At 48.4% G+C, this 125,145-nt stretch overlaps 2 protein-coding genes across 2 annotated transcripts; one reads left to right on the forward strand and one right to left on the reverse strand.

Annotated features, from left to right (window-relative positions):
- The first annotated feature begins 6,265 nt into the window (after nt 1-6,265).
- RALY (RALY heterogeneous nuclear ribonucleoprotein) lies at nt 6,266-95,205 on the forward strand. The gene is made up of 9 exons (XM_069871780.1): nt 6,266-6,355; nt 74,852-75,116; nt 78,661-78,733; nt 85,033-85,080; nt 85,922-86,082; nt 86,690-86,803; nt 87,469-87,614; nt 93,076-93,124; nt 93,383-95,205. The coding sequence occupies exons 2-8, from the start codon at nt 74,861-74,863 to the stop codon at nt 93,118-93,120; spliced, it is 843 nt and encodes a 280-aa protein (XP_069727881.1). The 5' UTR covers nt 6,266-6,355; nt 74,852-74,860; the 3' UTR covers nt 93,121-93,124; nt 93,383-95,205.
- A 14,200-nt stretch (nt 95,206-109,405) lies between these two features.
- On the reverse strand, nt 109,406-121,186 carry EIF2S2 (eukaryotic translation initiation factor 2 subunit beta). The gene is made up of 9 exons (XM_069871774.1): nt 121,046-121,186; nt 116,200-116,380; nt 115,191-115,294; nt 114,098-114,233; nt 113,678-113,778; nt 113,093-113,241; nt 112,150-112,206; nt 111,038-111,123; nt 109,406-109,879 (listed from the first exon to the last, which is right to left on the reverse strand). The coding sequence occupies exons 1-9, from the start codon at nt 121,055-121,057 to the stop codon at nt 109,704-109,706; spliced, it is 1,002 nt and encodes a 333-aa protein (XP_069727875.1). The 5' UTR covers nt 121,058-121,186; the 3' UTR covers nt 109,406-109,703.
- Between the last annotated feature and the right edge of the window lie 3,959 nt (nt 121,187-125,145).

Here is a 125,145-nt window from a genome sequence, read left to right on the forward strand (position 1 = left end):
TGAAGGCACGTGGCCACACTGCTGTACCTCCACCCACCCATCCTCTACGCTGATACCAGCCCTGCTCCACATTTTACAAGGTCTGTTGCTGCGATGCTGGAATTGCCTTGTCTTACTTTCATAGAATCATAGAATAACCAGGTTGGAAGAGACCCACTGGATCATCGAGTCCAACCATAACTTTCAAGTTACTTGGCTTCACAAAGATGCTGTTTCTTCTCTCTCATTTCAAAAGGAAGTTTTCCTGCAACTTTTGAGGGAACGAAGGAAGAAAGAAGCCAAAGAGAAAAGGAGTTTTCAAGATGCACCATCTGATTCTTTGCTGAGGCATGCTGCTAGTGTCAACCTTTTTTATGCACATCCGGAGCTGATGCCATTTCACACCTGCTCCACACTTGTTTTTAAACGACACGTAATTATGATAGGCAGTGTAAAGATGAAGCTTCATCCCCAATTAAATTGCATTTTCTGTCTTTTCATTTCCTGCCCCAGTTGAGAAGGAGGCCCCTGGAGAGCAAGATCTTTAAGTTTAATGAAGTAGGAGGTGCCTGCAAAATTAAAGGTGATCTTGTTTATTAGAAGAAAATTGGTGTTGATATATAGCGTTTCCACAATATTGTTCTTTTGTGTGATGCCCCGGGGAGTGTTTCAGGTTACTGGAAGTGCTGATGGAAGAATCTCAGGTCATAAGATGAGAGAATCCAGTCCATGAGAGCTGCTGTTCAGAAATGCATTCAGTTCTGGAGCCCTTGGCACAGGAAGGACATGGATCTGTTGGAGCGAGTCCAGAGGAGGCCACAAAGATGATCCAAGGGCTGGAGCACCTCTGGTACGAGGACAGGCTGAGAGAGTTGGGGTTGTTCAGCCTGGAGAAGAGAAGGCTGCAGGGAGACCTTAGAGCAGCTTCCAGTGCTGAAAGGGGCTCCAGGAAAGCTGGGTAGGGGCTCTGATCAGGGAGTGCTGGCACAGGACGAGGGGGAACTGTTTATCAGCTGAAAGAGGGGAGATGGAGATGATTTAGTTGCAGCACTGGGCTGGTCCCTCTTCATTTATCCAAAGTTCCTGATTGATCGCACTGCAGGTGCCAGCCCAGGCTTATGTTTGGTGTGTGGCCCTGGGGAGAAAGAAGGGCAGTGCCCGTCAACATTGGGTGAGCGCGAAGGACCCTTCACCAGTTTTCTACAAAAGGTGTTAGAAACCCTCAAACAGAAAGTCTGTTTGCAGGACTTCTGACCTCAGCTGTTAGCAACTGGTACGGAATTATGGCTTTGGGGAAATTAGAAGATGTTCCCATGGGGGTCTTCATCCCCACATGAGGTGGGGTTGCAGGCGTGGCACTGGGGTGACCTTCACTGTGCCCTGAGCCTGTGGGACTGTGAGCACCACGTATCAACCTCACTGCTTCATTGGGCAAGTTCCCTTTGCTCTTCATCAAAATTCAGCCCATTGTGACGAGTCCCCTGCCCTGGGGATGAGTCTTGAGTTTTTAAGGGTCTGTCATATATCTTGGTCAGTATCTACACTATTTCATCCTTTATTCCTTCCCCCAACTTCTTCTGAATGCCATCCAGCCCTCGTGATTTATGGCCCGTCAGTGCATTTCACTTTTTGCTGGAGAATTTATATTTAATTTTTATGCCCGTTATCATTCAGGGAGAGAAGGGAAATGCTTTGGGAGCCCAGAATGGTAATAAACCAGCACATTTTAGTGCAGTTACTTTGTTTGAAAGATCTGGTTGTATTTTGGTGGGGTACTTATCTCTTTCCTCCTTCACTTTTGCATGCTGGGTTGAAATGATTCTAGAAAAATCACAGGATGGGGCACTCGACTGATGGACTCCAGCCTTGCCAGGGCTGTTCTGCTGCTCCTGCTGCTTGAATTCATTAGGACTCACGTAGTGAAGAGGAACTCGGTGTAAGAGCATGTCAATTTGGTCTTTTATGTAGCTGTACATATGGGAAAAGAGGGATTATGCAGCAGTAAAGGTGAAGTTCCTTTTCTTAGCTCCCTTAATCTTCCCAATGGTGAGATTTTTCTATTGAACCTTCTGTACAGCTTCTGCTTGAGGCTGTTGGTCAACTTTGCAGACCTCACCTGGGTCTAGCTGAAAATCCGAAGGGACACAGAGAGATGCGGTAATTTCGTCTCAAAGAGAGACCAGTGCACAGTGCAGCCAGGACCAGAACTCAGAGCCTCTGATACTCTTCGGTGCATCATGTCCCTCTGCCCCTCATACTTCCCTTCCCTTCATACAACTTTGGAGTTATTCTTATCAACAGAACACTTTAGGAGCAAAATAAGCCCTTTTGTCTCAGTTGAGGCATCTGGGTAAGTTTGAGAGTGTGATGGGGGAGAGTGTGCAGAACCTTATCCAGATCTCAGGGTTCCTCCTCCTTCCTTGATGGGATTTGCATCTGTAATTCTCTGTTTGCCCCATTCAGTCCAAGCAACGGCAAAGTAGGGACCTTCAGGGCTCCAGCAGGTATGGTCGGGGCAGGCCATGGGCCATTTGCTTTTCCAAATCTCTGGTGGCTCCAAGAGTTTCAATGTTAAGGGCTCCTCTCAGACCTGGTTTCGCCTCAAGTTTGGCTGGTTAAGAGGAGGCTGAGGGGAGACCTCATTGCTCTCTATAACTCCCTGAAAGGAGGTTGTGGAGAGGAGGGAGCTGGGCTCTTCTCCCAAGGGACAGGGGACAGGACGAGAGGGAATGGCCTCAAGCTCCGCCAGGGGAGGTTTAGGCTGGACATTAGGAAAAAATATTTCACAGAAAGGGTCATTGGGCACTGGAATAGGCTGCCCAGGGAGGGGGTTGAGTCACCTTCCCTGGAGGGGTTTAAGGGACAGGTGGACAAGGCGCTGAGGGACATGGTTTAGTGATTGATGGGAATGGTTGGACTTGATGATCCGGTGGGTCTCTTCCAACCTGGTGATTCTATGATTCTAAGTATCTCTCACTCTCTTTCCTCTTCTGCATCTCTCCTGCATCTCTCCTGCATGAAGACCTATTCTGACAGCATTGCTCATTGATTCCAGCACTGTATTCTCTTGAACTTCTGAGAGTTGCTGCCAGGTCTCTTGAGAGGCTCAATAAACTTCAGTGATGAGTCCGGTGAAATGAGGGGAACTGGGGAAACGGCACTGGGAAGTTTGTCATCTTGAATACTTTGTTGAGTTCTTGGATGATGAGAAATGTGGCCCTGTTGCAGCATCCCCTGCTTTTAGCCTTTGTCGCTGTGGTGGCTTTGTAATGCAGAGCTTTGAACCCCTGTGCAGGAAGGATTATCTGTCAGCAGAGTGTGCAGAGGCTTCAGCTGTGAAAGCCCATGTGTCATCTCTGATCAGGTCATTAGATATGTGTGTCCTCGTCAGTGGTTGAAGCCCAGTGCTTCATTTCTCTGTCTCTTTAGTGCTTTCTCTGTTTTAATTAAAAGCTTCGTTCCAGTTTGACCTTTTGCAATGCTGTGGCATGACAGACTGAATTGAGCCTCTAATTATGGAGGGTCTCTCGTGGCAGGCTGGGTGGATGAACTGAGGGTGCGCCCTAACGTTTATGATGCCTGGCAGGAGCCCTGCCTGCTCCTCCTGCCCTCTCCGTGGGATCAGGCAGCCCACATATCCGAGTCGTTCATAAAGCAGTGTGGAAAAAATGTTGTCCTTTCAATAAAAGCCATGGTTACTCCTAGAATCATAGAATCACCAGGTTGGAAAAGACCCACTGGATCATCGAGTCCAACCATTCCTATCAATCACTAAACCATGTCCCTCAGCACCTCTTCCACCTGTCCCTTAAACCCCTCCAGGGAAGGTGATTCAACCCCCTCCCTGGGCAGCCTCTGCCAGTAAACAGTGACCCTTTCCATAAAAAAATTTTTCCTAATGTCCGGCCTAAACCTCCCCTGGTGGAGCTTGAGGCCATTCCCTCTCATCCTGTCCCCTGCCACTTGGGAGAAGAGCCCAGCTCCCTCCTCTCCACAACCTCCTTTCAGGGAGTTGTAGAGAGCAATGAGGTCTCCCCTCAGCCTCCTCTTCTCCAGGCTAAACACCCCCAGCTCTCTCAGCCGTTCCTCATAAGGCCTGTTCTCCAGCCCCCTCACCAGCTTCGTTGCTCTTCTCTGGACTCGCTCCAGAGCCTCAACATCCTTCTTGTGGTGAGGGGCCCAGAACTGAACACAGGATTCGAGGAGCGGTCTCCCCAGTGCCAAGCCCAGAGGGAGAAGAACCTCCCTGGACCTGCTGGCCACGCCGTTTCTGATCCAAGCCAAGATGCCATTGGCCTTCTTGGCCACCTGGGCCCCTGCTGGCTCATGTTCAGTCACTGTCAACCAACACCCCCAGGTCCCTCTCCTCCAGGCAGTTTCCAGCCAGACTTCTCCTAGTCTGTAGCTGCTCAGGGTTGTTGTGCCCCAAGTGCAGGACCCGGCATTTAGCCTTGTTAAACCTCATCCCATTGGTCTCAGCCCAGCGGTCCAGCCTGTTCAGATCCCTTTGGAGCCTCCCGACCCTCCAGCAGATCCACACTTCCACCCAGCTTAGTGTCATCCACAAACTTGCAGAGGGTGAAGCATTGCTTGGAAGGCAAGAGGTGGGAATCACTGTTGGCTTGTAGAGGGTGGAGAACACAGAGCAGGCATCTCACCGTGATACGTTACCTCTCTTGTACATCATTGCTAGCCCAAAAAGGATGATTTGAAGGAACGTGTTTAAATCGCTGGATCTTTTTAATGGCTTAGGCACTGGAGTTGGGAGTATGGAGACTTGGATCCAGTTCACATCAGCTCTGGACAGTGCAGGCTGTGAGGCTGAAGGAGCAGTCCCAGTTCTGGAGCTTGGGGCTGGAGAGCACGGAGCACCAAGGAGGTCTCTCTGCATCCCATCCATTCATGCACAGCTCCCAGCTCTTTGCCCCGAGTGCTGGGGCAGGGGGAGGAGTTCGTGTGCGTTTAGTTGCAGAGGAGTGAGGATTTGACGTGACCTAGATCCCACGTCTAAAGCATTAGCCCAGTTCTTGTGGGAGGTGCGGCCGTGCCTTCCCTGCGAGGAGGATCGCGTGCAGTCCTGACTGGGCCAACGCTGCCCCACCAGGGGCCTCTTCAGCCAGCACTTGTGTGTTGCCAGCATCAAAATGCTGCAAAAAGTCCTGCAGCTCCCACTGATGAATTATAACACCCTGGTTTTGTTTCTACCTGGCGAGTCTCCCAAGGTTACACATCAGTGCGCAGCTTACAGTCCAGCCAGGTGTCTCAGCCCATGGCAGGGAAGGGGAAGCACCTTATAAAGTTTTGGAGCCTGGGGACATGAATTAGTAGTAGACAGGTACGGTTGGAGTTGGTGATCTCTAACGTCTTTTCCAACCTTATGATTCTATGATAATTTAAAATCCCAGGAGGTCTCCTGGCAGCTCGGGGGACTCAGAGGAATTGACTTGGAAGGAGAACATTTCTATTATCGGGGAGTGCAGGGATAGGTCAAAGGGGAACGGCTTTAAGCTGAAAAAGGGAAGATTTACCTTAAATCTTAGGAAGAAATATTTTCCTGTGAGGGTGGGGAGGCCCTGGCCCAGGTTGCCCAGAGCAGTGGTGGCTGCCCCATCCCTGGAGGGGTTCCAGGCCAGGCTGGATGGGGCTTGGAGCAACTGGATCCAGTGGGAGGTGTCCCTGCCCATGGCAGGGGTGGGACTGGATGGGCTCTGAGGTCCCTTGCAGCCCAAACCACTCTGTGATTCTGTGATTCCATGAAAGCGTTTGGAGTCACCCTGAGCCAAAGCAAAGTCTTCATTTTCAAAACAGAATTAAAAAAACAAAACAAAACAAAACCAAAACAACGAACGTGCATGAAAAAGTTTCTACTTTATTGTGAGATATTTCAGTTTCAAGAAACTGTTTTCCCTGAATAAATCCCAGGCACTCTGAACAAAAATTCCTGCCCACCTCTTTCCGCCAGCTGCCTGGTTCTCTGCAAGTATTAATGTGATGTAGCTGTTCTTATGGGTTTCTTGCACCCGAGCCAGTCTGCAGCACCTCCCCAGCACCTCTTGCAAGTACTCAGCCCCGTGAACACAACCGACTCTGTCTGCTCCGATTTGAGCTCCTTGCTAAGCAGCTCAGAGTCTTAGCTTGGAAAGTCCTGGGTCTGATCCTTGCAGACAACCAGGCAGCAGCTTTTCTTTCCAGTGCAGCATAGCCTTCTCTGCTGAGGGTTAGAAAGTACTGGATTATCTGCTTACCACGACTGGCAAAAAAACCTTCTGTGTCCTGATTCTTGCAGGGTGAAGCTGAGACCGTAGAGGGGTGCTGCACCTGCTCCCAGACCGTGACGGGAAGGACTGACAAACCCCAAGTGCCCACACCAGTCCCAGTAAGTGACCGTTTTGAGTATCTTGAGATGTAATGAGTGGTGGGAGGGATCCCTGCAGTTCCTGGCTGCTGCTGTTCTGCTGTGCGAGGCGGGACTCAACAGATTTGGGGCGGCAAGGACACCTTGCTTCAGATGCTGAGCTGTGTGAGTGGGCTTCAGGCTGGAGATTTTCTCCTTGAGCCTGCTGAAAGTGCCCTGGTCCTGGTCTGGAGTAAGCATTCAAGGAGTCAAAGGTGAATGGATGTGCTGAGAATCTGCCATTCATTCTTTTGCTACTGGCAATAGAAATGGGATTGCTTTAATTACACCCTGATGGGTGGATTGAGATAATTATGGAAGTGGTGGGTTTCATCATGTTTTCATTTCTGATTCATGGCTTGTATTTATTCTAAAAGTTATGTTTGTGGTTCGCCGTGAGTCAGCGTGAATACGCTCATGATTTCTGAGTAGTGTAGGGGTGGAATCCGCTCTTGACTTTCCTGGTGCGCACCCAAGAGCAAGAGGTTGTAAGAAGAACCTGGGGAGAAGCGCTGCGTGCAGGGGTATCATGCTTGGGGCAGACACACACCTGGTGGTGTGGTGAAGGAGGGTGCCCAGATTTTGATCAAAACTGCCTTTGCGCAGAGTAAGCAGGGCATCATCTTGAAAAATAGGCTGGGAGAAAGCATGTTCTTGGTATTCCCTTGAATATTAGCAGACAGGAGCTGTGTTTCCTAGAGCTTTGATCAGGCTGTCCTCCATCCCCAAAAGGTACAGCAGCATCCTCAGGCCACAATTTAGGAAGATAATCAACTCCAAACTGCTAACAGACCTGGCACTGTCAGGACATGAGCTTTAACATCTCCCAGACCCAGCCTGGCCAGGTAGGCTGAGCTTAAAGCACCTCTTTGAAGAAGAGGTTTTGTGGTGGGATGGAAGAAGGTTTGAGGATCAGGTCCTGTGGCAGCGTGACCTTAGATATTGGGAGATGCTTGTCCAGGAATCACTGCCTGTTGGAAACTTGCCGTGCTTACTGAGCAGTGAAGCTAATGAAGACATGAACAGGGAGATATCCCTGGTTTTGTGGGAGTTTTGTTTGGGACTCTAGGTGAATAAAACAGGCTGAAGGAAGTTTTCAGGGCGTAATCGTACTATGCACAGTTCATGATAAGAATATGGAGTGCTGTAATATTTTCCACAGTGGACTTCCCCCCCCCAGTTCCCCGACGGAAGGATAAAAGCTGGTCTTCAATTTCCAGTTTAGCAGCTTACAGTCCTGGTGTAACACATTTATTTTAATTTGTATCATGGTTAGTTTTTTACTTGAGAACTTACGCAGGAGGGAGAAAAAGTAAATGTGACCAGCTAAAACTTCTTATCAGATGGGTAGGAGCTCTGCTGCAGCTTGGTGGACTCCGGGAGATACCATGGTGAGTAAGGATCCAAGAGTTTTACACTTGTTAGATTATTTGACAATCTAATCCAGGAGACTCCAAGTAACAGAGGAGTAAAGGTTCACCTGAATTTTTTCAAATCAAAATCAGGCAATTGAAGGAGAAAGGGAATTTGGGTTTGCTTATGGTTTCTCTAAAACCATTTGCTGCTTCTGGCTTAATACACCTCCCCTCAGGAGTAGCGAGAGCATCTGGACACAGAGTAAGACTTAAAAAGTCTGGCATACAGGTATGTTAAACAAATGAGACAGCTAAAAATCCTTTTCTGGATGAGTAAGAGAACTACCGTGTCCTAATTCCACAGACCGGGATTTAACTTGACAAATGGAATTATGGGACTCAGCCACATTGAAGAAATACCTTATTCTCTTAATATTCAAGGCGTTGTAAAAAAGAACACTACCAGAAGTTTTTCCAAGTTTGTTTTTTTTTTTAACTGCTGGCATATTAAACAGCATTTTAAACGGTGGAATCTTCTTTGCATACAAGGTATTCACTGGAAGTGGAAGGAATTGATAAGTGATAGGACAAGAGGGAATGGCATCAAGCTGTGTCAGTGGAAGTTTAGATTGGACATAAGGAAAAATTTCTTCACAGGAAAGGTTCTCAAGCACTGGCAGAGGCTGCCCAGGGAGGTGGTTGAGTCCCCATCCATGGGGCTATTTAAAAAGTGGGTAGATGAGGTGCTTGGGGACGTGATATAGTAGTAGACGGGTACAGTTGGAGTTGATGGTCTCTAAGGTCTTTTCCAACCTAATGATTCTACGATTCTATGAAGTGTCTTTTATCCTGCATACACAGACTTCAGGGCTTAAACTGCAGCGCCTCCTTCCATCTGCGAGTTCTTCACTTGCTCAGGACTTCTGAACTCTTGAGTGCTGCTGGTTGATTATTTGCTTTTTCATTTTTCACTTCTCACTCCAATTATTTGGAGCGCACAGAACAAAGGTTGATTCCAGAAGGAGCTGTCAAACTACCTGTTTCTTGGGAGGTGCAGAAAGAGCTGTGAAAATATCTGTCATTCAGGGAATTGGAGAAGAGCATTGAGAGTGACTCTGGACAACTAGGAAGGTGGATGAAAATGCCCATTATATTAGCGATGCAGGGAAGATGACAGAAATACCTGTTATTGAGTCCACCCATAGAGGGCTGGAAGTGGCCTGTAGTGAGAGAACATGGAGCATCTTTAGGTAGCTGCACAAAAACTGAATGGATGAAATTTTTTGTCTGTTGTCTTAGATAAAACCCCAGTGTCGGAGCGGGCATCACAGTGTCTAATCACAAATACATCCAGACTGTAATCACTTGCTCAGGTCATTTATCAGCTCTGGCAGTTCCTGTCCTCCCAGGATTAGGGTGGTACTCGGTAGCCCTTTAAGCTATGATCTGGTAGTGACCTTCTTAGCACCCTGTGGGCCAAGGAAGGAAGCGATGTAACAGGTTTCTTAATATAGAAAAGACGATGCGGGTCAGGAGGAGGTCGCAGGGATCGGTGCCTGGCGCAGATGCTGGTAGGTGCAGGCTCTGGTCAAGGGCTGCAGGATCCAGTACGAAGGAGGTCACGGGATGCGAACGGGGCGTTCCCAGGGTTCGTGAACAAGTCTTAAACAGCCCAGTTGTGGGACCAAGTTACCCTCTGTGATGCCTTTGTCAAGGAGATGTATGGAAAGTAGGATAACTACTGAATCGCAGTATAAAGGATAAAGGAGGCCTACTGGAAAGCTGGGGAGGAGCTTTTTACAAGGGCATGGAGTGATATGATGACGGGGAATGACCTTAAATTGGAAGGGGGAAGATTTAGATTAGACACTAGGGAGACATTTTGCTTGATGAGGGTGGGGAGGCCCTGGCCCAGGTTGCCCAGAGCAGTGGTGGCTGCCCCATCCCTGGAGGGGTTCCAGGACAGGCTGGATGGGGCTTGGAGCAGCCTGATCCAGTTGGAGATGTCTCTGCCCATGGCAGGGGTGGAACTGGATGGGGTTTAAGGTTCCTTCCAACCCAAACTGTTCTATGATTCTATGATCTTAGACCTATAAATTCAGTCAAAACTCTTATACTCAAAGAAAGCTATTGGTTAACAATGAATCCTGAGTCAATGATTAAACTATAGAGCAGGGTGGGTTCCTACAATCCTTCAAAATGCTTGATTCTTTTAAGAGCTAATCCAGCCATTCATAATGAATGCTATGTCTGAGAATGAAGTTTTCTGCAAATTTTGATCTTATCGAAATAACATCAGTTTAAATTATCTGCTTTGTGGATTTATGGTTTGGTTATTTTTCATTTCTGGATTTGCTTTTTGAAATGATCTGTTTCTTCGAGCTTCTTAAGGCTTGAAGGTAGTTCAGAATACGGCAGTGCCTGAATTGAAAATGTGAATTCTTCCAAATAACTCCTTGTGGAAGCACGGCTGACAGGTGATTCCACGAGTCATATCTTCTGCTCTGGTTAATGTTAATGCCTGTGCTCAAACTTCAGGTAACAATGTTCGCAGAATAAAACCTTGCAAGTTTCTGAATTGCTCCCAAGAGAAAGGCTGAGCTGGCCTGGGTGTTAGTGATCTGTGGCAGACACATCCCCTGCCTCTCTGTGAGTGTTCATTGAACGGGAACCCAGCTGGAGTGGATTTGTGAAGAGCTCAAGGAAGCGCTTGCAGACTTGTGTTTGTTGACACCTTAATGCCTTCTTAGAGAAATGAGCTGGTGGCCATAAGGACTAACCTGTTTCTGAACCACCACGTCCTCACTGTCTTGGCTTGTTTTCCACATCACCTACGAGGTGTTTTCTACCCCTTCTGTTCACGAGCTGCCCACTCAGGGGCTCTTGGACATTACTGAGCATTATTGAGCTGCTGGAGTGTGTCCAGAGAAGAGCAACAGAGCTGGGGAAGGGGCTGGAGAACAAGGCTTATGAGGAGCAGCTGAGGAACTGTTTAGCTTAGAGAAGAGGAGGCTGAGGAGAGACCTCATTGCTCTCTGCAGCTCCCAGAAAGGAGGTTGGATCAAGGTAGGTGCTGGGCTCTTCTCCCACCTAAGATAGAAGAAATGACCTCAAGTTGCACCAAGGGAGGTTTAGATTGGATATTGGGAAACATTTCTTTACTGATGGAGTGGTGAAGCCCTGGAATCAGCTGCCCAGGGAAGCGGTGGAGTCTCCATCCCTGGAGCGGTTCAAAAAATGTCTAGACGTGGCCCTTGGGGAATTGGTTTAGTAAGCACAGTGATGTTGGGCTGATGGTTAGACTGGATGATCTTAAGAGGTTTTTTCCAACCTTTCTGATTCTATGGAGAGAACGGCTAGGGGACAGGATATAATGCTAGATGAAGACAAGTTTAAGTGTCTGCCTCAGGGTTCATGTTCTCCACTATAGTTTTCCCAGGTTCCCTTGCCAGTCAGCTGGGCTTCAGCTGTCAGAGAGGTCCAGTCAGCTGTGGGGAGCTGGGCCTGAATTTCTCAGTTCTCACCATCCAAAAGGGAGTAGTTTTTCTGCTCCAGCTTGAACCCCCCTCCATAGAGTGCTCAGACACTGGGGCCAGGAGACAACCTTGGTGCTGCTCATTCACTCTGTCCTCTCCTAACCAGCTGCAGCTTTCTGGCTGAGTACCGGAGCTGGAAAGTGAGTCAGAAAGCAGAAGTCAAGGGGATACCTTAAAATGAAAAGACCAAAATAGATCTCTCTTTGCGCATCTTCTCCCAGTTTCCCTTTGCATAGCTGTATCAGCATGTGCTTGATGGGATGTGATGGTTCTGACCTTGTCAAATGCATCAAATATGACATATGAGCATGGAATTTTTTTTTAAGGAGAGATAGAGAAGTTAGAAAGAAATGCAAAAAGTTAAACAGGCAGATGGCCACATTCCTTCATCAATAGAAATCCAGCCCTGAGATTTGCTTCCAGCTTGGCTTGAATTGTGGATTATAGGAAATAAGCCAAAAACATTGTTTATTTTCCTGTCTAATTCTGTAGCAAATCATCATCCTATGTGTTTCTATGAGGCACTGACATCTCGCAGGCCGTGGTGTGGCACAGAGATGTAGCACTAACGTAAGGGACTTTGTGCTGCCTGGAGAGTTTAGGCTGGATTCCTTTCCTCCATGTGCTGTAACATCTGGAGGGTGTCAGGTGATGCCCTGCATCCTGCATTTATGATGATGTGGAGTAGGGTGTTAAAAGAGGCTGAGGAGAGACCTCATCACTCTCTACAACTCCCTAAAAAGAGGTTGTGATGAAGTGGGTGCTGGGCTGTTCTCCCAAGTAACAAGTGATAGGATGAGAAGAAATAGCCTCAAGTTGCACCAGGGGAGATTTAGATTGAATATTAGGAAAAATGTTTTTACTGATGGAGTGGTGAAGCACTGGAACCAGAGCAGCAATGGAATCACCAGCAAGTAATACAGGTTGAGGAGAAACATCAGTAACAGAGTCCCTGCACACAGATGAAAGAGTCACAGCAGCCAAAGAAGTTACCTGGTGAGCTGCTCTGCACTCCGGTGTGTTAATTTAAACCCCCGTGAAGTTGTTTGCCAACTGGTGCCCTGGTGAATGGTGAACCATCACCCCACAGTAACCCCAGGGCTCTCCGCCACTTGCTTGTGCTTTTGTATAACAGAACAAGGCAGCTTTTGTTTTTGCTGTGCACCAAAATTCCCACTGAATCTCAGGAGACACCAGCAGGAGTGCTACAGGAGATGGGAAATGACTCCAGGATCTGGGTTTGCAGACTGAGTTCATTAATTATAAGAAACGCACACAAAATAAGGACAGGTGACATCTTGGTGGAGATGTGGAGTTGGGTTTTGGGGGTGGTGTGCTCAGTTCTGGATCTCTGTGATCAGAGCCCTGTGGCTCCTGGCTCCGCACTGCAATGGACTCAAACTGATATTTCATTGGATTGAGTCCTAATACCCCATGCGTCTCTACTCTGGAATGTTAACAAGGAGTGGAAATACACCCTTTTCCTCCTCTGTTTACAATACTGCTTCCTTGAGACCTTACCTGCTTCCTATACCGTGAACTTCTCCCTTAGCTGTCTACAGTCTGGTTCAAACAGAACCAATAAGAACTTCGTTAGGGCAGAAAGAGGTTAAAGAGCCCTTTTAGCTTTCTCTGATGTTATTTTTCTGTTAGTTCTTGTCCAGCTTTCCTTACTGAGACCCACGAAAATCCCTGTGCTGTCCTCCAGGCTGGGTGGCTCAGCCCCATGGCAATGCTCTCAATTTGTTCCTTGCCTGACTTTAGGTACCGTTCTCAGTGTATTGATCTCACATGTTGTACTCCTCCTGGTATGTCCAGAAAGCCTGCTTTCTTCTTTTATTTTTCATTTGCTTGTCATAGCTTTGAATGCCTTTATTATTTCTTCTTCCCTGCTCTGGCATAGGTATCTTCTGCTTATAATCTTCTTAGCTGTCTCAGAGCACCGAGGCAGCCTATTTGTTCCAAAGGATGCTGCTTTAAAGGCAGGTATGAGCCAGACTTGTCCAATTCTTTCTTCTCCCCTGTGAGTTGAAGGGCCTGAAAATGCTCATGCAATCATTTTCCCCACACACTCTTCAGCTCTTCTCCTAAAAATTTCATCCCTGCTCCTCATGAGTAATCCTCCAAAAGCAAAGCAGTGCCTGCACTACAGTGCAATTAACAGCTCTCTAATGAAATACTGATACAGGGAGCTTTGCAGTGATGGGCAGTAGCAGCTCACAAAGCTCATGCTGATGCAGAATCAGCATAGAATCATCATAGAGTAGTTTGGGTTAGAAAGGACCACAAAACCCATCCAGTTCCATCCCCCTTCCCTGAGCAGGGACACCTCCCACTGGATCCAGTTGCTCCAAGCCCCATCCAACCTGGCCTGGAACACCTCCAGGGATGGGGCAGCCACCACTGCTCTGGGCAACCTGGGCCAGGGCCTCCCCACCCTCACAGGGACCCTCCTTCCTAAGATCTCATCTCAATTTCCCCTCTTTCAGCTTAAAACCATTCCCCTCGTCCTGTCCCTGCCCTCCCTGATCCAGACCCCCTCCCCAGCTTTCCTGGAGCCCCTTTTCAGCACTGGAAGCTGCTCTGAGGTCGCCCCGCAGTTTTCTCTTCTCCAGGCTGAACAACCTGAACTCTCTCAGCCTGTCCTTGTATGGGAGGGGCTCAGGCCCTCTGATCACCTAACTGTGTATGGTCTTGGGCTGCCCTCTAAGTGCACCAGTGTCCCGGGCAAAACAACACAGACACTTTTAAGGACAGAGACAGGACTGCCTGTCCCTGGTGAGCAGCTGATCCCATCCAGGCTGCTGCAGAGCTGAGAGCAGGACCTGAATTACAAAGAGAAAATCTGTCAGTGCAAAAATGTTGGCATTGGGACACTCATCCTGCTCTGCACAGAGCTGATGAGCTGCTCTCTGGCACACAAGAAGTCCTTGGAAAACCTCTGTACCCCCAGCCTGTGACTAATTGCTGCCTTCCTGGTGATGGCCAGGAAGCAGGCGATGGACGGCAGAACTTTGGGCTGACCCCACAGAACCCTTGGCAGCTCCGTGCCTGGCACAGCAGCCCCTGGGCCCCAGTCGCACAGCGATTTGATGTCTTGAGACAGGGCTCAGCAAAGCCAACCTGCTGCCACCAGAGAGCTGCTTCTCTCCTGTCTCATGAAAGAGGACAGAAACTGGACTTCAGAAAGGTCCAGGTTCCCTGGTGCTCAAGTGAGATGCACAATTGCCGGCAGAGTGCTGCTCTCTCCATCCACCCACTTTCCCATCTCCATTTCTCCCAGCCCATGTGTCATTTACTTTAGGCTGAATATTAGGAAAAAATTTTTCACAGAAAGGGTCACTGGGCACTGGAACAGGCTGCCCAGGGAGGGGGTTGATTCACCTTCCATGGAGGGGTTTGAGGCACGGGTGGACAAGCTGCTAAGGGACATTGTTTAGTGTTTGATGGGAGTGATTGGACTCGATGATCCGGTGGGTCTCTTCCAACCTGGTGATTCTATGACTCTATGATTCTATGATTCTATGAAGTGTAACTGCTTCAGTGTAAAAGAGTGAAGGGGGCTCACCCCAGGGTAACCTTGTGCTCTCCTGTGCAGCCTGAGACCTGGTATTCAAGTCCCAGGTGGAAAATGGACCCAGCAGGGACTCAATCCCCTGAGGCCAGGATCCTCCGCCCACCACCCAACGTCTGCCGTCCTACGAGGTTGAAGAAGGCACCAGGGCACATCCACACCAGAGCGTGGGCTAAACTGAACTGCAGTGGCTGAGTTATTGGTGCATTTTGCTCAGGAGCTGGAAAATGCCTTCAGAGATGCCTGCAGGGAGTCTGTGGGTTTGGTTTGGAGAGCCGGAGGGGGCTCTGGAGGCACTGCAGCTGTGGGAGCAGCCAGCTCGAGTGTGACCTGTTCACTCCTTTCCATGTGTCTCAACATCCTTGTGTTAAATACATGCAGCTAAAATGCCCCATCTTGCAACATCTCGCCCTGTGGCCAGCACCTGCGCCCTCTCCTTTGGGAGCAACAGGGGTGGACACAGACCATTTGCAGGGAGTCAGTGCCCCAGGGCATTTTAATTGCAAAAGCCAAGGTGTGGAGCTTGGTGTTCCAGCACCTCAGCAGCAGCGACACTGCCCCTTTTTTCGAGTTGCTTCCTTTCTTCTTCAATAGTTTCCTGCTTCTCAGACTCTTGAAAACGTATCTGCATTGTTTATCTGACCCTCACATGCGGTCACAGCCTCTTTACAGCCTCTGCCTTCGCTTCTATTATACTTCTCAAAGCCTCTTCATTGCCTGGGTCCTCTAATCTTTCCTCCAGCACCCATGTTTTATGCCTCGGTTATGCCTCCCTTCCTTTTAATTAATTTTTCACACTACCTTGCTTGTCCCTGTCGCCTTCTTTTATTTAATTTATTGCTCACTAGCCATCATAACCCCTGGGCAAGCCTTTAATTTATCTCTTCCTATGTCCCATCACCCCCCTCTGTCCTTTCCCTTTATTGATTTCTCCAGTTTGATTTCACCCGGTGCTCACCAGCATTATCTCCTACTCTTCCCTCCCTCTCAGAATTGCTTGGTTGAATCTCTTCCCCCTTAGTGATTTTGCTGCCTTGTAATTCCTGGCCCAGCAGGGCTGAGATTGCTGGTTGTGGGGTCCCCACCTTCTTTCTGCTTAGTTTCCACCCCAAGTCTCCAAACATTTCAAAATTACCTCTCAGTAATTCCCATCCAAGTTGCCGTGATAAGGAAAAAGTTCTTTTCCCACGAGCCTCCTCGCAGTCGGAGAGGCTCAATGACCATACCCTGATGTAGCTTCTCCACTGCGATGCCTGCGAGGAGGCAGTCGCTCCCAGGGGCAGGGATGGACTCTTGGGTCGGACCCTACTGGGTTTCTGCTCTGACCCAGGGGAGGGCTTTGTGCTCTCAGCAGCTCTTTATTCCTGCTGTTATCCTGGAGATGAGAAAGTGCAGCTGGATCTGCCCTGGAGAGACTTGGCTGCTCACAGCCCAGCTCTCTTTCTGTTCTGAGGCGTTTTCGTGGTCTGTATTTTAATGATGAGGATATTATGGAAGGGGAGAGGGAATAAATGACTTCTCTTCTGCCTTTATCTGGCCCCTACCTGCACAGCCCAGCTCACAGGAGCTGGGTGTCCACAGGCTCAGATGAAGAGAGGACCTTCAGCTTTGCTCTGTGGTTATGAAGAATTGAATGCTGTTATTTATGATCCATAAATAAACAGTCCATTAGCTTACAGACTAGTTTCTACCGTTACCACAATGGGTTTGGAAAACACATTACTGCAGACACACAGGTTATTTTGTCATCTGTAACCATATGATTTGCAAGCTGAGCCCCAAAATGGGAGAGGGTCAGAGGTGTAAGCATATGTTTTAAAAAACACACAGCAAGGTAAGCTTTAGAGCTATTACCTGCTTTCCTGTAGAACAAGCATAGGACATTGGCATGGTGTGGCTCAAAACTGTGATTATCTCCGTGGTTTCCTGAGCTCTCCATGCTAAAAAAAATACTCTGGTTTGACCTGGGCTCATATACGTGTCATCCTTCTTCATGGAGCTTCATCTAACTGAGCCAGTTTTGTGTGACGAAGGACCAGAGTGAGTAAGTACTTCTACTTAGAGGGGCTCCAGGCAAGCTGGCAAGGGGCTTTTGATCAAGGAGTGCAGGAGTAAGACGAGGGGGAACGATTTTCAGCTGAAAGAGGGGAGCCTGGAGGTGTTCCAGGCCAGGCTGGATGGGGCTTTGAGCAACCGAATCCAGTGGGAGGTGTCCCTGCCCATGGCAGGAGGTTGGAACTGGATGGGCTCTGAGGTCCCTTCCAACCCAAACCGTTCTATAATTCTATTAATTTGAAGCTGTCTCTAGCAAAAGACATGTTTGGATATATCACCTGCCATCTCCTAGTCCATCAAATTTGTAAGCTCTTGAGTTTATCGGTACTGGGATGTTCTCACCATATGGGAAATGGAGGAGTACAAAGGGCATTGCATGGGCCATGTAAAGCTTAGAACATCTCAGACAGCATAGGAGGCCTCTGAGCTCCAGGACACAACACATGGGGATCAGACAGGTCTGTTCCAGCTTGGGAAGAGCGGCACCCTGGTGCAGGAAGGTGCCGCAGGTCCCCATGAAGCTCTGCTACTAGGTCTCCCTAGAGCCTTCTCTTCTCCAGGCTGAACAAGCCCATCTTTAACAATTTTTATCATTGCATGGAAAATGTAGGCTGTCGTCATGCTGCCTCTGTTCCTTTATGTCTAATGTCTACAGATGCAGAAAAATCCTTTGTTACTGCAGGAAGATTCCCCACCCTCCCTAAAGAGTAGTTAACAGCAGTTTGGGCTGGGAGATTTTTTTTTCTCAGCCTATAAAAGGAAAGTTTCAAAGATGATGAATACTTCTTGGGTGGTCAGTGGGTGACATGGCCATATCCATTAGATTTGAGATTGAAACCGGAACGTGCTTCAGTATGGATTGTTTTAGGTGGACCTGCGAGGAGCAGGGAGTTGGACTGGATGACCCTTATGGGTCCCTTCCAGCTTGAGATGTCCTGTGAGTCCGTGGGTTTAAATATTAATATCTAGAGAAATACAAACAGAGACGGCTCACTTGGTCAGTGAAACTTGGTCGAGCTTAAAAACTGGAGAATAGAGATCTGTGTGTTCCTAGAGTGCGTTAGATCTAGAGAAGAGGTCTTTTGCTTTATTTTTTGCCAAGCTTGTATTGAGACACTAATTGACAAACAAGGACATGTAAAGGTTTGGATAATTTATCCTCTGTTGTGAATTGTGGTTCTTTCGTGAAACATCTCCGGCCCCTTCCACGTGGTGATGGATTCAATCCACCTGCCTTCTTCCTGAATGACATCTCTGCTCGTCTCCGTGGGCTCTCTGCAAATAAGGAGGTGTAAATAAACAACAGTATCTGGATTTGCAGGGGGTGGAAAGCTGCACTGGAGCTTTTCTTTTGTGCATTGTAAACAAAAAAGGACAATTAAGGGATACTGCAAGGCAAAGCTGCACGGAAATTGGGAATGCACAGAGATGCTGCTTTATGGTACCTGAAACCTCCAGTGTTGTAAAAGCATGGGATAGTATTTTGTAATTTGAGGTAAAAACATGTAAGGGTGTGGGGTTTATAATAAGGAACAGCCAGATATTTCAGTGAGTTTTTTCCCTCTCATGCCATAAGCAGAACACCTCAAATCCAGGGTTCAGGTTTGGGTCCCTGAGTACAAGGACACTGAGTTGCTAGAGCACATCCAGAGGAGGTGAACGGAGCTGGGAAGGGTCTGGAGAACAGGGTTCTGAGCGTGGCTGAGGGCCCTGGGGCTGTTTAGCCTGGAGAAGAGGAGGCTGAGGGGAGACCCCATCACTCTTTGCAGCTCCTGGAAGCAGATTGGAGTGAGGTGAGGCTCAATCTCTTCTTCCAATTAACAAGGGATAGGACGAGAGGAAATGGCCTCAAGTTGTGCCAGAGAAGGTCTAGGTTGGATATTAGAGAAAACATCTTTACTGACAGAGAGGTGAAGCATTGGAAGAGCTGCTCAGGGCAGTAGTGGAGTCTCCTTCCCTGGAGGGGTTAAAAAATGGTGTGGCTGTGGTACCCGGGCCATGGTTTAGAAGGCACGGTGATGTTGAGCTGACAGTTGGTCTTGGTGATCTTAGAGGTCTTTTCCAACTGTAACGATTCTGTGATTCTATAAACAACAGCATTCATGGTCCTGGAGGTTCAAGACTCGGTGAACTGGGAAAAGCTGTGCACTGAGTGGGGAGTGAAAGCCTCCGCTGATTGGAGGACCTGGCTGACCAGAGGCTGGGGGATGCTGCGTGTGCCTTGAGCAGCTGTGGAAAGCCTGCTGACACCCACCTGCAGGGAGATTTGGGGAAAAAACTTCTTGTTGTAGGGGCTTGGTGCTATGAGCTGAAGATGAAAGCTTGGATAATGCCTCCTGTATTCTGCATGCAATGATACAGAGAGGAATTAAGGGGTAATACATAATGTAGCAGCATTAATTGGAGCCACTGGAAAGTCTGATGGGCAGTATAAGATTTGGGTTCTCATCCGATTTTTTGGCTTTAGGACTCTGTCACGTGTGAATTTCTGCAGGCTTCCTCATCCTACAGGTGTGGCATGTGGGCATCCTCAGTATGGGAACATGGTTTTGTGGCTCACCACCTGACCAGTGCACCTTACTGGGGCTATTCGTTCAGCACACAGAGCTTGCAAACATTAACGTGGCAGTTCCCCTGATCTTTAAAAGGATTTCCCAACCAATGGGATATGAAAAGTGCCTAATTTTGTGTAAAAAGAATCTGTTTTAACATTTAACCCACAGCTGTTCTGCTGGGATTTTCCAAATCAGGCTCAGACAATGTTGCTGGCTACTTTGCAAGGACCTGCTTGACTGTCCAGCAGCACCACTGGCTTTGCACTGCAGTCCCAGATGTGTATGAGATGCTCGTGGCTGTGGATAAGTCAATGGTAAATGTTTTAATCAGAGAGGGAGGCTGGTCTGTCAGTCTCGGTATCTGGCACATGGGGTTTTTCTTCAGATAAGTGTTACTTCAAAAGCTGAAGGTCAGAGGCGTGCCTGGCTGTTCAGAAAGCCTTGGATTAATTTGTGGCACAAGTCCAAATGTTGGGGCCATCTGCCTAATCGTAACGGATCTCAGAAGTAAAACCACGTGCTGTTGTTTTTATTTCTTTGGAGAAGTAATTGAAAACTAGCTCAGCCCTGCTGGGTGAGGGGGAATGGTTTTAAGCTTAAAGAGAGGGGATTGAGATGAGATCTTAGGGAGAAATATTTTGCTGTGAGGGTGGGGAGGCTCTAGCCCAGGTTGCCCAGAGCAGTGGTGGCTGCCCCATCCCTGGAGGGGCTCCAGGCCAGGTTGGATGGGGCTTGGAGCAACCAAATTGAGTGGGAGGTGTCCCTGCCCATGGCAGGGGTGGAACTGCATGGGCTTTGAGGTCCATTCCAACCCAAACCATTCTGTGTTTCTGATTGTCTCACGGCAAGTGCCGGTGAGGATGCTGAGTGCAGGGTTAGGACATGAACCTCAAAGGATGAGTTACATTGGAGTTGTCCTGCTCATAGCCAGCTGCTGAGTCCCTGGCACTCAGTTAAGAGTCTGTGACTTGATAGGGCTGTTTTCCTAAGAGAAATGACCCCAGAAAGTGGTTCTCTGAGCTTTTATTTACAGCAGTGGCATTTCTTCCTCATAAGCATTTTTCCACAGAGCTGTCTCCTCGCTAAACTGTAATCCATAGATCAGAAGCTCCATCGCAGAGCCGCATGTGGCACGAAAATCCTTCACCATCTCTTATCAGCATCAAGTTCAATTGCAAGAGAAAACAAAGGCACAGGAGGGGTTCAGCCAGCTTCTCGCTGCTGTCCTGTTTGCCCTCTGACTGTCCGTTCAGTGCTGCCTTTTAAATTCCTACTGGTGGCATCGAGGAAGGTGTCAAACCTATTGCAGGCAGGGACGCGGCCAATGTCAGCTCTGCGTGCAAACTGGGAAGTTGTCTCCTTGAGACAGCACAGCAGGCACAGCACCTCAAGTGCAAGGTGTCGTGGCTGATGTCGTGGTGTCCGTGCTGAAGGCAGGGCAGGGAGGAGAGATGTAGCTCCTGCCTCTGACATTTCCCGTGAGCGTCCCCCGCCCCACAACCTTTAGGGAAGCAGGGAGTGCCCTGATGGCTGATTCCAAAGTCCCTCCACCCTGACAGCCTCTGCAGGGACTGGGGCTGCAGCAGCTCCAAGGATGGCCATGGGGCTGAAGAAGTGCATGAGGTCCATGATCGTGACCTGACATCACCACTGTGCTCTGAAAGTAGGATGCTTCCTGCTGTGCCGCAGACTGCCTTCAGATCAGGCTGGTGAGACCTTCTCACGTGTGCCTTCCTTTCTTTGTTCCTCAACCCCTGTGATCTGCATAAGCAGAAATATTTCCGTAGTGCCTACACTAAGATGTCAGTCCCTACGGTGCACGTTGGGCTTCTTTGCCTTCGTTGTGTGAACCTCGTGGAGTTCAACTAGGCCAAATGCAAGGTCCTGCACCTGGGTTGGGGCAATCGCAAGCACAAATCCAGGCAGGTGGAGAATGGATTGAAAGTAGCCCTGAGGAGAAGGGTTCAACATGAGCTGGCAACGTGTGCTTGCAGCCCAGAAAGCCAACCATGTCCTGGGCTGCATCCACAGCAGTGGCACCAACAGGGAGGGAGGGGGGGATTCTGCCCCTCTGCTCTGCTCTGGTGAGACCCAGCTGGAGTCCTGTGTCCAGTTCTGGAGTCCTGAGCACAGGAAGGACATGGAGCTCTTGGAGCGAGTCCAGAGGAGGGCATGAACATGATGTGAGGACTGGAGAACTGCCCATATGAGGACAGGCTGAGAGAGTTTGGTTTGTTCAGCCTGGAGAAGAAAAGGCTCCAGGGAAAGCCTAGAGCAGCTTCCAGTGCTGAAAGGGGCTCCAGGAAAGCTGGGGAGGGGCTCTTGATGAGGGAGTGCAGGGATAGGATGAGGGGGAATGGTTTTAAGCTGGAAGAGGGCACATTTAGATCAAATATTAGAAAAAAATTCTTTACTGTGAGGGTGATGAGGCAGTGGCACAGGTTTCCCAGAGCAGTGGTGGCTGCCCCATGCCTGGAGGTGTTCCTGGCTAGGTTGGATGGGGCTTGGAGCCCTTGATCCAGTGGGAGGTGTCCCTGCCCATGGCAGGGGTGGAACTGGATGGGCTTTAGGGTCCCTTCCAACCTGAACCAGTCTGGGATTCTATACTTTTTGTAGTGTCCCTGTCCACTACCACAGAGCCAGTGCTGCCTTATGAGTGCAGCGAAGCTCATTGTCGGTTAGCAGCATCGCCAAACTGGAAGAACATCCACCTTTGTTCAGCTGACTTTCTTCTTAAGCCTTGGTATTAATATCAAACTTGCAAAATTGCAAGGTATTAGGTTTTTCTAGAGATGCAGCTCTGTGTGTGACGAGACAGCTGATGAAAGTCTTAATACTGCAGGTGGTGTGCTGCCAATCCATCTAAAGCTGTGCTGTTTTAGCACTCTGGTATCAGAAATATCCCTCCAACAGAGAGCTTTGGAAAGCAGAGAGCATTGCTTTTGTCTCTGGGCATGTGTACACACGCTGCTTTTCTGCCTTCGTGTCTGAATTTGCAAGGAATCCTTCACATCAAAAATGCCTCCTATGAATTTGGATGTCAGTGTGACAAAAACCTGAATAAGATCCCATCTCCACAAATATCAGGTTGCAAGACAGGCACAAGGAGGGGATGCAATGAGCTGGCCGTTCACTGTTCTCCCCATGGGTTGTGTCTGCAGGACTAAGGACACTCAGTAGCAGCCCTGTCTGATGAAGATGCTGACTTCTTTTTCCTCTACCTTCTTCCATAGAAATCATAGAATTACAGAATGGTTTGAATTGGAAGGAACCTTAAAGCTCATCCAGTTTCAACCATTCCACTGGATCCAGTTGCTCCAAGCCCCATCCAACCTGGCCTGGAACACCTCCAGGGATGGGGCAGCCACCACTGCTCTGGGCAACCTGGGCCAGGGCCTCCCCACCCTTACAGGAAAATACTTCTTCCTAACATCTCATCTCAATCTCCTGTATTTCAGCTGAAAACCATTCCCTTTCATCCTAACCCTACGCTCCCTGATCCAGAGCCCCTCCCCAGCTTTCCTGCTGCCCCTTTCAGCACTGGAAGCTGCTCTGAGATCTCCCCAGAGCATTCTCTTCTCCAGGCTGAACAACCACAACTGTCTCTCATCCTGTCCTCGTACGGGAGGTGCTGCAGCCCTCAGATCATCTTTGTGGCCTCTGGACTCTCTCCAACAGCTCCATGTCCTTCCTGTGCTCAGGACTCCAGAATTTAACACAGGGCACCAAGTGAGTTCTCACCAGAGCAGAGCAGAGGAGCAGAATCCCCTCCCTTGTCCTTCCTCTTCCATAGTTGTCATCTTCCTTTCCTGTTGTGAGACAAAACCATTGGCAAATGTAGCTGTAGTCACTCTGGGGTCCTGAGCCCTCCTCAAGTTTGGGGACCCTGCCCAGCTTGGGGGCCAGGTCTTCTTCCAGGGGAGCCTGGATGGAAGGGATGCTTGGATGTCTCAAATGACTTTTGAGCTGGTAACTAGACTACTCTTTTTTTAGTACCAAGAATCTGCTTCCTGTTGGACCGCTTCTATTTTCCAGTTTTAAAAATAACCCAGAACGGTAGGCAGGAATCAAAATGTATAATTTATGAAATGAAAGTCTTGTGGCTATTGTGGATGATGCCGTTATTGGAAAGTTCTTTTCTTCTTCCCTCACTAAAATTCTCCTTAGTGAACAGGCTGTTTTTTTCCTTCCCTTGTTCCAATTGGCAAACACAGCTTATTTCAAGGTAAATCCTGCTCATCCCTCCATGCTTCCTCATTCCCTCACCCTGTACCAGATCCATCACTTGTCCCAGTGCTTAAGGCCAGGAGCACGGCTGGGATGAAGGGCTGGGAGGGGAGAGATGAGGCTCTCTAAAAGCTGCACTGATGAAAGAGCGTTTGGGGTGGTGGAAGCACTGAGGGCAAAGCGTGCAAGTGCGTAAATATGTAATGTGTTCTATGAAGTAATTTGATGATTCTCAATTAATATCCTAATTGCCTTTTTTTAATTAATTACTCCAAAATTACCGAGCTGAGTTGTAAATGCTATGGAATATGAAGTTGAAGGACTCTTTATTGACATTTTGGAATTACAAATTGTGTTTGTTGTGAAAAAAATGAGAATCTGTCTGTTTAATTGGTTGTAGGTTGCAATTTGTGTGCACTTAGGTAAGAAAAATACAGCTATCTAGGGGACCATTAAAGATCACTTTCCTTTGAGTCAGCAGAGTTCAGAGCTGGGAAGGAAACAGATCTATATTCTATAAAACTTCAAACTAACAAGTAGCTCGGTCCAAGGGATTGCTCTTCCAGCGTCTTGGCAGAGTGAGAGTTGTGCTGACTCGGGCAGTGGGATGGACCAAGAGAGGAAGAGGGAGGCATTTCAGGTTTCAGACCTCAAGAAGAAAGAAGAGTGTCATAGATTCTTAGAATGGTTTGGGTTGGAAGGGAACTTTAGAGGTCATCCAGTCCACACACACCCCTGCAGGGTTAGGGACATCTTTAACTCAATCATGTCACTCAGAGCCCCATCCAACTTGACCCTGAATGTTTCAGAGATGGGGCATTCTCACATGAATTTCCCAAGAAAACAGGAATCTAAAGTGTCTTTGCCTAAAGCAGCTGTCTGTTTCTTGCACCTATGTGAGAGTCAGCATGTGGAACGAAGCCACAACATCCGCTGAAGGCTCTGGAGGAAGATGAGGTCTCCAGAGCAGAACTGACTTGCTCCAGAGCCCCCACACCGTGGAATAAACAGGCACGTGCCTCAACACAGAGCAGGGTCTTTGCTCTCCAAATAGCTTCTTTCTGACAAAGCTTTTGGAAAAACACCACTGAAAGCTTGCTAGTGCAGAAAGATTTGTTAACACCATTAATTAGAAATGAAGCTTATACTCCGGGCGGCAGAAGCCTCTGGAGATTAAAGATCAACATTTAGACTAAGAAGGGGCTCTGCTCTAATTTGATGAATCACAATATCTGACATGGGATTTCTTTGCAGGGTAGGATATCGGAGCTGTCTGGTGTCATCATTTTCTGTTGGTGAGGAGGGAGATGCTGAGGGGATGGATCTAAGAGCACGTGAAGGGATAGATGACATACATCCATGTAAAAGCATGGCAGTGAGATGAGGGGATGTGGGGAAGCGAGCAGGGAGAACCAAATAAAAGGCATACGTTAATAGAAACTTGGGTCTCATGGCTGCGTCCCCGTCTACAGCACATTGTCTCCTTGGATCTCCATGTTAAGAGCATCTGTGTGCCATATGGGTATGGCAGGGTCCTGCTGCATCTCCTGCCTGCTCCGCATCTCATGGCAAAGTGGCTGTTCTCCCCGTAAATGATACTTGCAGTCTGCTAAATGCAACAGGAGGTGGGGTGTGTGCCATCTCCACCTTGACACCATCTCCTGTCCTGGTGGGAATCGAGGTGGTGCTGCGGTGGAAGGTCATCAGCGTCAGCTGGTGTCAGTGGCTGCGGCTCTTGCACCACGAGCAAGATGGATTCACCTTGCCAAGACCCCCAGCAGCTCTCCTGGGCTCTGTGGAGCAGTGTCCCTTGGCCTCCGAGTCCACTGCAGTTTTAAGGGCTTGGAATTGCAAAATGGATGGTAAAGTTGGAGCAAGATGGGAAAGGTTGAGGCCCCAGACTGTGTCATGGCCCGTGCTGGGAGAGTCTACCAGGCACTCTTCAAAGAGGTGGAACCAGCAGTGGAAGGGAAGGAAGGGTTGCTCATACAGTGCACACCAGGATGCTGTTCTGCAGTGCACTTCATAGAATTGTAGAATCACTAGGTTGGAAAGGATCCACAGGATCATCGAGTCCAACCATTCCCATCAATCACTAAACCATGTCCCTCAGCACCTCATCCACCCGTTCCTTAAACCCCTCCAGGGAAGGTGACTCAACCCCCTCCCTGGGCAGCCTCTGCCAGTAAACAGTGACCCTTTCTGTGAAAATTTTTTCCTGATGTCCAGCCTGAACCTCCCCTGGTGGCGCTTGAGGCCATTCCCTCTCATCCTGTCCCCTGTCACTTGCGAGAAGAGCCCAGCTCCCTCCTCTCCACAACCTCCTTTCAGGTAGTTGTAGAGAGCAATGAGGTCTCCCCTCAGCCTCCTCTTCTCCAGGCTAAACACCCCCAGCTCTCTCAGCCGTTCCTCATAAGGCCTGTTCTCCAGCCCCTTCACCAGCTTCGTTGCTCTTCTCTGGACTCGCTCCAGAGCCTCAACATCCTTCTTGTGGTGAGGGGCCCAGAACTGACCCCAGGATTCGAGGTGTGGTCTCACCAGTGCCGCTCACTGAGAGCCTTTGCAAGCTGGCAGAATCATTTGCCTCTTTGGGCTCTGTTTTCATCATCCTTCCAGCCGTCTCTGCCTTTGCCTGGATGCTGGGGCAGAGCAGGACCGATTAACCTCTGATCCTGCAGCCCCAAAGCCACAGAGGGCTTGGCCGCAGTGACTGCAGTGGGTGGTGTATCAAGCTGCAGCTGCAGAGTGTTAAATCTTTACCACTCCACTGCAACTGCCTCTGAAACAATATAATTAATAGGAATACCTCCTGCCCCAGGCTGAGATTTAGTTCACAAGCAACTCTTAAGTTCCTCCTGTGATTTTTTTTTTCCTATTTGTTTTACCCAGGTCTAATCAATGCTACAAAGGGCAAAGAAGCGCTATTATTAATTTGTCATGGGAGCAGCACAGCAAACAGTCTATCATTTTGCAGTTTGCTGACCAACCCTATGGATAGTCAGTGTTTTTCACTCTAGTTGCAGGGAAGTCCTGCAGAGTACGATACATCAATAATGCAATGATCGTAGGATTTGATGGGGAGTCCAGCTTTCATAGATCTCATAGCTCTCCGTAGCGGTAACATTGAGTGTTTTGCTCTACAGAACGAAAATAAAGAGTGAGTCTTAATTCAAGATTTTTAAGTTAAAAATTACTTTTTCAGTACAGGTTGTCATAGAAAGTATTTATTTTGAAGTTGTCGTGTTTTTAAGAAGTGGGATTGTTTAGCCTGGAGAAGAGGAGGCTGAGGGGAGACCTTATCGCTCTGTGCAGCTCCAGGAAAGGAGGGTGAAGCAAGGTGTGTGCTGGGCTTTTCTCCCAATTAACAAGCAATGGAGCAAGAGAAAACAGCCTCAAGTTGTGCCAGGGGAGGTCTAGGCTGGATGTTAGGAAAAATTTCTTTACTAAAAGAGCGGCGAAGCATTGGAACCGGCTGCACGGGGCAGTGGTGGCGTCTCCATCCCTGGAGGGGTTCGAAATATGTGTAGTCATGGCACTTTGGGACAGGGTTGAGCAGGCACGGTGGGGTTGGGCTGACGGTTGGACTGGATGAGCTGAGAGGTCTTTTCCAACCTTCTTGACTCTATGATTCTATAATAAGGAGAAAGAAAGCTGTCATGTTTCCTGAGAACCAGTTATTGTAACTTGGGAGTTTTAATCCAAGAAAAGGCTATAGTGGATATTTATTTCTACCAGCTTTGTGATTTCGTTTCACATATTTCACAGAAAACCCTTCCCACTTCCTGACCGGCTCCTCTCCGGCACTGTCAAGCAGGGGGTAATTTTCTAATAGATTTGAGAGTTCTCCTTTGCAAGGTCACGCTCCGTGAGGCGACCGTTTGTCCTGACCCCGGGCAGCGTATCTGGCTCCCCAGAGGCTGCTGCTTCATTCCAGCAAACACTTGTGCATCTCATTTGGAAGGATCTCTTTACACAGCACACGCTGCTGCTTCTTCTTCAAGGGCAAAATTTGCTTTCAAGCTCCGCCAGAACAGTGTGGGCAGCCCAAGATAAGAGTGACAAATTGGCATGCGGGAAATAAACTTGGGTCCTTGAACGCTGTCACCATACCCAGCCCTTCCTCAGGTGGAACATAATCGGGGGCACAGCACTTTCACAGACCACAGCTTATTAAATAACTTCCTTGAGATCCTGAAAACCTTTGCTCTGTTTCCCTACCACAGTGGTTCACCCTGTCCTCCCACCCTTAATGCCAGGCTGTGCCCCCACAGCCTTTCTCTTCAACCGGTTGCTATTTATCCACCTCCTAATTAGCAATAATTGCTGAGTGACCTGAGTGGCCGGATTGGAGTCCTCTCTGGGTCCAAGCGTGGGCTTTCACGTCCCCGAGGCATAGGCAGGGGCAGCCCGGGATGCTTGAATCCAGCATCTCCGGCAGCTCCCACACCCTGGGACAGGGATCAGCAGGAGAGGGCAGGAGCACTCCTGGACACAGGGCAAGGGAGCAGATCCAGTTACTGCCAGCAGTGACCTCTGGCATTTTGCAGGGGTGGGAACAACTGACTTTGGTGGACACCTCTCCGAAACCTGCTGTCTGTGGGCTCCAACAGCCCAGGGGGTTTTATAGATCTTGCCTACGGAAAGATTGTTTTAAGCCTCTCGCTCTGAGCTCCGCTTTTCCAGAAGGGAGTTATTAGCTGCTCACTGTGTCCTCTCTGCCCAGGGCTGGATTTGGAGGAATCCCAGCAGCGTCCTTTCATTCAAGACCAGCCCTGTGGCAGCAAGGAGCAGCCCCAGGATCCCCTCAGGAGGATCCTCTCAAGTGTCCCCAGGCTTGTCCCCCCTCTCATCAGCCCTGTGGAAGAAGACGTGTTGGCCTTCACTGGGGCTCTGGCTTTTAGGAGCTGTCTCAGACTGTCACCTACTTATTGATCCATCTCTGGATGATGCTGTTCACAGTTAGTGGGGCAGTCGAGGTGTAAAGCACAAATATTTGCTCTGTCAAGAAGCACTCGACAGCCTGCAGGTAAATATTATTAGAGCAGTGAGTAGCAGTGATTCCATTAATACAGTCCTGCTCGGACCTCCAGGACCAGGCGGCTTGTTTGGTGAGTGAGAAGGGAAGCAGTGGGGAAGAGCTCGCATGCATCTCACTTTGTAATGGTCGCATCAAAGGAGGAAACTTGGATTTTAGTGGCAGGGTTTGCAGTGTCTCCATAGCACGCAGATCAGTAGTATGATGCACAGCAGCTGCTATCAGTAAAGTGTGTCGACGAGCCTCATTAATGCTGGCTTATGAATGCAGTTGTGTGTAATTGTTCACTGTACTTAAAAATCAGAACCAGGAGAAATTGCCAGAATATATCCTCTGGGTGTGAAATGCTGGAAATAATGGAGCCGAGGGGTAGACATTAATGTTTAGAGCGGTGTAAAAAAAGCAGGGATGTGATTTAAGGAAGCAAATAAAACATTTCACCTGGTGCTGCAGTTTTACACAGACAGTCAAGTGCTTACAGCTTCTTCTGCTCTCCTGTGAAGCGTGTGGTAGAGCCCGGTGGCACAGGAGATGGACTGTGTCTGGACTGGGGGTCTCCAGCTGGCACCTTGCAGCAGGCTGGGGTCTCCCACGAGTGCCATGTCAACCTGCCACCTTCTGAGCAACAAGAAGGTGTCCCTCAGGATGGGCTGGGGATTTGAATGGCTTTCGACTGGATGAGGAAAGATTTAGACTAGGCATTAGGAAGAAATTCTTCACAGTGAGGGTGGGGAGACACTGGATCATGTTGCCCAGAGCAGTGGTGGCTGCTCCATCCCTGGAGGTGTTCAATGCTGGGGATGGATGGAGCCTTGAGCAGCCTGATCCAGTGGGAGGTGTCCCTGCCCATGGCAGGGGGGGTGGAACTGGATGAGCTTTATGTCCCTTCTAACTCAATCCATTCTGTGACTCTGTGATTTCCTTAAGAAGAAGCCTAAAGAGATCTTCAGGGTGTTGGCATCAGCCCATCACCATCACTCCACCATTGCGTCTGCCTCCCATGTTTCACTCACAATCTAACCTGGCTGTGGCCAGGATTGAGCATAGGAACCTGTGCCTGCTTAAAGTGTCTCTTTCCAAGAGAAATGCAGTTAAGATGTCAATAGTCAAAGACTCCCCTGCCCCCCCTTGTCACTTGTGCCAGTGGTTAATCATCTCCCTGTTAAAATGTGTGCCCTTTATCTCATTTGAATTGGTCAGGCTTCGGCTCGCAGCCATTTATTCCTGTTCTGTCTTTACCCTTTTGATTAAAGAGCCCTTTCGTATCCGGTATTGTCTGCAGATGAAAGTTCTTACACAGAGTAATCACATCACCTTCCCATCTCCTTTTTGATAAGCTAAATAGAACAAAGTCTTTAATTTTCTCTCTGTCAAGTGTTTTCTTCGGTGCTTGAATCATCCTCATGGCTTTATTCTGCACTTTTCCCCCCCTTTTTTTTAATCCATGATATTTAGACATTGAATTGGGTATTTAAGTTTTCGAATCAGAAGTGGAGAAGTCCTTCCAAGCCTCAAGCCCATGCCATGGAGACTTGCCCATCCTGTGGTCTGGATCTCATCCTCTGCCATGCAGCCCCAAGTGACTCCACCAAGACCCCCATGATGCTTGTCGAGCAGGAAGCCCCTGAATGCCTGGGTTTTAGGATCCCCAAGGGCTGGCAGGAGGATGCAGCACAGTTCTGAGCAGGGTCCACATCTTCAAGTGAGCCTTTCTAGAAGCTATTCTCCGCCTCGAGGCTATGGCCTTTGCACTGACAGGTGCCCTTCTGCCTTGCAGGCTGCAAGAACCAAACCCATCCTCTTGATGACCACCATCTCACATAGCAAGAATGAAGGATAGTGGAAGAGATCTGGCTGTGGCTTTCCAGGTGGTTGTTCAAAGCCCTGCTACTCTCCAGTCTAGCAGCAACCAAAGAGACTCTCTCTTACTGAGCTGTTGAGCCACAGCAAGCATGGTTGAGGTTCATGTTGCCAACACTCTTGCTGAGAGCAGTATCTGCCCCTCCAGCATGCACTGACCCATCATTGTTGTTACTTATCACACGATCGCACCCATCGACCGTTTTAGATGAGGAGCATGAGACACTGTACAGAGCAGTTCTTTGCAACAAGCAACCTAAGTCTGTATTAACCGCTCAGCACTGACTCTGCTCTGCTAAAGGCGACTGTAAAACCCCAATCCGTGTTCCTCCCACTGAAGATGAAGAAAGAATTTCAGTTTTAAATAACATCAACCCATTTATTATTGCCTTTGTAATAAGCCCCAGGCGAAGACTGTGGGTCAACACCTGGTTCGGTTTTGGCAGTATCATATTAAGCTGAGATCTTCTTAAACAGAATCAGCGTGAGTTACGCACCAGTTAGTGTAAGACCTTTGCTTGCATACCAAAGCCAGCACAGATACGACATCTCCTTTCTGATCATGTGCCCCGCCAAACTCCCCAACCCTGTCTCTTTAAAGCCCTCTTGGAAAGGCTGGCTTAGGATAAGGATAAATCCAAGTGCGCATGGGTGGTTATATTGATCTGAAGTTCATTTCTGCTGACTTTGCTTCATGGTGCTTTCAAAGAATCATAGAATGGTTTAGGTTGAAAGGACCTTAAAGCCCATCCACTTCCAACCCCCTGCCATGGGCAGGGACACCTCCCACTGGATCCAGTTGCTCCAAGCCCCATCCAGCCTGGCCTGGAACCCCTCCAGGGATGGGGCAGCCACCACTGCTCTGGGCAACTTGGGTCAGGGGGTCCCAACTCTCACAGCAAAACATTTCTTCTGAAGATCTCATCTCAATCTCCCTTCTTCCAGCTGAAAACCATTCCTCCTCACCCTATCTCTGCACTCCCTGATCAAGAGCCCCTCCCCAGCTTTCTTGTAGGTCCCCTGTAGATACTGGAAGGCAGTGCTCGTGAGGAGGTGTTTACCAAAACCCACACTGAGTATCTACCTGGCTGGAACCACCAGACTCCCTGTGCAGAGTGATGCACCCAAGCCCCACCATCACTGAGGACCGAGGGCACCTCCAGCTCTATCAAAGCATTTTGATTTCTGATCTTCACATCAGAATACACAGGGGAGAAAAGAACAGACCCAGAGTGACCCAAACTTTCTGAATCTTTTTTGAAGGTGCCACAACAGCTGTTGGCCGCCTCCTGGCTCCTCCAACCTGGTTCACCTGAGAGCAGCCTCTTCCTTATGATGTAGATAGTCGGAGAAAGTGGACTGCAAGGAAGCAGCGCTCTGGTAGCAGATGGAAATGTGGGGTGTCCTTTTGAAATCAGAGAAGCTGTGGTACTCTGCAGCCCTCGAGGATCACACCCCTTAATAAATGCTGCTGTCACCATCTCAGAGCCATTCCAGTGATGGCGCATCCTCATTTCCTTGCAGCAAACCTTACAAGTGAACCCGAAGAGGGGTTATATTTGCATAATCTTCACTGTTTTATCATCACCCTCTCATGATTTTTGAAAGCTTAGATATTTGAAGCGCTTAGCTCGGCACTGGGTGTCTCATTAAATCTCAGAACCCTGCTTTCCTAGGCACCATTAATTAGTCACTTGATTGAGAGTCTAAAGCTGAAGCCTTAGGTATTGACTACAGCTTTGCTAACCTAAGGTGATGTGTTCAGTGTAGTTAAAGCTTGCCCAGCCAATTTCTTTTCTTAACACTCATCACCTTACTATTAAATAGGCATTGCAGGTTGCTGGAAAAGCCTTGTGTTTCTGCAGTGTTGGCTGGAGAGGGTGTCTAAGGTTTATTTTAGCTCTTGTGCTCTGTTGTCATTTGAGTTTTCTGCTGCAGTTGTTGGTTAATAAAGGCTGCCTGTCCGTTTAGCAGGCAGCAATTAATGAGCAGCAAGAGTTTTGTCTTGAATGCTTGAGCAGCCTGTTGGTTTTTTGGTTGTTTGTGGTTTTATTTTAAGAACTGTAGAACATTTCATGTATTTGCATAACAAGCAAGAAGCCCACTGTCAGATGCCAACATGTTTTCATATCGGCAGTTTAGTCTTAGGTATTTTCATCTGCTTGCTATGGAGATACCGAGAGTCAGTCTCAGGAGAGAGCAAGGCTGGGTGATGGAAGATCTCCAAGGCGATGAATCTCAGTGAGCTGTTTGCAGGTGGATCACTCTTTTAGGTTTGTGTGTGCCTCTACAATTCCCTTAGCCACATGCCAGCAGCACACTGAGGCATCACCCAGGTTTGGTATCAGTGCTCAACTCCTTAAGCAAGTGCCATTTGAGGGGTGGCTGTAGCCGCTAACTCTCCAGCTTTCTACTTCCGAGTGCTGCTCAAATCAAGCTGTAATCTCCCTGCAGGCTGCCAGGTCAAGTTGTACCACTCCCTTTGCTGGAGACCACTTGCTGCTAAGCCTGTCTCGTGCTCGGTTTTGAAAGGAATCATAATATCCTAGAATGGTTTGTGTTGGAAGGGACCTCAGAGCCCATGCAGTTCCACCCCTGCCATGGGCAGCGACACCTCCCACTGGATCCAGTTGCTCCAAGCCCCATCCAACCTGGCCTGGAACACCTCCAGGGATGGGGCAGCCACCACTGCTCTGGGCAACCTGGGCCAGGGGCTCCCCATCCTCACAGTATGACTTTCAGAATGACTTTCTGAGTTCTGTTTGTCTAGGCTGTCCTTGTCTATCTCATAATCCCTTTCTTGTTTCCTGCAACTGGTATGTTCCAGCTGCCCTAGGTTGCACATCTCCTATCTCCAATCCCTCACAGCCATTTTCCTTCCAACTCTTCTCCTGTCCCCAACTCATACCAGCTTCCTTCAATTAGCTGGCCTAGACAGGCATCCCTTGGCATGCCCATTTTCTCCAAACAAAGGTGGCAATCAAGGTAGGCTGTAATTTAATTTAATTTTCTGCTGAAGCTTTAAGTGGGATAATCCTAAAGCTTAGTCTTGCCTCTGAGTCACAGCTAATGGCCTTGGTCGCTTGTGAAATGGTTTTGTTTTTTTTTTTTTTTAGTTTCTGGGTCTAATCAGCACTTCTCATTCTTTACTGTCTTTGCTTTTGATTGATAAAGATTTCTGACCTGTCTGTAAGCAGAGGATTGCTAGGACTACACAACTCCCTGTCAGAGCGGCCCTGTGCACATGTGTGCGTAAGCAGAGAGACTCAAAAATGGATTTGGAGATGAGAAAAAGTTACTACTTCATGCAAATGTGACATTTTTATGCTGTGAAGGTAGAAGGCATTTTCTGTTCTTCTCTACCCAACTTCGGATTTTCAAGCGCATTATAAGGGACAGTGATGTGAATGTTTTACAAAGGACAAGGCTGCAGGGAACTGTGTCCAAACTGGAAAAAAAATAAGAAGAATTGAACAGCTCCTGGTGTGTGTTTGCTGTTCACTTGTTGACCTTTGTAAAAACCTTTTCAGGATAGGAAGTGATCTCCCTGCGAAGGGGTGGCAGTGACGTAAACGGCTAATGAATTAGCAGTGGAAATGTGAGACGTAGCTACATTAGCTCCATTTAGAGATGGGAATAGAAGCCGGGAAAGGTTAAATAGCTGCCTAGGGTTGTACGTCAGGCTGGCGGCTGAATGAAGACTTGAATGCAGATCCCTACCTTCTCCTGTCCTGCTTGGCCGCTGGTCCTGCCCTGTGGGCAGCGAGGCTGGAGCTCCCGCGCTGCCCCATCGTGGGGACTCTGGTCTGGCACTTAGGAAGGGATGGACTAGTGGAGGTGAAATGATGTAGGAGGTGGCTTGGGATGAATGAAGAACTGGGAGACAGCAAAATTTGGTGAAACGTGGTAGCACTTACGTGCAGGGCTGGGTTTCCAATTTACTGCTGACCACTCCCGGCCACACTGTGTTCAAAGCAGGCAGCAGCTTAAACCTTCTTTCAAGCGCTGCTGGTAAAAAAAAAACCCTATGAAAGCGCTGGTGGGAACCTGTAGGAGGAAGTTGCCATCTTGTGGAAGCTGAAGCGCTGGTAGTTTCCAGCACAGCTGAGAGCCTGTCCCAGCAGTGAGGGCTGGACACAGCACGTCCAGAAGAAGCTCCATCAGCGCTGTGCCATGACACACCCCCCACCTTCACCAGTCTTCGGGATGTCCTCTGCTGATCTGGAATATTTTCGAGTACTAATCTCTGTGGCTTGATCTCTGGGATATTTGCTTTTCTTTCCACACAGGGTTTGTTAAGACTCTCAGCAAAGCCTAGGATTTCAGGGCTGTGTCTGCTGCCTTCACGCCACATTTGCAGCTGTGCTGACCAGGTCACTACTATAGCTGAAATCTTCGCTGCTCTGCAGGCTGAGAGAAAGATAAATAGTCATTTTGGTCATTAAAGCGTGTATCTGGAAAGGCTGGGTCTGTCTGTGCAAGGTTTTAGGCTGTTGATTCATATGGGGAGGATTCCAAGGGAGGGAGCTGGGGGGTTGCTGATAGATTGAGATGATCCTCCTTGTCATCCATTCAGCGCCTCCAAACTATCCAGAAACCCCATCTTTACGTGTGCAGCATCTTTCCCCTGTGCTTTGCATAGCTTCAGGTGAGGTTCAGAGTGGATCTGGAGGTGGTTTTGCTCAACTGGACGCGCTCAGTGGGCTGCAGGGGTTGTTCCTGGGGGGCAGCAGCTCAAGGACCAGCTCTCTGCAGGCATGCGTCAGTCCTTTGGGGAATCCGAAATCGGTGAGAAAGCCTCAATCACACAATCTCATCCCTTCTTTGAGGAAGCACAGCCCTTCGGGGTTTTTTATCAACTGAAAAGATGAGCCAAGTTTGATTCCTCTCTAGGTTTCATGTCAGCATGGTGTGGTGGGCAGAGAGGGAGGGACACTGCGCAATGCAGATGTCCTCCTTCCTTACTTAAGAATATAAATTGTAAACTGAGGAGGGCATTAAGTAAAGACTGTATTTCTCCCTTTCTCCTTCCCCATCAGAGAACTTAATCAAAATCCCTCTGCTATCTGCACAGAGCCTCTGTCTTCATACTTTATATCGAGCAGCCGGTCCAGCAAAACAATTAAGCTGGAGGGGTGTCCTGTTGCATGTAATTAGGCTGTTGTGTGCATGGATTTAAGCAAATAATTAACTGATTTCCTGGATTGGCACCAGGGTACTGAGCACGTTGCAAACTGCCCCTTCTTTGTGTTGCAGAGGGCAGTACTTCACATGGATCGGGTTAGATTTCTGTTCTGCACACCTAGTCCTGGCAGCCAGGTATCATTTCCTCCCTGATAAACACGAGTGTTAAATCCTTAATCTATATAATGAGAAGGAATAGCTTTAAATTGGAAGGGAGAAGATTTAGATTAGACATTAGGAAGAAATTTTGCATGATGAGGGTGGTGAGACCCTGGCCCAGGTTGCCCAGAGCAGTGGTGGCTGCCCCATCCCTGGAGGTGTTGGCCAGGTTGGATGGGGCTTGGAGCAACTGGATCCAGTGGGAGGTGTCCCTGCCCATGGCAGGGGTGGAACTGCATGACTTTGAGGTCCCTTCCAACTCAAACTGTTCTGTGATTTTGTGATTCTATGATTCCATGACACACATAGCCCACTGAGGGCTTTGCTTTGCTTTGGGGGCAGACTGGGAAGCCCTCAGCTGGCGTGGGCACAGATTGCTCTGCTCAGCCCAAGGTTTCCTTGGAACTGGACGGGCTCTAAGGTCCATTCCAACCCAAACCATTCTATGAGCCTATAATTCTAAATATTTTGCTTTGCTCAACGGCCGACTTTCTCCCCTCCTGCTGTTAGACTGCAAAATATGATCCCAGCTTGGCTCCATCCACCCTCCCTAGCACTTCACGTTAATGGGAGGTGTCGTTTTCATCCAGCGAGGTCAGAAGGAGTTGGATTTCATCACTGCCCTATAGTGCATGTTCAATGACATGTGTTATGTGAATGGCATCGTAGCAATAAAATTGTGAATGCGTGTTAGCTGTATTTATAAAATAGAACTGGTTAATATACCCACTTTCAGAGTTTGATGAGATTTTAACTCTTCGGGACAAAGTGCAGTAAATGAAGGTTGGCTTGATTTTAGTGAGGGCTCAGTGGAAACATTTGCAAAAATGCCTGTGCTTTGGGTAATCAGCCAGTTGAACAGTGTATTTTCTGGGTGCAAAACCTTGGGAAAAGTCTGTTTTCTGGGAACTTATACATGAAGTGAGTGTGTAGGGGAGACAGGGGAACTTTGGAAGATGCCACTGAGTAGGCTGGGTGAGGCAGGACATCCATCAAGGTTCCCAAGGACCACATGGATTATCACATGGATAGCAAGGGTCAGCTTATAGCAAAGACTTAGAGTCATGATCCCATCCCGTGTACTGTTTCCGCTGAAGAAGCCAAGAGGTGTAGTAGGGCCTGAAGCTGGGAAGGTGCCTGATCACAGAATATTCTGAGACCAGAACTAAGACACAGCCTGATCTGACAGCAGTGCCCAGCCCGCCGTGCTAATGGCCATGGAAATGGATGACAATTTGACTGGATGCTCCAGGCTGTGAGCAGCAGCTGAGGAAGCATCAGCCACTTTTATTCTCCACTTGAGTCTGGTGCTCTTTTTTATTGTAGAAGTTGCAGAAGCTGACATGCTGGGAAGTTTTGGAAGAATGGATGTCCTAATTTTTAGTGCTTCCTACTGAGAAAGAAATGGATTTAGCAGAAACGATGCCGTATTATTTTGGATCTGATATGTTGGATGCCCGAGTGGCACCTGGACCTGTAGATGGTTAAACCAGAGACCAGGTCCATGTGTAGTCTGATGCTTAAGTCCCTCAAAATGCCTGTTGCTAGAAGTTCTCAGGCTTTCCCTGCCAAGCTGTGGATGACGCTCTAAGTTGTGTTCCTGAAGAACAGCAGAAAGGGTAGGTCAGGGCTTGTGTCAGACAGCAGTATGGGTAAAGAGAGAACAAAATGAAGAGCTGGTGTTAAATAAAGTGTCAAGGAACTCTTCCACTGTTGAGGATAGGAGGGAGGCAGGCTGGAGTCCTTCCCAAGAGGGAGCAGCCTGAAGAACTGCCTTCCCAGGATCTTCCCATGGGGTGAGAGTGTTGTTGCAGTGTGAGGGTTGTGCTGGTTAGACACTATGCCCAGATTTGGAAGGATGACGCTGTGGGTTGTGTAGGCTCACTGCCCCTGCCAGGCATATGGGGAGTAGGGTCTAATTCATTTCTATTTTGCATGACTGTCACCTCCTCTGTCATTGCTTTCTCCTCTGTAGGCCTGCAGTCACCTGTTCTCCCTTCTCTGCCGTGTTTCTTCAGTTAATCTATTAAATGAATGGATATACTGGGTGTCACCCTGCTGACACGCTGTCCCATGTAGTCTCCTCATAACCGTAGAGGCTGGTTGGGTGGCTCTTTGTTTTGACCTGAGCCAGCAGTTTGTAGATGTTCCAGGCCAGGTTGGATGGGGCTTGGAGCAACCGGATCCAGTGGGAGGTGTCCCAGTGCATGTCAAGGGGTTTGGAACTGGATGGACTTTAAGGTTCCTTTCAACCCAAACCGTTCTGTGATTCTGTGCTCTTGTGGCTGCTAGCAGGAGATGCTATGTTTCTCTCAGTGGTTTTGAAGCTGGCTGATGACTTTCTGCTGGGATTTTGAGGAACTGGAGGCTCATAACAGGCATCCAACTGCAGCTTTGAGTTCACATTGAAATCCGATGAGGTGGATATACTCATGGGTCCTGTCACTGTGGCCACCTTCTCTGATTGTTCTTACTGTGAATATTTGGCTTAAACAGGTATGTCTGAGACTAAAACATGGATGTTCTGAATGCTTTGAGCCCAGTGCTTCCTCCATGCAATGCGATACCATATTACACCACGAAAGGCACATTTGGTGACCTGTGTCAGTAAGACCTCTTCCTGTGGGTATTCTAGCAACAATCCCATACCTTCACCATCTGAGGAAGAGCTCTTTTTAATCACACTAATTGAACATCTCTGTCTATATAACATGCCTGCAAAAATCCCTGGATAGTTTGGTTGGAAGTGTTCATTGTGTAGGACGTTGATCTTTTTTCTTTTGTAAGTAACAGCACCAAAATCTGTATTATAAGCCAGAAAGAAAAAGCTGCTCCCCAGAGCTTTTGGCTGGGGCATTCAGCATCTTATCTAAGCAAGCGGAATCACAGCTAAGCAAACACCGGCAGGGTCAGGCAGCGTGTGGAGCAGCTCGGAGCTGCAGAACAAAAGCCTCTTTGCACTCCCAATAAATTGGTCCCATAGGAATTTTGCTTTGAAATTATAATTGACCCAGGGAAGAAAATTATTTCATGGACTTTGAACTCATTAAAAAACTCCATCATTCATCTACAGTTTATTCCTGACACTTAATCAAAAGAAATTTAATGATCTTTTTAACGAAAGTAATTTAATATTGCTGGGAATGTATCTACTCTGAAGTACATGGCACTGACTGTGGGAGGGGAAGGTATTTATTAGGTCTGTTTGTTGCAGCTGCTAAGCACCTCTCAGGAATTTCCAAAGTTTCCACAATAAGGAACAACCATTTTGGCATCTTCTTTTAATCACAGACTTTTGTGACTATGTGGAATTCCATCTTTTGTAGAATTTTATGTCTTTAAAACCTTCTTATGTACAAATGTAGAATAACGGTGTAGCAGTAAACCCCAGATTAAGAAACATTAAGATGACACTTTTTTTTAAATCAAACTTTCAGTGCAGCTTCATTAAATTACAGGACATGGACAGTGCAGCAGGATTTGGCCTGAGCCAGCAGGCCCTGTAAGGCAGCACTTGTGGAGAAAAGCATCTCTATTTAAGAAAGGATTTTCTTATGTAGCCAACTTAAAGGGGGAGGATTAATTTCTCTTAAAGAACTGCTGCAGTTTCATTGACTTCAGGTCATGAAACCATGGTGTCCTGCCCTGGCCAAGGGTCTCCAGGCACAGTCAAAGCCAGCAAGAGTGTCTTGGGTTCACTAGACCCATCAGTGCTGTTCCCAACATCATAGCATAGCCTTGTAGAATCGTAGATTGTCCTGAGTTGGAAGGGACCCACAAGGATCATCAAGTCCAACTCCTGTCCCTGCACAGGGCAACCCAAACATTCACACCGTGGGGCTGAGGGCTCTGGCCAAATGCTTCTGGAATATTGTCAGCTTTGGTGCCATGACTGCTTCCCTGGGAGCTGTTCCAGTGCTCCACCACCCTCTGGGTGAAGAACCTCTTCGTCATGTCCAACCTAACCCTCCCTGGCACATCTTCCTGCCTTTCCCTGAGGTCCCGTCATTGGTCACCAGAGAGAAGAGCTCAGCACCTGCTCCTTCTTCCCTTGTGAGGATGCTGTAGGTCACGATGAGTTCTCCCCTCAGACTCCTCTTCTCCAGGCTGAACAGACCAAGTGACTTCAGCCGCTCCTCATGCAACTTCCCCTCTAAACCCATCACCAGCTTTGTCCTTCCTCTGGACACTCTCCAGTAGCTTGAGATCCCTTTTATAGTGTGGAGCACCCAAAACTGCGCACAGCACTCAAGGTGGGGCCACACCAGTGCTGAGTAGAGTGGGACAGTCCCCTCCCTTGGAGGCATCTCAGCGGGACAGAGCGGGAACGCGAGCTAGGGTCTGGATTTCCGCTGTGCATACTAGTTTTCATACTAAATCTTTTTGATGTTCAGACTGTTTGTGGCAGGCAGGGAGCAGGTTTGTTTCTCCAACAAGCACTTTGTGAGCTCAGTGGGTCGGCAGCTCCGCATCCTCATTTCCCGACGTTGCCAGTGTCCCAGCTGTGCTCTGCAGCTGGTGAGTAATTGCTGCTGTGTGCGAGGCGTCCAGCTCATGTTCCTTCTGGCATCAGCACTGTGCCTGCATTTCTGGATGTATTTTCTTTTGTCATTCAGCACATTTTGTTCAATGCTTTTTCACCCTCAAGGAAAATCAAAAAGTCAGTACCGAATAACACGGGAACAGCTGGTTGAGCTAGCAGTGTTGGAAACCTGTTCCTTAATCAAGACCTACTCCCCATTTATTTTTCCTGGCATTATCTGAAGACACTTCAGTAAGAGAGGAGATGGTTTCGCTCGGGAGGGTCCTCAAGGAGATAGAATTTTGGGAAAAAATTTACACTTCCTACTCAAACTTGAAAGTCTTACAAGACCTTGTTTTCAAGTGCCTTCTGGGTGATGAGTTGTCTTCTTCAACAAATGATGTCAGAGTTAGTCTATATACAGCTGTGATGTTTGCTAAGTTGTGCAATACCCTAGAACTTTGAGAGCTGTTATTGCCTTGAGTCAAACAATCTGTATGGCACAGGATGTAACGTTTCACCCCAAATCGTGCTGCTGGGCTAACCCTCAGATTAAAAGGCTTTTTGGGGAAGGTGGCTGAAATGCACACCTGCTGCTCATCCTGAGAATTGAAGAGACTGTGAATTCTGTGGCAGTACTTCTGTAGTAATTTAGTAGGGAAGGGATTGTCCCTTGGACTCAGCGCTGGTGAGACCACACCTTGAATCCTGGGGTCAGTTTTGGGCCCCTCACTCGAGGGAAGACCTTGAGGGGCTGGAGCGCGTCTGGAGAAGGGAATGGAGTTGAGGAAGGGTCTGGAGGACAAGGGTTGTGGGAGCGGCTGAGGGCCCTGGGGGTGTTCAGCCTGGAGAAGAGGAGGCTCAGGGAAGACCTCATCGCTCTCTGCAGCTCCTGCAAGGAGGTTGTGATCAGGTGAGGGTCAGTCTTTTCTTTCAAAGTAACAAGGGATAGGACGAGAGGAAATGGCCTCAAGTTGCCCCAGGTGAGGTTTAGAGTGGATATTAGGAAAAATTATTTCCTGATAGAGTGGTGAAGCATTGGAAGAGGCTGCTCAGGGCAGCGGTGGAGTCCCCATCCCTGGAGTTGTTCAAAAAACATGTGGCCATGGCACTGGGGATCATGGTTTAGCAGACATGGTGGGGTTGAGCTGCTGGTTGGACTGGATGAGCTTAGAGGTCTTTCTCAACCTTCATGGTTCTGTGATTCTGTGGGGATAGGGGTGGTCTGGGAAAAGCCATCCAGCCCCTGGAAAGACACAGCCCCCAGCATCTGGCCACCCTCCAGTGTGGGTGTGGATTAACGCTCGCCCCTTCCCAGCCACGACAGAAGATCTCACCACACTGCCCCGTGCCCTGCAGCAACTCTGCTTGCCTTGGCTGTGCCATGACTCACCAAGCAGCACGTTGCGTGCCTGGCGAGAAACAGCCCCGAGTCACCTTGGAGGTCCTCATTCTCCTCCATCACCATGCCTGCTGAGGCGGGGGTGTGATCGGAGAGGGTCCCTGCAAGAGTGAAGGGGATCAGGTGCATGTTTGGTTGGAGCCATCTATTGGATTTCCGCTCTTGATCTCTCACTCCTGCGAGAGCTGCCCTGTCACAAAGGATGATTTCACCTCCACCGTGCACTTGCAGGAGTCACTGTGGTGTGTCTGCCTCCAAATGCTGTTGGGACCCCAACAGCTGTGTTTCACTGAGGTGCACAGGAGAGAGGTCTGGGTTTGCTCCTCATACCTTTAAAATAAAGTAAAAAGCACACTTGCTGTTAATCCTCGAACTGGGTGCTTGCAAGTGCACGTGCAGATGTGAGACTGGAAACCAGGTCAGTAAATAGAAAATGACACTTTTTAAAGGAAAAAAAAAAAAAAAAGGTATAAATCTCATAAGGTTTCCTTCCCCTAGCCCTGCCTGTAAATCCTGCCTGCGCCGCGAAGCAGCAGGGCTCCCCTTGCTTTTCTAAGCTTCTCAAAATGACAAAAATCCCTCAGTGACAAATCCTAAAATTACTGGGGCAGGGGAAGTGTGAATGGCTGATCAGATCCGTATTGTCGTGTGCAGAGTCAGGAGGTACCAGGGATCTATTCTGCCTAGCAAAGGGAACGTTAGGTAGATGGACATACCCAGTCCTAAGCATCGCTGAAAGAGGACAAATCATTCATCAGTGAGCCATAAAATGCCCATCACCCAAAACGAGCCTATGTAGGACATGTCCCCTGACCTCCACACCTGCAGAGAGGCTTTGCTGGTGACCAGAGATGGCTTGTTGGCTTCTCACACTGCCGTGCTCCCAACCACAGGAATGTGGGGGGCTGCTGAGCTGGTCTCTCACGAGCCCCAGGCACCATCTCCATGGGCAGCAATAGAGTGGGTCAGTAGGTCATAGAATCATAGAATCACCAGGTTGGAAGAGACCCACCGGATCATCGAGTCCAACCATTCCTATCAAACACTAAACCATGTCCCTCAGCCCCTCGTCCACCCGTCCCTTAAACCCCTCCAGGGAAGGTGACTCAACCCCCTCCCTGGGCAGCCTCTGCCAGTGCCCAATGATCCTTTCCATGAAAAATTTTTTCCTAATGTCCAGCCTGACCCTCCCCTGGTGGAGCTTGAGGCCATTCCCTCTTGTCCTGTCCCCTGTCACTTGGGAGAAGAGCCCAGCTCCCTCCTCTCCACAACCTCCTTTCAGGGAGTTGGAGAGAGCAATGAGGTCTCCCCTCAGCCTCCTCTTCTCCAGGCTAAACACCCCCAGCTCTCTCAGCCGTTCCTCATAAGGCCTGTTCTCCAGCCCCCTCACCAGCTTCGTTGCTCTTCTCTGGACTCACTCCAGAGCCTCAACATCCTTCTTGTGGTGAGGGGCCCAGACCTGAACACAGGATTCGAGGAGCGGTCTCACCAGTTCCAAATACAGAGGGAGAATAACCTCCCTGGACCTGCTGGTCACACCTTTTCTGATATCTACTGATACCTGCTCTGTCGGTGTTCAAACCTGGTCATTGCACCACTGAGACACACACTGAAGTGAGGAGAAGGCAGCTGGGGAAGGGCAGAGCTGCTCCCTTGCCTTCCCAATGTTAGAAATATGTTTCTTTCTGGATGTGGGAGCAGAGATAGGATTGACTTGCGGAATGTCCCTGGGGGAGTTGTTTGTTCTCCCTTGGAGCAGCGATACTTGATTTTCTTTTGATTTCTTGTCTGGATGTCTTTACCCAGACAAATTAATTCAGTTTTTGGCTTTGCGAGAGTGTGACTGATTCAGCGAAGGAGCCGCGGAAGATAGCACAGCCTAGTGAACATCAGATCAGATTCAGGCTGGTGTTGGCTGTCTACAGCAGCTGATGCTGATCTGGTCTCTGCCAGCCTGCTTTCACTGTGAGCACGATTGTCCCTAGATAACCGATTAGGTTCCTTCAAAAATCCCTTCGTCTGATCCTGTAGAAACCCCAACCCACTTATATTCTCTCTAAGTGGAGGCATTTCTCATCTATACTCATCCCACTGCAAAGCAACATAATTATCTCTGTGCTGCTTGTGCACAAAACCCTCAGACGTGTTTGGAACAGCTGACATTTTTCCAAGAATAAACAACAGGATAGTTGTGAAATGTTCTTAAACTTTTCCTTCCCACTTCCTAACCTCCAGGGAGCAAGGAGAAAATAATTAGTGCTTTCCAATGGTAATGTAACTGTGTATTTTGAAAGAAAAAAAAATACACAGAGAAAAAATAACCCCCAAATGATTATGTCCCTTTGTCCTGCCACTTGGGGTCACTTTATGCCCTGATGAGAAGGGCTTGGGGTGGTGGGGGTTGAGAAGCTCAACATGAGGTGGCACCATGTTCTCACAGCCAAGAAAACCAAACCATGTCCTGAGCTGCATCCACAGCAGTGGGACCAGCAGGGAGGGAGGGGATTCTGCTCCTCTGCTCTGCTCTGGTGAGACCCACCTGGAGCCCTGAGTCCAGCTCTGGAGTCCTGAGCACAGGGAGGACATGAAGCTGTTAGAGCAAGTTCAGAGGAGGCCATGGAGATGATCCGAGGGCTGGAGAGAGTTGGGGTTGCGCAGCCTGGAGAAGAGAAAGCCCTGAGGAGATCTTAAAGTAGCTTACAGTACTGAAAAGGGGCTCCAGAAAAGCTGGGAGGGGCTCTGGATCAGGGATTGTAGGGTTAAGATGAGGAGGAATGGTTTTAAGCTGCCCAGGGAGGTGGTTGAGTCACCTTCCCTGGAGGTGTTTAAGGCACCGGTGGACGAGGTGCTGAGGGGCATGGTTTAGTGTTTGATAGGAATGGTTGGACTTGATGATCCGGTGGGTCTCTTCCAACCTGGTGATTCTATGATTCTATGATTCTAAGCTGTAAGAGAGGAGGCTGAGATGCGATCTTCAGAAGAAATGTTTTGCTGTGAGGATGAGGAGGCCCAGGTTGCCCAGAGCAGTGGTGGCTGCCCCATCCCTGGAGGTGTTCCAGGCCAGGTTGGATGGGGCTTGGAGCAACCAAATTGAGTGGGAGATGTCCCTGCCCATGGCAGGGGTGGAACTGGATGGGTTTTAAGATCCCTTCCAACCCAAACCATTCTGGGAGTGTAGAATTGATCTCATTGAGAAGTTCATCCTTTTGTCACGTGTTTCTGTTTGTGTTGCTGGGTTGAATAGTTGAATTGCTTCAAAGAGAAAGTTATAAAATTTACTCCAGTCTTTGCAGGACAGAGTCAGTCTGTAGTGGAGAGGCACAAGGGTGGAGTGATATGGGGTAAGGAGCACAGATCTGGGTTGGACCTGGGACTGCTCATCCCTGGAAACAGGATCTGTCCTCTCCTTGTGCATCTTTTACCACGTTGCCCTCACAACCCTTGTTCTGGCTCTGGAAAGCAAAAGCACCATAAACAATAGCCAACAATAAACTGGAATGTGGTACTTCTAATTTAAAATTTAGAAAAAAGCAGCACTGCACCTATCCACCTGCCTCCCTCTCAGTGCTGAGCAGGAAGGAAATTGATTTTGTCCTGATTAGATTCACACCTTCTCCAGTTCTCTGGTCAGAGAAGGTCTCTTCTGGCCCCAGTTTGTACTGGGAAATATTTGATTCGGTGGATTCGGTGTCAGAATGATGCCCCAACAAACACACCCCAGCCCAGGCAGAGCCCCGCGGCACTGGGACCCGGGAGCTCGTGCCGTGCGGTACCTGCAGTCCATTCATCTGTGAGATGTGGGGTGAGCTGTGGGCTGGAACCTGAGCATCTTTTGGTTTGTAAAATCCAGGCAGGCTGCTGGTGCTGGGATGGGTGACAGTGGCAGGGCATCCTTGGGCGAAATAGTACGATCCGCTCCGGGCTGTTGCTATGGTTTCAGCACTAATGCATCAGGTTGCAGGAGGCAAAGCAACCCCTTAGAGAAATAAATCAGTGCTACTTTGGGAAGGGATTATTAAATATTATTTTGTTACTATTATTGTTGCTTGTTCCAATTCTGTAGCTGCTGGGTGATTGCGGGGTGATAATTAACAGCAGCCCGGCGTGCTGCACAGGCAGTCGGTGCCTTGCTGCCTCCAATCCTGCCTGTGGACCCTGGGGGAAAGCCCAGGGCTGGCTAATAACACTCCCTGGTGACATCCCAGGGACAATCCCACCCCTTCTCCAGCCCCTGAGGGCTCTGCAGGTGTTACCCCGCAGGAGGACGGTGTCTGCAGCCCCTTGTACTGATAGGGAAACCAAACCCAGAGCTGCACCGGGTCTCACTGGATGGGCTTTAAGGTCCCTTCCAACTCAAACCACTCTGTGATTCTACGATTCTGTGAACTGAGCATCTCTTTAGTCATCTGTGTCAGCCCCTGTCCTTGCATATAATTCAAAGCTTTAGGCTCTTTTGGTTTTTTGGCCTTGGAAGAGTTTTGTCCAAGCTAATCACCTCTTCTCACTTTAGCTGGGATCTTGGGATGATCTGAGCCAGTGTTTCTAACTGAGAGCCTTTAATTTAGTAGTAAACAATTCATCCCTGCTGCAGCCCATCTATAACCCATTAGAAAGCACCCTCCTGCTGCTTATTTACTTCTGTGTGTGCTTATGAAGGTAAAATAAATGCTAAGGGATTACTCTCTGAATGAATAGACCTGTGTGTGCATGCATGTAGTGCAGCACCTTACAAGTCCATCTCAGTAGTTTTTAGGTCTGAGAATGAAAGTTATAATGAGTAAAATATTGATTTCCCATAAAAGGGTTTTAATCAAATGCCCTGACACCCCAAGGGGGACAGAACTCTGCTACAACACCAAATTGCACTTCATACACCATCTATTTTTCAAACGCTGTATAAATGAGCCTGCCCATTGGATATATGAGAGTTCCCAGATGTCATACATCACAGGGAACAGGGAGAGCTGTAAGGAGAGCCAGAGCTGTCTGGCTCAGGAAGGAGATGGCCTGGCAATCCTGCTGGGGAGCTATGGGAAAACAAGGCTTGTTATTCCCTCCAGCAGGACCTGCAGCCCATATGAAGGTCTGACAGCGAGGTGCCTGCTCAGGCCTCTGAAGTCCTCATGGCTCTGTTTCTCCTGAAATGAGGATATTTGTTTTACCTTGTTGGATGCCGGCCAAGCTCACACTGTGTGAGGAGCTGGAGCTGACTTGGGAATCTCTCATCTCTGGTTGGCACCATGGGTCTCCTTTCCTGCCTTCACCTGGGAGCTGCAAAATGCATCCTGAGGTCTCTGCCCAACGCGCTATCAAATTAAAAAGCCCTGTGGAGCAGTGTGGGTGGTGACAGAACATTGCAGTGTTCCCTAAGTCTTTAGGACATCAGGTTTCCCTCCTCCTGCCTGACAAAAGGGTTAAGCCCTGCATCTTGTCCACTTAACATCTTTTTATACCAGAAACATGCTGTCTCAACTCCTGGCCACTGGCTGCAGACCTGAGGAGGACGTGCAAACGTTCTACCTGGGAGCTGTGGTGTGTGCCCCACGTTCTGTGTTCACGTGCAGCAAGTCCAATAAACGTAACCCATTGCCCATGCCCAGAGGTTTCTGTGATGTGTGGCTGCAGGACCCAAAGCTTGGATCAGCTTTGCAGTGAAATCTAAGATCTCTCTTTTTTTTTTCAAACTGGAAGTGAATTCTCCAAGATGAAGCTTCATCACTGGGACTCAACTTCTGGAAAGGATATGATGTGCTTCTTGACTGATGTTGACTTCAGCTTATACCACTGGAAATCTGCTTGCTAGTCCAGTCCTAGTATTAAACATCTCGTCAAATCTTCTGCCAGTGTATCATAGAATAGAATCGTAGAATCATTAAGGTTGGAAAAGACCTCTAAGATCATCCAGTCCAACCATCAGCCCAACCCCACCGTGCCTGCTAAACCATGTCCCAAAGTGTAAACTGATATCATGCTGCTCAAGTTACCAGTGGTCCATCCGTTTACACCAATAAAGCATCTGATCTGCAGGTCTTGAGCTGCCTGGATTGCCACCAAGTTTCTATTTCTTGTATCTTCTTTAATATTGTCATAATTTTATTAGAATTATAGTCATGAGGATGGCATGTTTGGGAGGGAGACTTTTTAATAAAGTTCTACTAGAAGCAACATTGGGTTTATGAATAAATTATGTCAGTTCTAGAGTAAATTGCCCAAAGGGAGAAGTCTCATGCTGCAGCCTCAGTCTCCTGCAGGTCTGCCAGCCCTTGTGGTTTTACCACAGGCCTGAAGTCTTGTTTTCTTAAAACTTCAGGGATATCAGTTGTGGACATCTTCACTTTCAAAAAAGTTGTAGTGTATTTCTCAACTGTCATGGTGAAACCTTGAAAATTCAGCCTGAATATATCTTACAAAAACCAAGAGGCTAATAAAACCAGCTCAAAGAGATGTTTTTAAAATTATTAGGAGTCCAAATTCATCACAGGATGTTCGCTTGTAGAGGGAACAGGGAAATGGCAGGTAAAACATCCATGTTGCACAAGTGCGATGGGAGGGGATGTTCAGCATTGTGTCAACGCTGGCAGAACTAGAGGCAGTATCCAGAGTTTAAAATTAAGCCTGTTCACAGTAGGCTCTTCTCTGGATTTCGGCCCATCCCAGCTAACCTCTATGAAGTCTGAATGCTGGCAGCATGAGAGGGCTGGGCTGGACCTCATGCCTGGACCAAGAAGGTGAGGTTCTTGGGCTGCAGGAAACCAGCACGGACCCAAGTGAGAGGCCCAGAACTAGAAAATAATACAAAATCATCGTAGGCATGGTCACCTACATAGAGCAAGTCCTCTGAAGGACCTCAAGTTTGATTTGCTCTTGAGACGGTGGTCCAATGCTCAGACTCAGCCTGCTGTTTGCATGACATGTGCTGTCCTCTCCGTGTCCACAGCCAGACCACCTGGACTTGGTCAAGTTGCTTAAGGTGAACATGGCAAAACAACATAGTGCTCAACTATAGGTTTTGTACCTTGTCATGGGCAGAGGCAAATCATCAAAGACCCTTTGCAGTAGGAAATCTTATGTCTCCACAAAGCATGGTCTGCTTCATTCTTCCCTTTCTCCATCAGAAATCAAACAGACTTAAGACCCAGCTGGTTTCTGGAATATCTGAAGTTAAACAGACTTGAAACATAAGGATAAGTTTCAGCATACAATCACTTTCCAAACAGCCTAATTTAGACTCAGGTGGTTTCTGAGTCTTTGTTGTGTGATTGGAATGGAGATCTGGATCTCTAGGTAGAGTCATCTCCTAGATTTTGAGTCTTCTCTGGACTTGTTCTCCCAGTCAAGTTTTTAACAGGGGCTGCTAACTGGTCTCCAGGTAAAGGTTCTTGGCTAACTGCAAGTGTAGCTCAGACTGGTAATGTATCCCCTCCTTCCACCACAAGAAAATAAAACTCTGCCTAGGTCTGGGGTTTGATCTCTGCCAGCACAGCAGCAGAAAGGGGTTCCTTGCTGCTCAAGGGTCAGCTAACATGAGAGGAGCTCCGAGGTGATGCTGCTGACCCTGAGGTTCACGTTTTATTTGAGCAAAATCAACAATGCATTGGTGACCCAGATGAAATTTTTGCCCTCGGGAGCCATTTCAAGTGCTTCTGGGAGCCAGGATTTCTCAGTGACTTGCATTATTATTCATTGCTTCCATATTTCCTGCTCACCCTCCTCTTCTGCCTCACCTCACTCTACAATTGGAAAGTTCTCATTTATTTATTGTGCTTTGGCTTAAATCAAATCGTCTTGGCTTTGTAGCAGGGACCCAGAAAATATTAGCACCAGGGAATCAGTATTCTGGAGGCGTGTTACTTGCTTTTTGAGTACTTATTTATCCATCCCGGAGGAGGTGAGGGTGTGCAGTGTCTGTGCCTCGTTGTCCTGCCAGGAGCATCCTCCTGGCTCAATATCACCCTCCAAATGGAGTCGGGTGCCCGTGGCAGAGTTCTAGGAGTTATCTGAACTGCTGTTGTTTTGATTAGAGCGGTTTGTCCTTCCCTGTCACACATAATTTCTGTTACGATGGCTCATTTTTCTTGGCTGTAAGTGGAATTGCAGAAAACAGATAAGTTGTCTTGCTCTTCCCCGCTGATGAATCATGCTGCCTTCCTTCCCGTGTCCCACACTCTCCAGGTTCACTGTCATCCACAATAAATACTTTCCTACTCCCTGCGCTCTGTAAATCTCACCCAAAGCCTGAAAAGTTTTAAAAGTGCTCTGTCAAGTCACACATTGCTATTAGAGTCAGCAGAGACTGCCCAAAGCAGTCTCTGAATTAGCACTTGGCATTTCTCTGCTCGGGCTGGGGCTGGCGCTCAGCGCAGGGCAGGGTCTGTGTGCAAATCGAAGGCACACTGAGAATCGGGGAGACACAAGAGCCACCCCCAGGGCTTGCACCCAAGGGAGAAGGTGACCCTGTGCTCAGCCAGCGCTGGTCGGTGCCGCTGGCCGCTTGAAATGGGAACACCCATGTTCATCTCACCTGCGGTGTGGTGGAGGGTGCTGCCCTTCTGGAGCCAGAGGCCCCCAGCACGCAGGGTGGAGGACCACTGCCTTCACACCACTGCACTTCCCAGGAGCCACCAGCAAGTTCAACACCCAGAGGTTCGTTGGCAAGCAGTAGGCGACAACCCTCAAAAAAAAATCAGGAGCAAGTCGTGGATGATCTCCTGAAAGGAGGTCGTGGTGAGGTGGGTGCTGGTCTCTTCTCCCAAGTAACAAGGGATAGGATGAGAGGAAATGGCCAGTTGCACCAGGGGAGATTTAGATTGGATGTTAGGAAAGATGTATTTACTGACACATTGGTGAAGCATTGGAACCGACTGCCCAAGAAAGTGGTGGAATCTCCATCCCAGGAGGTGTTCAAAAAATGTGTAGCTATTACACTTTGGGACGTGGTTTAGTAGGCACAGTGGTCGTGGTATGACAGTTGGACTAGATGGTCTTGGAGATCTTCTCCAACCTTAAGGACTCATTGATTCTATGAAAGCAGCAAAGTTACTCCACCTCCAATATTAAGGTAATGAGACAGAGACAGACCAGGAGAACTGCTAGGGTGTGATTATTGATTTTTCTGGTGGAGTGAACCACAGATCAGATTAGGATATAAGGCCCCTTTGTGCAAGGCATGGTGCGAGTGACCCAAAGGACAGTCTGCCTCCATGGACCTTATGACCCTGGTCAGGCTGTTTGGAACTGGAAACCCTAGTGGAGCATCCTTGCTGTCCATCTTCTAGGCTTTACAGCTGGGATTTTGTGATTCAACCGAAACACCTGAAACCGTGGCATTCCATTAACAGCCCTAATCTGTCTTAATTTCTTTTAACTTTGCATATGGTTTTGAAGTATAAGTAGGTTAACAGGTTTAATGCTGCGGTTCATACCCTCTGGCACGGACCTATTTTCATTACAGTTGATGACACTGCAGGGGGGGCTGAACTACATTAAAATGTATGTCACAGCTTATACCTCTCTGCACCCGTGATGCTATTTTAAAACAAAATCTACGTTACCTGTTTGCAGTGAGTCCCTTGTTGCTACACAGCTGTGAGCCAAGGGCACCGACGTGGCCTTCGAAGTGCTGAGGGACATTTAGCTCTGCTGCTGCTTTGAGCATCAGTGCTGTCTGTGACCCTCAAAGCTGAGGTGTGCTCCTCGGGGGGCTCGCACATAACAGAACTGTGATTTGCACCAGGAAGAGACTTAATGCTGTGTTAGCCACGTGGGTAGTGGAAGATTGGATCAACCAGGCTGAGGATATAGAGACCATCCAGGGAGACCTCAGAGCAGCTTCCAGTGCTGGAAGAGGCTCCAGGAAAGTTGGGGAGGGGCTTTCGGTCAGGGAGGGCAGGGATGGGATGAGGAGGGGCGGCTTCAAATTGGAAGGGGGAAGAATTAGATTAGACATTGGGAAGAAATTCTTCACAGTGGGAGTGGGGAGACCCTGGCCCAAGTTGCCCAGAGCAGTGGAGGCTGCCCCATCCCTGGAGGGCTTGGAGCAACGAGATCCAGTGGGAGGTGTCCCTGCCGATGGCAGAGGGTTAGAACTGGATGGGCTTTGAGGTCCCTTCCAACCCAAACCCTTATATGATTCTATGAAAATCAGGCTGTATCTCCATTAAAACAAACATCCTGAAGCCTTTAAAAAACCCTTCTGTCCATCTCAGACTGTCAGCCCTTCAGAAGTGTCGCAATGTTAATTATAGACAGCCAGATCCTTCTCACCTGCTACTTCCCTGTTGATGTTGTGTTTAGCGTTCACACCAAAGTAGCTGCCCTTTCCTTCTCTGCCAGATCTGAGCCCAGAGAGAATGAAAAGGGAAGAACATATTCCTGACTTGTAACTCACACTTGGGAAATCCTTCAAGAGCTCTTTCCACCTCCTGCTTTTTACAAGCTCGGTTAAATGTTCTTTTAACCAGGGCTGAATGTTGAACTGGCCCCAGCAGCTGGTGGGGAATAGCACAACCGTCCCGGAGAAAGGGAAGGGAGTGAAAGAAAGGAGAGAACTCAGCAGGGTGTTGCCAACACTGAAGGAAGGCACTGCCCATATGTCTGTGGAAAACAAGATATCTGCACTTTATTCCTTCTGCAGGCATCCCAGTGGGATTTTTTGCATGCTTTGGGAGTAGTGTTCAGCCAACCCCAAAATATAATTTTTAGTCAATGAACTACTCATCTGGAAAAGCATTTCCCAGCTTTCCTCTAGCAGTGCTTTATTCGTTGCATTCATAAAACCATATTCTCGACCCATCCTACTAACTCCATTCACTCTCAGCACCCAATTTGTAGAGGAGCAAATGAGAGATGCCTTTGTGTCTACACTGTATAAAATATACATTAGCACTTCCATGTGGGATGAGCCAATCATTTTACTGGTCAAATAACCTTGCTTCAGAATAAATTTTCCCACTTTCCTGTGGGAGAAAATCCTCACTCCATTCATTTTTTAAACATCCCTTGTAAATTAAGACCTTAGTATTTTCTAAAGTCCTTCACTTCCCTGCCTCAGCATTTGTAAGCTTCTAATCCCTTTAATCTTTCTAGTCTGGAGGCATCCAGGCAGCAGGGAGCTTTGTAAAGGTGTGGAAATCTCCCCAAATTCCTGTGTAATGCCCTCCTCCTCCCAGCTCAGGGTGGCTCTGCGGTGACACCTTGCCCAGCTGCCAAAGACAGATCAAAGAAGGACAATTCCCGGTGTGTGAGATAACGACTTCATGAGTTGAAAGCTGGTTAAGAAGAAAAGGATTTCATTCTAAACCAATTGTGAGTTCCTTTCCTCTTCTGCCTTCTGGGGGTTTTGCCCCGCTCCGTCACAGCACATTGGAGTTGGACCATCCATCTCCTTCACTGCACAGCACCAACAGGGGCCAGGGACAGTGCTGCCCTTAGAAGACAGCAAATTCCATGTGATGAGCTCAAGGCATAATCTACGCAGACCATCCAAGTGGCCAAATTTGAGCTTGGCTGTAATTTTTACATCTGTACCTATTTAATGGCTGTATTTGCCCATCTCTTCCTCATTTGGGTACCGCATGTTTCACTTGAACTGGTGGGTGAACTAAATAAGTACTGGAATTTCCAGAGGTGTTTTGTTGGCCAGATAGACAACTGACTCCAAAGAATAGACCTGAAATATGATGAAGGCATGTGTTGTCCAGCCTTAGTCATGTATTGTCTGGGCTTAGTCACGTAGCTTCTGCAGAAGTCCACTTAGCCTTTCTTTGGGTGATGGTAGATCTTTGTTTTAACAAAGCTCAGTCCCAGATTGCCACCTGCCTTTCACATCACCTTCAGCTGGGGGCTGTCCTTCATGCCCTAGCAGCTTGCAAGAGGGCTAGTTATAAGGTCCCATTATCTTGTAGGAGCCTCGTTGGGCAGCCAGGCAGGGACTCTTGCACCAAGAATTAGCCACGAAGAGCAGCTTCTCAAGCAGCTGAGACTTGCTCTGCAGCCCTGGAGCTGTGGGAGCTTTGGGCTTTCTCTGACAGTGAGGGTGTTGGAGGTGGGAAGGTGACCTCACTTTCACCATCTCACTGCTCTTCGTGGCAGACATGGGCTGTTTAGCCAGGTCTTGATCCAAGCTGATGTTTTCCTCTTTTGATTTCTTAGTGAAACAATTTGCCCCAAGCCAAACATCTTAAAGAAACCTAAGTTTATCGATATTGTTATTACCTCTATAAACCCAGCTTGGGATCCTTTTGTAACATAATTTCGCTTTTCTTTGACAAGATGTATATTCCAGGTACATGAGTTGATTGGCATTAATGATCTTACAGACTTTATATATAGAAGCTATCACTGCCATCATTTGCATTTACAAGCTGCTTTTCATCAAGGTGATTTGCAGCCCTGAACAAGTCTTCATGACTTTATATTGAAGCCAAAAAGCAACCCCTTCATCCTGATGAGGACTATGACACAGGGAGGCCATAAGAAGGAGGATTTCTCCCAGCTTTCAGGTGTTGGGTGCTCGAAAGGATGAGGTTTTCACCTCCTTCCATGAAGGATGATCAGCACCCCTTAACACAGAGCCCTCCCAATTCCAGCTGTCATCCCGAATTAGCAGCCAGTGCAGAGGTAAAGTGGATGGGAATCATTTTGACAAGTTAAGAACTTCAATAACTTTGGAGGAAGTGGCTGCACTGATATTTACTCCTCTCTGCTCAGGAGCAAAAGTCAGCTGGGGAGCTAGCACAGTGGAAAAACACCTCTGCAAGGCCAGAAAGGTAAACACAACTCTTTATGAATTCTTTCCTTTGAAAAAAAAGAGTTTAAAATAGCTTGATGTGATAGAAGCTGACTTGATGTCCTCTAAGCTGCAAATATCACAAAGCAAGACATCTTTTTTAACATCACATCTCTGGTACATCCCAAACACTCCCATGGGGCACTGTTCTCATGGACCTAAAGAATGTGTCCATGGGTGGGACATCCTCAGCCAGTGGTTCTCTACGGTGGAACCAGTGCTCTCAGGTGATACGGAGACAGACCCCTGAGGGGCAACACATTCAGTAGGTGACCCTTGTTGAATCATAGAATCCTAGAATGATTTAGGTTGGAAGGGACCCTAAAGCCCATCCAGTCCCAACTGCCATGCCATGGGCAGGGACACCTCCCACTGGATCCAGTGAACACCTCCAGGGATGGGGCAGCCACGGCTTCTCTGGGCAACCTGGGCCAGGGCCTCCCCCCCTCATAGGAAAACATTTCTCCCTAAGATCTCATCTCAATCTCCCCTCTTTTGGCTGAAAAATATACCCCCTTGTCCTATCCCTGCACTCCCTGATCCAGAGCTCCTCCCCAGCTTTCCTGGAGGCCCTTTCAGGACTGGAAGCTACTCTAAGGTCTCCCCAGAGCCTTCTTCAGGCTGAACAACTCTCTCAGCCTGTCCTCCTATGGGAGGTTCTCCAGTCCTTGGATCATCTCCATTGCCTCCTCTGGACTTGCTCCAACTGATCCATGTCCTTCCTGTGCCCAAGACTCCAGAACTGGACCCAGGGCTCCAGGTGGGTCTCACCAGAGCAGAGGGGCAGAATCCCTTCCCTGGCCCTGCTGGTCGCACGGCTTTGGATGCAGCCTGGTACACTGCTGGTTTCTGGGCTGCAAGTGCATTACTGGCTCATGTTGAGCTTCTCATCCACCAAAACCCCCAAGTCCTTCTCGTCAGGGCTACTCTCAGTCCATTGAAGAAAATCCTGAATCCACCCAGCCTCTTCCAGAAAGCCAGAGAAGGTTTCTCCAAGTGCCTGGAGATCACCTCCCTCACACTGACTGATGAAGAGAGTTCTTGCCAACCCCAACGACTCAGCAGCTGGTCTTCCCCTCCCTCACTCTCTTCCCGTGTTTGGTTTTAAAAAAGATGAATTTTTTTATAAAGAAAACACTCTTTTCTCTTTATTCTTGCCAAACCGTTTAGGATATATTTGCTGTTCTCCCCTGCAAAGGCGGGGTGGGAGTCATGTTTTGCAAAATCAAAACAGGTTTCACTACATCCCCTGGTGCCAGGAGGAAACGCTGGTTACCAGTGGGTTCGCAATCGAGTCATTAAATGTGAGTGCCAGGTGCTGCCCCTTTGCCATCACGTACTTCACCTGCACTGAACAAACCAGCTATCCCTTTGACCCAACAAAATTCAAGTCTTGTGGTTGAATGGGAGTTAGGAAAACACTTAAAAGGGGAATTTTCTTGATTTTTCTGTCTCTGGTGTTGGTATTTTGCGGTAGCGAGTCCCTAAGCAATAACTGTGTGTTGTGAAGAGGTGTTGACATGTTTCAGACTCCTCTCAGTAATATAAATGCGCAACATTATCAAGCCTCTACCCTGCCTTCCCCAGAAGCAGACTCTCACCAGACCAGGTGGGATATCACAAGGTGTGTCTGTGTTATGTCAGCGTGTGTGTTCATGTGCACAACCAGCACCCTTGTGACGTAGAAGATGAGGGAATGGCTGAACCCCCACCACAGCGAACCCTGAAGGTTTCATAAGCCAGCTTGAATTCCCCATTTCATTTCATCAGCTTAAGTCCATCAAAAAGCCAGCGCTCAGCTGTGGGCTGTCAGCACAGCATGAACTGCCCCCCTTATTTACTACAAGGTGCCTGGTGGGGCAGAGCAGCACAAGCTCATCGCGGTCTCCAGCTTCCTCCCAAGGGGAGGAGGAGGAGCAGGCACTGAGCACCAGAGGACAGGACCCAAGGGGATGGCAGGAAGATGTGCCAGGGGAGGGTTAGGTTGGACATGAGGAAAAGGTTCTTCACCCAAGGGGTGGTGAAGCGCTGGAACAGCTCCCAGGGAAGCAGTCACAGCCTAACAGTATTCCAGAAGTGTTTGGCCAACAACCTCAGCCCCACGGTGTGAACGCTGGGGTTGTCCTGTGCAGGGACAGGAGTTGGACTCAATGATCCTCGTGGGTCCTTTCCAACTCAGGATATTTTATGATTCTATGAATTTGAACCCAGCTCATTTAACATTTGCAGATGAGCACTAACCAGAGGAAGCAAGCATGGAGTGGTTATGCAGGGTTTCTCTGTTAGGGTCCATAGCAGCTTCCCTGGGGGGTTCCGCATCCATCTGACTGGAAGAAGCCCTGGGCGTCTGAGTGCTAAGACCAAGTCTTCAGCGTATGTGGAAGATGCACAGTACTCTCTGTAGCAGGAGCAATGCGATATCTGCATTCCTAGGGGGTGAAAGTAAAGCAGGCAAACTCATCCAAGCAGGGTAGGGGGAACTCAAGGTTATGAAAATGAAAGCATTCTTCTTTTGCTTTTCCAATGACTGCTACTGTTAAAATGAGTAATCGTGGAGCAGCCACGTCCAGAGAGATCTGTTTCTGCTCGCAGTTCTTGGTGATAGTCAAAGATGCCCTACACAGCAAGGAGAGCAAACAGAAGCCAGAAGTCCTGCAGTCTCGGGTGAGTCTCCAAAGATCTGTGGATCAGTGATGGCAGATACAGTCCCAGCCAGCCAGTTTCGCTGATAAAAGATCAGATTTGATAGGGTTGCATAGGATAAAATAAGGTTAACAGGATAAATGCCTGCCTGCTTCTGTGCATGGTTGAGGGGGAGAGGGGGGGTGTAATGAAGGCTAATCAGCCTTCACGCGTGAAGACATCAACCATGCACTTCAGGGACCCCAAAGGCAGTTCTTTGCAGCAAGCAGGCACATAGCCGTATGAGTCAGCAGGGGCCCAGGTGGCCAGAAGGCCAATGGCATCTTGGTTTGGATCAGACACGGCGTGACCAGCAGGTCCAGGGAGGTTCTTCTCCCTCTGGACTCGGCACTGGGGAGACCGCTTCTCGAATCCTGTGTTCAGTTCTGGGCCCCTCACCACAAGAAGGATGTTGAGGCTCTGGAGCGAGTCCAGAGAAGAGCAATGAAACTGGTGAGAGGGCTGGAGAACAAGAGGAACGGCTGAGATAGCTGGGGGTGTTTAGCCTGGAGAAGAGGAGGCTGAGGGGAGACCTCATTGCTCTCTACAACTACCTGAAAGGAGGTTGTGGAGAGGAGGGAGCTGGGCTCTTCTCCCAAGTGACAGGGGACAGGACGAGAGGGAATGGCCTCAAGCTCCACCAGGAGAGGTTCAGGCTGGATATTAGAAAAAAAAATTTCATGGAAAGGGTCATTGGTCACTGGCAGAGGCTGCCCAGGGAGGATGTTGAGTCACCTTTCCTGGAGGCGTTTAAGGGACAGGTGGACGAGGTGTTGAGGGACGTGGTTTATTGATTGATCGGAATGGTTGGACTCGATGATCCTAGAGGTCTTTTCCAACTTGGTGATTCTATGATCGTCCTCTCTGTGGTGTTACAGGCAGTTATTACGTGCTGGCCACCACCAGATGCAGGACACTGAGCTCCTGACACAGCAGTCTGGTCCATCCTGACAGCCCCACGCTCTGATGTGGCTCCTCCAGGGCACCTCCAATATGCTCTGATAGGGGACACCGTGCAGAGAAGCTCATCCCAAAGATTTTGGTGGTAAATATTGCTGGGAAAGCAAGGTTTGCCATTGAGAATGTTCCCTCCACCGCGCCCAACAAATTAAAGCCGAACACGCAGTAAACTTTCGTGGGCCATTACCCCTCTCACAGAGGAGGTTAAGTGTGATGAGTGCCAAATTGCCATTTAATGTGACCTAATTGATTTTAAAAGCTGCTGTGTTAACAAAAAGCTTTATGGTGTTCCCCCAGCGTCACCCAGACAGTTTGGTGACACCTGGTGTGTGGCCTTCCCCAGCGGTGGGAGAGCCCTGGGAGCTGATGGTAGGGATCAGCTTTGTGTGTAACCTCCACCCTGGAGCGAGTCCCCGAGGCAAGGGTTACAGAAAGGATGCTACAGAGACCTGGAGAGCTGCTGCCGTCCTGCCGTGTCTCAGAGAAGCTTTGTCGTGACTTCCCTGGGTAATTAGGAGCCCTGTGTGGTCCAGGGGAGCAGAGGGAGTGCCTGTCTGAGGCAGGGAAGCTGTTCAGCATCCCATGGGAAAGGCAAGGTTGAACCACCCATATTGTTGAGGAGCTGTGGGGTCCCCCTGGAGCCAGGGAGTGCTTGACACCAGCAGTGACCCCTGCCCTGGTAGAAAACTGTGGCTTTAACTGGCTGCCTCCACCAGGATGATCCATGGGCAGCAACCTCCCCACTCCAGAGGGACAACAGGCCCTGCCAGGCTCTGCTGCTTGAGACAAGAAAGGTGCCCGGTGTCCTGCACCCTAGCCGGATCTTTGTACGCTGTAGAACACTGGCTGCTCTCCCAGCAAGTGTGGGACCTCCCTGCTTCGTATTCCTCCTCCTTGTGCCATCAGGAGGAGCTTCCCCTAGGCGGGGAGTGAGGTGCAGGAGGGTGAGCTGGGCTGTCCTGCTGCTGTGCTGCAAGCAAGAAAAATGAGCAAGCTGATTTTATTATTTAGTTTTTACTGGGCTAGGGAGCTCTTCTGGCCCCAGCCTACCAGCCAGTGACGGTCACGTCCCAGTGGCCCTAATCCCTCAACTCCTGCAGCCTTTCAGCCGTGTCTCCTGCTTGGGAAGCCGGGAGTTGCTCCACCTGCCCGAAGCGGGGCCCAAGGCATAAATAACGTCGAGAAAGCCACGTGCGGTAGCCAGTGATGCTCTGCACGCATGCAAAGTGTTATTCGTTCCTGACTCCCTCTCAGCCTGATGCTGCAGTAGTGAAACCCGCCAGCTCTGACTAATGGTCCCAGCAGCTGTGTAGGATATTTGAGTTGCTTTTTGTTTACAGATTTGGTGGGTCTCTGGTAATTGGAACGTGGCAACTTCCAACACATAACAGATGATATGGCAGTGGAGGGAATTTGTCATTGCTTCACTCCCCTACAGCAAGAAGGGCTCATAAGTCACAGCTGACAAATCTTTTAATGACTTTTAAACTTCATTTACAGAAAGAATGACCATAATCAACAAACAATGATGGGTTACTAATCTTTCTGTATTATTAAAAAGGGGGTCTGTGTCTTCAGCCCCCTCATAAAACTGTGAAGGCAAGGGTGATGCTGTCCTGGAGAAGAGCTGGCAGAGTGCGAAGGGATGAAAACACCATCAGCAGGGAGCCCCCAGAGTCCACGTGTCCTGAACCATCACACATAATCGTGGTGTGCAAGACTGGCATGACAATATTGATGGAGAATGAGAGCAGTAGATGATGTACTTTCATCTCCGGCTTCGACTCAGAGCTTGCTGATGTCAGTGGGAAAATCGCCAGACTATCAGTCACCTCTGCGCTTCAGAGAACCAAGGCCAAGCGGGGCAGCACCCGGCACTGAGGGTAACCCAGCTGTCTTTTAGTCCATGCATCCACAGAGAACTGGAGAGGCAAAGACCAGTAAGTGGGAAGAAGGATTTATTCAGATCTTCAAAGGGATCTGAACAGGCTGGACTGCTGGGCTGAGACCAATGGCGTGAGGTTTAACAAGGCCAAATGCCAGGTCCTGCACTTGGGGCACAACAACCCTGAGCAGCTACAGACTAGGAGAAGTCTGGCTGGAAAGCTGCCTGGAGGAGAAGGACCTGGGGGTGTTGATTGACTGAACATGAGCCAGCAGTGGCCCAGGTGGCCAAGAAGGCCAATGGCATCTTGGCTTGGATCAGAAACGGCGTGGCCAGCAGGTCCAGGGAGGTTCTTCTCCCTCTGTACTCGGCACTGGGGAGACCGCTCCTCGAATCCTGTGTTCAGTTCTGGGCCCCTCACCACAAGAAGGATGTTGAGGCTCTGGAGCGAGTCCAGAGAAGAGCAACGAAGCTGGTGAAGGGGCTGGAGAACAGGCCTTGTGAGGAACGGCTGAGAGAGCTGGGGGTGTTTAGCCTGGAGAAGAGGAGGCTGAGGGGAGACCTCATTGCTCTCTCCAACTCCCTGAAAGGAGGTTGTGGAGAGGAGGGAGCTGGGCTCTTCTCCCAAGTGACAGGGGACAGGACGAGAGGGAATGGCCTCAAGCTCTGCCAGGGGAGGTTCAGGCTTGACATCAGGAAAAAATATTTCATGGAAAGGGTCATTGGGCACTGTCAGAGGCTGCCCAGGAATGGGGTTGAGTCACCTTCCCTGGAGGTGTTTAAGGCACGGGTGGACGAGGTGCTGAGGGACGTGGTTTAGTGTTTGGTAGGAATGGTTGGACTCCATGATCTGATGGGTCTTTTCCAACCTGATGATTTTGTGATTCTATGATTATTTTTCAGGCAGAAAGGGAGCAGCAACGTAGGTCTTGCTATAGTGATCATCACGAGCACTTAACTGCTTTTCAGGTCTCTCCTCTGCAGAAGACCACCCACCCCTTTCATCTGAGATGCTTTCCTTGGGGTGAGGTTGCTTCCCCAATGTCTGTGAAGCCTCAGAGGTGGCATTTAGGCAACCGAATCTCAGCAAATCCCAGCACGAGTGAAGCAGGAGCCCACATCCCAGGCACTTTACGGAGATCTGTATCTTAATCATTTGTGTCGTTCTGCATATTTAAAGTGTCTGAAATAGTTTTGAAAGGCAATCAGCTGATAATTAACTCAGAGAGGAAAGAAGCCTGTCAAAAACTTCAGTGGTTAAAGAACTGAGGATTAGTGTGCCAAGGACCATGAACTTTTCTTGCTCTGCTTTCCCTAAGGCTCCTCATCCCACATCCTGTCCCCACCACCAGTATGGTCTCCAAGGAGTGAGCACCTGGCTTTGGTGAGACCCATGACGTGAAGTCCCATAGTGGCTGGGGGGACAATCAGCTACTTTCCTTTGAAGGAAAACATGGACAAGCATTTTGGAGTTTGACCTGGGACTGGAGGGGACTGGAGCTGCCCGTTTGATTTGTGGGTGGTGACTGCACTCACAGCATCCTCCTCAACTTGCAGTTTTGTCAAGTCTCCTGGCATTTGGTGCTTTACTAAAATCCTCAGCAGCAGGAAGCACGTGGTGATGTGGAAATACCTGATTTCTGCTTGATCATGCAGGAAAGCCATAGCCCTCAGTGCATTAAGAGGCAGGGGTCGTCCCAGGAGCACGGCCCAGGGGATCTGCAGGACCTGTTTGGCTGGGAACGGAGCAGCATTTGGGTGTTGAAGAAGCCATGGCATCAAGATGCAGGACTTGTGCTTAGAAGACACCAGTCGAGCTAAATTACAAGAACTGCATCAGTAAAGCTCTGTTTGCAGAAGGTTCTCTTCGGAAGCTAGGTGGCCCTGGCAGGTAGCTAGATTATCTGGTGGTGGGTTGGCAGCATGAAATGGGTTCCCTCCTGGAACTCAGATTTTCCCCCTGCTTCAATGTCAACCTGTGGTAAGGGATCCTTCCCAGAGGAATCTGCATCATGACCTGTGTGGGGTGGGACATGGCTCAGCATTGGAGTTTGGGAGTGTCCCTGAGGCCACCCGTTAGACATGGCCAGAAGGGTTTAATCGTAGAATCATGGAATGGTTTGGGTTGGAAGGGACCTTAAAGCCCATCCAGTTCTAACCCGCCTGCCCTGGGCAGGGACACCTCCCACCAGATCCAGTTGCTCCAAGCTCCATCCAACCTGGCCTGGAACACCTCCAGGGATGGGGCAACCATGGCTTCTCTTGGCGACCTGTGCCAGGGCTTTACATTTGGAACGAGGAGCTGAAGACCAGGCTTATGGATCAGGACAGGAGGCTCTTCTGCAGCCAGACAGGGAGTCCTGCTTTTCCATTTCCCCTCTGCCGCATGCAGGAGATGCAAAAAGCAGCAGCAAAGATGCAAGTTCATTAACAGCTAAGAAAGTTCCCAGAAAGTTCCCTCATGAAATAAATTCCTCATAAATAAATCATTTGCTGTGAAAACAACATTTGGGCTGGGGGGGGTTGTTCATTAAGGAACATCAAGTCAATAGGTGGCTGATGAGAACCTGTCTCCACTGCGTACAAGTGGGAGAGTGGGGGATGGAAACGTTGTGTTTTCCTGTTAGGCTGTGAATGATAAAGAATTAAGGAATAATTCTCAAGAAATTAGTCATGGCCAGCCATTAATGAGCATCTCGGTAACACACTAATGAGCTGGCTTCAGATGCCTGTAAAAAAGGACTTTAATTAGATTAATACATGTAGCATTGTCCATAGCCCAGTAGGTAATCATCAGGTTTTGCACCAGTGGGATTATGGATGACATTCTATTTAATTGCTGTTTCCTTTTCATTTTCTTCCCTTTTTTTTTCTTTTGAAGATTCTTTCCTCCAAAGAATTTTGTTTCTGTTCTCGAACATCACCTAAATGTTATCCATGGAATTCTGCATCTGAAAGTGCTGCCAGATTGGGCTTATCTGATTCAATTGACCTTTAAAATTTATTTTGCTGCCGTCAAAAAGAAACCTAGTCTGTTCATGAGAGATTTCCAAGCTGATTAGAAGTAGAGACTCCTGAAAAGTCTACTTGTTGTATATTCTTCTATCAAAGGAGGGTCCTGGCCTTTTTTCCTTAAGAGAAAAAATGCTTTAATTTAAAAAATATTTTCATAGAATGCCAGAATGGTTTGAGTTGGAAGGGACCTCAAAGCCCATCCAGTCCCACCCCTGCCATGGGCAGGGACACCTCCCACTGGATCCAGTTGCTCCAAGCACCATCCAGTCTGGCCTGGAACACCTCCAGGGATGGGGCAGCCACCACTGCTCTGGGCAACCTGGGCCAGGGCCTCCCCACAGCAAGTGATTTCTTCCTAACATCTGATCTAAATCTTCCCATTTTCATGGGAAAGCAGAGGCCAGAAAAGTTCAGAGTGCATGAGGAGTCCATGTTCACGCAGACACTCAAAGAGCTGCTGAGGAGCTCCTTCTCCTCAAGTGAAACCCAGGGAGTTGATTCTCTTGGTTCTCATGCAATATTGATGGTGGGATTTCTTTTTCGGCCCCGTATGCTGTCAGGACTCTTGTCATGTTTTAAATGCACTGTCCTTAGCATGGGAGCAGAATCCCAAGTTTAACCCACCAAGGCTGATCCCTACCTGAAATTCCTGATTGGTGCACAACAGACATCCTGGTTTTCAAAGGAATTCAGCTCCCAAGGGAAGAACTGAGGGTCAGGGGCACTTTGGATGCTCCTTGCTGTCACTGCTAGGGCGACAGCTTTTTTCTGTCCTGGCACAAGGAGAGGGTTTGGCTTTATCAAGCAGATAGGAGAGAACCCTGTCTCCAAAACTGATGCACCTCAGAGCATCCTGTCCGCGTGGTGAGGAGCATGTATACCTACTTACCTCCTGAATCTGCCTTGTGGGAGCCACGTTCTGCTTTGCAGGGAGCTCTGGGAGCTCCAGCATGACCACACGCACGTGTGCGATGAGCTGTGCAGCATTCGAAGTGAGCCCCAGATTTGTAGGGATGGGCAGGGTGGGGAGTGCTGGGCAGGGTGAGGAGCTGCTCCAGGAGCTGCTTGGATGGATCTGAGTTTCCAGCCGTAGGTCATCCCTTTATCACGCTGATTAGGAAGGATTTAAAACTCTAATGAATAGATTTTTAAGCTTTCTGTAGGCATGAATAATATATAGGACAGATGGTTAAGACCACAGCAATAAACTATATGCTGACCTGATAGACTTTGTAACCGCTGTACCTTTAACAACTGATTAAATACTTACTAAAACAGCTATCGATTATTTATTGCACCTTTATGAAGGATTTACCAGTTACACTGAAATTTAAATCATAGCCAGGTTTTCAAAGGATTGGCAGGATTTCTCTCATTCAATATGAGTTGTTGTTTTAATTAAAAATTAAAAAAAGGAGGCTATTTGCATAGCAAACCAAAGAGTTGAAGGAAGATTATAAGGGAGCTAATTCTGTTCACGCTGCTGCACCCTCGACATCTACTCGTTTAGGGAACGGCACCTGCATCAAGCAGGGGGATCCCAAATTTGTGGAGATACCTATGAAAACCAGCACGTTTAAGGAAAGTCAGTCTGCCTCGCACCCCACCCTCTGGCACAGAGGGACCTGCATCCCCACGCTTGCAGGTCCTGGTGCTTCAGAAATAGGTGTGTGGTGGTGCTGCAGCTACACTGAGCCCAGAGCGGCTCTGGGAGAGGATACGCCAGTGTGAAAATGCACCGTGTGTCAGACGTGCTGGAAAGTAGCGGGGATCAAGGGGATAGAGTCACCCCTCCTGCCGGAGCCCTGCGAAATGCAGAACGCAGCATCTGCCACAAACTAATAGTGTCAGTCTGGATTATTTGCTGACGTTCTGCAGCAAATGTGCTTTAATAAACCAGACTCGGCTCTTTCCGTTTCGCTCAGTAGCTTTTTTTTTCCCCTCTGTACAGTCCAACAAATGTGCAGGATGGGTGCAGCCTCCATCTAAGCAGGGATGAAGGAGAGCAGGGATGGGCAGCAGCTACCCTTGCACTTCACCCACTCCATAAATTAAGACCTGAGTGCTCAGTGGAGAGCAGGTGATGAGGTCAGGTTATAAATAAGGTGACCCAGAGCTCCCCAGGAGTTTTCATCGTGCTTGCAAAGGCGGTGATTGCTGGGTGCTCTCCCATGAGATGCATGGCCACGTGCATCCTTACGAGCAGTCCCTATCCCAAGCTGGTACAGTAGTGTTCTCTCCCCACGTGTCAGGGGTTAACACAATTTTATTCTACCAAGGAAAATATGATGCCCAGGGTGAAAACTGGGCTGAAACTGGGCTCAGCGCCTAAGGCTGCAGAGCCTGCATGCTCAGGAGGGGGAAATAGGGTCCAGAGGCAAAAGGTGGTCGTGCCAGGAAAAACGTCAGGGAGGCTGTGAGGATGCACAGTGGGCAGCAAGGCAGCATCACAGCCTTCACCATCTCTGCTCCAGCAACACAACCCTAATGGGGTGGCCTGGGTATGGAGAGTGGATAGAGGTGGCTGATAGGCAGGGATCTCCCCCTCTGCTCTGCTCTGGTGAGACCCTCACCTGCAATTCTGCGTTAAGTTCTGGAGTCCTCAGCAGAGCAAGGATGTGGATCTGTTGGAGCGAGGCCAGAGGAGGCCACAGAGATGGTGTGAGGGCTGGAGCAGCTCCCATACGAGGGCAGGCTGAGAAAGCTGGGGTTGTTCAGCCTGGAGAAGAGAAGGGCCCAGGGAGACCTTAGGGCAGCTTCCAGTGCTGAAAGGGGCTCCAGGAAAGCTGGGGAAGGGGTCTGGATCGGAGAGTGCAGGGATAGGATGAGGGGGAATGGTTTTAAGCTGAAATAGAGGAGATTGAGATGAGATCTTAGGCAGAAATGTTTTGCTGTGGGGGTGAGGAGGCCCTGGCCCAGGTTGCCCAAAGCAGGGGTGGCTGCCCCATCCCTGGAGGTGTTCCAGGCCAGGTTGGATGGGGCTTGGAGCCCCTGATCCAGTGGGAGGTGTCCCTGCCCATGGCAAGGTTGGAACTGGATGGGCTTTAAGGTCCCTTCCAACCCAAACCATTCTAGGATTCTATGCCAGCAGGGAGTCCCGCGCTGGGTCTTTGTGCTGGGATGCACAAGATATGGCACCTCTGTGGTGACCAGGAGTCAGGTCATTGATTGCCATTGATATAAACCTAAGCTTTGATCGGTCTGTGTTGACTTATCTGCAAGGTGGAGCCCTGGGAAGTGTTTGGAAAACTTTGCAAGGAGCCCCTTGTCTACTGGAGGGGTGGAAAAATAGCACTTGAGAGACCCAAGGACACACTTTGCCCGCAGTGAGAGCATCCTTCTCTGCTGGGCTGTGCTCAGTTGTACTTTCCAGAGAGGAAGGTATTTGCAAAGGGAGCCCAGAGCTTCACAAGAAGCCAGTCTGGCTCTGACTGAGCTGATTCCCAGCTTTCTGGTCCTTCCAACTCTCTCAGCATAGCAGTGATTTCCCCCAAAGGCACTGCTGGTCCTGCAGAACCAGTGTAATAATTGTGACATCTTTGTCTGTCCCCTTTCTTTAATAACTTTCTAGTCCCTTAACAATCCCATTTGGGAGAATGGAAGCTGTTCTCTCCAGAAAACCCAAAGAACTGGTTTCCTTCCACTTTATTCTATTTATTGAACAACACGGCAGCGAACGGGGTCTTTCCGCTCTGCGGGAGGAGGGCTAAGCCCCTCTGGGTTTCTGTGCAGGACTTGTTGGGGACTCAGAAGTTATTAAAAAGATTGCAGGGTTTGTGTTGGTTATTAAACTAATGCTTCGGAGCTTGGCTCTGGTGTTTGGGGAGTCACTAGCAAATTACTCACAGCTCTTGGGGGAGAAATGATTGGCACTGGGGGTAGCAGGGACTTTGCTTTTGGATGCATGTGTGTTTCTGTGCTGTCGATGGTGCTGTGGCAGTGCAGTCGGTGGAGTCCCTCTGTCTTGTAGCTGTGTTACTTTTTAAAACTGCTCTTTTTTTGCTAAAAGAAGGACTGTTTTATTCAGAAATCACTCAGAGCCAAGCATGAGGGTTGATCACTGCCCAAAGCAAGATGCTCGCTGTGTGACAGTCATGCCAATTTGTCTGTGACAGGGTCTGCTAACTGCCCTCTTCCTCCCTAAAAATTATCTTCCTTGCCTTTTGCAAGAAATTGGCAACAAAGATGTAGAGATATTAAAGGTTTGGGATGAAAGCAGGGCGGGAAACGTCCAAAAAGTAGTGAGGTGGTGCAGAAATGGGTTTTCGTAGAATCATAGAAGCTGTGACTGCTTCCCTGGGGGCTGCTCCAGGGCTCCACCATCCTCTGGGGGAACAACTTCTTGTCCTGTGTAAGAGTCTACAAGATGGTTAAAGAAGTCGTGCACCAAGCTGTGTTGTTCCAGCTTCCTCCAGCACATGAGCAGGGGCGCACCAGCCCTGGCATCGGAGCTGGGACCACCCAGCTCTCACCAAAGCTCAGAGGGTGCACTGTGGACTGTAAGGTCCATCACATGTGTTGGGCAAGACACAGGCTTGCTGATGCTTTCTTCACACCCCAAATGCCAAGCTTTCCCCAAACCTGGCAGGCAGAGGATTTGGCCCTTCACCTCGTGCCAGAGGTCCCTGCAGGATGTCTTCATTTATCAGCTTTCTCCCAGTGCAGAGCCACCAAGCTGGGAAAACTTGTTACTAGATGGAGATGGGGACAGGATGAAAAACCGCATCTCCTCTTTTGTGAATAAGCATGATGAGAGGAGAGTAACAGCCTGGCTGCATGGTGCCATCACGCTGAAATAAAGATTTCTGCAGCAGAGAGTGGTGGGGCTCGGTGGTTTTTCTTTACCTTCTTGCATGACAGTTCATCACTAAGACTGAAGCCCCTGGGGTTTTCAGACACCTGGCTCTCAATTAAACAGCTAATCTGCGAAGCAAGGCACTTAAAGCGGGGAGGAAAAATAGCTTATCAAGTAAACCAGCTCTGGCCTTGGGCTGTTACCAGATTGAATATCAATATTTTTAAGGGATTCCTCAATGTTAGTGGCAGCAGGGACCGTGACATCGTTTCCAGCCATGTTCTCCTAGGAAGACAAGAGAAGCGCTAGCTGGGAGAGGACTTTGTCAGTTGGTGGCTGTGCACCTCCAGGTCCTGCAGAATCCAGACCCAGGAGCATGTGCAGGCAGGCACAGCCTCTCCTCGAGTGTGGGTTCTTTAGGAGACCTCAGCAGTCACCTCCACCTCTAGAAAATGGCACAAGGTATCCTTGACTTTTCAAGATACAAAGCTCAATTAATCCTATGTTGTGCTTTCTTCTCAGCCTGGTGGTGGCAAACAGGTTTCCTTGTGCCATGCGCAGAGGGGCAGTAAATCCATGGAGAGCTGTGGTCCTGGGATCTGTGGCACTGCCAGGTTGCAGGGATGATGGTCAAAGGATAGTTGGAGAGCTCTGAGTTGGCACAACCTTGGTGCATATGGATGTGTTTCTGGATCACCGTGGTGCAGCTTGACTGCTGTCCCCTGCCAAGCTTGCAGATTCCGTCCCTCTCCAGAAGGAGATGGGACACACAGGAGGGAAAGAAGGAGCTTCTGACAATCTCATCCTTAAGCCTTCATACTTTTCCTTAAGTCTTTGGGGGTGCTTGGGGGTGGGAGATGTTGTTATGTTGTTCTGTGAGCTTTGGTGAGGCTGGTGGCACATACTCCTCCATTCCAGACCCCTCCTGTCTGGGCCTATAGTTTCCCTTGCAGAAACCAGGGATAAACAAACTAATCTGCCTTTGGCGTTCTCTGGGGTCCTACAGATGAAGGAGCACTTTGGGCATTCATTTATCTACGTCCAAGTGTCGTTATTAGTTGAGTTTTGTCTTGTTCTGTTTTCCAACTCAAGTCAGTCTTGTTGCAGTTACGGGTTGGAGGATGAAAGGTGAAATAACAGCTGTGAAAATGCGTCTGCTGAGGACAGCGATCGTTATTAGATTAGTAGTAGTATCTGTCTCTGCCGTGTCTGTTTTTCTAATCAGACAAATCACCAAGATACTCAACTCTGACTCGCGCTCACTGGTTTTTACGTAGCACATCAAAGAGATGGTGGCTTGAGGAGACACTGGGCTTCGTAGCCCAGCACCGGCGAGCTGGGCGTTCAAAAACCGTGTGACCATGGCACTTGAGGACACGGTTTAGCAGGCACGGTGGGGTTGGACTGGCAGTTGGACTGGATGAGCTGAGAGGTCTTTTCCAGCCTTAATGGTTCTGTGGTTCACATGGAAGGGACCCTAAGCCAACGTGGCTGATTGCTCTGCTGGATTTAATCTGAGCACGACGCAGAGTGCTCTGCTGGAATGCAGTTAGGTGGAGTATGAAATATTAATAAGCGATGATTAAAATGTCCTTTTCCAGTTGTTACAGCAAGGGGGCCAGTAAGTGATGTGAAATCATTATCATGTGTAATAAGAAAAACTAAGGGAATGGGAGAGAGAAGGCTGGGGGGCTGCTGGGTTTGCATGGGGCAGCAGAAGAGCACTTTGCACGGGGGTTTTGAACACGCAGTGTCAAGTGTTTTATAAAATGCAAAATGAGAGCTGTGCAGGCCACGTGTTAATGGAGGATGTCATTGATGGTGCCCAAAACCTCAGAGCGATGCTGTGCTAGGAGCCCAGAGTCCCAGCTCCCCAGCCTTGGCCAATGCTCCCTGCCAAATCCCTGCTCCCTGCCTGGGCGGGGACAGCAGTCAGTGGGCAGATGGCACTGGGAGGGCGTCCCATCTGCAGAGACGTCAGGTCCTCATTGGCTTCCTCCCAAGTCTTTCCCAGCAGCATGGCCATCACCTTGCCTGACCTTGAGTTTGCCATCTGGTGGCCCCGTCCCATTGCTTGTCAGCCACAGGCACGTCTCCTGTGCAGACCTGCAGTGCCCTGAGGTGGCCCCAAAGCCACTGGGGCTCCCACCAGGAATCCAAGGGAAAGGCTCTGCTGAGGGAGGTGGATGCTGAGCTCTATATTCCATCACCGATCCCTGCAATGATGGTGAAAGTGACTTCTCCCATCTCCAGCTTCTACACCCACGCGTTTTATTGGACTGGAGGGATCTAGTGTCCCAGGTGGGGAGGAGAAGAGGCTGCACAGGGGACAAGCACATGCTGGTCCATCTGCAGGAAGCGTGAAGAAGGTCACAAGAGCCAGACAAGGAGGGTGCAAAGTGGGGATAGGGGAGCAGGGACTTGGGAAAGGCACACACCTCCAGCCTCCATGGCATCCAAGTTCATATCTTAGGAGATGCCTTAGGACATGACCATCTCCAGGTGAAGATCCATCTGGAGCCTTAGTGCCCACCTGAGAAACGCCTCAGCTTCATCCAGCTGTTTTATTTTTGATGCAAACCCACAGAGTGAAGGGTCTGTTGACCCTAGCAGAAGAGCTAGCTCATGTTGCGCCCACTGAGAGGGGGCAACCCACTAGATCTGGGGGAAAAACATAAGTTTTATGGCCCCACACAGCCCCATCCTACCTGAATCCTCCAGCCAGCCTTTTCTAGTCCCACGTACACAGGCAGCTTAACCCACATCCTTCCTACACCGGCTTAAGGAGCTCAGCGCCCTGATGTAATTGGTGATTGCAACTGCAAACAGCTGGTCAGGGATTCAGCTGGTTGTAAATAACACATTTCTGGGCTGGCTGGGCTTTGGGAAGGGCTTGGGCAGGCAGCAGCCTGGGCTTTCCCTAGGCTGGGGCTGCAGCAGCAGCAGTAAAACTCTTCAGCAATGGGATATGAAAACAGAGATGGGTGTATTTTTTTGAAGCACGGTATTTTATTTTGAGGAAGAGAACATTCCTGGTGCCTGCTTGCGGCAATGGTACGGCCAAATTTGAACAACCTACTCACTTTCCTTGGCTGAGGACGTGACATGGGTGATATCTGCCCTAACTTCAGGAAGGGTTTTGACACAGCTCCCTGCAGCATCCTAGCATCCAGGTTGGGATACAGCAAGTCGCATGGCCTCCCAGAGCAATGCAAGCTGGGTGCTGGGCTCCAAGGGCAGTGGTAAGGGCTCATACTCTGCCCAGAGTCCAGCTATAAGAGGAGTTTCTCCAAAGACTGGGTGTTCAGGCAAGGAGGGCCATGGGTTGGTAGCAAAATGGGTTGGAGATTTGCATAAAATCTGGCAGATACGCAAGGATGGAAGAGTGGGAATGCGTCATCTAGAGGGGAAGCAGCCAAGCTGTACCAAGGATGTCCATGTGATACGGCCTAGTGCGGGTGAAAGAGGTGTCGGGGCAGATTTGCTCTGAAGCAAAAAATACAAGTATCCAGGACTGGAAATTCCAGGAGTCCCAAGTGCTGAAGTCACTGTCCTGCAACATCACTGAAACCCCAGGGCTGTGAGAGCCACAGGTTCACAACAGGTTGGGCATATCCTTGGGTAGCAAGACCATCCAGGGATACCTGGCTACATATATTCCTCTGAAGATCCTCAGCTGGTTCCAGCAGGTTTAGGATGGAGATTCCCTGGGGACTTGCCATCCTGGAGCAGCCTCCAGCTGGGCTTTTGTGCAGATACTTGGGATTTTTGTTAAATGAGTCCTTGAGGCTCAAGCTGGGTGCCCAAAGTGACCAAACAGCTGAAAGCAGCCTTGGCTTTTCTTCCCTTTCTCCACCTCTGCACTAGGAACGGGAATGGTTTCCTTTGGGAACCTCATTCAGACTGCACTGAAAAAATATGTTAAAATAGCATTAAACAGACGTTATTTGAGTTGGAACTTGGTGCAACCTGAAGAGGTTGAGCACCCCTTGCCAAAGATGCGGGGATTTAATTCATTTAGATGCCTTTAGAAGTCCTGTCTTTTGGTTATTTATTCCAGTGGTTTTAGGAACACTTTGCCAGGGGTTGTTTTTAAAGCAATAAAACAAAAGTCCTTGGTTTTTTTAATCCAAAAGGATGAAAGGGAAAATATAACAAGCCAGATTCGGAGTCTAACTTTTTTTGATTGCGTTTCCAGCATCACTGGTGGGTTAACGGAGTCACAGGGGTTCAAGCTGGACAAGGCTTCCTTTGCCATCACATCCTCCTCCTGCTTCATGCAGAGGATCAGCCCTTCCAGGTATCTCCAGTGCTCTGTATGGCCTGGCTTTAAGAATGAAAGGAATCGAGTGTCCAGTCATTTGTGCTCTCAGAATAAAAAAGGTGGAGGTCTGCACATCACGGCTTGTCTGCTCCGAGCTCATTGATTGCAATCACTGTTAAAACGCTCTGTGCCTCCCTGGGTCGGGCTGCAAACACCATCTGCCTGTGGGGCTGGGAGGTTCTCGTCTGCTATTCCTTTACCTCCATGCTGGACTGAAGTTTCAAATCCTGGAGACACACAACCGGTGGCAGCAGAGGCCCAACACGATGGTACTTGTCTGTGTGGGTAGAAGTTCATGGAGGTTTAGACTGGATATTAGGAGTGGTGAAGCACTGGAACTGGCTGCCTAGAGCAATGGTGGAATCTTCATCCCTGGAGGTGTTCAAAATATGTGTAGATATGGCACTTCAGGACATGGTTTAGTAGGCACAGTGGTGTTGGGATAATGATTGGACTGGATGAGCTGGGAGGTCTTTTCCAACCGTAATGATTCTAAGTATCCTCAGGCAGAACAGGACTGTGGACAGGAGCAGCCCGTGTTGCTATTCCAAGGGGCTCGTAGCTCATAAGGACATCACCCAAGGAGCCAAAGTGGGGCTCACCTGGCGAAGGGATGAGATAGGGATAATGAAGTTATCACCTTAAGAGGAGTTAGAAGCAGCCAGAGATTTTGTGTCTTGTGGAGGAGAAAGCGAAAAAGAAGGAAACTTGGGGGGTTTTAAAGTCTGAAGTGCAACCCCAAAAAGCATGTCAGGAAATGTAGTTTTTTTCCTGGGCTCTGCTTGCCTAATGAGTAGGAAAGGCTGACGTGTCTCTGCCCATGGCAAGGGGGTTGGAACTAGATGATCTTCAAGGTCCCTTCCAATCCAAACTATTCTATAATTCTATGTGGTTTAGGGCTCAACAAAGCCAGAGCATCACACACTGCTGGTGTCAGTGCCTCAGGCCGGCTGGGCTGTGCGCAGACAGAGCCTGGCGGGGCTTGGGGACTAGGGTGACTGGGTCCACAGGAGCTGCACCCATGCAGTCGGGCAGCTGCTGCCATCCCCAACTCATAAAAACACAGAATCACAGAATTGTCTGGGTTGGAATGGACCTTAAGATAATCCAGATCCACGCTCCCTACCATGGGCAGGGACACCTCCCACTGGATCAGGCTGCTCCAAGCCCCATCCGACCTGGCCTTGAACACCTCCAGGGATGGGGCAGCCACAACTTCCCTGGGCAACCTGGGCCAGGGCCTCCCCACCCTCATGATGATAAATTCCTTCCTACTATTTAATCTGAATCTCCTGTCTTTCAGTTTAAAGCTGTTACCCCTTGTTCTATCCCTACACGCTCCTGTAAAAAGCCCCTCCCCAGCTTTCCTGTAGCCCCCTTTAACATCGCCACGGCACCTTCTCTCCTCAGAGGAAGCTGCACAGACAAACTTGGTCCTGAGAGCCAGATCACCAAAGCCAGGCGGTGCTTTAGCTCTTTGCAGTGCCAGCGCAGACACTGAGGGCTGGCAGAGAGGGCAGACCATGGTCCTGCAGTAGCCGTGTGTCCCCTGTGCCTGGCTCGGTGACCGCCTGGCGTTGGTGGCATTGCCTCAGGTGCTGGACGGGGCTGGGGAAGCGTGCATGGACCTCAGCATGCATCATAAAATACACACACACACAAAACAGCAATCCCAAAGCATCCCCTCTGTTTCTGGAAGATGAAAATCTGATGTCTCGGACAGGTGTGATTTTTGCTGCAGAGCTGGGAGCAGGCAGCCTGGCCAGCAGCCAGACTCACTATAATTTCACACCATTTCTAACCCTCTCCCTCGGTCCTCTTACGTCTTCAGAGGTGAAGCCTGGTCACAGGGGCTGCCCATGAAATACCCCAGACAGGAAACTTGGAGGAACATTCCTTGCGGCTATAGGAAGCGACCTGGCTGATGGCTGAGTGATTCCCAAGCTAACAGTGACACCTCCTGTTTGCACAAAATCCAGCTTAAAGCCCAGCATATAAATGCGCAGGCAGGCAGCAGAGTGCAGATAGCAGGAGCACGAGGGCTGCTTCACCACTTAAATGTCTTTGTTAGCATCCAGAAAACACAAGTCCTCTTCCAGCTGCGAGTGTGGATCCACAGGGACAAGGCTGTCCCTGTGTGTAATGAGAACTGAGAGATGCTCAGCAGGGGGAAGCTTGGAAATGTGAGCAGGGACAAAGGTGCTGGGTGCAAACTGCTTTAAAAAGTGCAGTCTTTTTAATTGTAATTAATTCTAGAAAGGTAAAAGCTTTCATATAATAGCACTAAAGCTTTTACTTAGATGTAACGTTTATTTAAATCTTGATTTGTCCCCTAAGAGCAACCAGCTTACACCCTGAGCGTGTCAGCCTCATAAACAGTTTTCCAGCAAGGGTTTCGGGCTGGCTGTGACGGTCACATCCTCAACACAAGGTGGAATGGCCCCCAGCTGAAGTTGCAGAGCTGATTCTCTCACTCCAGGCTTGCTGCGAGATTCACCCCCGACACGTTTTGGTAAGACTGGCAATTCCCTTGCAGACCTTCCTGACTCCTGATTTGTTCCTTCAGGTGTTCAAGATGTCATTGAAGGTGCAGACAAGCAACATCACGAACAAGAATGACCCCAAGTCCATCAACTCCAGAGTCTTCATTGGCAACCTCAATACAGCTGTGGTCAAGAAGTCAGACGTGGAGACCATTTTCTCCAAGTATGGCCGAGTGGTGGGCTGCTCCGTTCACAAGGGCTACGCCTTCGTACAGTACTCCAACGAGAGGCACGCACGTGCTGCTGTCCTGGGCGAGAACGGGCGTGTGCTTGCTGGCCAGACACTGGGTAAGTAGTTTCTTCAGCCATATCGAGGGTCCAGGTGCAACACAGCTTGGTGGGTCCCTAGGGGATGGTCAGTGGATGACCAGTCCAAAGTCAAACTGGGACATGGATCTGCAGATCAGGGCCAGGTCCAATGATGATGAATAGGTAGATGAATAGATGTACTCAGCACTGGTGAGACCACACCTCGAATCCTGGGGTCAGTTCTGAGCCCCTCACCACAAGAAGGATGTTGAGGCTCTGGAGCGAGTCCAGAGAAGAGCAACGAAGCTGGTGAAGGGGCTGGAGAACAGGCCTTATGAGGAACGGCTGAGAGAGCTGGGGGTGTTTAGCCTGGAGAAGAGGAGGCTGAGGGGAGACCTCATTGCTCTCTACAACTACCTGAAAGGAGGTTGTGGAGAGGAGGGAGCTGGGCTCTTCTCCCAAGTGACAGGGGACAGGACAAGAGGGAATGGCCTCAAGCTCCGCCAGGGGAGGTTTAGGCTGGACATTAGGAAAAAAAATTTCACAGAAGGGGTCATTGGTCACTGGCAGAGGCTGCCCAAGGAGGGGGTTGAGTCACCTTCCCTGGAGGGGTTTAAGGGATGGGTGGACGAGGTGCTGAGGGACATGGTTTAGTGATTGATGGGAATGGTTGGATTCGATTATCTGGTGGGTCTTTTCCAACCTAGTGATTCTATGATATGATTCTATGATAGGTCAGACACAAGCCAGTGATGACCCAGCAGGTCCATAGTGACAAGGCAGGTCTGGGCCCAAGCTGGGAAGTCAGCTGATGCGTCAGGATCAGGAGGGTCCATGGGCAGGCACAGAGCTGGGGCTGAAGGCTCACAGGTCCCACGCTGGCAGTGATCAGAAGATAGGCTGGTCATAGCCTACCAGAGGCTGTGATAATGTGGCCCGAAAACTCATGTTATGGGCTGTAATTGTAGAAGCTACAACACTGTTCTGAATCATCCCACGTTCTTGTCTTCGATCTGGTGGGAAAAGACATCACCTGGTTCCCTTTCTGGACCAGGCGTTATCCTTCACCTGCCAAGAGAGTGATAGTTTAACTCAGACTAGCTCAGACCAATTTCAGCCAGCTAATGTTATATGAGATACCTCCTGCCACATTAAAGTCTCTTGTCTGCACTGCTGTGTGGTAAGAAATAGGAAACAAAACCACCCCAGCTACTCCCAGCTGCATCCTTATTTTGCAGATTGCTCTGAAGTGCCACATGCAGAGAGGCTCTTGTCACCAGCTTAAAGCTGAGAATTGGAACTGGAGACAGTATTCTTAATGAAAAATTGTTATTTCCAATCCTGCTTCAGGCAGTGGTCATTGGGCACCCAGCAAAGCGATTTGCAGTCCATTCCCACCCTGTTTCTGGCACAGCAGTCTGAAATAAAAAGTTGCATGCTAGATCTGTTCTATGAGACATTGTGCTGTTTCCATCCATGGTTTATTCAAATATGAGAGATTTCTTTTCACTTTTTTTTATGGTCCAGAGAGCGGAATCACAGACTGAGGCAAAGTGCAGTGTGCTGGGGATGCTTCCAGCCAGGGAATGCAGATTCTGTGGATACGACAAAGAATGCTTGGGGAGCAAAGGAACTCATGTGATGCTCCAGCCAGATGCTGATCATCCAGGCTGATGTGCATGCTGAGCTCTTGCCTCTCCTTGTTCCCTGTCAAGGGAATCCTGAGGAATCTGGCTGCCCATCACCACTATAGGTTTGAAAGTATAAATCATAGAATCCCAGAATGGTTTGGGATGGACAGGACCTCAAAGCCCATCCAGTTCCAACCCCTCTGCCGTGGGCAGGGACACCTCCCACTGGATCAGGCTGTTAAATTTTCTGGTCTGTCTGCATGTACTAATGAAGTTTCCGAGGTGCTATTTCTAGCAGTGCGTACCAGCAAATGGAGCTAATTGTTGTCATTATCCACCATTGGGCTTTCATTGCGTCTCCCTTGATGGGTGTTAATCAGCACGGTGCTGTCATTAGCTCTTCACTTTACAAGAAGAGTGACTGGCAGCTGGCAAGATGCACCCTGACAGCAAAAAGGGTTCATGAGAAGGGACCCGGAGCTGAGCAGGGATGTGTTCTGGGATGCACCAGGGAAGAATTTATTCCCCTCATCTTTTACAGCCAACACCGCTGCCAGAAGCAGCCTCGGAAAGGCAACCGCATGCATAATGTTCACAGTGGCAGCAGATGTCCACAGACCTGTCCTGTGGCCATGCGCATCCTTGCTGGCGTTCAAGCTCAAGCTCTTCTACATTCCCTTTAGCAGCTGAGTATGGGAGGATGGAGAGTGAGAGGGAGCAAAGCAAACACACGCTCTGATCTGAATGTGCCTCCAGAGGAACATTCAGTGTCATGGCTGAGCAATACCCTAACACCGCACTCATTATGCAAGTTTATAAATAGGCTAAGCTCCAGCTGCAGATTGATTTCTCTTGCTAGACCCTAAAAGGCAGTTTGAGGAATTGCACAGCGAGATATTTGGGCAGTGGGAGCACATCTGTGCTCCTCCGGAGCTGTGTCCCACGTGTGCAGCCTGTCCTACTCCTGCTCAGGCTGTTTCAGCACTGCTGCGGCTTTCTTGTGCTCCTGAGATGCCTTTCTTGGTTAATAATGAAGTCAGCAGACTGTTCACTTTGGATCACTTTGCAAGCTCTTGATTGTGATGGTGAGTGGACCAGCCTGTCCACATTGCTCCATGAAGTCCCTTCATGCAGCATGAAAAATGCAACAATTAGTAAGCATAAACCTGTGGAGTTTCATGGCACATCCTGCAAGTCCTGAAGAGATGAGAACTTAAATGCTCCAGTTTGCAGTCATAGATCTACACACCCTGAGCCCCAGATTGGAGACCTTCAAATCCACCTGTGCCTCAGAGGCTCTAACTTGTGCCACCAGCTTAGCACAAGGACCTGGCTGTATCACTTTATTCTCACATCAAAAGTGTGTTTGGCACCGAGGCCAAGGAGAGAAATTTCCTCAGTGGATTAGAAGAGTTCATTCTCACTTGCCCTGATAGAATGTGCTCTTCCAGGATCAGCTGGGGTGGCCACAGGTGTGTGCCTGCACCCTGCACGGCTTTTAACACAGTCCAGTCCTCAGGGATGCCTGCCTGGCTCACACTTAGCATTTATTTTTATTCTAGAAGGAGCAAGGGATAAATAGCTAGCGGTTAGCTGTGTGCGGTGGTTTTATATATTGTCCATGTCTTATCACAGCTCCAAGTTCTCCTGCAAAGCTTATCCTGAATTTGTGTGTGTGGCTTAGACCATGCAGGGTGTTGACTTAAAAAGGTTAGTAGTTTTGTGAATGAAAACAAAGAGGTTTGCCAAGTGCAAGAGTATATTTGCCGCCTTGTGGAGGTCCAGCAGGGCCCCAAATGTGCTAGAAACAGGTGGAAATAAGGTGGGAGGTGTGGAGGAGATTGTTTCTGCTGGTGGCAGGGCTGCGTACAGCCTCCCTGGCTCCCTGCTCAGGGGTGGCTGCCAGCGAGCGTGGATGTGCCGTGTCACAACTGCCTGTCTATTTGTTGCAGATATCAACATGGCCGGGGAACCCAAACCCAACAGACCTAAAGGGTTGAAGAGAGCAGCCTCCACGTTGTACAGGTAGGTCTCCACCGTGCCGCCTCCAGGCTGGTATTTGCCTTCTGGCTGTGGTTGACTTTTTCACCCCTAGGCTGCTGCCCCGAGCTCACTGGCCCATACCCCAACCAGCCCTGGGCCACTGCTGCACATTGAGATCTCCGCCCATGAGTTTCTTGGCCTTTGCAGTGCCCTCCAGTGCTAGGCTGCAGGCTGGAGAGCCAGCAAGAGGTGCCGGCAGCAGAGCCAAGATTGGTCTGTGTCCATGGCATTGTGGGACACTCCCTGGCCATAGTCCGACCTGGTGAATGGTGTTGGACCTGCAGATCACGGCAGAAAGTCAAGCAGGAACTGCTTTAACCACATCAGAGGTCTGGAAAGAAGGGTAGCAAGAGGAGCATTCCCCTCTAGCCCCAGTTTCTCTAGCCAGGGAGTCTGCTGGTTGAGTAAAGGCAGAAGAGGGAAGAGGGGTCATAGAAACACAGAGTGGTTTGGGTTGGAAAGGACCTTAAAGCCCATCCAGTTCCACCCCTGCCATGGGCAGGGACACCTCCCACTGGATCAGGGGCTCCAAGCCCCATCCAGCCTGGCCTGGAACACCTCCAGGGATGGGGCAGCCACCACTGCTTTGAGCAACCTGCGCCAGGGCCTCCACATCCTCATCATGAATTTCTTCCCGAGATCTCATCTCAATCTCCCCTCTTTCACCTTCAAACAGTTGCCCCTCATCCTACCCCTGTGCTCCCTGACAGAGAGTAAAGGGGTAATTTAGAGAAAAATGCTGGAGAAAAGGGCAAGAGAAGAATGACTAGGAAAGGGAGAGAAGAAAGTGGGAAGCCCCTGGGGCGACAAATGGAGGTGGATGGAGGAGGTGGCTGAGGGTGCCTCAAGGGAGCCTGGGCAGTGGAGCAGTGACAGGTATCAGGTATCAAGGGAATAGGAGGGACAAGTGGGATGTGGAGTATGTTTTATGGGAGATCTAGGGTGTTACAGACGTTAGAGTGAACCTTCAGTGCTAATGTTGCCATCTTTAGAGACTTCATCAGTATTTTCACAAGAAGGGAAGATTTCCCTTTAAGCCCCAGAGTTTGGATTCATGGGAATATAGGAGAAACTCATTAAGTTCTTGCTTCTGTGGTTGCAGAAGAAAAAACTTTTAAAGGTATTTGGAGAATACCCTGCAGGTTCAAGAACCCAAAACCAAATAACTAAATCCCAAAATGTGTTTTATTGATCAATTCTCATTATTTTTATGCCAGTCGTGTGGTAGAGACTGGGGAACTGAGTCAGGATTTAGGTGTGGTATTAGGAAAAAAAGACTGAAGTCAGTTTCAGAGTTAGAGGCAGGTGCAATAAAAAAACGGAAATCTTGGGAGAACTGTAGATTTTTCTACAAAAAGAAAAACAAGTGAGAAGGCTGAAGAGAAATATCAAACCTATTGTGCAGACTCAGCCACGTAATCCAACACCAAAATGGCAAACCTCTGTGGTGGCAACGTCCTTCTGGCACAGGCAAACCCCCCAGAGCTTCAGCAACCCTCCCACTACCACCTGCAAGGCATCTGTTGAGACCTTCCACGAGTCTCTCAGCTGAGCTCTTCCTTGCAGCTTTCACCAGCCAGATTCTTCCTCCTACCCTGGGCCAGCTTGGACCTTCACCAGAACTTGGCCTTCTGGATTCATAGGGGCCACCAGCTGAGGGGAAACAGAGTCTGCATTACCCACACTGATGTATGGATGACACAAATCTTTTTATTTAGCTGCACGTAGGCTACTTACATGGTGCTGGTACTCACCATGCAAATCAACTCACTCCATACATCTTGCATTAAAGAGCATTTAATTTACTCTTCTTCCACGCCTTGACCGCTAATCCATTGCTGTTGAAATGACCGATAGTTCAGCTTTCCAGGCTGCCCTGTAGATGAAAAGAGAGCAAATGAGAGATGTTTGCTTCCTCCCACAAATATAGATATGCTAAAATATGGGCCAGAGAACCACAGTGCTCTGAGCTTCGTCAGTATTTCATCCCAGATTGGCTGTCAGATGTAACGCGGCCATCTGGACCAGCAGAACGTATGCTATCTCACGGAAAGCAGGGAATCCAGGTTCACAGTGAGCCACAGTTATAGCTTCCCCACCCATCATAAATACTTCTAAATGTTCAACTTCAAAAATCACCACACTATAATTTATTGAAACGCTGCATTAAACACATAAGGGGATTTTATTCAGAGGTTGGGTTTTACTTTGCCTCACTCCAAGTCTGTACAAGAGGGTCAAGGAAGAGGGAAATCTCATTTTGGACATAGAGGAAGCAACAATCTTGACATACTTACATGGTCCACCTGCCCTGGGAGGTATCTGCATGTTTAATAAAAATCCTTTGGGCTATAGCCTCCCGTCTACCTCCAACAGGTAAAACATGCACCGAGGTTCATGCCGTCAAACTTTCTCAGTTCTCTCCACAAGAGGGACCTTCAGTCAATAAAAAACCTTGCTGTCCTCACCAAATTCCCCTGCTCTCTTCAGAGCATCAGGGCCTCCCTCTCTCCACCTTTGGCATTGGCCAGAGCATCCCATCGCACATGGGTCCTTCTGCCTTGGCGCCCAGGCCTGGAGATACAGGAGACGCATCAGTGAGGATGGCTGGAAGACGAACTTGTATTTTGGCCCCAGTCCCCAGGTATTCACACATTGTGCCTCAAAACGTTTTGCCTTCTGGCAACACTTCTTTGCCTACATGGTGAACATCTGGACAGAATTCGTAGAATCATAGAAGGGTTTGGGTTGGAAGGGACCTTAAAGACCATCCAGTTCCAACTCCCCTGCCATGGGTGGGGACACCTCTTACTGGATCAGGCTGCCCAAGGCCCACCCAACCTGGCCTTGAACACCTCCAAGGGTGGGACATCCACAGTTTCTCTGGGCAACCTCTTCCAGTGCCTCCCTACCCTCATCGTGAAGAAGTTCCTCCTTATGTCTAGTTCTCTGGGATGTTTTGAGCCCCATTCAGGTCAGTGCCGGTGATCCTGCTGTGAGTCAGCTGCTCATTGCTCTGCGGTGGGGTCTGCCAGTGCTGCATGTGACCCTTGGAGGCACAAATCTCTGCCATCCCCTTGTAATGCTGCTGCTAATGTTGCTCAGTAGCCAAAAAAATCAGTGAGGACAACCTAAGAGCTGCAAGAGCAGCCGAGTGTCTGGTAGCACGGTGGCCCAAGGAACTGTCTCCAAAATGATGACAGACACAAACCACTGCTGACTTTGAAGAGTCTACAGATGCAAGTGGATTATGTTCTTCCAGCTCAGCTGGCATTTGCAGCCCTTGTTTACCCACTACGATCCCTGGAGAGAACTGGTGTCAACCCATCTCCAAACAGACTCACTCCTCCCACATCTCAGCGGCGGGGCTGGGAGCAGTGACACCCCAGCAAGCCCTGGTACCAAATCCATACAGACAGAGCTGAGAAACAACCACAGGGCAGAGGAGGAGGCGAGCAATGGTACCTGAGCCCAGCAGACCCAACACTGACAGTATGGATGTGCGCAGTGTCCCAGCCTACAGCCACCCCACTGCAGCCCTGACATCTTAGAAATGACAGGCTGCCTTCCCACATTTTTCTCCTGCCTTCATAGAATAGAATCATAAAATCATGAAGGCTGGAAAAGACCTCCAGGCTCATCCAGTCCAACCATCAGTCAAACCCCATTGTGCCTAATAAACCCTGTCCCCAAGGGCCACATCTACATGTTTTTTGAACCCCTCCAGGGACGGAGCCTCCCCCACTGCCCTGGGCAGCCTCTGCCAGGGCTTCACCACTCTGTCAGTAAAAAAACTTTTCCTAATATCCAATCTAAACCTCCCTCTCCCTGCTAGCTTGGCTGTTTGCAGGAGGAGGGAATCTCACACCACATACACAAGTTTGTAAAAGCTCACAATTTGATCAATGCCATATTTTCCAAGTGGCTTTCCAGCAGGTATTATTTCTACTGCTGCAATAATTAAGGTTATGCCACCATTAGTAGCAGGGTGTAAGCTGAGCACAAAGTGTCACTTGTGATTATCGGAGCGGGGCTGGCAGCCAGTAATTAAAAGCACAGCCGCTCAATTGTACATTTGCTATTCAGGTACATGCTCAGAAACGGCACCACATGCAAACAATCACCCTTCAATTATGAATATTTGGATTTCAAACCTTTGCAAGTCATTAATAAATGTTAATTACTAAAGAAACACAAAGCAGAAGAAATGCATCAAGAGGTGTACTTGACGCAGCCTTCTGCCGCCTCTCACTCTGCTTTGTCCCTGCTTTATTTTTACAGGGGGCATTGACACCAACTGATTAAAAAACAGCAAAAATTATTCTTGCACGCAAAGGAGGCCCTACCAGGTCACTAAAAAATGATCAGTCAGTCACAAAAAGGTTTATCCTACATGCAGTGAAATTTTCAGGCACACGATGTCCAAATAAATCACCCATGCTAAGACACTCACTTTTACTTTTTCTGCGCTCAGGCTGGAGAGGTGCCTTTTACTCAGCACCTGACTTCCAAAGATGCTGGGAAAAGCCTCTGCCTCCCCAGCATCATCTGTTAGGCCATGACCTGAGTGGCTTGTTACAGCAGGGTCATACAGCCATAGGCTTCCAAAAAGCCCTCACTTCAGCCTGTTGCCCTTTTGGAGGGCTGTCTGCCTTTGGATTTGATGTACCGTGACCTGGAACTGCCTCCTGTCCCTCTGGCTTAGGTTTACCTGTTTATATTCCCAGTATTTGAAACCAAGTGGGATGAATCCCACTGGTTTTAGAATCACAGAATCATAGACTAGTTTGGGTTGGAAGGGACCTTAAAGATCATCTAGTTCCACACCCCCTGCCACGGGCAGGGACACCTCCCACTGGATCAGGGGCTCAAAGTCCCATCTAACCTGGTCTGGAACACCTCCAGGGATGGGGCAGCCACCACTGCTCTGGGCAACCTGGGCCGGGGCCTCATCACTCTCATCGTGAAGAAATTCCTCTTTATGACCAGTCTAAATCTGCCCCTCTCCAGTTTATACCCATTGCCCCTCATCCTATCACTACAAACCTTTGTAAACAGTCCCTCTCCAGCTTTATTATAGGCCCCGTTCAGGTTTTGGGAAGTCAGGACCCAAATCCCAGGATAACTGTGCCTCTAATTCCTTTTGAAATGAATGGAAGTTTCTGTAATCCCCTGAGTATTCGTGGTCAGGGCAGGAGCACCCCCAACACCCTCTTCCTTGGCACCCACAGAAATTAGTAGGCACCCTTTTACCCAGTTCCCTGCGGATCAGGCTCACAGCCTCTTTGCTCTCACAGGCTGCAAGAACTATTCCCCTTGCTCAGAGCAGAGAGAAGGGAACATCAGCGTAACTCGTTTAACCAGCATTCGTTCAGCCAGGAGCCCGCAAGGGAACCGGGCACTGGGTTTTGCCGGGGGCAGCTGGTGTGGTCAGCAGTGACACTGAGAATGTGCCGGGGCTTCAGGCAGTGACACCGAGCAGGTTTTGTCTCTGCAGAGCTGCAATTGCCCGCTCGAACCACCTGGTTTGCATTGCCTTGTGAAAAACGCAGCTGCAGCAAGAGAGAAACCATGTTTATGACTCCAGGGAGCAAGAAAGACACTGCTCCAGCCTCAGGTTAAAATGCAGTTCAAGCCTGAGAAAACAGGACGTGGGCAATGTCTTGCTAGGAAGAGAGAGGTTTAAACACCTTCTATAGCAAAGATGTTAAATTAATAAACATCCCCTTCTTCCTGACTTCTCCCACAATGTGTGGTATGAAAAAAACATCGTAGGAGAGTGGTGGCAGGGCAGTGCCCTCCTGCCGTGGGCACAAAACGCAGGACAGAGGGACACAAGCAATGCCATGAGAACAATTCAATTGATGCTTCACAGACATAACCAATTAGCTTTACTTTCAACTCCTCTGCAGGGCTGGTCCCCGCTCCCCAAGCTCAGACATCCCACAGGGTTTGCAGGCAGCTTCTCCCCACCCCAGTTTGTGGGTTTTAATCCACCCACACATATTCTTGCTCCATCTTGAGATGACCAGGGTAACACTCTACTGCCAGCATCACCCTATCCAGCACATCCAGCCCCCCCAAATCTTTTTTCCAGGCTCAACCCACCTCCTTGCAGCCGAGAGGACGTGTGTGCACATGCTGCCAGGTGGAGGGGTAGGGGTTGCTCCATGGAGGAGGAATAAATAGAGGACCTGGGAGGCTTAGCAGGCAATGAGGGAGTAATAATAATAAATTGCCAGCACTAATTAACCTGCGCCATCCTGACTCTGTCTTTGCAGTGGCTACGACTTCGACTATGACTACTACAGAGACGACTTCTATGACAGGTGAGCAGGGGAGGCGTCAGTCAAAGGGGTTTTCTATGGGGCAGGATCTTCCCTGCAGCGCGGCTCCTGCCGTGGGGAGCGAGGTGGGGTGCAGGGTGGTCCAGCCCAGCCCAGTGCAGAGGGGTCCAGTGGCCATGCTGTGCCCAGGCTCGCTGCTATCGCTGCTTGGGTTCCACTCGTGCCACCCGATCGCTGGCACAGCAGAGCTGGGGATGCGGCTGGGCTGCTTCAGCCTCCCCGTCCTTCCTCCCCTAGAATGGCAGAAACTTTTAGGCTGGAAAAGACCTTTAAGATCATGAAGTCCAACCGTTAACCCAGCACTGCCAACTCCACCACTAAACCATGTCCCTGAACACATCCACACGGCTTTTAAATCCCTCCAGGGATGGTGACTCCACCACCTCCCTGGGCAGCCTGTTCTGATGCTCAACAACCCTTTCCGTAAAGAAATTTTTCCCTAATATCCAGTCTGAACCTCCCCTGGCACAATATGGGGCCGTTTTCTCTCGTCCTGTCACTTGTTAAAGATATTAAACTGGCGCCAACGCTGAGCCCTGGAGAACCCCACTTGTGTCCAGCAACCAACGGATTTAACTCCATTCACCCCAGCTCTCTGGGCTTGGCCACCAGGAGAGTTTCTCACCCAGCGAAGTGTAAGCCCGTCCAAGCCTTGAGCAGCCAGTTTCTGCAGAAGAATGGTGTGGGATGTGGTGCCAAAGGCTTTACTGAGGTCTAGGTAGACAACACCCACGGGGTTTCCCTCGTCCACTAAGCAGATCAGCCTTGTCATAGAAGTTCAGGTTAGTCAAGCAGGACCTGCCTTTTATAAACCCCACTCCAGGCTCTTCGAGTACCGGGGCCGAGTCTCTCCAGTGCCCAGGGTGGTTCCTGTGAAGCGGCCGCGGGTCACCATCCCCCTTGTCCGGCGCGTGAAGGCAACGCTCCCCGTCAAGCTCTTCGCCAGATCAGCCGCTATTGCCAACAGCTCGGCCAAGTTGAAGTGTGAGTATGTGCACAAGTGTGTGAGCAGGAGGGCACGGGGACCTCCCAGCCCCAGGCATTGACCCACAAGGCCAGGTGGTCCCAAAGAAAACCTTAAAAAACCCCAAACATCTGCAAACAACAGCCCAAGTGATGCCCTTTCAGAAGCCTGCTGGCTGCAAATTCAGCAGGGGAATGTGTAAGTACATCCAGAGTGTGCTGAAACCTGGTGTTGTCCTCCACAACACGGCTGGACAACAGACACACAGGCTTTTCTGGGTGCATACGACCAACCACAGTCCTCTCAACTTTCCATGCAGCAGGGCAGCAAGGTGTGGAGAGGGAGGAGGACACGTTGCTGCTCTGTGCAAAGCCAGCCTCTCCTCGCCTGCCCACCAAACCCCTGCTAGCTGTGCAGGATGCCCTGACCACCACTCACTGCAGCTCCTTCCAGCGGAGACAAAGCTCAGCGAGGTGTGAGCATCACCGCACATTGACCCCAGGGATGCAACGAGTGCGTTTCTAGCTGATGTTTTAACCTGCTCAGCGAAGCAGAGGGATGAGACAGGCTCTGCAAGTGCTCAGCAAGGCACTAAATGCCTTTCTTTACCTCCTTTCTTCCTCCAAGTGAAGTGCAGTGAGCTGCAAACAATCAAAACTGAGCTGACACAGATCAAATCCAACATTGATGCTCTCCTGGGCCGGCTGGAGCAGATCGCTGAAGAACAGAAGCTGTCCGCAGGTCAGTTGGGTGCACAGGGCTGCCTCGGGGCCAGTCCAAGAACAGGCAAAGAGTGCAATGAAACACCCTGCAGACGTGGCCCTGAGACCATCATGGCTTAGAGCATTCTCAGGCTCTCATGGTGAAGTGTCAACCCCCAGGTTCCAAGGTGGAATCACGGGCCAAAATTACATCCCAAAATTCCCTAAATTATGCAATTGGACGTTAAAATTATGAGGGTTTTGTCTCTTGTCATATAGTTGTTGGGTTTTTTTTGTTTATAGTTTATATTTGCATTTTTGGTTTATTATCCCATCCCATCCCATCCCATCCCATCCCATCCCATCCTATCCTATCCTATCCTATCCTATCCTATCCTATCCTATCCTATCCTATCCTATCCCTATTCCTATCCTATGCTATTCTGTTCTATTCCATTCCATTCCATTCTGCTCTGTTCTACCTGCCTCCCACCCTCACTCCAGAGGGATGCAGAATGATGACCTGCATTGCCCTCTCCGGGGTTGTTTTCAGGCAGCTTGCTCAAAATCAGCAAAAAATTCCCATTGCAGAAAAAAAAACCCCTCAAAAACTGAATTGGGCAGTCCAGTTGCTTAATGTCATCAGACTCCAGACACTGCCTGCCCCAGCCCCTCATCCTGCTGGCTTGGTTCTTGCTCTCACAGAGGCACGGAAGAAGGCGGAGAGCAGCAAAAGTGAAATCTCACAGGAAGACACAGCATCAGAGGCAGAGGTCAACACGGAGGAGCCGCTGAATGGGGACGAAGCTGAGGAGGAAGGTCTCGCACGGGATGAGTGTGAAGATGAACTGGTAAGAGAGCTTGCATCGTGCATCCCCCCAGCCAAAAAAAAAAGTCCAGTAATAGACCACAGTTTTACTGGAACTTAATACCCAGAAAAACTGGTTTTCCTTCCTCAAGAGAAATAGTATTTAAACCCCGTGGTTGTTCACAGCTTGTTCTCTCAAACTGGTCTGCTGCTTGCAGAAATATTGACCTAGTGAACGCATGTGGAAATGCTGAAGAAACATCGTTGGCTCTTGAAATGCAGACCACAGTTATCCTTGGTTTCACAACTTGCTGATTAATGGTTAAAATAAGTTGCTCTGCTCCCAAGTGATTCCCAGATGGATTGAAATGTATAGCAAAGACAGACAATGTTATATTAATTGCACTCTCCTAACAATGACCTTTTGCAATGCTCCTTCATCTGGATGAACACCAAATGGCACAACCTGAGTTAATCACAGAATGGTTTGGGTTGGAAGGGACCTGAAAGCCCATCCAATTCCACCCCCTGCCATGGGCAGGGACACCTCCCGCTGGATCCGTTTGCTCCAAGCCCCATACAGCCTGGCCTGGAACACCTCCAGGGATGGGGCAGCCCCCACTGCTCTGGGCAACCTGGGCCAGGGCCTCACAGCCTCTGGGCATGAAGCTGCAGATCCAGAGCAAAGGCAGCTCTCAGGCACAGCTGGCCTGATGTCAAGCATGCATCGGCCCCACTGGTGATCAGCCTGTTCCGAGTGACTGTCCTGGTGAAACCAGTGAGCAAATTCTGTGCCTAGAGAACACGGGATGGGAGCCCTGCTCTTCATATTCTGATGGCCAGGGGAATCCAGGGCAACACTATCATTTATCCCAAGTGAAGAATCCTCTGAAAAGAGGATCAGCTCCGGACCCAAGCAAAGGGCAGAAGGGAGCTAGGGTGGAAGGAAAGCCCTGCTTGCTGCCTCTTCCAGAGGTGGGGTTGTTCAGCCTGGAGAAGAGAAGGCTCCAGGGAGACCTTAGAGCAGCTTCCAGTCCTGAACAGGGCTCCAGGCAAGCTGCGGGGGAGCTCTTGATCAGGGAGGGCAGGGATAGGATGAGGGGGAGTGGTTTAAAGATGGAAGAGGGGAGATGGAGATGAGGGGAGAAGTGAGAATCTCAGCATCTGTTTTATCTTCCTCAGCCCCTCATCACTGGGTTGACCACGCCACATTTCATATGTGCAGCACTCTTCCTATGGCCCAGAAGCTCCACTAACTCAAAACACTTCCCATCTTGTTTGTAGTTTTCTTCTCTGTCCCACCTTAAAGGATCTGAACGGGGTCTTCCAGCTGTTTTGGTTTCTGGGGCCTCCGAGCTGAAGTCCGTGACTTCTGATAAATCTAAGAAGAGATGATTGATGGGAGACACCATAACAGGCCCTATAAAGAAGAAAGGCAAAAGCTGGCTTCTATCTCTGTGTCAGTTAGGATAAGGAAGGCCAGGCTTGTATTACATCAAGGGAAACAGCTGCTAGAAGTTAGGGAGAAACTTGGTGATGCTAATGATGATAGAGAAGCACGATGATAGAGCCTGCTGACAAAAAATGTGAACTTCTCTGCTGTTGGTCGGATAATAAAACAGAGTGGACAGACATCTGCTGGCAGCTATTTTAAGAAGAGCTGGTTTTCATTAAGAGTAGATGAAAAAGATGACTATTTCAGCTCCCGTCTATCTCTATTTTCTGTCACTCGCTGGTCCTGTAGTGGCATTGTGTGCTGGTTTTGGCAAGGACAGAGTTAATACTCTTCACAGTAGTGGGTACCGGGCTGTGTTTGGATTTTTGCTGAGAACAGGGCTGATAACACAGCGATGTTTCAGTCCCTGCTGAGCAGGCTCGCACAGCACCAGGGCCTTTCCTGCTCCTCACCCAGCCCACCAGCAAGTGCTGGGGTGCATGGGGAGCTGGGAGGGGACACGGCTGGGACAGCTGATCCCAGTGACCCGAGGGGTATTCCAGACCACAGGGTGTCCTTCTCAGCCTATGGAACGGGGGGAATGTTCAGAGTTACGGCATTTGTCTTCCCAAGTAACTATTACATGTGGTGGAGCCCTGGTTTCCTGGGGGTGGCTGAACGCCTGCCTGGCAATGGGAAGTGGAGAATGAATTCCTTGTTTTCCTTTGCTGGAGTGCACAGATTTTGCTTAACCTACTGTACTTATCTCAACCCATGAGTTTTCTCACTTTTGCCCTCCCGTTTCTCTCTCCCGTCCCACTGGGGGCAGAGACTGCGGACCTATGTGGGATTCAGTTGCCAACTGGGATTAAACTACAACCTGCTGAGATCCGAAGTATTTTCCTGCCGACATCAGACAGGCTCACACGTGCTTAGCATGGAGCTGGTTGATCTGTACAGTTTGTCTGCAGGGACGTTCTCTCAGACACTGCAAGGCAACTCACAAAATCCATCCTTTATATTTTGCTCCTAACCTTATGATGCTGAACAGTTTTGAAGTTTTTCCAGTTCCTGGGAGTGACTCCTCTATCCCACATCTCTACCTTCCTCACCTGCTGTCTGTGGACACCGTGCCCACACCGGTCCTGAACACTCTCTTCCAATCCAAACCTTTCTATGATTCTATGAAATCAAGTCCAAAATACACACTGCAACCCACAGGGAGAAGGACAAAGGATGAAAGATGCCCACAGGGAGAAGGATGAAGCCCATCCCACCCCCATCCCACATGAGTTTGTGCCCTTTTCAGAGGAGGTGGGCAAGAAAAGAGCCCTGCAGAGGAAGGATAAAATGGGTAATGCTTTGTTCCCCCAGACTCTGCCGCTAGGCTCGGGGCCCTGGGAGGCCAGAAGACACACTGGACCAGTGAAAACCAAAGGAAAAAAAAGCAGCATTGAGTCTCTTGGCCTTTTCCATGTGCTTTGTCACTAGAACCTTTGGTCCCCTGGCCCACTGTGTAGTGAGCAGCTGGGGTACCCGCACATGCTGTTTTAACACCACCACTGCACACTGGAAGAAAGAGTCTTCATTCATTCTGGGTGGCTCATCTCGTGGATTCTGCCTTTTCACATAGGAAAAAGCTCAGCTGGGAGCTTGCTGATCATCCACTGTCCTCCTGCCACAGCTGCCCAGCTGTCATCAGAATGGGCCATTCTTGTGCTTCAAGGCAGGCGTCCTCAAAGATTATCCAGGTGCCCCGGCCTCCTTGGCCTCTGGAGCAGTCTCCCATGGGATTCTTGCCAAGCAGAACTCTAAGCAACCCAAAATCTGCTCTCTTGCAGTCAGGGATTTGAGTCTGCTCTTTATTTTGGTCAATTCTGTCAGAATACTTAACTTCAGAGTCTCATGGTCACTCCAGCCAAAACTTCTCTCCCATCTTCGACCAACTACTTGTCATCAGTTACAGTCCAGAAGAATGTCAGCTGGTCAGTCAGTTGTGTCAAAATATTGTTCTTGATGCTCTCCAGGTATCTCCTGGGTTGCTTGTACCCAACCCTGCTTCCCTCCCACCAGGTGCCAGGGTGGTTGAAGTCTCCCAGAAGAACAAGGGTCTGCAATCAGGGTGTTTCCTCCAGCCCTCTAGAGGAGACTTGGTGTCAGGTGGCCTGGAGCAGATGTGACCGTGTTGGTGTGTCCCCTGATCCTCACCCGCAAGCTCTCAGCTGACTCGTCACCAGTTCCAAGGCAAATCTGTGGATCTGGGCTATTCCTTTGCTACCTCACCTGGCTTTCCTGAAGATCCTGTTCCCAGGGTGCTACCTGCTCTGTAATTGCAGAGAAGGAGCCTTTGTTCTGTTGCCAGAAGTCACAAGCCTCCAGACTTCCTTCTCCTGGGAGTCTCCATCCCCAGATCCTTTGAGCGTAGTCTCCCGCTCTCCTTTCCTCATGCACTGCAGTCCCGAGCCTTTTTCTTTCTTGGATCTCTGCAAAGACCCCGTTGGTCTCCTTGATTGTAATAATCTATTTAACTCCCCCAGTGCCCTCAAACCAGCCTGCTGCCAGCTTGGTTGGGACTGGGCTCCTGTGCCTTTCCTTTCCGATTACGTAGCATCCCCCGCAGACATCTCCTGGAGCTGCTTCCATCTCTTCAATATTCACTACAAAATTTGGTCTACGCAGGAGATAAAACACTGCTGCTGAGCACCTGGTTCTCTTCACAATAGGGAAGGGCAGAACAGCTTCAGGAGGGGAACTTTCACATGCTGTGCTTTCAAACTCTTGCATGGGGAGTGGTTCAGCACATCGGCACTGTTACTGGGGCCTTTGCAGTGATGAATAGTGTGAGTATTAGTGTTCTGGATGACGAGTTCTGCTGCAAACTGGGACTGGTTTCTGTGTTCAACAGCAGAGTCATTGCACCATGCACAATTTACCATTGTGGACTGACTGCGCCTTAGAATATTGGTTTAAGTAACACCAGAATGACCGGTCTCTGGTGCAGGACATTCCTAGATCCCAAATTAGCTTCTCATGGTGCTGTGACACGGCATGAGCTGTGCAAACACACACAGTAAACTTTATGAACAAAGTGTTCAGCATAGACTTAACCCGGCCATGCAGAAACCGGGCATCCAGTCTGAGCATGGCAACTCGGAGAGTCTTAGAATCGTTCAGGTTGGGAAAGACCTCTAAGCTCATCCAGGCCAACTGTCAGCACACTGAGTTTACTAAACCTTGTCTGCAAGGGCCATGGCCACAAATCTTTTGAAGCCCTCCAGGAGTGGAGACTCTACCACTGCCCTGGGCAGCTGGTTCCAGCTCTTTACCACTATCAGTAATGAAATTTCTCCAACTATCCAATCGAAACCTCCTTTTATGCAGCTTGAGGCCATTTCCTCTCATCCTATCACTGGTTACTTGAGCGGAGATCCCAGCACCCACCTCCCCACAACCTCCTTTCAGGAGCTGTAGGGAGCAATGAGGTCTCCCCTCAGCCTCCTCTTCTCCAGCCTAAACAGCACCAGGGCCCTCAGCCGCTCCTCCTAAGACATGTTCTCCAGACCCTTCCCAGCTCCATTCCTCTTCCCTGGACACACTCCAGCAACTCAATGTCCAGGCCACAGGCTCAAGACCTTCCCTGCACTGTGCCCAGTGGAGGCTCTGACTCTGGTGTAGACCAGGTCAGACACCTGACTTCACACGAGGGCCGGTGGGCTTGATTTCATCCCTGTCCCTTTGAGGTTCAGCAAGAGCCAGGCTTCAAAATCCAAGAGGGAATCATACAACCCAGGTCTGTTTGTCAGAGCCTTTCCATAACAGGGAACAAGAGGAGATTCTGGGGTTTGCCTGGCACTGTGTCTGCCAGAAACCGCAGCCGTGGCAGCCGGTCTCTACATCGGATGTTCTGTAGTGCTTCCACCACCCCGAGCAGCCTGACCCTGCTCACAGCATGTGAGCTTTCCTCCACCGTGGTACCAGCTGGTCTCCACATGGGAGGTGTCACCATGTCCCAGGCAGGGCAGGAAGGACGCGTGGTGATTTACTGTTTGTGGTTCCCTTTTCCCTCCAGGAGAACAGCCATTACACAGATGTGGAGGATGCCAGGCTACAGTAACCAGGTACAGCTCACACACTGCTTTTTAATGGCTCATTCTAAGCAAACGCTCTCGTTCCATGCATGTTGGGAAGGAAGGGGGTTGCTGCTTCAGAAGATGCTCTTTTCCACTGATACTCTGTTTTTCCCCAGCGTTGAGCCTGACGGCTCAGCCGGGTGTCTAATCAGGCCCTCACCCCCGTTCCTAAATCACAGATTTCGGAGGTTCAAGGAAAATGAGGTGCCTTTCCCCAGCCTCCCTTTCTCTTTTCTCTCCTTGCAGCCCCTTCAGAACAGCAGTGAGCAACAGTGTGAGGAAAGCACGAGGCTGAACCCTGTCCTGGCACGCTGAGCAAGACAAGCTGAATTGAAGTGCTGCTGTCATCTCTACCTGGCATTCAACAGGAGAAACATGGCCCGACATCTTCCATCCATCTGTAGAGCAAAGACAAAGAAAACTCATCATCCCAATGAATCCCCACTACCCCGAGCAATGGATTCGGAGCTCTGCAGCCAGCAGAGGCAGGAACCAAACCCTGCACGATCCGTAACCGCCACTGACTGGATAACGGGAGAGCGGTTGTGTCTCTAAAAGAGTCAGATGTTATAGAGCTTTTTGTAGGAGAGGAGGAGAACTAAGCCTAACCCAATAAAGACCTTTTTTTCCGTGGTAGGTGAGAGCCGGAGTATTTGCAAACTGGGGAAAAAGTACTGTCTCAGTTTGGACAATTTGTGTTCTCACGCTAAAGGCTGAGGTGTGTGGGGGTGAGCTGTCCTCCCACAACAGTCACCTCCTGTCAGGTCTCTTTTTGCCCCGTGAGCTGCTGCAGGCACACGATCACTTCCAGGTGGAAAGGAGTTGGTGTTGGTGCCTGTGCTGGGCTCTTTGCAGCTGCTTGAAGAGAGGGGAAGGGGAAGGGAAGCTGCCTGCAGGAAAGCAAGTGATCCCAAGCCGGAGAAACAAAAGCATACATCATCTTCAGTGGTTTGTTCTCCTCGTTCTCCACTGGGAAACCACTATGTAAAGGCTGAGCAAGTCTCTGCAGAGTGAGGGATACAAGCATATGTGGGTGAGACCCTTTTCTTGGACCGGCTGCTCCCTGGAAAGGATGGAATACAACCACCTGTCTGGGCCAGTGCAAGTTAAAAATGGCCCCATTCCCCAGGGTGCTCACATCTCCTCTTGCCCCAGCCGGGGTGGGTCTTCACACTGACCTGGCACACCAGGAGGGCGGCACGACAGCTCCGGCCCCTGACTGTGAAGCCTGTGCTCCATCACCACTCTGATGGATCTGCACAACATGACAACCTGCCTGAGTGTAACGAGACTGGTAACGGTGACTACGTCAAGTCCGATGCATGTGGGTGTGCAAGCACCTCCTCTGCCTACCCAAATTCCAGCTGCTTTCACCCCATACCATGTCCTGCAGCAGCCAGTCACGGGAACCCCCTTACACCACAACACCCGAGAGGTCTCTCAGCCTTTCTCTTCTTGTTCGTTCCTCCTTTGTGGGCTGATCCAGTTTTTCAGGGGTAGATAGAACTGAAACTCATGCAGCACTTTATTCAGATGAGATGTGTCCTGCCCGTCTCCCCCCTCCCCCTACACACACACATCAGTGCTTTGAACCCAGAATGGTGTCCACACCTTCTCCTTGGTCAAACCCTCCCACACAACGTGTGGCCCCAAGGTTGCATAGAGTGCTTTGAAAGGGACTCCTGCTTTGTGCTCCAAGTGCTCAAAGCCAGACCTCATCTACGGCATCTCTCTTGGAAGGGTGAAGGGGAAAACAAGCCCTGTGGGCAACGCGTCCCTCCCCCGAGGGCCATCCTGGAGCAAGCATGGCTCTTGAAGCACAATGTTTTATTTGCATTTCTTAGTTTCAAATAATTCATGAGGGATTAAAGGGATAACCGTGCTTTCCCCTACCTTTTTCCGGTTCCTGTACAATTAATCCATTGTGTTGTACTGAGCCGTTGTAGAGCTGTTTTCTAGGCTTTGAGTGATGAGCTGCGGTTTTTGCTATGAACTGACTGTGATGCTGAAGTTCGGGAGAAAGTTGACCTTGTACATATGATCCTGTATAATAAAAGAAAGAAATGTAATTTGCTTTCTCTCCCTTTTCTTTCTGTCATACACACACAGACACTTTTTTATGTTTCACACAAGTCTTCTATCCCTTTCTAACCTTCAGTTCTGCCCGTGGAATTTGCTTTCCCTTACACAAGGGATGTGCTGAGCAAAACATCAGGGGCTCTGAAATTTCCCCTGGAGGCTGGAAACTCAGTTGACGCAGGGGACAAATCCAGGCCTTCCATCTCTGGACTTTGCACTGGTCCATCTTGTAACAAACTGGAAAAATGAGGGTGCTGCTCCAGTTTGCACAGGCCAACGGTGCCACTAAACGCTCCTTAAGCATAATCACCCCAATCGCGTCCTCAGCAGAGCAAAGTTTGCATCGTGTTGCCAGCTGTGCACGTGTTCACTGTATATTCATCCAAACCCCGGTGTGTTTGGCTCGTGAGCTGTCTGGAGGGCTCCAGTGATCACATGGGGAGAAGCCAGCTGTTACCACACTTTCAATGGGGCTTTTTTCTAAATTTCAAGTCCTAGAAAGTTGCCTGCTGAGCCTGGCCTGAGCTGTCATCAAACACTGGAGGGCACAGCTGCCTAGTGCATCTGTTGAAGTTCATGGTGAGTCTGGGGATGCTTCAACATCATCCGTCCTGCCGTGAGTCACCAGTTCACTTCAAGAATCCTAGAACAGTTTGGGCTGGAACGGACCTCAAAGCCCATCCAGTCCCACCCCTGCCATGGGCAGGGACGCCTCCCACTGGATCCAGTTGCTCAAATCCCCATCCAACCTGGCCTGGAACACCTCCAGGGATGGGGCAGCCACCCCTGCTTTGGGCAACCTGGGCCAGGGCCTCCTCACCCCCACAGCAAAACATTTCTTCCTAAGATCTCACCTCTATCTCCCCTCTTTCATCTTAAAATCCTTCCCTCTCATCCTGTCCCTGCCCTCCCTGATCCAGAGCCCCTCCCCAGTTTTCCTAGAGCCCCTTTCAGCTCTAATACCTCCCTGATCTATATGAGGAAAGGAACATGGTCAGAAAAAATAAAGCCAGAAGAAGAAAAAAGAAAGAAAAAAGCAAGTCAGTACTATGAAGAAGATCAAAATTGGGCCAACCTTAGTCCATTGGGCCACGTAACTGTAACTGAGCTCTGAGAGCAACACTGGCTCGAGTCTGGGGTTGGCTCATTGCAGTTCAGTGTGGCTCATCGGCTTTAGGCCATTAGAGCATGGTCTAGGTCTCCAAGCAAACAATTACTTTGATGTTTTTAATTATGTTGATGGGGTAGTGAGGGACTTCGGCAGCTCTTCCGCAGACCCCCATGTTATTAACTTTGCTATTGACTGTGAACAGGGCCTCAGAGAAATGACTGCTGGGTGGTTCACGCTCATTGAGTTTGGTATGGGACCATCCAGAAAATGTTCCCATGAAGAGGCAAAGGCCCAGCAGTGGGATGGGAAAGGGGGCACACACAGTCCCCTTATAGAGTCATAGAATGGTTTGGGTTGGAAGGGACATTTTCAGGTCATCCAGTCCAACCCCCCTGCACGAACAGGGACATCTTTAACCAGATCAGATTGCTCAGAGCCTCATCCAACCTGACCTTGAGTGTTTCCAGGGATGGGGTCTTCACTGCCTCCCTGGGCAACCTGTGCCACCGCCTCACCTCCCTCATTGCAAAATATTTCTTCATTATATCCAGTCTAAATCTACCCTTTCTTAGTTTAAAGCCACCATTCCTTGTCCTGTCAGAACAGGCCCTGCTAAAAAGCCCCTCCCCAGCTTTCCTGGAGCCCCTTTCAGCACTGGAAGCTGCTCTGAAGTCTTCCCACAGCCTTCTTTTCTCCTGGATGAACAGCTCCAACTCTCAGCCTGTCCTCATATGGGAGGTGCTCCAGCCCTTGGATCATCCTCGTGAGCTCCTCTGCACTTGTTCCAACAGATCTATGTCCTTTCATCCCATAACGCAGCTGCAAAGCTTCCTGCTGACTTCACTGGGTCCATCAAAAGCAGAGCAGGGGGAGCAGAGGTGCCACCGCGTCCCGCTGAGCACGGCTTCGCCAGGGATGAAGAGGGAGAGCAGGGTGGAGAAGACCAATGTCCAGTGCAGGGATGCAAGACGCAAGGACAGGACTTTGCAGGAAGAGGTGGGGGACATGCACATGGGCTGTAGTTGCTTAAAGACTCCGGAGCATTTATAACGGACACACACACCAAGCGCAGGCAAAGCCATTGATGCCGTTTATGTGTGTACCTGATCATAGGCAGCTCCTGTTCCCTGAATCCCAGTCCCATCTTTCCAAGTGTGAACACACATGAGATACAGTGTGGGCTGCTGGCACGCTCAGAGCACCCTGGTTAGCCACAGTCCATCCACCCTTACCCTCAGCCCCATCCCAGCCCTGTCACAGGGCAGCAGACCACAATGAGCCCCGTTATTGGGCTCGTCCTGGTCAACAGAAGGATGTGTGGTCCTCTTCAAGGCATTTTAAATATCCATGACACCAAAAGATCCATCAGATCTCATTAGCTCTTGAGTGAATAAAAAGGGGTCCCACCCTTCATGCACTCGACCTTCTTTTCCATGATCCGGTGCCCCCAGAGAGTCGCTCCCTCTAAATTGTCCCTGCCCTGTTGGGATGTGGCAAGATGAGGGTTGAACCAGCCTATTCTCTCCAGCATTTCCCACAGGGCAACAGTTAATTCAACATCTGTACATTCTGAAGAAAAACAACCAACACAAACTGAGCAACTCAACTGAACATACACGCAGTTTCCATCTTGTGAACTGGAAAGAAAATACAAGAAAATACTTTCAGAAATGCCTTTCCCCACCACCCACAAAGATCAGATCTCACTACCAGGACCCTTGGACCTCACTTGGCTTCTCAGATTTGCTCTGCTTGTTGCTCTGCCATCTGCATTTGGTGGTGACAGCAGCCTGGTCAGTGTCAGAAACGATTCCCACCACCTCGCCTGCACCTCTGCGAAGGAAATGGGAAATGTATGAGGTTGACAAGCACTTTGGGCTTGAATGTGCTGCTCCGGATGGGAACAGTGGATCTGCAGGAAATTTTGGAGCTCTGTTTTTTCATACGCTGGTTTCAGCAGTCACAGAGCAGGGTAACTCCAATCCCAAAGCCTCCTTTGTGTGCTTCTGGACGTGGAAAGACTACCTGTTGGGTCAAAACGCCTGCAATCTTGCATTCATTTTGAGTCAGGAGATGCAACAAAAGCCCCCAGTGATGTTAATAAAACCTATTAAGGTTAATGAGCATCATAGTTATGCAGCACACTGAAAATAATTCCCCTATTGCAGCTCTATCAGGACTCATTCTTTGGGGGATTCGTAGAAGTCAGTTGCTACCTCTGTGAGAGCCGTCGTATCCCTCCTGCATTGTCTTCCCATCTGCAGGGGGTTTAATTCCATGTATTTCTTCTTCTCGAGGAAGTTGTGGAAACACTGGAGATGAGGTGAAGAACCCCAAGGGCTCCTGGTGGAGTGTGTCCGTTCTCTGACAGGAAAAAACACCCAGGGCTGGGATGGAGATGGTTCAATGCCAAAAGGACTCAGACATAACCGAAATCTTCCGCACGCACCCAGCAGAGGGGCCTGAGCAGCGATTCCGGCACCGAGCGGCGTGCTGCCAGCACCGCTCACGGCCCCATCACAGCAGCACGTGGGCAGTCTCGGGCCAGGATGGACCCGCTGCACCAGTTCAGTGAGGAAACCTCCAAGCTCATCAACTTTCCATCGCCCAGATTCACTTTCTAGGTGGATTATTTTCTCAGACAGGTTTGAGAGGGTTCCTCAAACACAATTTCCCATGGGTCCCAGCTTTCCCCCCTTTCCCTCGGCTCACAGCTCCCTCTTCTCCCAAGTGACAGGGGACAGGACAAGAGGGAATGGCCTCAAGCTCCACCAGGGGAGGTTTAGACTGAACATTAGGAAAAAATTTTTCACAGAAAGGGTCATTGGGCACTGGCAGAGGCTGCCCAGGGAGGTGGCTGAGTCACCTTCCCTGGAGGGGTTTAAGGGACATGTGGATGAGGTGCTGAGGGACATGGTTTAATGTTTGATAGGAATAGTTGGACTCAATGACCTGGTGGGTCTTTTCCAACCTGGTGATTCTATGATTCTGTGATTTAAACCACTTGAAGAGCAGTCTGGCTGCTTGGCCCAGGGACCCAAAGGCAGCAAACTGCCCCCTCACAGAGCAGGAGCCCAGCAGCACAGGAGACTTGTCCTCATAGGCAGGTCCAGCCCCTGCTAAGGGTCCGTGCAGCTCATGAGCAGCCCTAGACAGTGGCAGAACCATGTTCCCAGAGGCAAAAGCAGCGATGTCCCAGTGCCACCAGAGCTGGCAGTTAACACTCTGTTGCAGGGGGAGAGCGTGTGTGCACGTGCGGTTAATACAAGAAATTGGGAACTTGTTTGCATGTCAGCATCTTGCATAATATTTCAGTAAATGCATTAAGAGCTTTGTGTGAAGGAAGCTCAGGCTGGGCAGGAAGAAGGCAGCCAGCAGGAGGAGTAGGAACAAAAGCAGAATAATCTTAAACATACCATAATGAACTATCTTTGTACCTAAAAGCTCTTCTAAAGTAATTCCCATACCCTGGCTGACTGGGTATGAGCGAGGAACCAGAAATCATTTTTATGTACTCAGAGCACTTACAGCCACCAGGGACGTGCATTTGCATTCAAAAGCCTGAACTTCAAGGGAAGGGATAAAAGGGAAAACAGAGATGTGTTAACAGTAGTTTAATGTTAAAAGGACAGGAAAAAAAAAAAAAGAAAAATGAAGAAAAGCAACACAGGCACCCAATCCTCCAGGACAGCTGCAGCCCGAAGCGTATCAGGAAATTTTCCAGTTCTCATGGCTTGGACATGCGGGATCCTAGGAAGGATCCTAGGATGGTTCCGTTGGAAAAGACCCCAAAGCCCATCCAGCTCCACCCCTGCCATGGGCAGGGACACCTCCCACTGGATCAGTTGCTCCAAAAGCCCCATCCAGCCTGGCCTGGAACCCCTCCAGGGATGGGGCAGCCACCACTGCTCTGGGCAGCCTGGGCCACAGCAACTCTAAAGTTGTCCAAGGGTTTAAGTTGAAGCAAAAATGTAACTCATATCCATATTACTTATAGTCATTTGTTCTCAAGCCTGGCTTTAAATCTTACCAGACCCAGCTGTTCACACCTGCACATCTGGCACTCAGGGCAAGCGAAAGGGCTCAGACCATCAGCTATGGACTGGCCTCTCCCCTTGCAGAACGCAAATCAGGAGCACGTAGTGAGGGAAAGCACCTTGGGAAATTTGCGTGGCATTTCTTTGTATCAGGAGGCACAGGGAGGTCACAGGGGATGGGGTGCAAGCAACTGCTGGATCTCTGGGACATCCAAGTGGCTGGGCTTTCATCTGATATTTCTCCTGCTCTTGTTCTCCTCTCCCAAAAAGAAGCAGTTGAACGAGCAATGCGCCCTTGCTCCAACCTCATCATTACCTGTCACATACCTGCACAGGAGATACAGCTTTCCCAACACGGCCATCACAGGACAAGGAGAACTGGCCTCACATTGTGCCAGAGAAGGTTTAGATCGGATGGCAGGAAAAAATTCTTCACTGAGAGAATGATGAAACACTGGAAGAGGTTGCCCAGGACAGTGGTGGAGTCCCCATCCCTGGAGGGGTTAAAACCCCCACGTGGATGCTGGATGTGGTCCTCAGGGCCAGGGTTTAGTAGCCATGGTGTGTTGGGGTGATAGTTGGAATGGAGGAGCTTAGAGGTCTTTTCCAGCCTTAAATGGTTCTATGATTTTATGGAAATTTTTCCTCTTTCCTTGGAGCCCCAGGAGTGTTCCCCAGGCTGGGGAGCTCAGCTCAATTCTGTGGCAGGAGCAGAGCAGCGATACCTTCACAGGGACGGAGACACTGGAGGGAAAGTGCCCCAAAACGTGGCTGAAATGACCAATGCCAGCACGGTAAAACCACCATTAAAAGCCAAATGCTCCCAAACCTTATTATCAAAAATGAGGACACAAGATGTATTTGGCTTCTCTAATTCGCTGCAGGTCCAGCTTTCAAAACTCTTGGATGCATTGGGTGTTGAGTTCTCTGGAAAACATAACACAGTCGTGGATGTTGACACTTGGAGCTGGGCTACAAAAAGCCTTTGAGAAATCTGGTCCTAAATGAGTCAAAAAAAAATGATCCACCAGGAATTGGTCCATCTGCAGAAAACCTTAATAAGGCATTTGAAGAGCAATTTTCCACTGGGGCAGAACACCAGTCGCCCACCCATCCTCACTGGGCTCGTCTGCAGGGTGGGAATGAGGGAACCAGAGGAGATAACAGGGGTATGTGGTCCCACAGGCAACACACAAGCAGGACTTTTCTGTTCCTCTATAGCCCAACATTGCTTTCCTTCATCCCAGATCACAATCCGCCACTGCAGGCATTTAAAATACAGACACAAATATCAAGCGCTGCTTGTGCAGCTGCTGCTCACCACTTTCGACTCATGCCTTAATGGACCTGAACTGTTTCCCCAGCAGAAAAAGCATTTCCCCAGCAGGGGAACACACAAAACCTGCGCTGAATCTAGGAGTGAGGAACTGAAACTGCCTGGAAGCAACACAGAACCAGCCGGCTGGGGCAAAACCATAGCACCCAACTGCAGGAGGTGTTTTTCCTCTGTCAGAGTTTTAAAACTCTTTCTGTTTCTCATAACATTTCACTGTAAGGAACAAAAAATCCTGGGTTTATTGCCATTGTTTCAGCTGTTTTACTAGTAAAAGGCTGTTTTTTACAGTTAATTATAAATAGCTCTGTTGAAAATAGCTGGAATGACACTGTCTTTCTACAGTATCATAGTAGAGACTATAAGACAGGAAATTGTTCTAGTTGTGGGATCATTTTCCAATCCGAGACAGATGTCCACGCTTTTCTTATCACAGGGTGTTGGAACTGGGTAATCTTTAAGGTCCCTTCCAACCCAAACTATTCTATGATTCTATAACCTCACGGGGGTTTCATAAAGAGCAACCTAACTTGGTGATGGAAAGACACTCCTCAAACCATAATTCATACACAGTGATAGGAAACATAGACTCATAGAATCACCAAGTTGGATGAGACCCACCGGATCATCAAGTCCAACCATTCCTATCAATCACTAAACCATGTCCCCCAGCACCTAGAATCACAGAATCATAGAATAACCGGGTTGGAAGAGACCCACCAGATCAAGTCCAACCATTCCCATCAAACAATAAACCATGTCCCTCAGCACCTCATCCACCCGTCCCTTAAACCCCTCCAGGGAAGGTGACTCAACCCCCTCCCTGGGCAGCCTCTGCCAGTGCCCAATGTGAAATTTTTTTTCCTAATGTTCAACCTAAACCTCCCCTGGTGGAGCTTGAGGCCATTCCCTCTTGTCCTGTCCCCTGTCACTTGGGAGAAGAGCCCAGCTCCCTCCTCTCCACAACCTCCTTTCAGGGAGTTGTAGAGAGCAATGAGGTCTCCCCTCAGCTCTCTCAGCATCGGACAGCATCACTGAAAAGAGAGTATACGTAGTCTGAGCCTTTCTGTACTTCAGAAGACGAGGACTGGCCATAGGACCGGCTTGGCAGAGCACTCGGTGGGAATGCAGAGGAACAGGGTGTCACTGGGTGCTGTATTGGTTCCTTCCTTTGTCCCATCAGTGCTCCCCTCTTCCCTTCCTCCGGTTCCTTGCCTCCTTTTAAGCATCATTTCAACACACAAGGCTAAAAGGCCACTGTGAACATTCTCCTCTTCTGGAAAAACATTCAATGTGTAACAGGCTAAGCGTGGGCATTATGATCTAAATGAGAATGGTGAATCTTACGTACACAGTCAGCTTTCTAACAGCAGAGCTCTCAAACAACAGCATTTCGAGATAGCAGGAATATTAACCCAGGAATATTAACTCTGCACACACAAATCAACACCTTTCTGATTGTATTTCTTAGTTAAGGCACTAGCATATTTGTCCAGTCACAGAACCACAGGATGGTTTGGGTTGGAAGGGACCTTAAAGCCCATCCAGTCCCACCCCTGCCATGGGCAGGGACACCTCCCACTGGATCAGGGGCTCCAAGCCCCATCCAACCTGGCCTGGAACCCCTCCAGGGATGGGGCAGCCACCACTGCTCTGGGCAGCCTGGGCCAGGGCCTCCCCACCCTCACAGCAAAACATTTCTCCCTAAGATCTCATCTCCATCTCCCCTCTTTCAGTTTAAAACCATTCCCCTCATCCTGTCCCTGCACTCTCTGATCAAGAGCCCCTCCTGAGTTTTCCAGGAGCCCTTTTTAGTACTGGAAGGCTTATGTCTGCGCGTTGAAGTTTAATCTTGCTTTCCCATTGCCTACATAATTCCTTTCTGTCTTCAAGAAGTTTTCAGCCTTCACAGCAAACCCATTCTCTGCAGGACAGGGTTGCTGGCAGCTCCATCTCAGGTGAAAAAAGGAGCCACTGGAGTCGTGAGACGCCAGCCTGGGAGGGCTCAGAGCCACAACAAGTGCAAACAGTCTCTATGTTGGCTCGGAGTTGCCTTCTGCTGGGTGATCCTGAGCCATCTGAAGAGAGGACAGCACAGCTGGGACATTCACTCCTTATCTTCACCTTGGGCTCCAGCTTGGCCCCCTCCTTACTGCTTGGATGATCCTCATCATAACCACAGACACCAAAGTGTCCTGTCTTCTGGTTCTTTCCAGCTCAGAAGACACGTCTCTGCCCGTAGCACCTCCACACACGGGGCTCCAGCCCCAGCAAGCTCCTCATTCTTCAAGCCCCAGTACGTTCTTTTTCAGAAGCAGGATTTAACATCCACCTCCCTCGTCCAGAACCAAGCGTAGAGGGAAACAATGTGCTCCAGCACACAGCTTAAACGAAGCTGAGAAAGTGGAGTTGGCCTGGAGTTTAAAATAAACTGTCATGTACAAAACAAAATGTGAGACCACACAGCCAGCCCCAAGCAGCCTCTCGCGAACAGGGAAACCTCAGCGGCAACCGCAGCCTCAAACCTAAATAACCACTTCAAGAGAACCCAGGCAATCTTTGCGCTGCTCCTGCAGAAGGGAGAAAGAAATGCAACCCTCCCCGCTGAGTGGGACTTGTAGGAAAGCAACCTATTGTTTGAGGGTGTCAGAAAGCGTGGAGACAATGTGGGGAAGAAACACATTTTCAGCTTCATTTCAGAGGAGCTCACGTTTCCCAGAACTTATTTTTTCACATACATAGTGGGAGGGGGAAAAAGCTATTTTGGGGCTGAACAAAAACATAGCACAAGGCTTGCAGCAGGCTCTGAGGACCACGAGCAGTACAGAAAGACATTTCCAAACTAAAAAGAACAGAAAATATATTTTCTACGCACCTTTTGCGCCTTGTTTTCAAAAGTACTCGCAACCAACTTTTCTCCCTTGAACAAAAGCAACAGCACTCCCTTTTCTTTTCTTTCTTTTTTTTAAATGAAAATTAATATTATCAGCAGAGGACAGGAGAAGGACCGAGATGCAGCTGTGTGACTAACGCTGGTGACAACTCGGGCACAAGCATGATTTGCCATCAAAGTCACACGGTCCTGCTCCTCCCCAGTGACGTGTTTCCACAAGGAAGAGAGAAATACACAAAAACTATGTGATAATCAGCCAAAGCAGTAAGCGAGGCTGGACAAGGAAACAAAGCCTTTAAAACTAATTTGCTTTAGTAGAGAATGTAGAATTAAGGAAGTTGTTTCTGTGTCAGAAAACCCAAAGTCTCTGAAAGTCTCTTTAAGCTGAAAACTCATCCTTTCCCTGCACTCCCTGATCCAGAGCCCCTTTTCTGGAGCTTTTCCAGCTTTCCTGGAGCCCCTTTCAGCACTGGAAGATGCTCTAAGGTCTCCCTGGAGCCTTCTCTTCTCGAGGCTGAACAACCCCAACTCTCAGCCTGTCCTCGTACGAGAGGTGCTCCAGCTCTCGGATCATCCCCGTGGTCTCCTCTGGACTCGCTCCAACAGCTCCATGTCCTTCCTGTGCTCAGCATCCCAGAGCTGAAGACAGGGCTCCACATGAGGTCTAACCAGAGCAGAGAAGGGGGGCGAATGAGCCTGTTGTTATAGTCACAAACAGAAGGGAAACAAGAAAATTCTTCTCTTCCTGCAAGGAAAAGCCCCTTCATCATGTCTATCAGGCAGCGACCTCTTTCTAGGGCTTAATTTTTTCCTTCTGTTTAAAGAAGTACAGTTGCTCTCTTGGGCTTGTGACAGAGACTGACAGCACACGCTCAGACATATTTGTCTAAACAGATTATGCAAGGATGTACAGTGTTTGTATACATGTGATACGTATGTGGGAATGTATGTTCATCTTAAATTGACCTACAGTGAAGGACCTACGCAGTAAAAGCACTGTCCCTAGGCTCTTTCTAAACAGCCTGATTTCCTTTGTAGGCACCCCCACATCTTCACTGACTACAGAAAGAGCTGAAGAAAATGGATTTCTTGGCTAAGGGACTGGGGCTGCATGAGGTCCCTTCAAGCCAAAGGGCAGCACGTGTTAAATATCAGCAAGAACTCTTGAACCTGTCTCTTTTTCAGATTCTACAATTTCCAAGTATTATCTTCCTTCCAAAGTCTTTTTTCTCCTCCTGTCACAAAAGCATTTAAGGAACTGACTGGGATTAGAGCAATTCTTCCCCATCAGTTCTCTCTCCATTTGAGGATGTACTGAGGGAAAGGACACATGGAGCTCTGCTCCCTCCTCTGCCACAGGTTTCGAGTGTTTATTCAAAATCCTTTTAGCTATTAGCCCAAATTAAAGTCATTTGAGAAGAGTTTTCCCAAGGCTGAGACACCGCCAAGATTACAGCAAGCCGCCACTTAGGTTAACTGCCATAATACAGAGAGCAGAATGTGAGGTAGAGACAAAGAGGTCCAGCTGAACCCTGGCTGATCCCCACAAACACGGCAGGAATCCAAACCTCTGCACACTTTAACTGTAGGCACTGCTGGGAAAGGCTGAGAGGCTTTCAGCAGGACAGGCTTGTCCTGATACCTGATTGCTAACTCTAAGCTGGGTGTTTCTGGCCCTTTTTCCCCAGCATTCGAGTCCTTCATGTTTCTAGGGAAGAGTGAGCTTAGTAGATGGAAAAATACACCAGGTAAGGGGACAGGCAGTGTGGCTTTGCAGCTGAAGCTGTACTCTTCATTCATGTGCAGCTTCTGGTTTCTCTTAAATATCTGCTTTCAATTCTTTCTCAAACCTTGGCCTCCCACTTGCTTGGATACTCTTCTATCAGTCTAGCAACCTGGAATAAACCTCTAGCAAAAAACTGAGCAGAGGGGCAGAACCACTGGAGAAACGTCATTTAAAACGCTAACAGACAGGTTCTAACGAGCCTTAGCTGTCAGCACCACACTCAGCTTTGTATTCTCTTGACTTTCAGAGCTCTCGGTTTCTATTTCTGTACCTCCTCCACTACATACCACCACACATACTTTTACCTGACTACAGATGAACATCCTGCGTAGTTTGTGAGAGCCTTGTCCTGTTTTCAGCAACAGAGGCTTTAAAGTCCCCTTTTCTCCTTGCTGGCAATCTCAGGTGACTGGGTCTCCCTATCAAGCAGGGACAACCTACACAAACCAGGATTCTACACGTGGTATATGTGTCTGGATGACCTATACACAGTACTAACAAGAAATCCCTCACTCTCAACGGAAATTAATAATATATGTTTCTCCTTCACACCATTTCTGGTTATAAAAATGCTAATAAAATCCTTGCTCTGGCTTCCATCAAGTTTAATCTCACATATATACAATAGCAAAGTTATTTTAGCAGAACAGAACTGCACCACCTTGTAGGTGGTTGATACCACTGCATCTTTACTGAACCAGGTAACTATATCCCTTTCTATTTTACTGGTTACTTTGGTGACCAGAGTAAGGTCACCCAAGCCTTTGAGTTCCAAACCCATGACCACACAACAGAGATCAAAGCATTTACCTGGCAAAAGCGGGTTACAGAGATGAGCATATCAGCAAAGGATATCAGCGAATTTCAAGCCAACAGCAACACAACTCTTCCGTGTAGTTCTTGTAGGGCCTCCACAGATAAGTCTCAGATTTTCTTTTGCACGTTCTGAGCTGAAAGCTGTATCGCACGATGTGTGGAAAGGAGCAGACCTGCAACAACTTAGATTGCTTTGACAAGGTGCATGAGAGCTCTGGGCATAGAAGGAGCCATGGAGAGGAGCAGCCCAGCCACAGGACTGCACTCTGCTAGTGCTGGCTCCTGCATCTCCACCAGCACCACAGAACCAATTTTCAGCTGGCAGAGAAAAAAAAAGCACGGAGAATCAAGACAGTCTGCCTCCGCGCAAGCCCAAGGTGAATAAGGCCATCACCATATTCTGTTAAGAACTCCATCCTTCAGCTGCTTACTAATGTTCAGCTTAAGTAGTAAACTCTACTTTTTTACTTCTGAACACTTGTCTGCACTTCAAGCTTCCACCAGCCCTACAAGCAGCAAGAGGCATTTATGTTCAAGCAACACTCCTTTTCAGGTGTACACCAGAAGGCGTTTGGTTTATTAAAGAAATAAAAATCAACCTGCTCCTGGACACAAAGGACTATTCATGCATCACTGAGGTTGTTCCATGGGTAAATTAGAGCCTCCAGCTCAACACGTTTCAAATACTGGTCGTCAAAACCAACACCTTCAGGATTTCACGCAGACTCAAAATACACCTATAAGATACATACCCACAATGTTCTCCTTTGGGCCCAGAGAACTCCAAGGTAATGAGTTTGAAAAACTACTTATTCATTAACTTGATCATTTTGACCCAAACATACTGAAGTCAAATTCGATATTTAATGTACTAAAACACAGCACCAGCTCAGAGCCACCCTGTATTTTTTACTTGTTAGGGGTGTTTCATCCATGAAAAAGCATTTAAAAATAGGAAGTATCACTCTTCTTCAGCATGTCTCAACATCAAATCATCAAAACAAAAAGGCAACTAGCACTTCTCCAAAAAGTTTTACTTCCAGCAGGAGAATGCTTATTTGCTAGAGAAAAAACAAGAATACAACAATGACGTTACAAGAGGCACTGATCCTGGCTTTATTCACTTAGAGATACATCCAACATTCATTATAGCTCACTTGATATTCAAAATGTTTTCAAGAAACCAACCATAAAACCTTGATTTTTGCCTTACAGTGCTGTCAAGTTTTCAAGTAGTAAGTGACTTCTCAGAAAGACTGTGTTCAGTATTAACATACATAGAAAGATTAAAACTCTGTAGAAACCCTTCAGTTTGATACTTGCAGAACTGCATCGGGAACAACCACCCTTTTCTCGGGGGAGGAGGCTACTCTGCCTGCAGGGATGGGTGCCATGGGTCCTGACCTCCTACACCTCATCCTGACCCTGTGCCATTGCAGGGATTGAATTCAAACTGTAAAAATGGGACTTCACTCCCCGTTTGTATCTTCATACTTGGCAGCTGTAACAAAATTCCTACAGCACTAGAAAAAACAGTTAGAGCAGCACCATGCATATCCCCTAGAGATCACCAACTGTGAACAGAGAGAAGTGCATGTTATGAACAAGAAGCATAATGTGTTAATTTGGAACTCAAACTACTTGGCAGTATCTTCCGTAAATTCAAGACTTACACAAGATAGGGTGTTGCAGCCACCACATGACAGTTACCTCAATACCCTTTTTCAGTTTTGCTCCATTTAGTTTGATTCTCTTTAAAGTGGTGAAGAGTGCAGGACTTTGAAATACAAACATTTCTATTAGAAATTGCGAAGTTTAGTACTATGACACTATGAATGCTTACAGTACAGTTTATCAATTCTATGTTAAGATTCAGCATCAATATGGTGTCTGAACTCTCTCAGAGCTACATTCTGCCTAATTAAGCAGTATCACCAAGTCCTGGTGTCACTTTCCATGCAAACTGTATTCCCATATTAATGTGGCTATAAAAGCACAAGCAGGTTTATCATTACTGGGACTTTCTGCGAGAGGTTTCTCTATTTAATGATAGCCTAACTAAAAATAAGCTTGTTATGTAAAAGCAAAATACCCTTTATCTTAAACTTTATTCTGGATCTTGGACATAGTTCAGCAAAATGATCTGCAGAACAACACGCCAACCATTCCCACATATAAAGAGGAAACTGAAGGAAAAGTCCAAATCGAAGACACTCACTGTTATAGTATCTTTAATTTATCTTGTGTTTTACAGAAGTCTGAATGGATTAAAAAGCATCTCCTTTCCCACCACATTCCTTACGGTTGGTAAAATATATTCAATGAGCAAATGTATGTGAACAGCTTGAGGATCTGCATCTTGCAAGGATTTCACAGACCAATCAATCAAAAACCAAATACCTCGTAGTTTTTACAATCTCGTTTTAATACAATGGTAAATCCATTCCGATTGTAAACCTGTCCAGTCATATCTCCCCAGAACACTTTGCAAAATCCAGTGTTGATTAGCAAACTAGTTAGCTTTGGCACGGAGCTGTGCTCTCTTGCCTGTGACAGCCTGGAAACCAGTTTTGATGCTGGCGACGGAGCAGCGAGAGTGGCAGGTCTCACACTGCAAGAAATATAATCTGGTGTCCTTCTGTAGGATTGTGTCTGGTGAGCGACACGTATGACAGGTGACATACTCCTCTGCAGAAAAGGAATTAAGTTGTGGTTAAAAAATAAGGCATTATCACAGCAGAAAGGTCACCCCTTCAGCCTTTAGTTTAACAGTTGTCTCTAAAGACTGTTCAAATGCCTCTGCTAACTCAGAAGCGGCTTATTATGAAAGCCACAGAGGTCGAGGCAACCTAAAAATTCCCCCCCAGTTCCCAGGTTAAAGATTAGGTTTCACATTCTGTGTCACGCACTGTAACTGGCGCTTTAAAAATAATAACCAGTTGAGACTTCCCACTGGCATCCCATCACTTCCGGTGCTGAAACAGCATTCCCAGATGTCAGCAACTCCAGTACAGACCCAGCACTTAAACAGCGCTTTGTGACGTATCATCTGTGAGTCCTTTGACCAGCAGCAAAATACAAACCGTAATTGTTAACCAACACATACAATAGAGTTTAAAATTAACTATTACTATTATTTTCCATAGTTTTCATCAAGACAAAGAAATGAAGGTCAAATGAAAATCTTGGATCATGGAGTCCAACCATTCCTATCAAACACTAAACCATGTCCCTCAGCACCTCATTCCCTCCAGGGAAGGTGACTCAACAACCTCCCTGGGCAGCCTCTGACAGTGCCCAATGACACTTTCCATGAAAATTTTTTTTCTAATATCCAGTCTGAACCTCCCCTGGCAGAGGTTGAGGCCATTCCCTCTCGTCCTGTCCCCTGTCACTTGGGAGAAGAGGCCAGCACCCTCCTCTCCACAACCTCCTTTCAGGTAGTTGTAGAGAGCAATGAGGTCTCCCCTCAGCCTCCTCTTCTCCAGGCTAAACACCCCCAGCTCTCTCAGCCGTTCCTCATAAGGCCTGTTCTCCAGCCCCTTCACCAGCTTTGTTGCTCTTCTCTGGACTCGCTCCAGAGCCTCAACATCCTTCTCGGAGTGAGGGGCCCAGAACTGAACCCAGGATTCAGGGTGCAGTCTCACCAGTGCCAAATGCTCTTCTTGTTTTTCCTTGGCACGTTTTAGTTCCAGAGAGAATACAACCTATGTGCTTATCATAACCAGGGCAGAACCACCTGCACCTGCATTACTCCATTATAAAGCTGCAGTACAGAATCTCCACAACATACACACGTGTGTGGCATAGAAATTGAAAAGAAATGGAAAAGGGCGTTATACTTACTGATATATCTTCTCAAGACATTTTCTATCTGTTTTTGCTGGAATCTTCCTTTGATTACAAGCTGGTTGTTACCATCTATTGAGCCACTAATTTAAAAGAAAAATCAATTAAGCATTTGATTTGCAGAAGACATCAAGAGTTAAAACTAATTATGAACACAAAGCAAGATAACGATGCATTCTTCAATACAAGAGTAAGAATTGCTTTGTGAAAAAAATGCAAAATTCTGAAGACACTTAAACTACAAGTTTCGCCAAAGCATAAACTTCACTGCAGTAAAAGCAGATGCCAGCAGAGATCAGCCTCACAGTTAAGCTACACAATCAGAAGAACTTTGCAGACTTGAGAATAACACCTGTTTATTTCATAGAAGTGGCCACGACAACTTCCTAGTGAAGCGTAATACAACTATGAAGACCCTCTTCTAGCCTTCCCGATGTAGTAAGTTGAGCGGTTTTTCACATTATAGGTTCCAAGTTTAAGCCCTCTGGGGTTAGAGAGACTCCAAAGCCCAATCAAACAAGCATTTGTTATACACACATTGCAGTTAGACTTCTTAATTCTCTATGTCTAAACATAACATCACGGTCTACAACAGAGAAATGAATAGACAACCAGAAAGGACACCATCGTATAAGATCTTTGATAAGAACCCAATAAAATCAACTTTATGCTAAGACAGGTGGATTTAACTGCAACATGAGACAGGACGAGTAGCTACAGGCCCAGAAGACTTGCCATGGGGCAGGCACTAAAATATTCTGTTCCCTAGCTGTCATGTGCCTTAGGTTCACACAAGCCACAGAGCCACTCTCACTGACTGTGAGGAACAGCTCCGCTATCACAGCATCTTTGAGCAAAGTTCCAGATAAGGAATACAACACTAATCCAGACTGTTCCCTGGGACTTGTACCAGTTTGCCTCTGAATCTCCTCCCCAAGAAAGTATCTCTCCAATCACCCAGCACAATATCCATGTGCACAGAAGAGAAGCCTGATGTTCAAGCACAAACAGACTTAAACCAAATAATTCTATTTTTGATCAGACATCGTCAACGATGTTGCTGTTGACTTCCTGGACGCACAGTCACAAACACAGACCAGCAGCCTTACCTTGTACCCAATTCTGCCAACAAAAATGCCAGGAGATGTTTTGGCTGACGATGTAATCTAAAAATAAAGTAAGGATATGTTTAACCTTCCCCCTTCAGAGAAATCTGGTATTTATACAGGTCTGGCAGGCTAAAACGATCTTAAATTACCAAGTTTAAAGGGGGGGGCCAGTGTCAGAAGGTCTGCACTAAAGAGCATAGACAATGAATGAGAACACAAGAAAGCTAAACAGTCCACAAAAAAAGCCTCACCATCCCCCAAAATCCAAACTCAGTTACAGTAACTACTGAAAATAAGTTTTCTCCATAGAGATCTTGCATTCTTATTCCTGCCATTCCCTTAAAAAGGTGTTTCAAGCTACCATTAAAAATTCCCTTTAGTATACTATATGAATCCTCAGTATGATTTCATCAGGACTGTTTTCTGTCTCACTTATGAAACAAATCAGACATGAATTCCCAGAGTGCCCACAAAGAATAAACTGCCTTCACAAGAAATAATTAAGACATAGAAAGCACTGCAGAAAACAGTGGAAAAAAAATTACCGTGCTCCATATCATTCACCAAGGGAACAGTATTTGTAGTCAGTTCAAATTATAAAGAGCTTTTCCCACCCCTCACCCAAGACTTAGAAATAAATACCACTGGTGATGCAACTACAGACTTGACAGCAGCCAGCGAAATCACAAAAGCAACAAGTTTAGTTTCAGATCATGAGACTTATATAGCCCATTTTCATAATTTAAGTATAAAATAAGAAATAGCAGCAATAAATAATCTTCACAAATATCTTGTCACAGAGAAACATAAAGGAAGCGAGCAGCATGACTGAAATAGCTTTCAGTTTACTTCTGGTTTGCCACAGCCTTTCGCCAGCAAACACGCATTCACAACAGCCAAGAGCAAAGCGTATTCTCCTGGGAAACCTAAAGAGGACACTTACAATTTGCAGATATCTGTAAAGTTGACAAAAGATGTTTTCTTGGTCCCTACTCTTACAACCTGTGGAGGCTTCATGACAAATTTTCGTTTTTCGCCAGCTACCATATCTGGGTTTTTTTCCCGCATGATGTTAAATACTCTGTTGAGCAACTGCAAAAAAAAGGGTTCACATCAACCTGAATTTCTGGCATTTCGCAAAGTACATCACTTCAAAAAAAAAAATCTGAACAGCTTTCATAATGAATACTAGACCGTCTTTGCCCGTTAGCATTTCCCCATGAGGTTTTGAACACACACTTAAAAATCTGTTCTGATAAACACAAAATGTAAAGCTGTTTCCCCAAGGGTTTACTTCATCATCTGCAAGTACTTAAGCCTATTTGCAGAGGCATTTTAACCATCACTAATATTACCCTATATAAAAATTAACTGTGATATAAGACATGCTTCGTTATTTTTCTGTTCATGAGCTTCTGACAACAGGTCTTTAATTTTAAGTTAGAAACAGGACATGTGAGCATAAAGCCCTGTTCTACTGATGCATATCAACACGGAAAATACTTTTAACAAGTCTTTTGAACATTACCTCATCATATGTGTAGTCCCTTTCTGAGCCTGCCCACGCAGGTCCTGACTGAAGGCTAAAAGAAATTCCATCATCTTTTTTGCTATCTTCATCCTCAAAAGCTGCAAACAAGTTGTTAGGGATTCATTAATAAGAAAAGAAACATTCCTTAACTTCATGCTTACACTGTTTCTAGAAGGTAAATCAAAGAAGCTTCCACCAAGATGCAGACATGCCTTCTGTGTTTGCCTGCCTACAGGGACACCAACATTTATGGCAAATTTATACAGTGCTTTTACAGAACATTTTTCTGATAAATAATTTAGTAGTAAAGATAAGATGAATTTTGAAACAGAAAAGGCACTTGAACAGAAAATATTCACATAAAACAGGGGCTACATTTCACTTTCAGTATCTCATTGAGCTAGGTTATACTTTTACCTTCATCCTTCTCCATTATCTCATCTTCATCTGGAAACTTCACATTCTTCTTTTTCTTCTTTTTATTACCAAGCATGATATCAAGGTCATCTTCAGGTTCTACTGCCTCTGGCACATCTCCTTCAATTTTCAACTCCTGCAAATAAAGAAGGCTGTAGTTTACAGTATTAAGCACAAACCTCCATTGCACAGCATTAGAAATAATACCGGTAGAAGACTATACTAGATGAATACTGCTAATATCCACCACAATGAACACAGATAGGAATGGAACTGAAGTATATTGAAGTCTAGAGCACTGCCCTACTGCCATGAAGCAGGATGATTTTCACCTTCTGGTCTAACCTGTGCCTGATCAAGAACAAGATCACACTACACTTGCCTTAAAGGAATCAGCCATTTTAGGGCATAAGGGACCAAGATACTCTATATGCCAGACAATAAGGTACAGTAAGCGTGTGCAACCTGTGCATTTTCCCTGTATGGGGCAGATCTGAGGGACATTTTCTTCCTCAAAAGGCAGAAAGTAAAGAAGAGGTTTACACGCAATGTAACATCTCTGTTCCCTTGCTCTCTGGGCTTGCCAGTCACACTGACACACGATACACAAACATGACTTGGAATAACACTTGAGAAGAGTAAAAATATCTTGTGCACCTTCTGGAACACAAAACAGTAGCCAGTAATTTCTAAAGAAAACAACAGAGTAAAAACAGATTTCTTAGCAGATATCTAGCCTTTACATAAAGGGCTGGGCTTTAGAGGACTATTCTGCACCGTGCTTCTGCTATCCCTTTACTTCTCTCATTCCAAAGGACAGTTAACCCTGATGCCAGTCAACTTTTACTTCAGATCACAGAATTACTTGCTCATTGTGCTGTTAGATTTTCACTTCTGGGCAAAATACCCTGCAAGAGCAACATGTTCGGCAGAACCTACTATATATGAAAGACCGCGAAACATTTCCTTTTGTTATTAACTGCACAAAGATACAATGACAGACTTGAAACAACTCCTGCACTGCCCATGTGGAGAAAATGAGAGCAAGGAATTTGTCAGTCATAGACAAGATGGCCTAATTATGTAAACAAACCTTTACACCTTCTTCTGCTTCATCAATATCAAATATTTTCTTTGTTTTTTTCTTCTTTTTCTTTTGATTGAAGAAGTTTAGATCATCCAGGTCATCTGTTGCATCTAAAAATCAAAAGTATTGCCAAAAGATGTATAACTGTAGAAACCATTTAGATATTAAGGTTTCTAATTTACATCCAAATCTTCAAAACATAACAGTAAGACATAAGCAACAAGCTGTAGCCCCTACAGACATCCTTCAGGTTTTAAAAAGGTCGTTCTCCCCTATCCCTAATACCTCATTGCCATTTTACAGTTTCTGCATCTTGTAACTGCACTGTCTTACTTTTTTAAGAGTTTATCTGTCTTTTTTGCTGGACAAAAGAAACCATCCACTATTGTCATAAAAGTAAAGAAGCTTAAAAAAAACAAAACCAAAAAAAAGCTGTAAGAGGAAGGTATGGTTTCTTTTGCTGCAGGAGTCAATTTCATCAACAAACTGGATTTAAGTTAACAGCATTCCCTGAACCAGGTCAACTTGAAATGACATTGGTCTCAACATGAAAAGCAAGGTTATATACAATTGCAAGCTTATTTCCTGAAAGATTCCAAAGAACACTCTAGTTGAACACATTCACACTTATCCAAAAGCTAAAAACCCTTTAAAATATATTTGTTATTCACATCATTGCTTAATTTTTCAAATGAAAAGCAGCCATAATGTGGAGTTACTGCAACAACTGCAAGATTTAAACCTTCACTCTAACTATTTCAGGGATTCCCTTTTCATTGCCTCACACAAAAGACTGGTCAGGAAAGTGGAATTTACATCAGCTTCCTGGATGCCTGTGAACACGATTCCAAGCAGGAAGAAAATCCGCCCTCTATGAGGCAGCAGAACATCACTCAAGTCTCAAAAAAAAAACGAGGGCTCCAGCATTACATGCTGCGATGCCAAATTCTACTACTGGGGCTTGTCTTAAAAGACGGGACTATCTTTGTGAGTTTATCTGTGTGGGTCACTTTACCTTTCTTCCTGCTGTCTTCTTCGTCTGCTTCAACATCTTTGTCTTCTGTTGGCTCTGGTTCAGCTTCTTTTGTTTCTGACTGCTGAGTCTCTTCCGCTTGTGTATCCCCTCCTTCCTCATCCAGCATAAAAGGCTTCTTCTTTTTCTTCTTCTTCTTGCTCATAGTGGGATCGAAAATCATCTGTAAGAGTCAAAAGAGTTCCTTAGCAGCATAATAATCACGTAACTTTTAATATTTACAACACCTTTAAGGTTCTCCCAAGGTTCCTTCAGTTACACAAACTGCGCTTCTGCTTCAATCTTGACGAGGAGTTGTTCTAGACCTGCCAGCTCACTGACTCAAAACAGTGATTACACAGGGTTCGTCAGAAACACCACAGATCTTGTCCCAGGGCACAACTGGGACCAATTACAAGAGATGACTGCTTGGTGGTTTCGAACTTCTGCTACTTTCTCTTTGGTAGTCCAAGTTCCCTGCCATCCATGCGTCGGTTCACCTGAAAATACAGTAACGCTGTGAACCTTTGACAGATTGGCTGCCAGCTTCTTCTCCATTTTATTACCATCATGGACTCAGACTTTGAAGCAAAACTATGTGAACCATGACAGAACCACTCTGCATCAGAAAAAGATTTAAGCACACCTCTACCACAGAAGCTGCTTACGTATCAGTTACACTTTGTACTTCCATCTGTGAGTTACATTCATTTCCAGATCTATTAAAAGGCAAGATTTTTCCAACAACTCTGTTGACAAGAACACTCTGGACAAGGGAGAAACCTAGATGGGGCTGGAGATACAGCAAGACCTGTATCAGCTCTCAACACTACGAAGTAGCAAAGATCTCATCCTTCTCCCCACAGGTGGGAAACTGAACCTCGGACACTAAGCGATTAAAAGCTGATTAACAGCTCTTTAGACAGCGAAGCAGCTTAATTCACTTTGACTGTGAAGAAAGCACTAACCCCAAGACTCACTTTTAACCTATTCATCCTCTGCAGACCTGAGCTACTTCACACATGAGCTCTTCAGTTTTCCAACACAGGAATGCTTCTTATTTCACTTAAGATGCAAGTTTGACATCACAGCTACTGGTTGGTTTCACTACATACATCTGGCTGTATTTCCGCACCATAGTATTTATTTAATACCTCATGCAATTTCAGAAACTTAATGAGGGTCTTTGCAGTTTTTCTTATCTAGTAATTGAACAGCATTCTCACAGATAGGTAAAATTCAGTATCATGAATATCCTCACTCATCAAAGGAGTGCGTAAAGCAGCAGTTCTCCAACTTCTTTTTTGTTACACCCTGCAAGCTTGGCCATCTCCCTTTCCCATGAGTCAATATTTTCCTCACACTTCTCATTCTCCTACTCATGATATTCTTCCGATTTTCTGGAACTTACATGTTCCATAAAGGCTCTATTAAAGGTAGAAAACTGCACCTATGGGTGTTTGCAGCACGGCATCACAAAGTGCCCACATACATGGGACACTGAAGTCAAGGCTTTCCGGCTCCTGAGGTGTCTTTAGTTGCGCACACTGTGCTAGAAAAACTCTCAAAAGACTTCTGCTGGAGGGCTTCCCTCTAAGGCTTAGTTCAGCACGTGTCTGAATCCTGCTCTTGTAAGGCACAGTAATCAAAGAATTTGCAGAACTGGTTACACTGTCTGCTGGCTTCCACAGTCCACTGAGACAGAAAGAAAGCTGCCTGCATTGGCAAGTCCACAGCATTGGGAACCAGCACATGTTGTCAAGACCTTGACTCATTTCAAAGAAGAAGCTTTGCAAGACACTGAAGAGTTTCATATCTCTGCAAATATTAAGCAAACATGAGATTATGCTTAGATCAAAGGTAATAATTTCTAAGGAGGAAGCAGCCTACCTGCCCCAAATCACTCTTCTCTCTGCAAAGGAACAGCCATCTTTCACCCTGAGCCACCATACAGCCTACCTTCCACCAACAAGAGAGACGGAGTGTGTGCCACACTGAACTGAAGTTAACCACAAGGACGACTTGTGGATGGAAGGCTGGCAAAACGCTGAAAAATCAGTGTGTCCGGTCCTGAACAGAGCACTGCTCTGAAGGGCCACTCCATCCAGTCAGGCCAAGATGCTCCAAACTTAGGATCTAGTCAGAGGACACTAACTGCTCACAGGAAACTAATAGAGTTTTGGAACCTGAGGAGGAAGTCTGTGCCTGAAATATTTTGTTCAAGTGCTTCAATGAAAAATAAACAGGAGTCTTGGCTCACACAGGCTTTAACAAATCATGATATAAAGTAACCTGCCTGATAGCCAGCTGATTCTGAGCTGGACATTTCAGAAGATTCCTCATTCCTTTTCTCTCTTCAGCACATTTGATGAGTCCAAGCACTATGGTATCATTTAAGCACCGAAAACCTCTACAGAGTTGCAAGCCCTCTCCTGAAGGGACCAAGGTCCCCAGCCCAAATATACCAAACCCAACGGTTTTCCCCATATAACTGGTTACACATTTCTCTCCTGTTTCTGCTCTTGGAGCCCAATTCCTATACCAGGTCTTCTCTTCTGCAGACCACACAGTTCTTTCTTACACCCAGCTCCACACATCTCTCCTTATTTCAAAGGCCTACACAGTCAAAATCCCAGTTTACAGAAAATTAGCAAATGAAAGGATGGGATGGGGAGGGGAAGACTCAAAGCTTCATAGGCCAAATGTAACTCTCAAGACAGAAACCAACACTACTCTGAAGTGCTGAGACAATGGCCAGTGCTGGGGATTCTAACAAAGTCACAAATAAATCCCATTTCCTTAGTCTGGATAAACACATTAGTCTGGATGAACCCTCCAGCTGCTCAAAACACAGCATTCTCTAAAATGATTTCCTGGAACTTAATAAATCTACAGGGCCAGAAGAACTTTCAGAACTTTTAAGGCACGGGTGGACGAGGTGCTAAGGGGCATGGTTTAGTGTTTGATAGGAAGGGTTGGACTCGATGATCCAGTGGGTCTCTTCCAACCTGGTTATTCTATGATTCTATATCCAGCAAGATTACATACATAGTACGATTTTTAGCAAACCAAAGAAACATTAACAGACTGCTTCCCCTTGCAGGCCTGCCACGCCACACTTCTAGGCAGGCAGAGTTTCTGCCAGGAAGTTCCATTCCATATACAGCTCTGAAAATGTTAAGCTACAGACCAATGCAACAAAGCAAAGCTCTGTAACACCTGTAGTAGTTCAAGATGCAAATTCTTCTTGAATGTCCTCCACTTTGTAGAATCATCAGCTTTAAAAAGTTCCACCAACTTAACAGCAACAACAAAGTATTTGACTCCCAACAAGCAGATGCACGAAAGCTCTGGAATGCATGGGCACTCGCTCACTCTCACACATACACTGGCCAGAAGATCCAACAGTGACAGTTCAGTTGTGGTATCTGCTAGATAAAGCAATCCAGAGATATAAATTTGCTGTACTAGATATTCTTTATATCCCCCCACCAATCTCAGGACAAAGGCATTACGCAAGAAGAATAATTTTGCTGATACTTATGCTAAATCTGAAACAGGAAAACTGTTCTATGGTCGTGTGATCACCCGAGACAGAAAGCACCTGATGAAAGAATTCCTAGGTCCTAGTTTCTGGAACCAGAGTACAACGCAGGCATTAGAATTACAACTCCAAAAACACAATTAGGCACATAAATGCAGCACATTCATTCTAGATGTCAAAAGTAGCTGAATAAGTCAGTCTCAGCTACCATTAACATAATTAGTAATTACACTAGTCCTCCTTCATTACAGAGGACAAACTATAGCTTGCCTGTTTCCATGGCTAGAGCAAACACTTTGCTGAGCAGGAAAGAAGCCATGCAAGTATTTTAAATAGCACCAGGAAGAAGATACAAGACCATAAGCAGCCATCTCACAAATTCAGCTAGTGCAGCTTCCCACAGGCGATACAGTCATCCATCAAGGCGCTCATAAACTCATACACAAAAAGCTTTCCTATTCCCCATGAGAACTGAAATGGGGTGAGCAAAAATGCCAAATATAGCATCTACACGATGAAATATTTCTCAGATACAGATGCATCGACTTCCCTGGAAGCGTGTCTAAACGAACCTCATCAGACAGAATTCTAGAATGGTTTGGGTTGCAAGGGACCTCAAAACCCATCCAGTTCCAACCCCCTGCCAGGGGCAGGGACACCTCCCACTGGATCCAGTTGTCCAAAGCCCCATCCAACCTGGCTTTGAACACCCCCAGGGATGGGGCAGCCACCACTGCTGTGGGCAACCTGGGCCAGGGCCTCCCCACCCTCACAGCAAAACATTTCTCCCTAAGAGCTCATCTCAATCTCCCCTCTTCCAGGTGATAACCCTTCCCCCTCGTCTTCTCCCTGATCCAGAGCCTCTCCCCAGCTTTCCTGAAGCTCCTTTCAGGACTGGGAGGATCCCGACAACCTGCAGCTACCCTTTGTCAAGACGCAGCTATTTAGCGCTCGGGTTTAAGCGGCAGGATGTTAAATCTCCAGAAGGAGAGCGCAGGGAGGGAACTGCCCAGACGCTACGAACGGCTGGAAGGCCACGGACCGCGACGGGGAACGAAGGGGAGACAGAATCCGCCTTCCCCCGAGCCACCCTCCGCCAGAGGCAGGACTCGGGGATACCAGGGGGGTTCTCCCCGCTACGCGGAGCCTCGGGGAGGCCGGGTGCGTGGCGCCGGCTTCCCCGGGAGCCGGGCCCGGCTCCCGGGGAAGCCGGCGCCACGCGCCCGGCCCGGCCTCCGCCCACCGAGGCCGCGCTTCAGCACATGGCGGCGGCGCGGGAGGGCCTGGCGGCCTCCGGCTTCTCACCTCGTCGCCCATGGCTGCGGCCGGGCTGGGAGCGGCGCGGTTGCGGTGCGGGAGGAGCGGCGGCTGGCTCAGAGACGCGCCGTGCCGGTAGCCGCCGCCGCGCTCGCCTCTTGCATCAGCGCCCCCCGCCCCGCGGCGCCTGCGCCTGCGCCCCGCGCATGCGCCGCCATCGCGCGCCCCGGCACTGCGCATGCGCCCCCGCCTCCTCGGGCCCGCGCTTCCCGCACTGCGCATGCGCGATCAGCGCCCCCCCTCCGCGCGGCCCCCACATTGCGCATGCGCTCTCAGCACAGACCCGTGCGCCTCGCCACTGCGCATGCGCTCTAAGCGCCACCCCCACCACCACACCGCCTGCCGGCAGCGCCCACAGCCGCGCGGCGCCGCCATTGCGCATGCGCCTTGCGCCCCCCGCCCCGAGCGCGCGTCGCCTCCTGAGCCGACGCCGCTGCCACTGCGCATGCGCAATCCGAGTCGCCGCCAGCCGCGATGTGCTTCCCCGGCGTGCGCGCTCCCGCTACTGCGCATGCGCTCTCAGCGCCGCCAGCGTCCTTGGCCTGCGCGCTCCGCCCCTGCCCCGCCACTGCGCGTGCGCCATCAGCCCCGCCCTCCATCCCCAGGATCGTCCCTGATGGAGCCAACGGGGTCATAGAATCGTAGAATCACCAGGTTGGAAAAGACCCACCGGATCATGGAGTCATTCTGTTCATTCCTATCAAATTCAAATTCATTCCTATCAATTTCTATCAAATTCCTATCATCCGTTCCTATCAAACCCTAAACCGTGTCCCTCAGCACCTCGTCCACCCGTCCCTTAAACCCCTCCAGGGAAGGTGACTCAACCCCCTCCCTGGGCAGCCTCTGCCAGTGCCCAATGACCCTTTCTGTGAAAAATTTTTTCCTGATGTCCAGCCTAAACCTCCCCTGGCAGAGCTTGAGGCCATTCCCTCTCGTCCTGTCCCCTGTCACTTGGGAGAAGAGCCCAGCTCCCTCCTCTCCACAACCTCCTTTCAGGCAGTTGGAGAGAGCAATGAGGTCTCCCCTCAGCCTCCTCTTCTCCAGGCTAAACACCCCCAGCTCTCTCAGCCGTTCCTCATAAGGCCTGTTCTCCAGCCCCTTCACCAGCTTCGTTGCTCTTCTCTGGACTCGCTCCAGAGCCTCAACATCCTTCTTGTGGTGAGGGGCCCAGAACTGAACACAGGATTCGAGGAGCGGTCTCCCCAGTGCCGAGTCCAGAGGGAGAAGAACCTCCCTGGACCTGCTGGTCACGCTGTTTCTGATCCAAGCCAAGATGCTGGGAGAAACACTCATTCACTGGTAAAATATTAAAAAGGACAACGTCTTCGAAGCAAAGATGATAATATTTTTATTATACAATTCAGCGCTGAATTGGATGCCCTTCTAAAAAAGGCATAAGGTCCTACAAAAACCAGCAAGTATATATTCTAGTTTTAAAGAAAGAATATAAACCTCTTCAAGGTTGCTCATTATATTTTTGGCGTATTCAACCATATCCGGAGACTCCCATCAGGTTATTGTTGCCAACTGTATCTTGTTAGACAGCAAAGCATCATGTCTGGATATCATCTACATATTATTTCTCAATACATGACAGATTTATATGGCAAGATAGTTAAACATGCACACCAGCTGCAGCAAAACTTATCAACTAATTCCCACAATTCACCCCCTCTTACTTATTCCATTTTTTGCTGAAGCCCATAGCTTTGCTTTAATTTACATAATATTGATTGTAATTTCTTATCTTGTTCTTCTTTCTTTCGGTCTCGTTTCTTCAACACCATAATTTTCTGGGCTGTCTCACTCTTGCCTGGGGTTGTCATCCGTGGATTTATTGGTGTGCTGGTTAGCTGCATCCCTTCAACTACACTGGAAATCAGTCTTATTAAACACGGTATAAAGCACGGTAAAAAGAGTAACCCAGAGAATGAACACAATAAAAATAAACCTACTTTTTTCTACCATGCTACCCCCAAGAGATTATCCCACCATCCAGAATCTAACATAGACTTCCATTTCTGCACTGGGACATGTGCAATTTTATATGTCCCAACGTCCTTCCTTGGTGAAACACATCCTTTCTTATCCCTTAGGTCACCCTATTCCCAGCCTTATTGCTCCTTTTCCCAAGTTTCTTCCTCCCTACAATTGTATTTTCCCCAAGTTACAAGTGGTTAAACTTCATGAGTCATAGCAATACCTATTTATGTGAGCGTGGTAATTCAGATTGGAAGCTCCTCTAATATGCAGACATTGGTGACATTCAGAACATTCATTTAGAGATCCTGGGGTGTAACTGGAGGTGAGCACAACCCCAAGTAGGAGAGTCCAGGCAGCCATTGCAAGCCAAGGTCTGGTATAGCATATATCTCCGTCACTCAACGCCTGTTGGATTGCAGCCAGCAGCGGAGTTTTAGATTCTTCTTGGCGGCAAATGTAGAGGCTAACCCAGTCTTGCCCTTGGCTTAGTGACACCTGAAATCACCTTTTAGATTTTCACAGGGCTGCCACTTCCAACACACTCCACACCAGGTAGTTAGTTCAGTTTACCTAGTAACACCAGGTGGTTAGTTCAGTTTACCTAGTCCATTATTATATGTCACACAGGTAAATGTCCTTACAGATTTCGCCAACCAATTTTGCTTGTACAAAGGATTCACCGTCCACTCTCTGGAAGGAGGGGCCACTGGTCCCTTCACTCTAGTGGCATGAGTCCACCCCTTCTCTTTAGTCCTTATGGCTGCTTCCATTGTCAGAAATACCAGGAAGGGTCCTTTCCACGTCGGGGCTAGAGTAACTAGGACCCAGTCTCCAGGTTGTATTTGATGCAGGCTGAAAGCCAGGGGAGCTGTTTGGGGTAGCAAACCACGCTTTCTTAAATCTGCAAGAGATTGAGTTATTCCATGCAAATAGTCTCTAAGGTACATATCATTGATTTTAGGGATTGGTTCACCCTCTTATTTCTGCCTTTGTACCTTCAGGAGTTCTGTTTCCAAGAGCTAATGCTCATATTTCCAAGGCTGCACATATCAATTGCAGGGCCTTAGAAGTAAAATGTGTTCCCTTATCAGAGTCTGTTCTTTCTACTACTCCATACAGGGGCATTTCGTATGGAGACACACCCAAGTCTTTCCTTGGGGCAGTTCTGATTCGTCTTAAAAACTGATCACACAGAGCTTGAGCTTCCCCAATGAGTTTCTGAATGTAGCCTGGATAATATTTCTCCAGTAACTGCTTTGTTTAACATTTGTCTCCCATCTGGCAGGATCCATTTACTTTCCTGGGTTTTTACACATCCCATATTTTGGAGAAACTTCTCTTCTTCTGCAAATACTGGCAATTTGGCTGACATTTCTTTACCAGGTATTAAAATTTGCATCCTAATAGCCCCTCCTTTGAGTGCTGCTTCTTTTGCCTGTTCATCAGCTGGCCTATTCCCTCTAGCTTCTAAAGTATTCCCCTTTTGATGTCCAGTTGCATGTACTATTGCAATCTCTTCTGGCTTACTTAGGGCATCCAGTACCTCCAATATTAACTGTTCATGTACTAGTTCCTTTCCCCTGGAGGTAACCAATCCCTGTTCCTTCCATATTTTTCCGAAGGTATGGACGACTCCAAAGGCATATCTGGAATCTGTATATATTGTATTTTTCCCTTCTAATAATTCCAGAGCTCGTTTGAGGGCATATAGCTCATGTGTTTGGGCTGACCAAACGTCAGGGAGTCTCCCTTTTTCTATTACATTATTCTGTATGCCATCTATTATTGCATACCCACTGTGACGTTTTCCATTTAGGCGTCGTGATGACCCATCTATAAAGACTCTCCCCCCTTTGGGTAAAGGTTTCTCTCTCAAATCCTCTCGCACTTTAGTCTGATACTCTATGATGTCTAAACAGTTATGTTCAGGCATTTCTTCTGCAGTTTCTCCATATAGATACTGAGAGGGGTTGAGGCTTTTGCCTGTAGCCAGGACCAAATCATTTTTCTCCATTAGGATGGCTTCGTATTTCAAAATTCTGGAGTCTGTCAGCCACCTACCAGACTTTTGACTCAAAATTGTCCTGACTATGTGAGGGGTA

The sequence above is a fragment of the Phaenicophaeus curvirostris genome, chromosome 18 (assembly GCF_032191515.1).
Source record: "Phaenicophaeus curvirostris isolate KB17595 chromosome 18, BPBGC_Pcur_1.0, whole genome shotgun sequence".
Classification (NCBI taxonomy): domain Eukaryota; kingdom Metazoa; phylum Chordata; class Aves; order Cuculiformes; family Cuculidae; genus Phaenicophaeus; species Phaenicophaeus curvirostris.

What these genes read in the sequence shown, in the direction of transcription:
- RALY (XM_069871780.1), top strand. Translation starts at nt 74,861, where the DNA reads ATGTCATTGAAGGTGCAGACAAGCAACATCACGAACAAGAATGACCCC. An exon ending in GCAGCCTCCACGTTGTACAG is followed by an intron (nt 78,734 to 85,032) that starts GTAGGTCTCCAC and finishes CTGTCTTTGCAG; the next exon opens with TGGCTACGACTTCGACTATG. An exon ending in AGAGACGACTTCTATGACAG is followed by an intron (nt 85,081 to 85,921) that starts GTGAGCAGGGGA and finishes ACCCCACTCCAG; the next exon opens with GCTCTTCGAGTACCGGGGCC.
- EIF2S2 (XM_069871774.1), bottom strand. An exon ending in AAGCAGAAGAAGGTGTAAAG is followed by an intron (nt 114,234 to 115,190) that starts GTTTGTTTACAT and finishes CTTTATTTGCAG; the next exon opens with GAGTTGAAAATTGAAGGAGA. An exon ending in GGGACTACACATATGATGAG is followed by an intron (nt 113,242 to 113,677) that starts GTAATGTTCAAA and finishes TTTTTTTTGCAG; the next exon opens with TTGCTCAACAGAGTATTTAA.